The 144,179-nt window shown below is 38.5% G+C and overlaps 2 protein-coding genes and 1 pseudogene across 2 annotated transcripts; 1 reads left to right on the plus strand and 2 right to left on the minus strand.

Moving 5' to 3' along the window:
* The first annotated feature begins 6,799 nt into the window (after window positions 1-6,799).
* On the plus strand, window positions 6,800-54,071 carry FRRS1 (ferric chelate reductase 1). The gene is made up of 16 exons (XM_032155283.2): window positions 6,800-6,897; window positions 7,031-7,226; window positions 8,356-8,492; window positions 13,769-13,863; window positions 15,105-15,252; window positions 17,775-17,957; window positions 26,496-26,594; window positions 27,607-27,754; window positions 36,592-36,705; window positions 38,707-38,822; window positions 40,627-40,713; window positions 50,470-50,567; window positions 50,823-50,881; window positions 52,019-52,162; window positions 53,724-53,785; window positions 53,867-54,071. Exons 2-16 carry the CDS (start codon window positions 7,031-7,033, stop codon window positions 53,957-53,959), a joined length of 1,779 nt encoding a protein of 592 aa, XP_032011174.1. The 5' UTR covers window positions 6,800-6,897; the 3' UTR covers window positions 53,960-54,071.
* A 4,034-nt stretch (window positions 54,072-58,105) lies between these two features.
* LOC116467962 (high mobility group protein B3-like) lies at window positions 58,106-66,869 on the minus strand (annotated as a pseudogene).
* Window positions 66,870-68,414: 1,545 nt separating this feature from the next.
* PALMD (palmdelphin) lies at window positions 68,415-117,245 on the minus strand. The gene is made up of 8 exons (XM_032155284.2): window positions 116,845-117,245; window positions 100,501-100,581; window positions 95,244-95,368; window positions 76,226-76,340; window positions 76,054-76,087; window positions 75,828-75,941; window positions 73,138-74,235; window positions 68,415-68,931 (listed from the first exon to the last, which is right to left on the minus strand). The coding sequence occupies exons 1-8, from the start codon at window positions 116,887-116,889 to the stop codon at window positions 68,888-68,890; spliced, it is 1,656 nt and encodes a 551-aa protein (XP_032011175.1). The 5' UTR covers window positions 116,890-117,245; the 3' UTR covers window positions 68,415-68,887.
* Between the last annotated feature and the right edge of the window lie 26,934 nt (window positions 117,246-144,179).

Raw genomic sequence — 144,179 nt, forward strand, 5'->3', positions numbered from 1 at the left:
TTCTTGCTCAAATAATTCCCAATATGCTTTTCCAAAATCATAAAATTTTAGCATTGAAGGTGGCCTTGAATGTCTTCTGGTTCACTTGGTGTATTTTGCAACTGATGAAACAGATTTAGTGACTTGGTTGATGCTGTTCAGCTGTTTAGTGCACAGCAGAGACTGGATATCAAGTTTTATTTCCATTTTCACTGACAGAAAGTTAGTGCCAAATAAATATTTGTTAAACTGAAGTAACTATTTTCACTATACCATTCTTTAGGTAAGTGGCACATGACTACATTTAATCTTAATAATGGCGAAGTCGATTAAATAGTGATCTTCCTTCCCTTCCTTCCCTCTCTCCCTCTGTCCCTCCCTCCCTTTCTCTCTCTCTCCCTCTGACCCCAGGCTGAAGTGCAGTGTCACAATCATAGCTCACTGCAGCTTTGACCTCTTGGGTTCAAGGAGCCCACCTTCCACCTCGGCCTCTTGAGTAGCTGAGACTACAGGCATGCCACTGTGCCTGGCTAATTTTTTTTTTTTTTAATTTTTGGAGAGACGGGGGTCTCACTTGTTGCCCAGGCTGGTCTCGAACTCCTGGCTTCAAGCAATTCTCCTGCTTTAGTCTCCCAAAGTGTTGGGATTATAGGTGTGAACTACTGCACCTGGCTGCAGTTATTTCCTTAAATATTCTGTTTCCTATAATAATCAACCATTATTATTATTGTTATTTTTTTCTCCATGGAGAAATCTTAAGCTCCTTTTGTGTTGTAGATATTTTTCAGAAGCTCTTGGTTGGTTCATTTGTTTCTTTCACTCCTCCTTAAATGAAAAGAATTCTCCCCAGCTTTCATGTTTGATAAATAGTGGGGTATATGGTACTGTTGGACCCTATGCTGTTTACTTAGTAGCTCCTGGCATTAGGTGCAGGGCTGGTTAAAGTGTATATCTCCCAGCACAATATCTGGGGTTTAACAGGAATTCCTGTAGTTTAATTTAGTGAGGGATTTATTTACGTAACTATATATGTATTTAATGCTGTAAATTTCCCCTTAAGCACGCTTTTGCGGCATCCCACAAATTTATTCTCTTAAATTTATTAAGTTGTATCTTATGGCCCAGAATGTAGTCTATCTTGGTGAACATTCCGTGTGAGCTTGAGAAGAACGTGTATTCTTTTGTTGGATGAAATAGTCTGTGGATATCCATTATATCCAGTTGACTGATGTTGTTGAATTCACCCATGTCCTTAATGATTTTCTGCCTTCTGGATCTGTGCATTTCTCTCTCTGTCTCTCTTTCTCTCTCTCTCTTTGAGACAAGGTCTCACTCTCTGTTGCTCAGGCAGGAGTGCATAGGTGTGGTGTGACCATAGCTAACTGCAACCTTGAACTCCTGTGTTCAAGTCATCCTCCCCCCAAGCCTCTTGAGTAGCTGAGACTACTTGTGTAGTCCACTGCACCCAACTATTTATTTACTTACTTACTTGTTTGTTTGTTTTTACAGACAGTCTCATTATGTTGCCTAGGCTGGTCTCGAATTCCTGGCCTTATGTGATCTTCCCTCCTTGGCCTAACAAAGTGCTGGGATTATGGGCATGAGCCATGGTACCCAGCCTGGATCTGTCCATTTCTGTTAGTGGATTCATCTATTTCTCCATATAGTTCTATTAGTTTTTGCCTCACTTATTTTGATGCTCTATTGCATTGTTATGTCTTCTTGGAGAATTGACCCTTTTATTATTAGGTAAAGCTCTCTTTATCTCTGATAACTTTCCTTGGTTTGAAGTCTACTGTCTGAAATTAATGTAGCTACTCCTGCTTTCTTTAAATTAGTGTTAGCATAGTATATCTTTCTCTATCCATTTACTTTTAATCTATATGTGTTTTTATATTTAAAGTGGGTGTCCTGTAGAAAACATATAATAGGGTCTATTTCCTGATCCACTTTGACAATCTGTCTTTTAATCGCTACGTTTAGACAATTGACATTTAAAGTGATTAGTGATATACAGGGACAGCTTGTTTTTTTTTTTCAGAATCTTGCTGTGTTGCCCAGGCTGGAGTGTAGTGGCATGATCACGGCTCACTGCAAGCTCTGCCTCCTGGGTTCACGGCATTCTCTTGCCTCAGCCTCCTGAGTAGCTGGGACTACAGGTGCCCGCCCGCAATGCCCGGCTAACTTTTTTTTGTATTTTTTTAGTAGAGACGGGGTTTCACCATGTTAGCCAGGATGGTCTCGATCTCCTGACCTCGTGATCCACCCGCCTCGGCCTCCCAAAGTGTTGGGATTATAGGCGTGAGCCACCGCGCCCAGCCAGGGATAGCTTGTTTTATGGCACTTCACTTTATTGTGCTTTGCAGATACTGTGTTTTTTACTAATTGAAGGTTTGTCTTTTTTTAAAAAAATCAAATTATAAAAAAATTTATACAATTATTAAAAAATGAAAAAGGGTCTTGTTATGTTGCCCAGGCTGGTTTCAAACTCCTGGGCTCAAGCAATCTTCCTTCCCTTCCCTCCCAATGTGCTGGGATTACAGGCATGAGCCACCACACCCAGCCTTTTTTTTTTTTTTTTTTTTTTTTTTATTGAGACAGAGGTCTTGCTTTATTACCCAGGCTGGAGCGCAGTGGTGTAATCATAGCTCACTGCCACCTTGAATTCTTGGGCTCAATGGATCCTCCTGCCTCAGCCTCTTAAGTAGCTAGGGTCATAGGCGCGTGCCACCACAGCCAGCTAATTGTTTCATTTTTTTGTAGACATGAGGTCTCACCATGTTGCCCAGGCTGGTCTTGAACTCCTGAACTCCAGGGATCCTTCATCTCCAGCCTCTCAAAGTGTTGGGATAATAGCGTTGAGGTTCCCTTGAGCCCAGGGTTTGGAGACCAGCCCCCTTGTCCTGTACCTGGCTACAAATTGAAGGCTTGTGGCAACTTCTCATTGAGCAAGTCTGTCGGCACCATTTTTCCAACAGCATGTGCTCACTTTGTGTCTCTATGTCACATTTTAGTAAATTTCTATTTTATTATTTATTATTTATTTTTATTTTTAATTAAAAAATAGAGATGGGGGTCTCATTATATTGCCCAGGCTGGCCTTGAACTACTGGGTTCAAGCGATCCTCCCAACTCGGCCTCCCAAAATGCTGGGATTACAGGTGTGAGCCACCACACTTGGCCACGCTTTTGCAAGTTTCTAAACTTTTTCATTATATCTGTTATGGTGATCTGGGATCAGTGATCTTTGATGTTTCTATTGTTTTGGAGAGACACAAACTGCACCCGTATAAGATGGCAAACTTAATTGATAACTGTGTATATTCTGACTGCTCTACCAACTGGCTATTCTCCAATCTCTCTCCTTCTCCTCAGGCCTCCCTATTCCCTGAGGCAAAACAATATTGAAATTGGGCCAGTTAAGAACCCTATAGTGGCCTGTAAGTGTTCAAGTGAAAGGAAGAGTCATGTATCTTTCACTTTCAATCAAAAGCTAGAAATGATTAAGCTTAGTGAGGAAGGCAAGCCAAAAGCCAAGACTGGCTGAAAGTCAGGCCTCTTGTTCCAGTCAGCCAAGTTGTAAATGCAAAGAGAAAGTTGTTGAAGAAAATGATTACTCCAGTGAACATATGAATGATAAGAAGGCACCTTATTGTTGATATGGAGAAAGTTTTAGTGGTCTGGATAGAAGATCAAACCAGCCACAACATTTCCTTAAGCCAAAGTCTAATCCACAGCAAGGTCCTACCTTTCTTTAATTCTATGAAGGCTGAGAGAGGTAGGTCCCTAAGAGAGAGGTCCCTGCTCTATCTCACCATCCCTTATGTCTTGTCATTTATTTTGCTGATATAGAAGCATACGAAAGTAAGCATACATAAACATATACAAATAATTATATGTATTATTATTTTGAACAAACTTTCATGTTAGACTAAGTGGAAGAAAAACGTTTTTACTTTACCTTCACTTATTTCTTCTCTAATGCTCTCTTTTCTTTACGTAGATCTGAATTTCTGACCTTTATTGTTTTCCTTTTCTCTTAGGAATTTCTTTTCACTTTTCTTGCAAGATAGGTTTTACCAGCAACACATTCCCTCAATTTTTGTTTATCTGAGAAAGTCTTCATATTTCTTCTTCACTTTTGAGAGGTAATTTTTTGGGGTATAGAATTCTATGGTGCCACTTTTTTCTCTCAACACTTTAAATATTTCACCCTACTCTCTTCTTGCTTGTGTAGTTTCTGAGCAAAAGTCAGATATAGTTCTCATCTTTGTTCCTATCTTTTTCCTCTGGCTTCTTTCAGGATTTAAAAAAAAAATCTTAGATTTCTGTAGTTTGAAAATGATATGCCATATTAATCAGGGTTTTCCAAAGTTACAGATTAAAATAAGATTTTGTTTATATTTATTATAGATATTTATTATGGAAATTGACTTGTGATTCTGAAAGCCCACAAGTCTCAAAATCTGTTGTCTACAAGCTGGAGAACCAGGAAAGCTCTGGAGTAGTTCAGTGTAAGCCTAAAGGCCTAAGAACCAGGGGAACCCATAGCGCACCTCCTGGTCAGGTCTGAGGGCCTTGGGTTGGGGAAAGGATTGCTGGTGTAAGTCTTGTGGTTTTAAGGCCCCAGGACCAGGAACCTTGATGTCTGAGGGCAAGAGAAGAGGGATGTCTCAGATCAAGAAGAGAGAGTAATTCCACCTTCCTCTGCTTTTTTATTCTATTTAGGCCCTCAGAGGATTAGATGATACCTACCCACTTTGGTGAGGTGATCTTTGCTACTCAGTTTCCTGATTGAGATGCTAACCTCCTTCAGAAATACATTCATAGACACTTCCAGAAATAATATTTTATCAGCTACCAGAACATCCTTCAGCCCAGTCAAGTTGACATATAAATTAACCATCATATATACCTAGAGGTAGTTTTTTGTTTATTATTTATTTATTTATCCCACTTGGTATCGTGTGTCTGATAATAGTTTGGGGGAAATTCTCAGTCATTCTGTTTCAAATAATTCTTCTGTTTTCTTCCCTCTTCTCCTTCTGGAATTCCCATTCCATGTATGTTGTACCTTTTGTAGTTCCACAGTTTTTGGATCTGTTCTCTTTTTTTCAGTCTTTTTTTTTTTTCTTTTCAGTTTGATATTTTTCTATTGAGATATCTTCAAGCTGAGAGATTCTTTTCTCAGATATGTCCAGTCTACCCATAAGCCCATACTTCACTTCTTTTAAAGTGTTTTTGATCTCTAGCATTTCTTTTGGTTCTGAGAATTTCCATCTCTGTGCATTTGTTCCTGCATGCCATCTACTTTATCCATTGGAGCATTTAGCATCTTAATCATAATGTTGTAAATTCCTGGTCTAATGATTCCAACATCTCCATCATATCTACGTCTGGTTCTGAGGCTTGCTCTGTTTCTTCAAATTGTGTTCTCTGCCTTTCAGTATGCCTTGTAATTTGTTCTTAATAACTGGACATGATGCAGTGAGTAAAAGGAACTGCTGTAAATAGGCCTTTAATAATGTGGTGGTAAGGCGTGGGAGGAGGAGAACTGTTCTGTAGTCCTGTGAGTAGACCTCAGTCTTTTAGTGAGCTTATGCCCCTGGAGTGTGAACTTCACAACCGCTTCAAGGTTCTTCCCCCACTTAAGTGAAACAGGATGGCTAATGTGGGCAGGAGTTGGGTATTTCCCTTCCTCCAGGTCATGTAGGCTCTGATAAAACCCCAGCAGGTTAGGCTGCAGTTAAATAGTGCTCCTGATTGACGTAACTAAAAAACAATAATTTTTTCTAGTGATTCTAAGGCTGCTATTATTTTTGTCTATGACCAGATATATGATATAGAAAACTCCTTTTCTATAAATAATAAACTGCCTCTTAGGCGTTTCCCATCTGCAACCTGTCCATGGTGTTAACTTTATTTACTGCCATGTATCATGTCACTGCTCATCACCTCCAGCCTTGTTGAGTTCTGTGATTTGCAGGTTTTGAATATATGCATCAGGCAAAGCGGTTGATCTGGGCTACAAGAGGGTGGGACTGAGGTAAAGTAGCTGGTTTTCTATTATCCAGATGCTAAGAGGAAGTTTGGAGCCGTGGGAGGGAAGGAGATTGTGTGGGCTGACAATTGTGTTTCTTAATTCAGAAGTATCTGGGCTACAGGTAGTAGAATTATTGTCTCTACCAATTGGTTCTCTGTTGTCCTCAGTTTTCAGTATTGCAAATTAAATAATCCACCCAGTCATCATGATCAGTTTAATAGGAAGTTGGGAAAAGTCTTATCATAGATTTATTCAGGTGATGATATTTAAATCCAGAAGAAACATTTCTTCTTTGTTCTTAAAGCTTTCTAGGATGACGTGGAATAAAACCTTTTGCTTTTATTGACTAGTTTATTATTTCCAATTGATAATAAAGAAAGCTATTATTTATTATCTTCCTTGTCAGATTTTGAGCTATATTTTCATTTTTATTTAAACAACATTGGGCCAGGCACAGTGGCTCATGCCTGTAATCCTAGAACTTTGGGAGGCCAAGGTGGGTGGATCACCTAAGGTCAGGAGTTCAAGACCAGCCTGGTGTAACTCTGTCTCTACCAAAATACAAAAATTAGCCAGGTGTGGTGACGCATGCCTGTATTCCCAGCTACTGGGGAAGCTGAGGCAGGAGAATCACTTGAACCTGGGAGGCAGAGGTTGCAGTGAGCCGAGATCGTGCCATTGCACTCCAGCTTGGGCAACAGAGCGAGATCTCTGTCTCAAGAGAAAAAAAACAACATTGAAAAGAGGGTCTTTGTTTCCTTATTTTTCAGGTAAGGAAGTGGAGGATTAAATGATTTGCCCAAAGTCTCACAGTAATTTGTAGAGCTGAGATTGAAATTCAGGTGAAACTTCACATATCACATTCTTTTTATCAGGTATGTTGAGAATATGGTTTGCCGAACACAGAAAGCAAGTAGTTACCTAGAATTATAGTCCCGTTGTGTAAAAGCTTTTATATTTTACTTTAATTATATATGACAATAATGCGCTTTTACCCTTCTTTTTGAGATGGCAGTTTCTGGATTTACTCTTGGTACCTGCATACTTCTGTTGCACATTAGTTATGTGACTAATTATCCCAATGGAAAAGTAACACAGTCATGCCATGGAATGATTCCTGAACATGGTCATAGTCCACAGTCTGTTCCTGTTCATGACATTTATGTGAGTCAGATGACATTCAGACCAGGAGATCAGATTGAAGGTACCGTGCTGGGATTAACTGTTTACATTTTGGATTTCACTCTTTTACTGTTTATTGAATCTTTATTATTATTTGATTTAGACGATTTCATTTAAATCTGTTTTCTTTTGTAAGATACTATCATACTTCTTGTTTTTGGTTCCAGATGACTATATTACTTAAATAGTCTGTGTATTCCCCATCCAGAACAGGCTTTAAAATAAGTTTTTATCCTTATTTACTATTTTTATTAATTGTGCTATCACTTCAAGAGAAGAGAAAAATAAAGTTTATTTTATCTTGTTTAAAATATAATAAACCCTTGTCCTTCTTGACATCACATGATTTTAAGAATCATTCTCTAATTTCTCTGGTAAAATGTAGGCTGATTATTAAAGATAAATCTATCACAGCATTTTGCAAACTTTATTTTTTGCAACTCTAGAAATGCAAAATGTTAACAGGTACTCTGTTACTTAGAAAGTAAATAGAAAAATAAGTTTGGAATATTCTGTGTGGTACGTAATATAACCTTAGAGTTCACACTGTACAGTAGGATATTAAATACCCTAAGAAATTTGCAGTAAAGAAACAAGTATTTACTTTCATCTAGTGTTTTTCTTTTTTTTAAATTCAGTAAGAATTTATTGAGTGTCACTGTGAGCCAGACACTGTGTTAAATACTGGAATTCAAAAGAAAACACCTCATGTTTTTTCCTCTAATGAGGTCAAGTAAACTTTTTTTTTAAAAAACTTTTATTTTGGGTTCAGGGGTACATGTGCAGGTTTGTTTATAGGTAAATTCCATGTCACGAGGGTTTGGTGTACAGATTATTTCATCACTCAGGTGATAAACATAGTACCCAATTGGTATCATCTAGCATTTTCCAAACTAACTTAGCCTTATGGACTGCCCCTGGACCATCACCTATTTTTCTTTTCTCTTTGCGGAATGGCTATTAATATCTCACAGAGTGAATATCTTATGGAACACAGTTTAGAGCTTCTTTGCCTATAGGATGACTCTTTTCTCTCCAGGAGTACTTTTGCATATGTAGACCTCATTGTAATTGTAATGTACGACCTCTAAACTTTTTTTTTTTTTTGATATTACTAAACTTTTTAACCAACCCTTTTGTCTTTTTCTCAGTTACTTTGTCAGGGCATCCATTTAAAGGCTTTCTCCTAGAAGCGCGTAATGCTGAGGATCTGAATGGCCCTCCTATTGGCTCCTTCACATTGATTGACAGTGAAGTGTCACAACTTTTGACCTGTGAAGATATACAGGTTTGTGTTTAGAGTTGATCCTTGAACAATGTGGAGGTTACAGGTGCCGACCCCACCCCTGGGGAAATTGGAAATCTGTGTAGAACTTTTGACTCCCCCCACACTTAACTACAAATAGCCTATTGTTGACCAGAAGCCTTACTGATAACAAATAGTTGATTAACACATATTTTGTATTTATATGCGTTATACACTGTATTCTTACAATAAAGTAAGCTAGACAAGAGAAAAATCTTATTAAGAAAATAAGAGAAAATATATTTACTATTCATTAAATAGAAGTAGATTATCATAAAGGTCTTTATTCCCATTGCCTTCATGTTGAATGGGCTGGAGAGGAGAAGGAAGAGGAGTGGCTGGTCTTGCTGTCTTGGGGTGGGTGGAGGAGGTGGAAGGGGAGGCAGGAGAGGCACCACACTAGTGTAACTTTATAGAAATACATTGTAATTTCTGTCTGACTTTTTTGTTTTTTTGTTTGCTTAAAATGTTTCTATATGGTGCCAATTCTTCCCTGCTTTGCTTTAGTTTCAGTGCTATATCATTGGAGGGTCCATGTCGTAGAAGGCAAAAGCAGTGTTGAATAATTGGAACCCTTCTGCCAGGTTGTCTAATGTCAGTTTGTTTTCTGGGACTGCTTCTTCTCCATAGTCCTCATCGTCATCTGGCACTGGTTTGGAAACACTCACCATCAAGTTGTCTTCTGTTAATTCTTCTGTTGTGGTGTCTATTAGCTCTTGAATTTCTTGAAGATTCATATCTTGAAACCCTTCGTCGCCCACCTTTTTTTTTTTTTTTTTGCCATATCCACAGTCTCTTTTATGATTCCTTGATTGGCTCTGTAAATCTTTAAAAGTCATGCACAACATCTAGATGCAGTGTTTCTTCAGCAGGAATTTATTGTTTTGGGCTTGATGGCTGTCTTGGCTTTTTCCAAAACAACAATAGTATCTTCAATGGTAATCCTTCCAGACTTTCATGATGTTCTATCAGAGTTCTCTTCCACAGCGTTGACAATCCTTTCCATCGAGTATTGTGTGTAAAGAGCCTTACATGTCCTTAAGACTTCCTGAGCTAGAGACTGAGTTAGAGACATTGTATTTGGAGGCAAGGAGGCGACTTCAGTGGCTTTGGTGTTGAGCTCATGGGGTTCTGGGTAGCAGGGGCATTGTCTAATATTGTATTAGGCTGTTCCTGTGTTGCTAAAAGAAGTACCTAAGACCAGGTAATTTAATAAGGAAAGAGGCTTAATTGGCTCACTGTTCTGCAGGCTGTACAAGCATGGCACTGGCATCTGCTCAGCTTCTGGGTAGGGCTTAGGGAGGCCTCATGGCCTTTTACTCATGGCAGGAGCTGAAGCAGGAGCAGGCACTTCACATGGTGAAAGCAACAGCAAGAGAGAGAGTTGGTGGTGGGGGGAGGTGCCACATTTTACAACAACAAGATCTTGCTCACTATCTCGAGGAATAGCACCAAGCCATGAGGAATCTGCTCTCCTGACCCAAACACCTCCCACCAGTTCCCACCTCCAACATTGGGGATTGCAATTTAACTTGAGAGTTGGATGGGGACAAATATGCAAACTATATCAAATATCAATAGAACATTTATTTATGTATTTATTTAGAGACAGAGTCTCGCCCTGTCATCCAGGCTGGAGTGCAGTGGTGCGATCTCAGCTCACTGCAGCCTTTGCCTCCTGGGTTCAAGTGATTCTCCTGCCTCAGCCTCCTGAGTAGCTGGGATTATAGGCGCCCACCACCATGCATAGCTAATTTTTGTATTTTTAGTAGAAATGGGGTTTCATCATGTTGGCCAGGCTGGTCTCGAACTCCTGACCTCAAGTGATCTGCCCGCCTCGGCCTCCCAAAGCACCGGGATTACATGCATGACCCACCGTGCCTTTAAAAGAACCTTTAAAAGGCAGTCTTTTACTGGCAAGGTGCTTCTTGTCTTCAGAGGTAAAATGTCCATGGAGCCAATCCAGACAAAGGTTTCTTATTGTCCAGGACTTCTTGTAGTTACAACCCAAACACTGGCAGCTGATGTTTATCTTTTCCCTTCAAGGATCGGGGATTAGCAGCTAGCAGCTTTATAGGTAAGAGCAGTCCTGATCATTAACTGACTGCATTTGCACAAAACAGTAGAGATAGCCTGCTCTTGCTTGCCTTAAATCCTGGTGCTTGCTTCTCTTCTTTACTAATAAGTGCCTTTGTGGCATTTATTTCCAAAATTGGGCACTTTTGTCTGCATTAAAAACCTGTTCAGGCAGATACACTTTCTCCTCAATGATTTTCTTTTCTTTCTTTCTTTTTTTTTTTTGAGACGGAGTCTCCCTCTGTCGCCCAGGCTGCAGTGCAGTGGCGTGATCTCGGCTCACTGCAAGCTCCGCCTCCCGGGTTCACGCCATTCTCCTGCCTCAGCCTCCCGAGTTGCTGGGACTACAGGCGCCCACCACAACGCCCGGCTAATTTTTTGTATTATTATTATTATTATTTTTGGACGGAGTTTCACTCTTGTTGCCCAGGCTGTAGTGCAATGGCGGGATCTTGGCTCACTGCAACCTCCGCCTACTGGGTTCAAGCGATTATCCTGCCTCAGCCTCCTGAGTAGCTGGGATTACAGGCATGTGCCACCACGCCCGGCTAATTTTGTATTTTTAGTAGAGATGGAGTTTCTCCATGTTGGTCAGGCTGGTCTTGAACTCCCGACCTCAGGTGATCCGCCCGCCTCGGCCTCTCAAAAGTGCTGGGATTACAGGCATGAGCCACTGCGCCCAGCCTTTTTTTTGTATTTTTAGGAGAGATGGGGTTTCACCGTGTTAGCCGGGATGGTATCATCAATGATTTTCTTTCTTTATTTTTTTTTTTTGAGACGGAGTCTCGCTGTGTCCCCCAGGTTGGAGTGCAGTGGCCCGATCTCAGCTCACTGCAAGCTCCGCCTCCTGGGTTCACGCCATTCTCCTGCCTCAGCCTCCTGAGTAGCTGGGACTACAGGCGCCCGCCAACACGCCCGGCTAATTTTTTGTATTTTTAGTAGAAACGTGGTTTCACCGTGTTAGCCAAGATGGTCTCGATCTCCTGACCTCGTGATCCGATCAATGATTTTCTTAATGATGCCTGGGAACTTGCCTGCTGCCTCTTGGTCAATAGAAGCTGCTTCTCTTGTTATCTTGACATTTTAAAAGCCAAACTTTTTTTCTAAAATTGTCAAACTATCCTTGCTGGCATTAAATTCTCCAGCTTTAGACCCTTCACCTTCCATTTGCTTTAAGTTGTCATATAATGACTTTGCTTTTTCTTGAATAATATTATTCTACAAGTATCCCTTTCTTATAGCAATTCTTACACCTGCCTAAAAGCTGCATTTCCGATATGAGATGAAAAGGTCTTTCACAAAAAGTGTGAGGTTTTTGCATCTGTTGGCATAGCTGCAGTGACAGCTTCACGAATTTTCTTTTCTTTTTTCTTCTTTTTTTTTTTTAATTTTTTTTTTTTACAGTGGTTCTTATACCGGGGATTCATTTGTCTTGATATGGTGGGCAACTGCAGCAGCAGACCTTAATCTACAGTACATATCCAGCAATTCAACTTTTTCTTGTAATGTCATGAATTTTCTCTGCTTCTTAGGAACACTTACCGCATCACTAGTGGCACTTCGTATGGCCCCATGGTGTTATTCAGGGTTTACAGTAGGGCACAAAACACCATAAAAGCTGGGTGCAGTGGCTCATCCCTCTAATCCCAGTACTTTGGGAGGCAGAGGCTGGTGGATTGCTTGAGCTCAGGAGTTTGAGACCAGACTGGGAACATGGTGAAACCCCGTCTCTACAAAATAATACAAAAATTAGCTGGGTGTGGTGGCATGTGCTTGTAGTCCCAACTACAGTTAATTTTATGCAGTTATGATTTAATACTGCATTTTTACATTTGTTTATATGTCTCTGTGAATGGCACATGTGCGGTCTGTTTGTGTATGTATGTTTTGATAAATTTTAACTTTTTGTAATAGGTATGTGCATATTTTATGGTAGTAAATGATAAAATAGACTAATACCTACATATTTTGTGCATTTAAGACATACCTAACTTTTTAATTTTTTCAATATTTCTAGCCTATGCAGTTTGTCTGAGTTTTTTCAAATTGTTGAAAACCTCCAAATGCTTTTCTACTACATTTATGGAAAAAAATCTGCATATAAGTGGACCTATGCACTTCAAGCCTGTATTGTTCAAGGGTCAACTGTAGTTTGAAATAGCTCTCTGTCAGTTTTTTTGGGGGTCTTTTCACTATAAGGTGGTGGTTGCAAGGTAAATGATGACATTAACCATGTATTGTAAACATCTAAATGGATTCACAACAATCAGACTTTTTCCTTAATTTTACTTGCAATATATTTTTACACATCAGCACCCTATAAAAGATAGAATAGTTTGAAGAATTTATAGCTTGTGATGTTTTATATGAATATTGGCTCTTATTATATTAATTTTTGAAGAGTTTTAATATTGAAGACAGAGATCTAGAGTATGACACGAGTCTAATTTTTTTTTCATTTATTTATTCATTCATCCATTTATTTTTACACCAAAAATGGTCCTGAATGGGAGGGATAGGTGATGGGCAGGACTTACTCTTGCTCCTTGAAGAACTCCTTACTTTACATATAAGCACATCTATGAACACATAAGTAGAACAGTGTGATAACTTTGGTTAGAAGCATACACAGTGAGTGGGAAGCATAGCAGAGGGAGCCACACACAGCCTGGAAGGAATTGGGAAAGAGTTTCTTAGAGGAGGTGATCTTCAAGTAAGGCCTCAAAGAATGAGTAGGAGTTGGCCACGTGCATGAAAGTGGGAAACAAGATTGTTCTAGAGAAAGGAATTACTAAAATATCATGCTACATATTTGAAGGCAGGAAGTTTTTCAAAGAATCTTCTGCATTCTATTTGTATCTATTAATGGAAGAGATATAAATTTATAATGTACATGAAACAATGAGCAAGCTCTATCTAGTGTTAACATACCCAGTTTTCACAGCTCTCTTCAGTTCTTAGATTTCTGTGGACTCTCATTTATTCACAGAGCCAGCTGCTAATATGTTCTCAACCAATCAACATTTCATTTATGGAGTGCCTGAGTCCTTCTTCTAAATAAAATAGTCTTCACCAGAATGCTAACGTCATGCAATGATAAATTACTTTGCAAAATGATAGAAGTTCCAGCCATGCTGAGCTATTGAGTGACTGAATGGTAGCTCTTTTCCCTTTTATTTCAGGGATCAGCAGTGAGTCACAGAAGTGCATCTAAAAAAACAGAAATTAAAGTCTACTGGAATGCTCCAAGCAGTGCTCCAAATCATACACAGTTTCTGTGAGTATAAGAGTTTACAATTCTGGGCCAGGCATGGTGGCTCATGCCTGTAATCCCAGCACTTTGGGATGCCAAGGTGGTGGATCACTTGAGCCCAGGATTTTGAGACTGGCCTGGGCAACATGGTGAAACCCCATCTCTAAAAAAAGGAAAAAAAAGTTTACAACTCTGTAACTACTAGCATAATTGAAACCATAATTAGTCTGTATCATTTTCTGTACCTATTAGATGTTCACGCATGTAGGAGAGCTTTGGTATAGTAATAACACCACCTTCCTGATGCAGGAGTTTGTTTTGCTTCTTACCAGTGTATACTTATCACCTAGTGCAGGACCTATCGCCAAATAGGCACTTAATAGACATTTGTTGAGTGAATGAAGTCTTCTACTGCCTTAATCCTAATAAGAGCTATCAATTAATACTGGAGCCTTTATGTTATATAATACTAATTTTAGACTTGCTCCTGTATTAGCATGAGAATACAAATGAAAGTCTTGAAATTTGGATGACTCTTACTCTTTTGCAGTGTTACAACGTGCAGATTAGACTCTCAGAAAAGACTGCATGCCTCTCAAATTATGAAACTCAGTAGAATTAAAACAGAACTTCTTCCTTATCCTAATACAAGGGGAAATGGAACGTTATAATGCCATCTAATGATTCCTGAGGGGTGATGTGGACATATATTTTAAGGGGAGGATTGCTATCCTGACATGTCTGTTTTCTTCACTTTGTGCGTGGGTCCCCAACACACATTAACACAACTCTGCACTGGTATGTTAGATGGAATGTGAAAAAGGGGGTGTGACCCCAGTGAAAGCTGATGGTTACTGATGCAGCCTCTATTATAGCTTCTTGCTGTAGTTGCTTGCTACACACGCCCTTTGGAAGAATTGAATACTGCACTCTGAAATGACTAGTATGTTCTTCATATGCCAGGAAGTAGAAATCTGTGCAGTTTTGTCCCTGGGTCTGACATCATGGCTATTGTGAATATGCCCCCAAAACAGACAAATAAGAAAAGAGGGACAGAGGGAGAGAAAGCAATAAAAATTCATCAAGTGATGGGGTGGGAGAGAGTGGTTAGAGATTTGCCTCAGACAAAATTAATAGTCCTATTAGGTAGTAAGTCATGTTTTTCTAGTTAAGTGTCTCTCTCTCTTTTTTTTTTCCTTTAACGTTTTGATCTGATTGTGACAGGACACAATTAGGGTTCTAATCTCACTGGTATTGCATTTCAGAGTCACAGTTGTTGAGAAGTACAAAATCTACTGGGTGAAGATTCCTGGTCCTATAATTTCACAACCAAATGCATTTCCTTTTACAACACCTAAAGCTACAATAGTACCTTTGCCAACGTTGCCTCCAGTTTCCCACTTAACCAAACCAGTAAGTAACAATTTTATTTTCTCTGTAGAGATGGGATTTCACCATGTTGTGCAGGCCGGTCTCGAACTCCTGAGCTCAAGTGATCCTCCTGCCTTGGAGTCACAAAGTGCTTGGGATTACAGGTGTGAGCCACTGTGCCCAGCTTAAGTAACCTTTTTATAGCTTCATTAAATGTAATCTAAATAATATGTGGCCAAATATAATGTCCATATATTATAAAATGCAGAAGAGAAGGTAAACAAAATAAGACATTACAGACGAGTAAAGTGCTGTACTTAGTTTTCTGTATGTGAGCAAAGAGGTAAATCTGTGGTTGGAAATTGTGGTTCTGTGTACTTTGTGTGACAAAGTGCATAGAGAAGTAACTGTGCTGGGTAGTGGTAGCACGTTTTGGGGTCCTCTGTAGGAATCTGAAGGAAGCCTTCATTGCAACCTTATGACTTACAGGTTAGAATGAAGGGAATGCCAGACCCTACGTGTTCAAGGTGTGGTCATGACATTCACCTGTAGTCTCTACTGGTAGTGGATATGTTTTCATTTGAAAGTAAATCTGATGAATCAATAGTTTTTTTTTTCTTTCTTTTAAACACAGCCAGATATCAAACGAAGAGCTTAAGTTAAATTTAGACAAGATTTGGAGGAGATTCTTGAAGTGGTGATATAACTCTTAGATCTCATTTCATTAAGGTCAAAGAGTCCTAGGGAATTGTATATGCTGAACAATAGAAAATCTCCTGTAAATTCATCAGTTAGAATTTCATCTAGGCCCTCTGATTCAAAAGATTTATGATTGACAAGACATATCTTGGAAAGTGTTATGCATATTAGAAACATTAGGAAGAAGGGTTTTACTGCAGGAAATTCTGATAAGTTAGACTTCTTAATTCAGAAGTGGATAAAATAAAAAAAAACGTGTTGCAAAAGGTTGTTTCAGTTGAAAGAACAAACGTGGGCCTAAATACTGACTTGCCTAATTTTCATGTGTCTTTGGGCAAATTACTTAATTTTCAGTCTCAGTTTCCTCACCTATAGAAAGAGATGTAATAATATTTAGCTCTTAGTATCACTGTAAGAATTAAAATAATGAATGTAAGTTTTCTATAACTGTGTCTTGCATTTAATAGATATTCAGTAAACATTAGTTCCTCTTCTTTTTCTTTCTTTTTATTATCCTTTTGTACCTTTTTATTCACATAGAGAAGACAAAGTAATGCTCTTTGCTCCTTATTTTGTTTTTCTTCTCTTCAACATCTTATAGCATATGGGCACTATATTTGATTACATTATTATGATTGTTGCACTTTTGTGTGACCATACAATTAGATCTGTTATTTGTACTAGCTCTCAGTTTAGGCTTAATCCTTATTTAATTAAAAGCTGCTTTAGGGAAATACACAGTCAATTTGGACCTGAGCTTCCCAGTAGGAATCTGTTGACAATATTGTTGTGTTTCCGTATATTCAGTCAAAGGCTCTTGTTGGAACTTTTATTGTGTCTTTGTGCCATGTTTATAATCTCTAATTATAGGGAGGTTCATTCAGTCAAAGGTTTATAGCATTTTTAGAGCTCGAAGATACCTCAGGGTCTATGTCTTACAGTTTTCTTGTTGTGTAGTTGAAGGTTCAGGGACCCTGAGAGAACAAGTCCTTTGGCAAACATGATGTAGGGAAGGGATGAGCAGAGACCCAAGTCCAAGTTTCTTAGTTCCCCAGTGGCTTGTTCTCTTCACCCTAGTATGATCTGTCTTTACATTTCCATGAACTGTAGTTACATAATGTTTAGCTCTCTTCTGAAATTTACTGTCACAGCATTCGAACAAAGTCTGCTCATTTATCAGATTATACAGCTGATTTTTTTTTTCTAAGACTCTTCGTCTTATATTCCTTATCAAGAAGCTCTGGATTAAGTCATCCGATTGTTGCTTATTTCTCCTGCCAATAAATCACTACGGTTATTTGGAATGCTGGTAAATTGGGGCAACCATTTTTTTCTTATATCATTTTAGTATGAAATTTGAATCTGAATTCTAGAAGCAGAATCCACAACCTAAATTTAATAGCTTGCTAAGAATTTATTTGTTTGCTTTTTAAAACTTCATCTCTGAGAACTAGAGGATACCCTTTAGGCAGGAATGTTAGTGTCATTTAAGTCTTAGGGACTGAAATATTACCTCAAAAATTTCTCAAAACTTATCAGAAACTTTGCTTCAAAACATACTTAATGTGAAATGTTTTGTGTATTACAGGAGCTTTAATACTCTTGCACAATTACAGCCCAACAAGTGTATGTTTTCCAAATTTTAATTAAAATTAATTAAGTTTAAAAGTTCATAACCTAACTACTGCTCCGATCATTTTTAATTTGGGATGTGTCTTTTGTTTCCTTATTTGAATGCTTATTATGTAAAGGTATTCTCATTAATTTGGGAGCTACCCGTACTTGAAGGTAGTTATTCTTCTGTCATTGCCAATGAACTGCTTGTTTGATAATTAAGATTTTTTTTTCCTCTGTCATTTTTCTAGTTCAGTGCCTCAGACTGTGGGAACAAGAAGTTCTGTATTAGGAGTCCTTTGAACTGTGACCCAGAGAAGGAAGCTTCCTGTGTCTTCTTGTCCTTCACAAGAGATGACCAATCGGTGGTGGTTGAAATGAGTGGCCCCAGTAAAGGCTATTTATCCTTTGCATTATCTCATGACCAATGGATGGTTGGTACCTCTCACTTACATAAGTGGTAACAAAAGGAGAATCATGGCTGGGCATGGTGGCTCATGCCTGTAATCCCAGCACTTTGGGAGGCCAAGGCAGGTGGATCACGAGGTCGGGAGTTCAAGACCAGCCTGGCCGAGATGGTGAAACCCCACCTCTACTAAAAATACAAAAATTAGCCTAGCGTTGTGGCGGGCGCCTGTAATCCCAGCTGTACGGGAGGCTGAGGCAGGAGAATCACTTGAACCTGGGAGGCGGAGGTTGCAGTGAGCCAAGATTGTGCCACTGCACTCCAGCCTGGGCGACAGAGTGAGACTCCATCTAAAAAAACCCCCAAAAAACAAACAAACAAAAAACCCAAAGGAGAATCACTGAAACTGTTTGTTCCAGGGTCAAATGATCATACAGGAGAAACTAACTTAGAACAGATTCTAAGTTAAATGGCTTTGAGTTCTGTATGATTTTAACAGTTGGGCAATTACTTCCAAGAACAGGCTGTCCTAAGGAAAGTTAGGAAGATCATTTTATTTCCAGTGTATTTGCCATTTTATGTCTGTCTATCTCTTTGCGATAAAGCAGGAAATACGGTTAAGAAAAGTTGTTCTGCATAAAATGTCATGTTTTTTGTAATGCTTTTCAAACCAGAATTGTTTATTCAAGTGGCCAGAACTAAAGCATGTGTTCCTGCTCTTTTGTCCTATTTTAGTAGTCATCAGTGCATTTCCTAAACAGAGAATTAAACTTGTATATCCAGGCAGCATGTATCACAATAGGCTCCTTTGTCAAATCAGCAGAAGGCAGCATTTATTTTAAGCCGATTCTCACTCACCCTGGGTAGTGCTGAAATGGATTAAATGATTCTGTAGGTGGCAGCCTTGTGCTGTGGTGTGGAAGAGCAGAGGCCTGCATAAGCACCTCGCTTTCCTAGGGAGCAGGAAGAGTATTGTGGCCAGGACGTGTATAAGTCCTGTTCAAGCAGAGTGGGCCTTGGGGCATAGGGATGACCAGAAATGGAGAAAGGCCCTTATTAGCACAGGCAAGGGGTCTTGTCTTGAGAGTTTTCTTCTTACCAGGATTTAAACTTAACACCACTTCTTTAGGGAATCATATTTCAGAAAAAGAAAAGGAACTCTGACATGGCTGTAATAGAAAAACTAATGCTCGTCCTGAAAATGCACTTGATCACATTGGTCCTGGAGCAGTGTTTGCAAGTATTGTAAGACGCTGGATGTAACTAACTTTCTTTAGTAGGATACCATTTCAGTATGTATATATGACCTACATATTTCACTAGACACCTCTAGAATGCACTTCGATCTTCTTTCATTAAACAAAAGATATACCTTAAATTGATGAGATACAAAAGATACCATGTACTTAAAAAAATAATATATAAGAAATAATGAGTCCTTCCCCTTCCAAGTTGCTTGTATAGGAAATTTTATACTTGCTCGGCTGATGCGCTGATTGTTCAAAACATTTTCCCCACTTCCTTTTGTGATTGCCATCAGACCTGTAGCATATTCTTTTGGATATTCTTAGTGTTGGCAAAAATGAACTACATTTAGTGTATAAGGTGAATGAGGTCGAGTTGAAAATAAAATGTGACTATAAAGCAATAATGATAGGTGGTGGTAGTGCTGCTGTCATGTGAATGTGATTAAACTGGCTAGAAAGGAAATTCTGAAAATGAGTCCAAAAAGGATTAACCTGTTGAATGAATGTATAGTTTCATTAAGGTTCATCTCTGAGTTACAACACTTATTTAGACATATGCTCTAGTCACTTAAAAAAAAAAAAAAAAACACCCAACTTATTCCAGTCACTTTATAGCCAAGATTCATGCTATAGTATACGGATACATTTCCTTTTACTGGTTACATGAAACCTGTAAGCAAGAGGGAAAGACTATTACTGCATTCAGTATGGTAATGAGTAGCCCACAGGTAGGTCAGGTATTCTGTTCTAAATTGTAGGCATTGATGGCACAAAAGCATTTATCTCTAATTCAAGATATATTTATCTTACTTAGAAATCTTATCTGTTTCCAGTATAGTACTCATCAAAAATGTTTACAAAAAAGACTTAATTACGCAGGTGCAGTTGATTTACAGAGCAATCCTGTTTAATGATTAAAATAATCTGTACACCTGTTTGCCTAACTTGGGGGAAATGAATCATCCTCAAAATATATTTTTAAGTGGTTATTTCTATTTTTGGTTATTACTTTTAAAACTCTCGGGTATTTTTGTGACCTGCTATTTCTTTGGAGTGTATAGTGTAAATTTAAATACTGAAGGTATCTGATGTCACACTCATTCGATAACCTAAGTTATACCCCGTTTTCAATTTGGCTTGTAAATTAATGTTAGCAATTATTTTGGTACGTTAGACCTCATCACTAAAATCAAAATGTGTAATTTACCCTATTTCTGATAATAATGACTTGCTAATGTGTGAATTTTAACTGAATTTCCAAGTACGGTAAGTCCCCACTTCATGTCGTCAGTAGGTTCTTGGAGCCTCTGACTTTAAGGGAGGCTACATACAGCAGTCCTTGAATAATATCATTTCCTTCAATATCATTTTGTTATGACATTGATGAGGAAAAAATATTGGCCATGTTGTATGTTGTTTTGCTTAAAGTCACAATTTTCAAGAACTTACCTATGAGTTTAAGTGAAGATATACTGTACATACCTCTTTCCTATTTGAGATATTTTGTTCAATAATGTAAAGTCTATCAAGTATGTGCATTATTAGCTTCCTTCTTTCTCCTTCCACTGCGCTGTATCATCTTACTCCATACATGATCTCTCCATGCCCCAATTCCAGGATGTCCCCAATCCTGAACTCCCTTGGACTCCAGACTGTGATTTCCAGCTGCAGGCTGGTCTCGTCCAGATATGTGTTCCTGGACAGCACAAAGCAACATCTAAAAGACTGAACTTTTTATTATGCCTCCTGATGTCTCCTTGTCTTCCCCATTCTTGGTGATCAGCAATGTTAGGAAAGCAGCTACCATTGTTGATGGCTTGTTTCTTGTTGGGTATTGTCCTAGGCAATTTATAAACACATCATTTACTGCTGCCAGCATCTTTTTTGGTATTCAGAGAAATGTTGGTTTTGACTTGGATTCCTTCCTTTCATCCATCTTTCAGGTCCTTCCTTCTGCCATTTCCAATTTTTTGTTTTGAAAAGTTTTAAACCTCAGTAAAAGTTAAAAAGATAGTACAGTGAACACCCATAAACCCTTCACCTAGATTTGCCACTTTATCTATCTACCTCAGTTGATTTATGTGGTGTATATAAATACATATTTTTTTCTTGAATCATTTGAAAGAAAATTATAGATAATCATGACATTTCATCTCTAAGGTTTTCAAAATGTGTCTTCTAAGAACATGGACATTCTCATATAATTACCACAATATTTTTATCACATTAAGAAAATTTAACATTAATTTTATGTAACAGACAATCTGTATTCCAGTTTTCCCAGTTGTCCCAATAAAGTCTGTTGTTTTTAAAAAATATTTCTTATTCAGGATCCAATCAGTTATTACTCAGGGCATTTAGTTGTTATATCTCTTGGATCTCCTTTACTTTAGAACAGTTACTTAATCCTTTTTCTTTTTTATAAATTAAATTCAGGCCAGTTATTTGTAGAATATTCTACAATTTATATAATAGATTTATGTTAAGACTTTTTGGCACAAATGCTACATAAGGGATATTATTTCCACATCAGTGCATTATTTCAAAAGTTTCATAATGTCCAATTGTTCTATTATTGATGATACTATGTTTGATCACTGGTGTCTGTCGGATTTCTGCATCATGAAGTCTATTTTCTTTTTGTAATAAGAAATACATGGGATGATACTTTGAATCTGTATGAATAATCTGTTCCCCAATAGCCTGTAACTAGGTTTTTGCATTTATTGATGTTTCTCCTATGAATCAGTTGTTACATTTGTGGTTGCAAAATGGTGATCTTCTAACTTACTTATTAGCTGGCATTCTTATGAAAATACGAGTTTTCTTTTCTCTGCACTTGCCCTTGCCTTTTATAGTAACACTATGGACTAATGGGTTTCTTTTGTCCATTGTGTTGTAGTTTATTACCATCATTCATTCTTTTAGAGGGTCGTATTGACCCAAATGCGGCCAATGGGAGCCCTTTCAAGCAGGCTTCTGTGCCCTTTTGATGTGTCTCCACCACTTTTGAGCATGTCTTTGTTTCTGGTGTAACAAGATGTTCTCCATTCATACTTTCATGCATTCCATCATTTCTCAAAAGAGCTTTATTTCCTTTTAGTAGAAATAGATCTAGAAATCAAGATTTGGGTGCTAATATGTTCACTGCTACTGATCTCCAGGTACTTCTGATTCTATTCTTTGACATACCTCTTTCATTCTCTTTGTTGCATTGTCACTATCTCTGACTTGGCTTGTAGTTTTACTATCTGCTTCCTGGACTGCTGTAGTAACCCTTCATTAGTCCTCTTGCTTCCATGATTTCCTCTTCCATTTCATCCTTCACACAGCCATTGGAATTTTCTCCCCAAGCCACATTTAAGATCGTCTTGGCTGGGCGTGGTGGCTCATGCCTGTAATCCCAGCACTTTGGGAGTCTGTGGTGGGAGGATTGCTTGAGCCCAGGAATTCAAGATGAGCCTGGGCACACATGGTGAGACCCTCATCTCTACAAAAAATTCATAAAAAATTAGCTGGGCGTAGTGGCATGCAGCTGTGCTTCCAGATACTTGGGAGGCTGAGGTGGGAGGATCACTTAATCCCAGGAGGTCAAAGCTGCAGTGAGCTGTATTTGCACCACTGCATTCCAGCCTAGGTGACAGAACAAGATCCTGTCTCAAAAAAAAAAAAAAAAATTGTCTCAAAAATATCCCTCCAAACCTTTGGCAAAACTTTAGTAATTATTGTAATTATAGAATTATATAGTAATTATAGAAAAACTGTTCTTTTCTTAAAGCATGGTGCTCACTACTTTGGGAATACTTCTGGAATTTTCAGCCTTAGAGGTCTCTTTTTATCCTTTATATATTTTAGCTAGCAAAGCTACCTGTTTCTTAAAATTTTCATATTTCTATATCATTGGTCCTAGAAGTTCTTCAACTTGGAAAACGTTTCTTTTAATCTCATCTTTACCTTGTCCTCCTATAAATATGTTTTATCTTCTAAGATCTGCTTAATTACTGTCTTTTCTGATAAGCCATTTTCAATTCTCTGGCCATACATAATTTGTCTTTTCGTGTCACTTTACCTATCTGTCTGCCTCAAAACAATATAGCTTCAGGTTATAAGAGCCATATTCTTATAATAAAGTCATCTTTGTTTCTCCCACAATGTCCAGCTTAATTTTTTCTCATAGGATGCTCTCTAAATGCTTGACTTGAGAGGGGCAAACTGGGGAGAGAGCTTCAGTACAACCCAGGGATTTGGTGGAAGTTCTTATATGGTGTACTTTTATGCTTTCAAACTTGAGGTTTCTAGAACTGCCTGGAGCCTGAGGTTGGAGTAGCACCTTCACTTACTCTTCATTTGGAATAGTGAGAACTGAGAGTTACCTGCTGTCTATCCCCATCATCTTCTCTAATATTTGGGAGGTCTACTTATATTGATTTTATTTGACTTCTTATCCTCAGTTTGCCTCAAATCAACCATTATTTGTATTAAAATTTTTTATGTAACAAAAGAATTTCTATGATGACGATGGCGGTTTTGTCGAAAAGAAAAGGGGGAAATGTGGGGAAAAGAAAGAGATCAGATTGTTACTTTGTCTGTGTAGAAAGAAGTAGACATAGGAGACTCCATTTTGTTCTGTACTAAGAAAAATTCTTCTGCCTTGGGATGCTGTTAATCTAGAACCTTACCCCCAACCCCGTGCTCTCTGAAACATGTGCTGTGTCAACTCAGGGTTAAATGGATTAAGGGCTGTGTTAAACAGATGCTTGAAGGCAGCATGCTCATTAAGAGTCATCACTACTCCCTAATCTCAAGTACCCAGGGACACAAACACTGCGGAAGGCCGCAGGGACCTCTGCCTAGGAAAGCCAGAGACCTTTGTTCACGTGTTTATCTGCTGACCTTCTCTCCACTATTATCCTATGACCCTGCCACATCCCCCCCGCTCCGAGAAACACCCAAGAATGATCAATAAATACTAAGGGGAAAAAAAAAAAAGAAAGAATGAAATATTTGTCCTCTACTAAAAACAAAACAAAACAAAACAAACAAAAAAAAAGAATTTCTATGTCTCATTCATGATGGATATTCTAGAAAACATGCATTGTTTAAATCAGGGTTCAGGCCCAGCATAGTGGCTTACACCTGTAATCTCATCACTTTGGGAGGCTGAGGCAGGAGGATTGCTTAAGCCCAAGATTTCAAGACCAGCCTGGGCAACAGGGCGAGAATCCATCTCTACTTTTTTAAAAAATAAAAAATAAATCGGGGTTCAGAAAATGTTTTCTGTAAGGACCAGATAGTAACTATTTTAGATTTTGTGGGCAATATGGTCTCTGTTGTAGCTACTAAACTCTGTTGTAGTATAAAAGCAGCCATAGATGGTATGTACATGAATAAATGTGGCTGTGTTCCAATGAAACATGGACATTGAATTTCAGTTTGATTTATTTTCATTTGTCATGAAACATTCTTCTTTTCACCACTTAAGTATGTAGAAGTCATTCTTAAACTATGAGCTATATAGAAACAAACTTTAGGTTGAATTTGATTTGCCGGCCATAGTTTGTTGACTCCTGGTTTAAGTCATGATTGCTCCAAATTTCTTATCTTGAATTGGGCTAATTCTGATTTTACTGTAATATGTGTAACAGTACATAATTACTTTGCTAAGAGTACATCCTTGAGAGTTTTTGAAAGTGGAACATTTAAAAATAAAGTTGAATCTGAAACTATAGAAATATATTAGAATCTAATATTGGAATTTATAGCAAGATTTGTTATAACGGGGTAGTCTTGGATCTTGTTTAAGGAATTGGGTGACTAAAGCACATAAAGAACCTTGTTAGATAGTTTATGGAGAAACCAAGTGAAAGACCAAACCACGGATAATAACTTAAAATCAAGATTATTCCTTTGTGCCATTGTTTAAATGTACTTTGAAGTTACAGTCTGCTTCTTTTTTGGTATTCTTTTTCATTCTTTTTTCCCCTATTAATTGACAGTCTGCTTTTTGATTATCACTTTATTTTATTCTATTTTATTTCTATTTTTTGGAGGCAAGGTCTCCCTCAGTTGCCCAGGCTGGTGTGCAGTGGCATGATCATGCCACACTGCAGACTTGACCTCCTGGGCTCAAGTGATTCTCCTGCCTTAGCCTTCTGAGTAGGTGGGACCACAGGCATGCATCACCATGCTTGGCTGATTTTTTTTTTTCTTGAGACTGAGTCTCGCTCTGTGCCCCAGGCTAGAGTGCAGTGGCGCGATCTCGGCTCACTGCCAGCTCTGCCTCCCGGGTTCACGCCATTCTCCTGCCTCAGCCTCCCGAGTAGCTGGGACTACAGGCGCTCGCCACCATGCCCAGCTAATTTTTTGTATTTTTAGTAGAGACGGGGTTTCACCATGTTAGCCAGGATGGTCTCGATCTCCTGACCTCGTGATCTGCCCGCCTCGGCCTCCCAAAGTGCTGGTACTACAGGCGTGAGCCACTGCGCCCGGCCCGCTTGGCTGATTTTTAAAAATTTTTTTCTAGGATGAAGTCTCACCGTATTGCCCAGGCTGATCTCAAACTCCTGGCTTCAAGCAATCCTCCTGCCTTGGCCTCCCAAAGTGCTAGAATTATGGGTGTGAGTCACTGTGCCTGGCTTGATTATCACTTTAAAGAATAAGATCTAACTTTCAGAGTTAAGGATCCTTGGAGACTAAAGGATAGATAAGAGGTAGACTGACTAATTCCTCCTTGAGTGCAGGTATTTTTGCCTCAGTTATATAACATTAAATCTATTGAATATGTACACTATGTAGCAATATTTCTTTACAATGTCTTCCATCTTAGAAGTTACCAAAAAATATCCAGTACAATGCAGTGTATTTGGTCATTAAAATATGTAGGATATAGATATTTATTAGTAAATAAATGTCTGGAATATTGTTTATGGTAAGTTAATTGAAAAAAGGTAACAGAACTCTATTTTTTTCCATTTGGGAAGGAAAAATAGGTATAATACAAATAGATTTGGATGAATATACATGAAAATATTAAAGTGGTGTTCGATTAGTGATGGGTTTATGAACATATAAACATGTTATATGTCTATCTTAATCTATTATTTTACACTGAAATTCTAGTGCTTTTGTATTATAACAAAATTATTTGCAACTCGCAAATTAGATAGCCAGTTCTCTAGAATTCATAGCATCATTCATGATTCAGTAAATTATGTTTTCAATCACATAATATTTGGTTTCCTGAGGTACTTTTTTAAAAAGAGAAAATAAAATGCTGAAATTCCTTTGAGCTTTTTTTCTCATTTGCAATTGTTTTTCAGGGTGATGATGATGCTTATCTGTGTATTCATGAAGATCAGACTGTGTACATCCTGCCTTCCCATTTAACGGGGCGAAGTCACCCTGTAATGGACTCCAGGGTAGGTGTGAAAATTCTGGTAGCCTCCACCTGGAGACCCGCTTTCCAGCTGTGTGGCTATCACTGGCGTGGCTGTGAGGCTAGATTGCCTCCAACCCCCACAGTTACACCTAGCCTGAGCAGGGGTCTGCCAGCAGGGCTCCTCTCATAATGATTTCTGAGAAACTTTTCTACACTTCAGAAGTTTCTCTTGTAGGAAAAGATGAATTCTTGCTTGTGTCACTTACATCCTTTTGATTGTATCTTACAAAGAAGTACTTTATGGTTTATTAAGATGGTCAGGGCATCAGCTTCCTTTCAAAAGCTTACGGACAGGTTTCTAAGAAGAGGATGACGTTAGTGACAAAATTTCTTGACTAGTGAGAAAGAGGAGCACATTTGATGAAGGCCAGAGATGCCTTGGACAGTTGTCTTAAGTGCCAATTGTTGGCATGTGTGTCAAAGGTGGGCTATTTCTGGTAGAGAAGTGTCTTTTTTGCAGGGCAATTGACAAGCAAATGAGCTCTGAAAGAGCAGTAGCTATCACTTAATGACATAGCAAATAAGCTCTGACTGAGCAGTAGCTATCACTTAATGACATAAATGTGCACAGCTTTCCCATGGGGTTGACTCCCACGGCTGGCTTGGAACTTCTCCCCAGTTGTATGTTGCATTTTGGCCACTAGGGTAGTACTTGTTAACTGTTTTTTTCAATGTTTTTGATTGTATACTCATGGCCAGATGGAGTTAGTACATCTGCTAAAATTTCTAACCTAGGTAGAGGAATTGTGGTGTTCTGCCTCAAAGTAAAAATAATATTTTTTCTTTTTGCCAAATGGGATAAAGACAAATAAACTGGGAGAAAATGTTTCTTGTTCTCTTCAAAGAGGAAGTGGAAAAACAATGATACTGCAGACAAAGCATGCACATATGATCTCAGAGAACGGAAACTGAACAGGGAAGGATTTTGGTCATCTCTTATTTTTAGCAAATCTTTGGAAAGTGCTGAGAAGACCCATTGTGTGTGTTTGTAGGATACCCTTGAGGATATGGCTTGGAGGTTGGCGGATGGTGTTATGCAGTGTTCTTTCAGAAGAAACATTACCCTTCCTGGAGTTAAGAATAGATTTGATCTAAACACAAGCTATTACATATTTCTAGCAGATGGTGCAGCTAATGACGGTAAGTACATTGTTAAGCTGTCTTTTCAAGTATTGTCTTTTTCTCTCTTCTTCCCTCTCTTTCCCCCATTTTTGGAAGAACTACTCTAATTGCCCATTTTTAAGGCACACACTTTCCTATAAATGTCATATTTTGCCAGAAACTGGATAAAGGTAGAAAAATTTTGCTGGAAACTACATAGAGGTAGAGTATCCATTGTATTATAAGGCAACACTGCTCAAGATCAAAATGGCTTCTGATTAGTAAAATGCATGTGACCAGAAGAACTATAAACACCTAATAAGAAGCCATATATTTGGGCTTCCCTGAGTGTAGTGATAGTAGATTAACATTGCAGGGGACCTAGAAGCGGTGCCTTTGAGATTGTTGCAAGAGATATTGGCTCCTGTGGGGAAACTTGCCCAATATGAATCTCATCTCCTTAGACCTGAGCTTTCTCTAGGGAGGTGGGGAGGGGAAAAAGAGAATAGTTCCTGGACAGCTGAGTAAGCTGCTGTAAGACCTCCCATTGAGGGGAGAATGCCTCACAGTGCCCTGCTGGTGTGGTATGTTTCCTGTCTCACATCTTTCTACATGACTGATGCCAAGTACAGCCTAACATAGTTTTATGAGTCTGAATCTTTATTCTCAAGAAGACTACACCGGTGGATATTGCAACACATATTAATAGGAATAATTCGATTTTGTTTGAGGTCTTGGCTAATGGTTTTTGAGGATCTGCAGGAAACACCAATGTAGTATTTAATGACTCATCTCTTAGGAGATAACATTGCTCCAAAACTTTGAGAATATAGCCCCCTTTTAAAATGATGAGAAGGTAGATGTCTGGAGTGGAGAGACAGAGATGGGGTAAAGGAAAGGAAGAGCAGGAAATGTGATACGGGCAAATTGTGAAAAGCCTACAATTCTATCATGTGTTTTAGATTTTCTACTCTTGGTAAAGCAGACTCCCAAAAAGTTCTGAAGCAGAATAAAATACTGCTCAATGTTAAAATGTAGGAACATTTAAATTAATTAACTTGCTTATTTTTATTAATTTATTTTTTTAGCTGAAGGAAGAATGCTAAAGGAACATTTTTAGATTTAGATATAGGTGATACATATAGTTATCTTAGTCAAATCATTTACTCTTGTTTGCACCAGCAACAGCAAATATGGCTTGAAAATAGTTTCTTAATATGGCTTGATGAGTAAAAATTTCTTAATATGAGTAATGATTTCTTAATATGGCTTGATAATAATGAGTAAAAATTACTCAGTGCTTATCGAGTGCCAGTCAGTGGCTAAGCATTTTAGATAGATTCTTCATTTTTATCTTCATAAAATACAAGCTAGAGGTGTACTATTATTATCCCTTTTATCTAGGAGGAAATTCAGAATTAGAAAGGTGAAGTAATTTTCCCAGAAAAGTAAACGGTGCAGTTGGAATTTGGCCTTTAGAGCCTATGTATTCAGTACTTTAGAACATGGGAAGTGGACTGGGTGCAGTGGCTCACGCCTATTATCCCAGCACTTTGAAAGATCAAGACAGGTGGATTGCTTGAGACCAGGAGTTCCCTACCAGCCTTGGCAAAACCAAGTCTCTATTCGAAAAAAAAAAAAAAAAAAAAAAAAGAAAGAAATTAGCTGGGTGTGGTAGTGTGTGCCTGTGGTCCCAGCTACTCGGGAGGCTGAGGTGGAAGGATTGCCTGAGCCCAGGAGGTTGAGGCTGCAGTGACCTATGATTGTACCACTGCATTCCAGCCTAGGCAACTAAGGGAGACCCTGTCTCAAAAAGAAAAGGAACATGGGAAATGTAGGGAATTAATTTTTAATGAGGAAAAGGTCAAGTATTTGTGTTTTTAGACAGCTACTATAAAGTGCAGATCATTGTGTTGTTATGATTGCAGCTATCACTTGTTGCATATTACATGTATCTCATTTATTTCTCACAGAGGCTTTGCATGTAGGTATTTTGTTGCTTTTTTTAGAGATAAGGAAACTGGGACCTAGTAGGGTCAAGCAACTTGTTCAAAATCAAACAAGTAGCAGAGCCAGGAATTAAACCCAGGTTGCTTCCAATTACAAAAGTTGTATCCTTTCTATAATATCAGACTGCTTCTTTTGGTGTCTGTGTTAGTCTGTTCTCACACTGCTATAAAGAACTACCTGAGACTGGGTAATTTAGGAAGAAAATAGATTTAATTGATTCACAGTTCCACAGCCTATACAGGAAGCATGGCTCGGGAGGCCTCAGGAAACTTACAATCATGGCAGAAGGCAAAGGGGAAGTAGCCATGTCTTACATGGTGACAGGAGAGAGAGAGAGAGTGAAGGTGGAAGTGCCACACATTTTTAAACAACGAGATCTCCTGAGAATTCATTCACTATCACGAGAACAGCAAGGGGGAAGTGTTCCCCCATGATTCAATCACCTCCCACCAGGCCCATCCTCCAACACATGGAGATTACAATTCAAAGTGAGATTTGGGTGGGAGCGCAGACCCAAACCATATCAGTGCCCAACATGTTATAGATGCTTCATAAATGATTATTGATTCAAATGAATTTCTTAAATTGCTAGGGGATTTAATGGTTTATACTTTTTAAAGTTTTATACTTAAAATTATACTTTAGAGGAAAACTCATTTAAATGGAGGAATTCTGTTGTATAATAAATTTTATATGTGTGGGTATACAGCAGGTGAAATGTTTCTTCATAGGTTAGCAATGTAGAAATCAGAACATGTTTTCTTTTAAATGATAGTTCTAACACTCCCTCAGAAACACCTAGTTGATGGATGATCCATGTGAAAATAGAGAATTGTTTGCCCTCCCTTGCCGGCTGATGTTGCTGTGCTGATGGCATGGGAGGGAAAATCTCTCTGTCTTGGCTCCTCTGTGGTGTTTCTCCAAGTGTGGTGCTTAATGTGCTTCAGAACCACCTGGAGTGACTGCTAGCAATGCGGATTCCTGAACTCCATCTCAGACCCACTGAGTCTCTTCTGTTGGTGCATGGAATCTGCATTTGTAGGCATCTCAGGTGGTTTTATGTGTGCTGTAGTTTGATAACTTACTGCTCTAGGATGGGGTTTTCCCAAGTAAGCTATGCACATTGCAAGGCAGTACAGGGGATACAGGGAACAATACTAGAACTTTGTTTAGATTTACTTTTATGTTGTTAAAATTTTAAATATTTTAATATATTTTATAGTGTACATCAGGGATCTCCAACCGATGGGCCATGGACTGGTACTGGTCTGTGACCTGTTAGGAACTGGGCCGCACAGCAGGAGGTGAGCAGTGGGCGAGTGAGCATTACTGTCCTGTCAGATCAGCGGTGGCATTAGTTTCTCATAGGAGCACGAACCCCATTGTCAACTGTGCATGTGAGGGATCTAGGTTGTGTGCTCCTTATGAGAATCTAATGCATTTTGATCTAAGGTGGAACAGTTTCATCCCAAAACCATCCCTCCCCTTCTTCCATGGAAAAATTGTCTTCCATGGAACTGGTCCCTGGTGCCAAAAAGGTTGGGGACTGCTGGTGTACATAAGATATTAATACATATTAATATCTTAATATGTATTAGATATAATAGATATTAATACAATATGTATTAGGTGTAATAGATATTAATACAATATAATACAATAAACATGAATCTGTTTATTAACAAAAATATATGTATATTTGGAGCACAAGCTAATTTGTTTTTTTACTGGTAGAGTACAAAGCACGCAAAACAAAACACTCCAATAAAAAAACCTGGAGATTGCTATTCCTAGGAATGAATTTTCCAATCTTTTTGTACTGGGGAACAAAGGACAGTTATCACATAAATCATTGCCTCTTCTATTACTTAGCTTTTTGTATGTGGACCATTTATAAATTGAATTCTGCTTAAAAGCAGTAAGACTTTGTAAGGTTTAAGCCAATTTTCAAAGCAATCATATAATCTCTGTAACCCATATAAATGTAAAATGTATCCAATTTCAATAAAGTCTGCTAACAATCTATCCATTTAAAACCTTTTTCTAACTGCTATTTTCTTCATGTTGCTGACATTGCCCTGTCTTGCGATAAGCAGTCATGTGAAATACTGAGTGTTTAAACTGAAAGATAGAAATCACTTGGGTAATTAAGTAATTCACAATGAGGAAATCTACCAATTTTAATAATTAATGAAGTAGAGACACAGCTATCACATGACCTGTTATTTAAAGAATTTAGGAATACTGTAGGTAACCTATTACTGCCAGTTCTTGCACTAAGCATGAACTCCCTTTGAGCAAGACTGCAAAATTATAATGGAGCCACACAATGGAACTCTGAAATCATAATGGACTTCTGCTTTCATGAAGGTTAAGTTCATGCTTAGTTCATGGCTCTATAGTGATTGAGAGTTTAAACACATTTTCTTCCAACTTGTCTCTCAGGCTTGTTGGGCTTGGAGTCTCTTTTTCATCACTACCACTCAATGAATGCAGGATTTTTAGCTTCCCCAGTGCCTTTCTTGTCATGTTTGATAGTTTTCTTGATCATTTTCTTTTTGACACTTTTGTAGTTCCTGACAGTTATTGTCTTTTTTTTCTTGACATTCTCTTCTCTAGGCATTCATTACATAAAACTCTTCTTTCTCATTTTCTGCTTTACAACAAGCCATGGTAAAATAGTATTCACTGGATGAATAACCAGGTGTCCTAACACCATTTTTTGAATAGTCCATGTTTTCTCACTGCTTTAAAAGCCTCTTTATCATATACTAAAAATCTATCAATAAATTGAATTATTTCTAATGTATCTGTTCCTCTATTGATATATTTGTCTATTCCTGCATTAGTTAGAATTGCTATTGCTTTATAATAGGTTTGTGAGTTTTGATAGAACATGATTCCCCTTCTGGCCTTTTTCAAGAATTTTTGCTTCTTCATGTGTATCTGTTCTTCTAGATAAACTTTAGACATAATTTGTCGAATTCTTCTTTTTTTTGAGATAGAGCCTCACTCTGTTGCCCAGGCTGGAGTGCAGTGGTGCAATCACTGCTCACTGAAGCTGGACCTCCCAGGCTCAAGCCATCCTCCCACCTCTGCCTCCCTAGTAGCTGGGACTACAGCCATGTGCCACCATTTCTCAGCTAATTTTTTGTATTTTTTTTAGAGATGGGGTCTCGTCATGTTGCCCAGGCTGTTCTCCAACTCTCCAGCTCAAGCTGATTTGTCAAATTCTATTAAAAATCCTGTTGGGGTTGTGATTGAAACTGTAATGCAATTTTAGAGCAAGTTAGAGAATAATAACTCTGTGCAATAGTGAGTCTGTCTATGCAGGAACACATTGGGATATTCCATTTATTCCTATCCTGCATATGTGTCTTTCAATGAAATTTTATGGTTTTCTACATATCTTCACATAGAGCTTATATATTTGGTTACTTTGTTCCTATGTATTTTATAGTTCTCTAAAGCACATCATTGTGAATGGAATTGTTTTTAATATGTTTTCTAAATATATTGTCATATAGGAAAGTTATTCATTATTGAATATTTATCTAAATTTTAAGCCTCCTAATTTTCCAGTTGATTAGCTTGGATTTTTCTAGATAAATGTCATATCCTGTGCAAATAATGACAGGTTAATAGCCCTCATTTTCTTTCTTTTCTCATTGCATTTTTTAGTTCTTGCTGAATAATGTAGAATGATAAATGAGGTGGAAAGAATTTTTGTGGTTATTTTTTATTTTGATGAAAATGCATCTGATATTCAGTGTTAAATATTTTGTTTGTTGTATTTTTCTTGTGGATATCTTTTATGGTGTTGAGGAAATATTCTTTTGTTTCTAACTTTAATAAGAATTCATATGAATGTGTGCTGAATTTCATCAAATGTCTTTTGGGCAGTGATTGAGATGATATTTTATCATTAATAGATTTCTAGATGGTGAATGATCCTCACATTCCTGGAATAAACCTTACTTGGTCATGTTTTATTATTCTCTTAATGTATAACTGATTTGATTTAATAATATTTTCTTTAAGCTTTTTACATCTATATTCATAAGTGATTTTGGTTTATGTTGTGACTGTGTGTGAATGTGTGGGGCGCTTGTGTGGATGTACACATGCGTAGTTTTGATTTCAGGGTTATACTAAACTCATAAACTCTAGAAGAGTTTAAATAACAAAGAATTTTTAACAGGTGAGGCACAGTGGCTTATGCTGTAATCCAAGCACTTTGAGAGACTGAGGCGGGCAGATCACTTGAGCCCAGGAGTTTGAGACCAGCCTGGGCAACATGAAATCCCATCTCCACAAAAAATACAAAAATTAGCTGGGTGTGGTGGTGTGCGTCTGTGGTCCCAGCTACTTGGGAGGCTGAGGTGGGAGGATCTCTGGAGCCTGGGAGGTCAAGGCTGCAATGAGTTGTGATTACACCACTGCACTCCAGCCTGGACAACAGAGTGAGACCCTGTCTCAAAAATAATAATAATAATAATAAAATAAAATAAATAAATTAAGGAAAAATTTTACTGGTATGGTAGAACTCACCCATATAACGGTCTGGATGTTGGATGGAAATATTTGACTAATTAAAAAGAATTTTTCGGCTGGGCGTGTTGGCTCATGCCTGTTATCCCAGCACTTTGGGAGGCTGAGGCAGGTGGATCATGAGGTCAGGAGTTCAAGACCAGCCTGGCCAAGATGGCGAAACCCCATCTCTACTAAAAATACAAAAATTAGCTGGGTGCAGTGGCAGGCTCCTGTAATCCCAGCTACTGAGGAGTCTGAGGCAGAAGAATGGCTTGAACCTGGGCAGCAAAGGTTGCAGTGAGCCAAGATCATGCCACTGCACTCCAGCCTGGGCGACAGAGTGAGACTCCATCTCAAAAAAAAAAAAAAAAAGAATTTTTCTATAGTTATTACTCTCCATGGTTACTACTACTTTGGTCAATTTTTGTAATTCTATATTTCTCCCCCCAGATTCACCTATTTTGTTTAGATTTTGAGATTTTTGGGGGCTGATTTAAAGTTGTATACAGTGTTTTTATATAAAATTGTCTTCTATATTAGCAGCTATGTCACCCTTTAAATTTCCTTTTTTTTTTTTTTTAATTGAGACGGAGTCTTGCTCTGTCTCCCAGGCTAGAGTGCAGTGGTGGGATCTCCGCTCACTGCAACCTCTGCCCTCCTGGGTTCAAGCGATTCTCCTGCCTCAGCCTCCTGAGTAGCTGGGATTACAGGTGCCTGCCAGTGCACCCGGCTAATTTTTGTAGTTTTAGCAGAGACAGGGTTTCACCATCTTGGCCAGGGTGGTCTCGAACTCCTGACCTCGTGATCCACCCACCCCGCCCCGCCCAGCCTCCCAAAGTACTGGAATTACAGGCGTGAGCCACCACACCCAGCCATCCTTTAAATTTCTAACATTTTGATGTTTCCTTTCATTGTGTGATCAGAGTTGCCAAAAACTCAATGGATTTCAATTATCCTTTTAGAGGATTGACTTTTCTGATTTTTAGGGTTACTAGCTTAAGTTCTACCTTTATTTTTAATCGATCTTTTTTTTTTTCTGGTTTCCCAGATTATATTTTGTTACTTTAAATACACCTTGAATGAAATGATTTCTGTGTGTGTGTGTGTGTGTGTGTGTGTGTGTGTTAGGAAATGCTTTTAAGATGATAAAAACTTTTTTTGAATAGTACTTTGATTGCATCACATGTTTTGTTATGAAGTGTCTTTATTGTTATACATCTTGATGAAGACATGTGATTTTAGTTTTAATTTCTTATTTAATCCAAAGGTTATTAAAAAGAATAGTTTTGTAAATATCTAGGTGGACAATTTTCCCCCTAGCTTTTCAATGTTAATTTTTAGTTTTGTTGCATTTTGGGCAGATAATATAACCTGTATCCTTGTATTTCCTTTTGGAAATTATTGAGATATAGTTGTGGTCTAATATTTATCATTTGTTTTAGACAAAGGTTCATATATATATATATTTGTTATATTAAATGTCTTATTTTTGATGCAGCACAGTGTTCTAAAAAAATGTATGTTCCAGAATTTATTTACTCATTCCTCTAATGATGGATATTTAGTTTGTTTGCCTTTTTTTTTTTTTTTTGTCAGCATAGAAAACATTGCTATAAACATTCCTGTACATATATCTTTGGTAAGATAGATTCCTAGAAAGAACACACACAGATCCACACACATTTGGAATAATTCTATACATTCACTGATTTAATTTTGTACACAATAAATGGTAATAATAAAATAATGTATCCTCAATTTGCTTATGTCACTACTATTTGGAATTTTGGTTTGTTAGTCAGTTCGAATTGACCATGTGTGAAATAATATATCATAAAATGCATTTCTTTGTCTTCCAACCATCCTCTTTCCCCCAGCCCAATTTCAATTAGTTTATTCCAGGATTTTATATGCAGGTGGTGGTCAATGGCTTGTAGATTTTTAAAAAATATGTATTATCTTTCAATATTTTTTTAACATTTTCAATGATTTGTGACCATATTAACAGTATTTATTTTAATTTATTATTTAACTTGTCTCTTTACACCACCAGTTCTTTTACTATATGTTCTCCATTCCTAGTTCTCATTTTAATTCATCTCTTGGTTGGCTACATTCTCTAACTTTTTTCAGGAAGGCTGTGTGCCCTTGCATATATCTTTATGTTGCTTTTTCATATGAATGACATCTCTGTTGATATTTAATTATTTTTACCTTAAGAAAGAAATTACCTTAAGGAATTTTGTTGCCATGCCCTGCCCATATCTCAATTCCTTTTTTATTTGAGGAAGTAATTATTCTTTGTCATGTTTAATTTTGTTTTTAATTTGTAGGTCGAATTTACAAGCACTCTCAGCAACCTTTGATTACCTATGAAAAATATGATGTGACAGACTCTCCAAAGAACATAGGAGGATCCCATTCTGTACTCCTTCTGAAGGTTCATGGTAGGTTACATGTGTAACTACTTTGTGGAATCAACTTACCTGCTGACTCAGTGCTGGCTGGATTAGGAATGGCTGTGGTCATAATGTAGCTAATTTTTATAAAGCTTTTTTTTTTTTTGAGATGGAGTCTCGCTCTGTCACCAGGCTGGAGTGCAGTAGCATGATCTCGGCTCACTGCAAGCTCTGCTTCCGGGGTTCACACCATTCTCCTGCCTCAGCCTCCCGAGTAGCTGGGACTACAGGCGCCTGCCACCACGCCCAGCTAATTTGTGTACTTTTAGTAGAGACAGGGTTTCACCATGTTGGCCAGGATGGTCTCGATCTCCTGACCTTGTGATCTGCCCGCCTAGGCCTCCCAAAGTGCTGGGATTACAGGCGTGAGCCACCGCGCCTAGCCTGTAAAGCTTTTATGTTTAAACACTAACACTTGCTGGCAGCATCATCTATTATTTTTTTGACACAGCTGTTGGTAAGCATCATCTATCTTAATGTTTGCTAATTTTCATTAAAAGTGGAGACTAGGGCTAATTCAGTGGTTTTAATCTTGGTTACACACTAAAATCACCAGTGGAGCTTTTAAGACATCTATAATTTTGAAAAACTATCCCAGTTGTTTCTAACTGCAGCCAGGGTCAAGTGTTACTGGGTTAATTTAACTTTTATGAGACCTTAATTTTTACCATTTATTAAAATAAATGCTAATAAAAGAGTGGCCTGTGATTTTGCTTAATTATAACAGTAGTTTGGTTTCAAAGGTACAATTTTGTTGTTGCATTGATCAATGTACAAGTATTTGAGAGCATACAAAGTACGTAGTGCTGTACTTAGGCATCATATATAATACCTGAATGAGGAATAGAATGAAGTTGGAAGAAAAGTAGCCTAAAAACAAGGCTCTAGGCCGTGCAGTGGCTCATGCCTGTAATCCCAGCACTGTGGGAGTGTCTGGTGGGCGGATCACTTGAGGTCAGGAGTTCGAGACCAGCCTGGCCAACATGGCGAAACCGTGTCTCTACTAAAAATGCAAAAATTAGCCAGGCATGGCGGTGCACGCCTGTAGTCCCAGCTACTTGGGAGGCTGAGGCAGGAGAATTTCTTGAACCCAGAAGGTGGAGGTTGCAGAGAGCTGAGATCACACCACTGCACTCCAGCCTGGGCAACAGACTGAGACTCCATCCCCCAAAAAACAAAAAACAAAACACCCAAGACTCTTAATATACTCTGGTTCTACAGATGAAAGTTGATTTCTTTTGAAAACTAGCCTGGCTTATTGTTAAAAAGATGGGATTTAAAAGTATGGGAATAGTGTAGTGTATACTAAACTACTGTAAACTCTTAGTGTTTTGGGGGAAACTTTCCTTATTTGGGATATTCCCTTTATATTTTCCAGAGTTATCCATTATAGTAAAGTTTTCGATAAATGCCGTCACAGTTAAGCTTGAAAGTAACTTTATTGTTGTTGATTTGCTTCTACTCATGTTGTAGCTCCAGTTTGGTAGTAATTGGATTCAGAAATAATGTGCCTATTTGTTTTTCACTGCCTTGTGGAGTGAGATGTGAGAAGATTTTGAAATGACTACAGACAGGCAGTTATTAGTATAGTGGTTAAGAGCACAGTTGCTGAAACCAGATAGGGTTTGTATTCCAACTTTGTAACCTCGGAAGAGCTACTTTATTCTCTATGGCTTTGTTTCCCCATTCAGCAAAACTGGAATAATAGTTTTGCTATTCATACATCATAGGATTGTTGTAAAGATCAACTAAATTATTATATGTAAAGCATTTAGAATGCCTAGCACATAATAGGAGCTATAGAAGTGTTTGCTGTCCAAAAGAGTAATGGTAGTAAAACTATGATGTGTAGCATCTTTTTAGGTTGTACTTATGTCAGCTGAATGTATTTTGCTGGCTGTTTATATTTTCTGAGCATTTGGCTTAGTCATTTAAGCAATGGCTTGATTAGTTTGTGATTGTCTACTATTGCATTTATCTCACTTGTAGGTGCCTTAATGTTTGTGGCATGGATGACTACTGTTAGCATAGGTGTACTGGTTGCCCGGTTCTTCAAACCAGTTTGGTCAAAAGCCTTCTTCCTTGGTGAAGCAGCTTGGTTTCAGGTAGGTGAGGGAAAAAAGTTCAATGCAATTTTCATAGTATTTGAATATTGCCACATGAAAACATATGAAGTGTGTGTGTATGTGTATGCGTTTTGTGGTTGCAGTTGTAGATTTGGGATCCTCCTTTTTCCCTTTGATTTCCTGATCAATTGAGAGTGGACACAAGGTGCTTGATAGAGATAAGAATACAGACAGTTTTAGGAAGAGTCAGGCTGGACTGGAGAATGTGTCAGGGCCATGTGAGTCCCTTTGTAATATAGACTTTTGGACCCAAATGACCTTTACTTATATCTCTGTTTGTAGAGGGAGATGTTGGAAGAGCATTCACCCACTGCACTGCGCTGAGTAAAGTCAGGCCAAGGAATGCAGAGGAGCTGAAGAAAGAAATAGTGGGGGCTTACTGTATTTCAAAGCAGGGGTCACTCCTCTGGTTGTGGGCCACTGAATGTTAGATTAACTCATCAATTGGGATCATCTATCTCCTGTATGGGTGGGAAGAGAAACTCAATGTGTTCTTTTTCATGCTCTTCCTTCCCTTGAGATGGGGAGGCAGTCTACCAAAAGGAACATAGCAAGAGCCAATGAATATCCTTCAAAACAAAGCAAAACAAACCTTATCTTTCTTGGGTCATGGAGTATAGATATTTACATATATAGTGGAAAATCACTGAGTTCACGTTGACTTAGAATGTAAATGCCTGTAGAAAAAAATGCTGCTTGTTGGAACAGTTTTGACTTTGTAAGAGGGTATCCTTGACACTTAATATGCATATAAATTTGTAGATTGTAAGGTTTACCTTATCTAGCCTCATTTCTCGCTATTACCTGGGAGGGCCAGTCTGTTTGATTTGTTCTCGGTACTGCTACATGGCTCACCTTTCTCCTTTCTTTCTCTGCCTGTGGTTTGCTGCCAGGTGACTACTTTCTTGCTTGTACTTGCGTGCCTTTGCTCTTGTGCTCTGTCTGTCTCATCTGCTCATGTGGATATTCCCAGCTCGAAGACTCTGTGTATTCTCTTTATCAACTCAAATCCTCCACTGCCTTTTTATGATGCTGATGATGTGTGTATATACACATGTCATAGTTTTATCTCTACCTCTATCTCTATCTCCATCCATCCATCCGTCCGTCTGTCCGTCCGTCCATCCATCCATCCATCCATCCATCCATCCATCCATCCATCCATCTGTCCATCCATCCAGCCATCCATCCATACACACACACATACACAGGGTGCCTCCTACTTTCCCCAAGATAGTTTTGGTCTGCACCAGTTATCCTGGCATAATCAATAAACAGTGGCTATTTTCACACTTATTCTCCTAATTTGTATCATGAATTATATAGTTCACATATTTTTCTCGTATTGACTCAATTATATCTGAAGCTCCTCAGGAGACAGTATTTTTTGTTTGTTTGTGTTTCCTTACTATCTCATTGCACCTGTTATAGCACTGTGCTCGATGGTGGAGCTTAACAAATATCTTTGGAAGGAAATGAAGGACTTGGCAAGTAAATATGCTCTGTGTGTGAAATATCCATTCCTGCTGCTCTGTGCAGGTGAAGTCTTGGCAAACACTTTTGAACGATGAGAATGGCAGCTTAGGGTTTTCTTTAAAGTTTATTTGTATACTAAGTTTTTTTTTTTTTTTTTTAACCTGGCTGCAAACTGTGATTAGATGTCAGTTGATTAAATGCCTTCAGTGAATCTTACCCTATAGTATTTTCCCCATTTTCCTCATTGTAACACCACATTTCTTTTACATGGATAAGTGTCTTCTCAATTTGTCATTTTACCTTGCAGGTGCATCGGATGCTCATGTTCATCACAACTGTCCTCACCTGCATTGCTTTTGTTATGCCGTTTATATACAGGGGAGGCTGGAGTAGGGTAAGTATATCTTAAATAGGTTTTTTTTATAAATCCATTTTATGTCAAAACAGATTGCTGTTTTATTTTCAAATGATGGGTAAAAAGATATTTCAGCATCGATCCCTCTTTCTTTCCCTTTTGAATCATTGGATGGCTCTTTCACATGGTTGGAGGTTGGGGTAGAGTGAGGATGTCAGTACAGATTACTTAGTAATGAAATGTATTTTTAGGGTGCATCATGAGTTATATACATGCTATAGCCTTAGTGAATTTTTCTCACTATAGAGTGGTGACAATTCAATGTGTGATGTCTAAGGAACATGAACAATGTGAGTGGTTTTCTCTAACTAGTACTGTGATGACCACTAAGCTAACATAATTTGGATTTCTACTCTGTACCCAGCGGTGCTAAGTGCTTTATATGTGTTATCTAATTTAAATCTCAGGCTGGGTGTGGTGGTTCACACTTGTCATCCCAGCACTTTGGGAGGCTGAGGCGGGAGGATTGCTTGAGCTCAGGAGTTCGAGACCAGCCTAGGCAACATAGTGAGGCCTCATCTCTATGTATGTTTATTAAAAAAGCTTTTAAATCTCAGATATAGTAGGTATTAATAATAATCCCATGTCACAAATGAAGAAACTGATGCTTATTCCCAAATCTTTATCTCCAGTCCAGACTTCTCCCATGGCTTGAGACTCACACGTGTAGCTCACATTGCATGCAGGACCTTGACTTGCATGTCTAAGACATCAGACTTAACATGTCCAAAATGGGACTCCTGATCATCTTTTCTCCTAGGCCTGCTCCACCCACTGCCACCTCCATGGTAGCTACTGGAATTCCATTGTTAGATCAAAGCCTTGGAATTATCATTAACTGTGCTCTCTTGCACATCCCATGTCATATCCATTGGGAAGTTCCACTGGCTCTACATGTAAAGTATATCCACAGTCCAACACTTGTCACTGTCATCAGATACGCTGTAGGAGTGTGAGCCTCCATCATCTTTTGCTTGGCCGTTGCAATAGCCACTTAACTGGTCTCTCCACTTCAACCTTTGCCCATGCACAATCTATTTTCTACAAAGAAGACAGTTTTTAAAAATGTAAACCAGGCCGGGCATGGTGGCTCATGCCTGTAATCCCAGCACTTTGGGAGGCCAAGTCCAGGTGGATCACGACGTCAGGAGTTCGAGACCAGCATGACCAACATTGTGAAACCCCATCTCTACCAAAAATACAAAAATTAGCCAGGCGTGATGGCGCACGCCTGTCATCCCAGCTACTCAGGAGGCTGAGGAAGGAGAATCACTTGAACCCGGGAGGTGGAGGTTGCAGTGAGCTGAGATTGCACCACTGCACTCCAGCTTGGGCGACAGAATGAGACTATCTCAAAAAAAAAAAAAAAAAAAGTAAACCAGACCATATTCTTGTACCCCAAACTAGTTTCTCTAATGTCTCTCAATTTTATTAAAAGTAAAAGTCAAAGTTCTTCCAGGGACCTTCATGACTGGCTCCCAGTTATTCTCTGAACTGACCTCCTCGTCCTCTCCATCTAGTCCATCTCCTTCCATACCAGCCTCCTGGCTGGTATGCAGACATGCCAGGTATGCTCCTGCTTTATAGTCTTTGCCATGATTCTTGTTTCTGCCTGGCACATGCTTCTATGTTTTTGCTCAAATCGAAGCCTCTCAGAGAGCCCAGCCCTGCTCTATTTTTTCCCATAGCACTCTTTATGCCATTTCATATAATTTACTTACTTGTCATATTTTTTCTTGATCTCCCTTCCAACACTACTATGTCAGCTCTGTCAGAGCTGGGATATCCACTGGTGTGTTCAGAACAGATTTAAGTATATAGCAGGTACTCAGTAAACATTTAGTGAATGAATGAATAAGTCTTATTGAGAATAAGTGACATACGTTAAGCTCAGAGCCTGTGCTTTTATTATGCTTTTCCAGTTTTATAGCCAATGAGAATTTGATATCAAAATTTCATATTTCAGAGCTTGGGCTGGTGCCACAGGGATAAGATTGATGAATCCTGGGTCACAGATATTACTAGGAAATCTCCCTCCTGCTTTTTAGGTAGTTTATGGGTCAGTCAACCTATCTTTTTAAGGAAGTTATGAAGATTTTGTGATATGAATTGAGACATGAGAACTTTATTTTATTCAGACATTTGGGACAAGGGTAACACTTATTTTGTAATTGCCTAGTTTATAGCCTTTGCAATTTATGAATACAATAGAACAAAGGTTAAGAGCACCATTCTAAAGCTGGATTCCTCGGATTCAAATCCTGGCACCATGACTTATTATCTGGGGCACCTTGAGCAAGTTATTTAACTATGACCCTCAGTTTACTCACCTGTAAAATGGGGGTGGTATAGTATCTATCTTATAGGCTTTCTGTGAGGATTGGGGATAAAATAACTGATAGTACTTAGGATAGTTCCTAGCACATTCTAAACACATGCAAGAATCTTGTTGCTGCTGCTGTTTTATTTTTTATTAGATAGAGACCCTTTATATCTCTAAAGTCATGGTTATAATTTTATCCATGGATAACTGAGTCCACGGTTTGAGAATGTTTTCATATTGTTCTTTTGTTAGCCTTTAGTTCCTATTTACAAGAACTTCCTATCATGGCTTAGAAACCACTATGTCCCTGTTTCTAGGTCACAGATAGAAATCTGTGCTACCGAGCATGGGCATCACTGAAAACAGACAGTAGTATCCCTCCATCCAAGTGTGTCACAGGTTAGAGCATCTTCTTAGCCCTTCTCTTAAGTGTTTAAATGAAAAATCATTGTACAAAGTGGTCTAATCCAAATATCTGCTGTTCTGAGCAGGCACATGACACCACTAAGGGAGGAATGCAGCAGAAACTATTGTGATACTCTCAATCCTTTTTCTTGGGTTAGATCTTCATTCTGAACAGAGGTGATAGGCTTTTAATACAGTGGCTATATAGGTTATTCACTGAATCAACAAACATTTATTGAGTGACAAAGACTCTGTTAAGCTCCAGGATTACAGGGAGTCATATAGAACCTACAGTTCAGGGAAACATAAAGGGCTAAACCAATTATTACCATACGTTGGGGTGATTGCGCTTGACATGGGGACACTAGTTCCAGCTGGGCTGCAGATGGCTGTTCTGATGTTGGTGGCCATCTATTAGGTTGGTGCAAAAGTAATTGTGGATTAAAATACTTGAAGGGGTGGAGCCAAGATGGCTGAATAGGAACAGCTCCGGTCTACAGCTCCCAGCGTGAGCGATGCAGAAGATGGGTGATTTCTGCATTTCCATCTGAGGTACCGGGTTCATCTCACTAGGGAGTGCCAGACAGTGGGCGCAGGACAGTGGGTGCAGCGCACCGTGCGCAAGCCGAAGCAAGGCGAGGCATTGCCTCACTCAGGAAGCGCAAGGGGTCAGGGAGTTCCCTTTCCTAGTCAAAGAAAGGGGTGACAGAGGACACCTGGAAAATCGGGTCACTCCCACCCTAATAACTGCGCTTTTCCAATGGGCTTGGAAAACAGCACACCAGGAGATTGTGTCCCGCACCTGGCTTGGAGGGTCCTACGCCCACGGAGTCTCGCTGATTGCTAGCACAGCAGTCTGAGATCAAACTGCAAGGTGGCAGCGAGGCTGGGAGAGGGGCGCTTGCCATTGCCCAGGCTTGCTTAAGTAAACAAAGCAGCCAGGAAGCTCGAACTGGGTAGAGCCCACCACAGCCCAAGGAGGCCTGCCTGCCTCTGTAGGCTCCACCTCTGGGGGCAGGGCACAGACAAACAAAAAGTCAGCAGTAATGTCTGCAGACTTAAATGTCCCTGTCCGACAGCTTTGAAGAGAGTAGTGGTTCTCCCAGCACGCAGCTGGAGATCTGAGAACAGGCAGACTGCCTCCTAAAGTGGGACCCTCACCCCCGAGTAGCCTAACTGGGAGGCACCCCCCAGTAGAGACAGACTGACACCTCACTCGGCCGGGTACTCCTCTGAGACAAAACTTCCAGAGGAACGATCAGACAGCTGAATTTGCGGTTCATGAAAATCTGCTGTTTTGCAGCCACCGCTGCTGTCACCCAGCCAAACAGGGTCTGGAGTGGACCTCTAGCAGACTCCAACAGACCTGCTGCTGAGGGTCCTGTCTGTTAGAAGGAAAACTAACAAACCAAAAGGACATCCACACCAAAAGCCCATCTGTACATCACCATCATCAAAGACCAAAAGTAGAAAAAACTACAAAGATGGGGAGAAAACACAGCAGAAAAACTGGAAACTCTAAAAAGCAGAGCGCCTCTCCTCCTCCAGAGGAACGCAGTTCCTCACCAGCAACGGAAGAAAGCTGGACGGAGAATGACTTTGACGAGTTGGGAGAAGAAGGCTTCAGACGATCAAACTACTACAAGCTACAGGAAGAAATTCAAACCAATGGCAAAGAAGTTAAAAACTTTGAAAAAAATTAGATGAATGTTTAACTAAAATAACCAATGCAGAGAAGTGCTTAAAGGAGCTGATGGAGCTGAAAGCCAAGTTTCGAGAACTACGTGAAGACAGCAGAAGCCTCAGTAGCCGATGCGATCAACTGGAAGAAAGGGTATCAGTGATGGAAGATGAAATGAATGAAATGAAGTGAGAAGGGAAGTTTAGAGAAAAAAGAATAAAAAGAAACGAACAAAGCCTCCAAGAAATATGGGACTATGTGAAAAGACCAAACCTACATCTGATTGCTGTACCTGAAAGTGACGGGGAGAATGGAACCAAGTTGGAAAACACTCTGCAAGATATTATCCAGGAGAACTTCCCCAATCTAGCAAGGCAGGCCAACATTCAGATTCAGGAAATACAGAGAACGCCACAAAGATACTCCTCGAGAAGAGCAACTCCAAGACACATAATTGTCAGATTCACCAAAGTTGAAATGAAGGAAAAAATGTTAAGGGCAGCCAGAGAGAAAGGTCGGGTTATCCACAAAGGGAAGCCCATCAGACTAACAGCTGATCTCTCGGCAGAAACTCTACAAGCCAGAAGAGAGTGGGGGCCAATATTCAACATTCTTAAAGAAAAGAATTTTCAACCCAGAATTTCATATCCAGCCAAACTAAGCTTCATAAGTGAAGGAGAAATAAAATCCTTTACAGACAAGCAAATGCTGGGTGATTTTGTCACCAGCAGGCCTGCCCTAAAAGAGCTCCTGAAAGAAGCACTAAACATGGAAAGGAACAACCGGTACGAGCCACTGCAAAAACACACCAAATTGTAAAGACCATCGAGGGTAGGAAGAAACAGCATCAACTAACGAGCGAAATAACCAGCTAACGTCATAATGACAGGATCAAATTCACACATAACAATATTAACTTTAAATGTAAATGGGCTAAATGCTCCAATTAAAAGACACACACTGGCAAATTGGATAAGGAGTCAAGACCCATCAGTGTGCTGTATTCAGGAAACCCATCTCACGTGCAGAGACGCACATAGACTCAAAATAAAGGGATGGAGGAAGATCTACCAAGAAAATGGAAAACAAAAAAAGGCAGAGGTTGCAATCGTAGTCTCTGATAAAATAGACTTTAAACCAACAAAGATCAAAAGAGACAAAGAAGGCCATTAATAATGGTAAAGGGACCAATTCAACAAGAAGAGCTAACTGTCCTAAATATATATGCACCCAATACAGGAGCACCCAGATTCATAAAGCAAGTCCTGAGTGACCTACAAAGAGACTTAGACTCTCACACAATAATAATGGGAGATTTTAACACCCCACTGTCAACATTAGACAGATCAACGAGACAGAAAGTTAACAAGGATACCCAGGAATTGAACTCAGCTCTGCACCAAGCAGACCTAATAGACACCTACAGAACTCTCCACCCCAAATCAACAGAATATACATTCTTTTCAGCACCACACCACACCTATTCCAAAATTGACCACAGAGTTGGAAGTAAAGCTCTCCTCAGCAAATGTAAAAGAACAGAAATTATAACAAACTGTCTCTCAGACCACAGTGCAATCAAACTAGAACCCAGGATTAAGAAACTCACTCAAAACTGCTCAACTACATGGAAACTGAACAACCTGCTCCTGAATGACTACTGGGTACATAACAAAATGAAGGCAGAAATAAAGATGTTCTTTGAAACCAACGAGAACAAAGACACAACATACCAGAATCTCTGGGACACATTCAAAGCAGTGTATAGAGGGAAATTTATAGCACTAAATGCCCACAAGAGAAAGCAGGAAAGATCCAAAATTGACACCCTAACATCGCAATTGAAGGAACTAGAAAAGCAAGAGCAAACACATTCAAAAGCTAGCAGAAGGCAAGAAACAACTAAAATCAGAGCAGAACTGAAGGAAATAGAGACACAAAATACCCTTCAAAAAATCAATGAATCCAGGAGCTGGTTTTTTGAGAAGATCAACAAAATTGATAGACCGCTAGCAAGACTAATAAAGAAGAAAAGAGAGAAGAATCAAGTAGACACAATAAAAAATGATAAAGGGGATATCACCACTGATCCCACAGAAATACAGTCTACCATCAGAGAATACTACAAACACCTCTATGCAAATAAACTAGAAAATCTAGAAGAAATGGATAAATTCTTCGACAAATACACCCTCCCAAGACTAAACCAGGAAGAAGTTGAATCTCTGAATAGACCAATAACAGGTTCTGAAATTGTGGCAATAATCAATAGCTTACCAACCAAAAAGAGTCCAGGACCTGATGGATTCACAGCCGAATTCTACCAGAGGTACAAGGAGGAACTGGTACCATTCCTTCTGAAACTATTCCAATCAATAGAAAAAGAGGGAATCCTCCCTAACTCATTTTATGAGGCCAGCATCATCCTGATTCCAAAGCCTGGCAGAGACACAACCAAAAAAGAGAATTTCAGACCAATATCCTTGATGAACATTGATGCAAAAATCCTCAATAAAATACTGGCAAACCGAATCCAGCAGCACATCAAAAAGCTTATCCACCATGATCAAGTGGGCTTCATCCCTGGGATGCAAGGCTGGTTCAACATACGCAAATCAATAAATGTAATCCAGCATATAAACAGAACCAAAGACAAAAACCACATGATTATCTCAATAGATGCAGAAAAGGCCTTTGACAAAATTCAACAACTCTTCATGCTAAAAACTCTCAATAAATTAGGTATTGATGGGACGTATCTCAAAATAATAAGAGCTATCTATGACAGACCCACAGCCAATATCATACTGAATGGGCAAAAACAGGAAGCATTTCCTTTGAAAATGGGTACAAGACAGGGATGCCCTCTCTCACCCCTCCTATTCAACATAGTGTTGGAAGTTCTGGCCAGGGCAATCAGGCAGCAGAAGGAAATAAAGGGTATTCAATTAGGAAAAGAGGAAGTCAAACTGTCCCTGTTTGCAGATGACATGATTGTATATCTAGAAAAACCCCGTTGTCTCAGCCCAAAATCCCTCAAGCTGATAAGCAACTTCAGCAAAGTCTCAGGATACAAAATCAATGTACAAAAATCACAAGCATTCTTGTAAACCAATAACAGACAAACAGAGAGCCAAATCATGAGTGAACTCCCATTCACAATTGCTTCAAAGAGAATAAAATACCTAGGAATCCAACTTACAAGGGATGTGAAGGACCTCTTCAAGGAGAACTACAAACCACTGCTCAATGAAATAAAAGAGGATACAAACAAATGGAAGAACATTCCATGCTCATGGGTTGGAAGAATCAATATCATGAAAATGGCCATACTGCCCAAGATAATTTATAGATTCAGTGCCATCCCCATCAAGCTACCAATGACTTTCTTCACAGAATTGGAAAAAACTACTTTAAAGTTCATATGGAACCAAAAAAGAGCCCGCATTGCCAAGTCAATCCTAAGCCAAAAGAACAAAGCTGGAGGCATCACGCTACCTGACTTCAAACTATACTGCAAGGCTACAGTAACCAAAACAGCATGGTACTGGTACCAAAACAGAGACATAGATCAATGGAACAGAACAGAGCCCTCAGAAATAATGTCTCATATCTACAGCTATCTGATCTTTGACAAACCTGACAAAAACAAGCAACGGGAAAAGGATTCCCTATTTAATAAATGATGCTGGGAAAACTGGCTAGCCATATGTAGAAAGCTGAAACTGGATCCTTTCCTTACACCTTATACAAAAATTAATTCAAGATGGATTAAAGACTTACATGTTAGACCTAAAACCATAAAAACCCTAGAAGAAAACCTAAGCAATACCATTCAGGACATAGGCATGGGCAAGGACTTCATGTGTAAAACATCAAAAGCAATGGCAACAAAAGCCAAAATTGACAAATGGGATCTAATTAAACTAAAGAGCTTCTGCACAGCAAAAGAAACTACCATCAGAGTGAACAGGCAACCTACAAAATGGGAGAAAATTTTCACAACCTACTCATCTGACAAAGGGCTAATATCCAGAATCTACAATGAACTCAAACAAATTTACAAGAAAAAAACAACCCCATCAAAAAGTGGGCAAAGGACATGAACAGACACTTCTCAAAAGAAGACATTTATGCAGCCAAAAAACACATGAAAAAATGCTCATCATCACTGGCCATCAGAGAAATGCAAATCAAAACCACAATGAGATACCATCTCACACCAGTTAGAATGGCGATCATTAAAAAGTCAGACAGCAACAGGTGCTGGAGAGGATGTGGAGAAATAGGAACACTTTTACACTGTTGGTGGGACTGTAAACTAGTTCAACCATTGTGGAAGTCTGTGTGGTGATTCCTCAGGGATCTAGAACTAGAAATACCATTTGACCCAGCCATCCCATTATTGGGTATATACCCAAAAGACTATAAATCATGCTGCTATAAAGACACATGCACACGTATGTTTATTGCGGCACTATTCACAATAGCAAAGACTTGGAACCAACCCAAATGTCCAACAATGATAGACTGGATTAAGAAAATGTGGCACATATACACCATGGAATACTATGTAGCCATAAAAAATGATGAGTTCATGTCCTTTGTAGGGACATGGATGAAACTGGAAACGATCATTCTCAGTAAACTATCACAAGGACAAAAAACCAAACACCACATGTTCTCACTCATAGGTGGGAACTGAACAATGAGAACACATGGACACAGGAAGGGGAACATCACACTCTGGGGACTGTTGTGTGGTGGGGGGAGGGGGGAGGGACAGCATTAGGAGATATACCTAATGCTAAATGACGAGTTAATGGGTGCAGCACACCAACATGGCACATGGATACATATGTAACAAACCTGCACATTGTGCACATGTACCCTAAAACCTAAAGTATAATAAAATAAAAAAAAGTACTTGAAAAAAACTGCAAAAACTGCAACTACTTTTGTACTAACCTACAACATCCTGATGGGGAAAGGTAGCATTCTGTACATGGATTCCACCACAACCATGTACCTACTCTGTGACCTTGGACATAGTTCTTGATATCTCTGAGCCTCAGTTTCCCCATTTGTAAAATTGGGATATTGATAGCCAGTTGTCAAACATTGTAGTGAGAATTAGTGTGTGTAAAGTATATGCCTGGTACAACGTGTATACTCAGTGAGTGTTGCATATTATTATTATCATCATTACTGAATCTCTAAAGCCATGGAAAAATACTAAGAATACATCTGTATGTATTATTTTTAACTTGAGGATTTAAATTGATGAGAGAGATTGAGGCCATTAAAATGATGTAACTTTGCTTAGCATGCAGGTTACCACCCATACCTCGGCTGTATAGTGATGACTTTGGCAGTTCTTCAGCCTCTTCTGGCAGTCTTCAGGCCACCTTTACATGACCCAAGGTACTTAGAGCCTTTCTATATAAATGCTCTCTTAATGTAGATATCATTAGTTGGCAAACTAATCTCTTTTCAAATGGAAAAATTTTGCACTTTATAAAATTCAGTGATAAATTATAGTTACTTTGAAATACTTTAAAATGCATTTCAGATATCTAATTCCCAGACAATAAGGGAAATTACATGCTTTTTATTCTATTGAGAATTAATTATAGTTCCATTGTTTTTAAGAATACTGACTGGTTCTTATTTTGGTAGAAGGCAAATGTTTAACTGGACTCATTGGAGTATGGGAACAGCTGCTAGAATAATAGCAGGTAAGAGATTGTGATGCCACTTATTCATATATAATTGCTAGCTGTTTATACTGCAAGTTGTAATTTGGCTTAAATGATTTTTAGATGCATTAGTAATTGAAGTAATTGGTTGTTGAGGAGAAATCAGCCTTAAACGTTGAAATCCAGAAAGTAATTTCTAGAGGTAATGATTTAAGTCATTATTTCAGTTTGAAGTTTAAGGTCTTTAAAATAACTTTAAAACTCTCATTTAAAGACTTATTTTAGCATTTGCCTTTGCCAGCAGAATAAGCTATGCTGATGGCCAAACATTTGAGTAGCTCAAATTGAGGGTCATTTGTGAATTGGGTTGAGATGGGTTGCTGGGTTCAAGCTTTCCATCTCCAGGTCCTTCCATGGGGCTTGTATCTTCCAGGGTAGGGTGGTTTTCAAAAGTCAGGAATAATTATGCAGTATATTTTGATGCCTTGTATAATAAACACCTAAGTAGGCACCTTCTACCTTAACACTGCTATAGTCTATGGGATTCTTTGTCAGAGGGAGAGTCCAATCAACTGTGGTTTCTATACTTTTCTCCTTTCATATATTGCAGACTTAAAACAATCTGGAAAATGTGGGTGCATCTCTTTTAAGGATTGGTAGATTACGCAGCCATAAAACAGAATGAAGTCATGTCTTTTATAGCAACATGGATGCTGCTGGAAGTGATTATCCTACATGAATTAATGCAGAAACAGAAAATCACATACCACATTTCTCACTTATAAATGTGAGCTAAACAATGAGTACACACAGACATAAATATAGAAACAATAGACCCTGGGGACTCCAAAAGAGGAGAGGGAGGAATGGGGGAAAGAGTTGAAACATGACCCTTTGGGTACTGTGTTCACCACTTGGGTAATGGGTTTACTAGAAGGCCAAACTCCATGCCCTAAATCGCCCCCCAAAATTGGTAATTCATAATCAATTGCCCATCTTGCCCTATCTAGCCTTATAATTTTAAAAGTCTAAATTAACTATTTGGTCTTAGATATTAATCTTCTTTTATCTCAAACTCTTTTAGTATGTTTTACTTGATAATACACACACACAAACACACAGTTGTGTGTCTTGGTGGGACTACATTTGAATACAACTTTTTTCTTTTGTATGTAGTGGCAGCTATGTTCCTGGGAATGGATTTACCAGGACTGAATCTTCCTGATTCATGGAAAACCTATGCAATGACTGGATTTGTAGCCTGGCATGTTGGGACTGAGATTGTTCTGGAGGTACATGCTTATCGGCTCTCTCGCAAAGGTAACCTGCTAAAAAAGCCATGTAATGTAGAATCACTTCTATACAAACCATTGGAAAAGAATGAGTTTCCTGATAGTAATGGCTATTACATTGTTAGCTCACTAAAAATTTGTGATCACTCAGCCAGTGGTAGAAATTGTGGAGATTTCCTGCCTTTGTTTTTTTACATTTGTTACTATTAGAAGTTGTGAATAAGATATAAAGGAAAGGTTTTAGGTTTTAGGGAGGGAGTCTTCCTGTGAGTACTTTCACTTTGCTGGTCTGACTTCCAGCCAGTATGGACTGGGAACTCTGAATGCCTAGAGCTGAGGGAACCCTGAGATGGAGGAAGAAGAGACTCAAAGTCAACACTGGATGGAGCTGCAGACAACTTTGACCTATTTGACAAACTTACTGGGTGCTATCATTTAGGTTGTCATGTGCATAATTATGTAGCTAGGAGCAAGCCAGCTAGATAGGAAGGACTGATTTTGCTTTTGCTCTTTAGTGACAAGGTTTGTTTTGGTGCCAGGCAGGGTCAGGATACCTATAGCCACCATTAGGAGTGGAGAAATTAGTAGGGAATGGATATCATTTTAAACTACCCTGGATTCTAGGCTAAATGTCCTTTGTGTCCTGCCTGGTTTTCATCCACCAAAATAAGTGACGGTGGCCTTCTAAAAACAAAAATTCTTTGTTGTCTAGTGTATATGTTGTAAACTTAGGAGAGCCTGGGGTGGCTTTAGGGGCTGAGTAGTACGTATCTGTTCTACTACTTTTGATCCTTGATAGGCTTATATACGTGGGGCTTTTGATGACCACTGAATTATGGCTTACTGTTTTTGTTTGTTTGTTTGTTTGTTTTGAGACAGAGTCTCACTCTGTCATTCAGGCTGGAGTGCAGTGGTGTGATCATAGCTCACTGTAGCCTTGAACTCCAGAGCTTAAGCCATCCGCCTGATTCAGACTCCCATGTAGCTGGGATCACAGGGATGTGCTACCATACCCGGCTAAGTTTTTAAATTTTTTAGAGACAGGGTCTCACTTTGTTGCCCAGGCTGATCTCAAACTCCTGGGCTCAAGTGATCTACCCGCCTCTTACTTCCAAAGTGCTGGGATTGCAGGTGTGAGCCACCATGCTTGGCCAATGGCTTACTGTTTAAAATACATATATACTTAAAACCTGGATAGTTATCATATGTTAATTAGTTTGATTTAGCTATTTTATAATGTATGCATATATCAAAACATCATGTCATACACCATGAATATATACAATATTTTGTCAATCAAAAATAAAGAAAACTAAAGAGCTTAGATCGTTATGACTTTGAAGTGGTGTTTATTGACTAGAAGAAGGCATATTTTAAGTAAGTTATTTAACAAATGTGTACTCTTGCCAGATTGTCCGCATTTGTGAGAGGCTTAATTGTTCAGGAAGTTTGCAATAATTAGTAGCTTAGAATGGGAGAATTTCTACCCTGGAAGTTGGGGTGAACAGCACAAATCAGGTTTTTTTTTTTTTAATTTAATTTACCTGCATAACACTGCCCTTAAAAACTTATGTTACTATTCTTGACAGTTGAAATATTGGATGATGACAGAATTCAGATCCTTCAGTCATTTACTGCAGTGGAAACAGAGGTAAGTCCTTTTCTTGTTCATTGACACAAACCTTAATGGTAATAATACTTTTTTTTTTTCATATCTCAATTTTTCTTTCAGGGTCATGCTTTTAAAAAGGCAGTGTTGGCAGTTTATGTCTGTGGGAATGTTACTTTTCTCATCATATTTTTATCTGCAATCAACCATCTATGAGCAAGCAAAGACCTTGGCTTTTGCAGGCCAAGTGATAATTATCATCAAACCAAAGAAACTTGAAGCGTGTCCTGACTGCCTGGAGCATATTTGTGAATTCTCACTTGGAAGACTGGGGTCATGTCTGTAGAGGAATTCTGAAGTCCAGCCTTTAGAGACCAACATTCAAGAGGGTCATATAGACTATAAATTAATGTCATTCCCTATATGTAATTCTGGGTCTTAAAGGCAAGACTGTACTTCAGGAGAAGTGACTCTCAAATATTTCATGCCAAGATTTTAAGAATGTTGATATTTAAGAAAATAAATAATGATTTGGAAAAACACAACAGATGTCACTAGGATAAAAAAGAGATATATTATGGTATATATATATGTATATATATATATTTTTTTTGAGACAGAGTCTTGCTCTGTTGCCCAGGCTGGAGTGCAGTGGTGCGATCTCGGCTCACTGCAAGCTCTGCCTCCTGGGTTCACGGCATTCTCCTGCCTCAGCCTCCTGAGTAGCTGGGACTACAGGCGCCCGCCACCATGCCCGGCTAATTTTTTAAATATTTTTAGTAGAGACGGGGTTTCACCATTCACAGGATGGTCTCGATCTCCTGACCTTGTGATCCACCCGCCTCAGCCTCCAAAAGTGCTGGGATTACAGGCATGAGCCACCGCACCCAGCCTACGGTAAATATATTTTGAACTACAAAGGTGCTGTGGTACTTTAAAGAAAAACTATTTTTACTAGTTTATCTGAATGATCTGTGGACTTTATTTAGAAACTGTTTTTCAGTTTAGTTTTTTGGACATATCCTTTGCTCAGTGTATTTCGTTACTTCTCCTAGTAAAGGTAGAAGTGAGGCAGATGCCATTGTAGGTTTTACCAGCATTTAAATATATTATGAATTGCTTAGCAATGAAATGCAAGTATGCATCTTTTACTTAAAGATACTATTTATGTATTCAGCTACAGAGATGAAATAGCATTTTACGTGTTAATTGTTTTGGCTATAAAATTTAAGTCCTTATAGCATTTGGGGATTTTACACTTGGATTTCAAAATTGATAAAACTCACCCTTGTGAACATATCTAATAGATATTCTGTTTACTTGTAGAAATACTATAATGTGTCTGGTTCTGTTTTGTTAGACGTTTTTAATGCTGTATTGAATCACAATAGTGTTATCTTCCTTATTTCAAGAATTCATCTATTTTATGGCTGCATCTCATATGTGCTATGAGGACTTCTAGCCAGTGGGTGGCGCTGTAATACCGAAGTACTGTACTGCTTTGTTCCTGTTTCCTTGTGCTGATTGCTTTCTAGTATTTAGGTAACATTATGGGATGGCATTTCCCTTAAATTCCGCCAACTCTTAATCTTGATTTTAAAAATGTCTACTTTTTTTTTGGGTGGTTGGGGTAATGGGTTAAAACCTTAAATTAGTAACCACTGTTTATTTTCCAGTTTGTTTTCTGTGATTATTTATAATAATTGTTTGATATTTGTTTTTACAGTCTCCTGACCCTGTAATAATGAATGCAGCTATCTTAGGCAAAGCAAATAAATAAACTGGGCATTTTTAAAATAAAAAATGTAGGAAGTCATACTTTATTTCTTTAGGTTTTCTTTCTGATTATGTTATAGTTTGTGCTTGGCCCGAGAACCTAATTTCTATATGGTGTGAATAATAGCCTCAGCAATGCAGCCTACATCTTTATTTTATTAATACTTTTCAAAATTTTTTTCAATATTTCTTTTTTTATATTTTTATTTTTTGAATTTACTTAACCAACTTTCTACTAATAGCCTACATCTTTTACTGGGTAAAATAATGTGGAAGTTTAGTTTTTGTTCTTTTATAGGTGTTTATCATAAGTGGCTTGGGGCTTAGATATGAACTTTCTGTGTTCATATTCTATATGTGCCATGCTACTTATAATATAAATTTTCCTTTTGAATGTCTTTATTAAAAAAAATTTAGTATAGCAAATTAAATGTGTACTAAAGTTATTTTCTTCCAGTTTTCTATACTAAGGAGCTTAAATGTTAATCAATTTCTCTGAAGTTATATTCTACATCTGACAAAGAAAAATTCTCTTTTTTTTTGAGACAAAGTCTCACTCTGTTGCCCAGGCTGGAGTGCAGTGGTGCAATCTTGGCTCACTGCAGCCTCCACCTCCTGGGTTCAAGCGAGTCTTGTCTCAGTCTTCTGAGTAGCTGGGACTACAGGTGTGTGCCACCAGTCTCGGGTAATTTTTATATTTTTAGTAGAGATGGGGGTTTCACATGTTGGCCAGGCTGGTCCCAAACTCCTGGTCTAAAGTAATCCACCTGCCTCAGCCTCCCAAAGTGCTGGGATTACAGGCACGAGCCACTGTGCCCAGCTGAAAATTCTTTTAAGGGAAAGATGAGTCTTGATGTGTTTGGTCTTCAACTATGTGGGCTTGCTATATTTCCAGTGTTGAGGCTAAGATATTTTAACTTTTTCTTTTTCAGTGCTTCATATGTTGGCACTATTTTGGTCTTTGCCAGCTTACATACAGAGTTGCCCAAAGAAGCCTTTGCCATTTAATCTTTTTTTTTTTTTTTGAGACAGGGTCTTACTCTTGCCCAGGCTGGAGTGCAGTGGTGCGATCTTAGCCCCCTGCAGCCTTGACCTCTTGGGCTTTAGTGATCCTCCCACTGCAGCCTCCAGAATAGCTGGAACTACAGGCACCAACTCTGTGCACCACCACAGCCAGCTAATTAAAATTTTTTTTTTTTTTGTAGAGAAGGGATCTCTCTCTGTTGCCCAGGCTGATCTCGAACTCCTGGGTTCAAGCAATCCCCTTGCCTCAGACTCCCAAAGTGTTGGGATTATAGGCATGAGCCATTGCACCTGGCCCCAAATAGACCAAATCTTTTGATTAGGACCAAATTATTATTATTCTGCTTATGGTTGGTTGGTATCCACAAATTGCAAATGCCTAGTCTTCACTCCTCTCAGTTTTTCTTTTTGTTTCTGCAATAAACACTCTGGGCAGTTTTTCAAAAGTTACTTCTTTTGATAGTAATTATTGTTAAATTAAATGCTTTTATATCTTTAGCAGTGTTACCAAAAACAATGAGCAAAATCATGTTTTCTTCTAAAGAAGCGATGCAATATAAAATAAAGATGTGTATGCTTTTCAGAAAGAAATGAAAGAAATTCTAGAAATTTGTGGTTGGGCTGGCATTAATAGCTGAGGCAATAAAAAAATTCTGTCGTCTGCAGAAATCAATTTTAAGGGCAAAGGTAGTCTATAGTATGGGTTATCAAGTAAATGAAACAAATTCACTTTAGTACTTTATTTTTGTCAAGGATTTTGTCTCTAATGTGTGTTAAGCAATACCTCATCCCTTCCACATCCTGCCCCAGTCCAGGCTGCAGTGGGAAAAGACAAATGCAGCAGATGCCAACTAGGAAGCTCTCAGGGCACATGTAGTGTTTGGCTGAAATTCTATTTATCTGTATATTCTCATGAGGCAGGGAAAAAAAGAACAAAGGTCCTTGTTTAAGATAATCCATTATAGGTTGGAATGAAAGGAAAGGTCTTCTAAGAGCCCTTTTTAAATCGGATTAGGATATTCACAGTTCCTATCCACATCCTGCTTCTTTCTTCCTTGTGCAGCCCCTACCAAGCTCATCTCTGCACCCAGGTCACAGATGGTTACCAGCCTGGAATGCCCTTCTCAGTGAAACAGGAAATGTTCCCTTGTCCCCCTTGCAGGGTGTGGAATGGGGATGTGGCTGGCTTCTTCAGTGCCCCACTGCTCAAATCTAGGGGAGCATACAGATGGGCAGGCTGTGGGGCTCCGACCCCACAGCAATGTCTAGGGGTGAGTGTTTGCAGCTGAAGCCCCAGTGGGCATGTGTTACCATGTGCTCTTTTAGTTTAGCCATCCATAGTTAGCTTGTGTTAGCTCAGTTAGACCCCTGCCTTATTGCAAGGACAGAGGGCTTTCTGTATCCCTGGGTTCTTGCCTTGGTGTGCCAGGAGAATCGGATCGCACCTGGGCTTGGAGAATGAGTGCAAGGTGTGACCTACTCAGCAAAGTTTTACTGGGTAGACGTAGGTCTCGGCAGATGCGGGAGCCAGAAGGGAGATGGTTTTCCCCTGGAGTTGGGCCGCTAGACTGCCTGGGCTCTCCTCTGATTGCCCTGGCCAAACTCCGCCAACTGTTTCTCCTTCCGCCAGTCGTGGCCTGTCGGCATGCCGGCATCTGTCGTGTGCTCTTCCTCTGGCGTGCTCCCATCCACATCCTCTCGCTGTCCAGCTGCTTGTGTCTTCTGCGATGTGTTCCTCTCCACGTCCAGCTGCTTGTGTGTCTGCCTGCTAGAATCTTGGAGGTGTTTATAGGCACAGGATGGGGCCATGGTGAGCCAGGGTGGTCTTGGGAAATGCAACATTTGGGCGCTGAAGGCAGGGGTGCCTGTCCTCACTTAGGCCCATGGGCACGGTTTGGGGGTGGAGCCCTCGCCAGGGACCACGCCCTCCTCTGCCCAGCACTTCCCTTCCCTCCTTTCCTATTATTTAAAGGGACCACGCACTTCCCAGCACTTCCCTCCCGTATCAGTTACAAAAGCTAGTTTATCAAGTTCTAGCTCCTTCCCTGACTTGCTGTCCAACATTGGTATCTTTTTGTTTCGACCATCCTTATAAATGGGATGGGAGGCAGCTGATCCGTAAGTTAAAAAGGACTGGACATTAGAAGACCTGAATGTGCATGTTTGCTTGTTGGTTTACAAGCTGCATGTTCTCGGGTAAGTCACTTATCTTCTCTGGGCTCTATTCTTTCATCTGTAAAGCCCATCTCACAGAGCAGCTGTGAGGATCTAATGAAGTGATGCCAGCAAAAGATGCTTGCTTCGTACATGTTTTTGATGATGTCTTTGCCATTTGATTGCAGTGTTAAACTTAATAAATTTTGCAAGTAAAATGTGTACTTTTTATAAAAAATATTTGATGTTCATCTTGAAAACATGCTGAATAAAATAAACCAGACACAGGACGACTATTGTATTAATATGATTCCACTTATATGAGGTACCTAAAGTAGTCAGATTTACGGAGACAGAAAGTACAATGGCGGGTACCAGGAGCTGGTGGGAGAAAGGAAATGGGAGGTTAGCGTTTTTTTTGTTGTTGTTTTGTTTTTTTTTTCCTTTTTCGAGATGGAGTCTCGCTCTGTTGCCCAGGCTGGAGTGCAGTGGCATGACTGGATTCTAGGCTAAGTGGAGCTGCAGACAACTTTGACCTGTTTGACAAACTTACTGTGGGCTCAGCTCACTGCAACTTATGCCTCCCAGGTTCGAGTGATCCTCTTGCCTCTTCCTCCCGAGTAGCTGGGATTACAGGCATGTGCCACCACTCCTGGCTAAGTTTTGTATTTTTAGTAAAGACGGGGTTTCACCATGTTGGCCAGGCTGGCCTCGAACTCCTGACCTCAAGCGATCCACCCGCCTCAGCCTCCCAAAGTGCTGGATTACAGGCGTGAACCACCGTGCCTGGCCAAGATTAGGGTTTAATGGGCACAAAGTTTGTTAAGGAAGATAAAAAGTTTCAGAGATGGATAGTAGTGATGGTTGTACAACACTGTGAATATGCGTAATGTACTGAACTATAACAGAATTTATCACTATTATGTATTTTTTGCCACAATAAAAAAAAGTGGAAAAAAGCTAATGTTCATAGCAGTGCTTTTCACAGTAACCAAATGATGGAAACAGCCCACATGTCCATCAACTGATGAACAGGTAAATTGTGGTATATAAATACAATGGAGTTTTATTCAGCTATAAAAAGGAATAGAGTGCTGATACATGCTATAATGTGGATGAACCTCCAAAACATTATGTTAAGTAAAAGAAGTCAGACACAAAATTTACATTTTATGATTACATTTATATAAAATATCCAGAATAGGTAAGTCAATAGAGAGAAGAGAGATTAATGGCTATCAGGGGCTGGGTGTGGGGCAAAAAGAGAATAGAAAGTAATTGCTTAATGAGTATGAGGTTTTATTTTGGGGTGGTGAAATGTCTTGGGACTAAATAGAGGTGGTAGTCGACAACATTATGAATATAAGAAATGTCACTGAGCGTCCACTTTAAAATAGTTTCACGTTATGTGAATTTCATCTCAGTAAAAAGATTGTCTTGTTATTGCTCTTGGATTATCCCTTTGGGTAGAAAAAAACTGGGGGTTTTGCTGGCCGTAAATTTGGTATCTGTCTAATTTATTATTTTGTTGTCAAAGAAGTTAATGTAATTGTATATTATACCTGGTCATATACCTCTGTTTTAGGGGAGAGGAAGTTCCTAGAGCACGTGCTAAAGAGTATATCTTTTTCATGTGATATCTTATTCATATGTAAAAGAAATAGTACTGTGCTCTGGGTTTTCTATGAAGACCTAAACACACTTTTGGATTTTTCAATTAGACATTGATGTATGGTAGTCAAACTCTTGGGATAAGAATTTCCTGAAATCAAACATTCTAAATATCTGACTTGCACGGCATGTAATGTCTGAGTAAGAGCCTGCCAAATCAACCCTTCTCCAGAAAACCAGTGTAAACTTCAGAAAGCGGCTGCCTGAAGGCCTCAGAGAGTGAACACAGGACTAAATCTTTGTGACCTTGGGTTAAGCATTGATTTATTAGATATAATACAAAAAGTACAGGGATAAAAGAAAAAAATGGTTATATTGGACTATGCTATAAATAAATACTTATGTGCTTCAAATGACAGCGTCAAGAATATGAAGACAGCCCACAGACTGGGAGAATGTATTTGTATTTGCAAATCACATAAGAGACTAGTATTGAATATAGAAAGAATTTTATCAACTCTAGGAAGATTCCTGGAGAGGGGTCCACATGCAGAGGAGGAAAACTATTTGGAGTGAGCTCTGTTTCTACATTTTAGCTTCAGGGCAGTTGTAGTCAGTAGAGTGCTGGGTGGCAGAGGATCCAGTGGAAAAGCTGAAGTTTCTCTAGCATAGGAAATCAGAGGACTGATGGCCGGGGCAACTGAAGCTGCTGGAGTCAGTGGGTGATCCTGAAAAGGAAAATGCTAGAGAGGGGATCCCCAGTCCTGTTTGCCCACATCTCTTTCTGGTTGACCCTTGAACACGTGTGAAGCCTGATAAAAAGCATCTAAGGAAAACCTACACCTGATATCACTTAATGGTGAATGACTGAACACTTTGCCCCTATGAGCAGGAAAAGGACAAGTGTATGTCTGTTCTCGTCACTTTGCATAATGTTGTATTGGAATGGCTGTAATAAAAAAAGGTAATAAGTATTGAGAAGGATGCAGAGAATTTGCATAAATATACACCGCCTTTACCTCTAAGGTATGAATTATATAATAGTCATTTAAAGATTTATGGGCTGGAAGAATTAACACAGGAAGAGTATATATTTTTAGTGAGGAATATCTGCATTTTTATCAAAAAATACAATTTTCTATATCTATACCCTTTGTGATTTTTGAATTACATACATATTACAAAGCTACAATAATCAAAATAGTGTGGTACTGGCATAAAAACAGACATACAGATCAGCAAATGGAACAGACAGCCCTAAATAAGCCCTCTTGTCTATGGTCAAATGATCTTTGATGAGGGTGCCGGGATCACTCAGTGGGGAATGGGCAGTCTCTTCAACAAATGGTGTTGGGAAAACTGAATATCCATATACAAAAGAATGAAGTGAGCCCTTTACGTTACATTATATACAAAAATTAATTCAAAATTGATGAAAGGCCTAAGCTGAAGACCTAAAACTGTACTCCTAGAAGAAAACATGGGGAAAAAGCTCATGACATTGGATTTAGTCATACAATTTCTTGGATATGACAACAAAAGGCATAGGCAACAAAGCAAAAATAGACAAATGGGACTACGTCAAACCCCAAAACTCCTGTATATCAAAAGAAATAGAGTGAAAAGCAACCCACAGAATGGGAGAAAATAATTGCAAATCTTATATCTGATAAGGTGTTAACATGCAGAATATATAAGGAATTCCTGCAACTCCACAACAAAAAACCAAGTAACCAAATTTAAAAATGGGCCAAGGACTTGAATAGATATTTCTCCAAAGAAGATACACATATGGCTGACGAGTGTATGAAAAGATGTTTAAAACTGTTAATAATTGAGAAATGCAAATCAAAACCACAGTGAGATATCACCTCATATCCATGAAAATGGCTACTATAAAAAAACCCCAGAAAATAACAAGTGCTGGTGAGGATTTGTAGAAATTGCAACCCTTGTGCATTGTTGGTTGGAATGTATAATGGAACAATGGTTACAGAAAAGAGTATGGATGTTCCTCAAAAAAATTAAAAATAGAATTACCATATGATCCAGCAATTCCACTTCTGGATATATACCCAAAAGTATTGAAAGTGAGATCTCTATGAGATATTTGCACATCATGTTCATTGTAGCATTATTCACAATAGCCAAGAGGCAGAGGCAACTCAAATGCCCATGTATGGATGAAGAAAATGTGGTATAAACACATCGTAGAATATTATTCAGCCGTAAAAAGTAAGGAAATCCTGTCACATGCAACGACATGAGTGAACCTGGACAGTGTGATGCTAAGTGAAATAAGCCATCACAAAAATAAAAATACTGTATGGTTCCTCTTAGATGAGGTATTGAAAGTAGTCAAACTCATAGAAACAGAAAGTAGAATGGTGGTTGCCAGGGATGGGAAAGGAGAAATGGGGAGATGATGTTCAGTGGGTATAGAGTTTCAGTGTTGCAAGAGGAAAAAGTTCTAGGGCTCTGTTGCACAACGATGTTAATTTTCTTAATACTACTGAATTGTACACTTAAAAATGGTTAGGATGGTAAATTTTTATCTTAATGTATTTTTACCACAATTAAAAATGAAAATTAAAAAATTGTAGTTGTAACTAAAAAACCTTCCCAGAAAGAAAACTCCAGGGACAAATGTCTTCACTGATGGATTCCAGCAAACATTTGAGGAAGAACTAATATTGAGAGTACACAAACTTTTTCGGAAAATAGAGCAGTAGGGAACATTACCCAACTAATATTATAATGTTTGCATTACCCTGATACTAAAACCAGACAAAAGCATCACATGAAAAGGAAACTACAGACTATATTCCCCGTGACCATAAACTGAAAATCCATAATTATAAAAGTACTTAATGAAATATTAGCAAATTAAATTCTGCAACTTACACAAAGAGTAAATACATCAAGGCCAAATGAGGTTTATGCAAAGAATGCGCTGTTGGCATAACATCTGAAAAATTTGTTAATGAAATTCACCAGATTAGATAAAAAAGGAGAAAACCCATTTGATGATCTCAGTAAATGCAGAGAAAGCATTTGACAAAATTCAAGACACATTCATAGTAAAAACTTAGCAAACTAGGAGTGGAAACTTCCTCAATGTAATAAATAGTATCCAGGAAAAAGCTACAGCCAAAATTATATTCAGTGGTGAAAGATAATACTTCCCCTCTGAAAAATCAGAACAAGGCAAAGAATGCCTGCTCTCTGCATTTATATGTAACATTGTGCTGAAAGCCTTAGTGCAATAAAGCGGTGAAATAAAAGTCATAAGATTAGGGAAGAAGTAAAGTTATTTTTATTTGCAGACAAACTGATCATTAAGTAGAAAATCCTAAGGAATATATAAAAGAAAGCTAAAATTAATTGAACTTATCGGAGTTGTAGGAAACAAAGTCATTATAGAAAAGCATTTTTAAAACAGATGAATGGTTTTTTAATTCATCCTCCTCCTCTACTTCCTCATCTTTTTTTTTTTTTTTTTTTTCTTTTTTTGAGACAGAGTCTTGTGCGGTCATCTTCCTCTTCCACCTTTTTTCAGGCAACTTTAGCAGGATCCTTTGCACCATCAAACTTTCCAGGTTTATAGTCAGCAACATTCTTCTCATACTTCTCCTTCAGCTTTGCTGCCTTGGTGATCAAACCAATCTCACCTGGAATTGTAATCCCAATAATCCCCACCTGTCAAGGGTGGGAGCAGGTGGAGGCAATTGGATCATGGGGGCGGTTGCTGTTCTTGTGATAGTGAGTTCTCACGAGATCTGATGGTTTTACAGGTGTCTGGCATTTTCCCTTTTGGCACTCACTCCATCTTGCCACCCTGTGAAGAAGGTGCTTGTTTTTCCTTGCCTTCTGCCATGATTGTAAGTTTCCTGAGGCCTCCCCAGCAACGCGGAACCGTGAGTCAATTAAACCTCCTTCCTTTATAAATTACCCAGTCTCAGGTTTTTCTTCAATAATACAGTGAGGTAAGGCTCCTTTTCACTGTCATTTAAGTTATTCCACATCTCATCCAGCTTTTTTGCCACATCTCCAATAGAGATGTCAGGCTTTGTGAATTTGATCTTGGGCAGAATTCTGAACAGAACAGGAGGAATCCAGATGGTGGTCTTTTGTGGGCATTAGGATCCTTCTTCTTGCCTCCCTTAGCTGGTACGTAATCCTTCATTTCCCAATCATAGCATAATTTATCCGCCTTTGCCATTTCATCAAATTTAGACTTCTGTTTCCCAGACATTGTCTTCCACCTTTCAGAGCACTTCTTGGAAAATTCTGCAAAATTGACAGGGACCAGTGGGTTTTTCTTCTTAGGTTCTTCTCTGCACATCTGCACAAAGAAGGCATCTTGCCTTTTGTTTTCTTGCAATTTGGTTTCTTGGGGTCATGGATTAACAAACAATATTAGAATGAAAATTCTCTCCAAATTGATCTATAAATTTAATTCCAATCAAAAGCTTAGCAGCGTCATTTGAAGGGGTTTACAGACTGATTCTAAAATTCACATGGAAAGACAAAGAACTTTAAATGGTCAAGACAATATTTAAAAAGACAAAGTAGCAATGAGCCTGCCTAGTGCCCAGATTTTGTTTTCTATACCATTCTCCAATAAAAGCAACAGAAACTCTTGGATATATTGCTGATTCTAGAACTGGGGTAAGAAATACATAGGATGAGACTAGGTCATCTTGTAGTGCCAGAAAGTAAGGAAAAAACAAAGCAAAATCACAAGGATATGTCAAAGGGGCACAGGAGCCAACTGAATGAGCTTTCAACAGCCAAAGCTGGGCCAATTTGAGCAGCAAATTGTGTTGGATTATAACCCATGGTTTGTACCCTAGTACAAAATACCTAACTCAGTAATTTTCAGAACTGTCAAGGTCATCCAAATACAAGGAAAGTCTGAAAAAGAGTCACAGCCAAGCAGAGCGAAAGGAGACATGACAACTAAAAGTACCATAGTTTTCTCTTTGGGATTTTGGAATAGAAAAAGGACATTAGCTAGACTAAGGGAATCTGAATAAAGTTTGAGACTTTAGTTAATAATAGTGTATCACTACTGGTTTATTAATTGTAACAGATGTACAACGCTAATGTAAGAAGTTAAAATAGGAAAATCTGGGTACAGAGTATGTGGTAATTTTGTGCTGTCTTCTCAATTTTTCTGTTAATCTAAAACTGTTTTTAAAGTGTATTAAAAAAAACAAGATAAGATTGGAGGACCTAACCTGACTTGATTCCAATATTTATTATAAAACTACAATATTAACCACTATAAATAAAGCGTGCAGTATTCATGAGAGATATGCAGATGAATGGAATAGAACAGAGAATCCATATGTAAACTTTCACTTCTAAGACCAACTAATTAACAAAGGTGCCCAGGTAATTCAATGTGAAAAATAATAGTGTTTCAACAAATAGAGCTGGACCAACTGAATGTCTCTGGGAAAAAAATACCCTGAAGTTTTATTTCACTTACCCTTCCCCAAACTTTTCCTTTACTTACTTCTATTGCACTTAACTTGAAATGCCCCATTGACCTAAAATGAGCACTAAACATACAAAACATCAAGATATGAAACGATGAGGGTGTATGGTGTCTACCTTCATGTGTGACACCTCAGCCAGACTTGATGATGGGCAGGACAGCTGGCTCTTTTAATTCACTGACAAATTGAGTCCTCAAATGACTGTGTTAGACATATGACATGTACCTCATTTTACAGATAAGGATACAGGCTCAGGTAAGTCGTTTGTTGCCCAGGGTTATACAGCTAGCGTGGCAGACACTGTTGGTGCCTGTGTCATTTCCCCATGGTCCATTTTTGCAACACCGTAACTGCAGTGGACAGTTCCGAGTGAGCTCAGACTTACTATCCTTCTAGAGGCATGTTCTGTGCTTCTTTCTTCTTTTCACTCTGGGCACTAAGGGAACCTGTGTGACTCTCATGCAAGTGCAATCCAGAAGTGTGGGGGAATTTATGCTCCCTCATTCAATGAGGGACCTGAGCTGGTGGATAAATGCCCTAAAGTCCTTTCCTTCAGACAGACAATGTTAGCTGCTTTCTGTACACTCTTTTTGAGATTATAGTAAAATTCAGTCTCTGGTGCCTAAAGCATTGACTTCTATTACATACCGTTATATTTACCATTCTTTCCTGTGCTTTTCTTCCTGCTCATGGGATTGCTTCTCAAACTACTGTACCCAAGTCCTAATTTCAGGCTGTACTTCTTGTTGGAACCAAGAGTGGCTCTACACAGCAGATGCTCTGAATGGGACTCTGGAACTGGACTGTCCACTCACTGGTCAGAGGGCAATGAGGACTGTGTGATAAGTTAATGGTAACAACCTTTGGCTGTCTGTACTATTATAGTTACTAAGAAGCTGAGACTGGGGAATCTTGTAATGCCAGAAAGTAAGGAAAAAACAAAGCAAAATCACTTATATGGATAAGTCAAGGGGGCACAGGAGCCAACTGAATGAGCTTTCAATAGCCAAACCTGGACCAATATGAGCAGCAAATTGTGTTTGATTATAACTCATGGTTTGTACTCAGGTACAAAATACCTGCTAAGTAGGTCTCGATTGCTGGAAAGGCTGTAGTTACATAGCAGAAGGTGAACAGAAGGCAGTGTCTTGTCTCTGTACTATTATAGTTACTAAGACTCTTCCTTATACTGGATTGAGATGAGGTACAGGTGAAAAGGGAAGAGGTAGGTTATAAAGTAGCTCTGCACTTGACTAATATGGGGCAAAATATTGTCATGTACTGACATGTGCTGTGAAGTTGGCTGCTTTTTGATAACTGCCTTAGAAGCTTTGAAGAAAAAGAATTAGGCTCAGACCAGCCAACTATTTCGGGGCATTCCAGAAAGCCAGGCAGGCATCATGGCAATGTTTAAAGAGAATTATGTCTGCTGTAGACAGAAGGCAAACTGTGTGAAAATAAAACCCATGCTTCAATCCTAAGGGTGGCAGGGCAACAAAGGAATGTACAGGTTTGAGAGATCACTTATGCTAAACTTAGAGCCATGAAAGGGAAGGAATCCCTGGACCTGGAATAGGGGTATTTGTTGAAAGTAATTTACTTCAAAAATTTCAACCTCCAGGTTCCCCAGAACATTTCAGGCCACCAGAAGTAGTTCTCTCCCGCTAGAGAATAGCTGCCCCTGGCAAAACTACTCAGCCAGAATGCAGGCTTTGCAGGTTAATGCATGTCCTCCTCAGAATCATCTGCTTCTCTGACCTCTCATTACCTTCAGAGCAATAATTAAGATAAAGTCTGATCATACATAGTCCCAGCAGGGAAATTCAGTTTCTGTCCTGGGAGGAAACAGACTTTCATGGAAAGACTTGGATGAGCTGGATAATATATACTGGCATGATTTAGGGGAAGGTGTGTAGGAGTGGATCTCAAGGGCGTTGGAAGGAGGGACGTAAAATAAGGCAGGGTAGGAAAGAATTTATTGTCATGGGAGTACTCTGCTTCAAATTAGGATTGAATATCTTGGCAAGAATACTTAGAAGTAATATGCTGTAAACATTCTTATTAGTTTTAATATTAAGATTCTAACTCAAGCTTGCCCAACCTGCTGCCCGCGGGCCACATGTGGCCCAGGATGGCTTTGAATGCATCCCAACACGAATTCATAAACTTTATTAAAACAGTATGAGATTTATTTTGCATTTTTTTTTAGATCATCAGCTATTGTTAGTGTTAGTGTATTTTATGTGTGGCCCAGACAATTCTTCTTCCAATGTGGCTCAGGGAGGCCAAAAGATTGGCCACCCCTGTCTAACTTGTTCACAAGAATCAGTGAAATATTAGACCAGATCTGTGCTCTTTGAGGGTATGGGACATCCTCTATCCAACACCCTGAGGTCATAATCAGTCATTGCACCACAGGGTTCACATTGAACTGAGTGAAAGAAAGGATGATAATTTAAGAAGAATGAATGTGCCAGTTATCATCTGTGCACTGGCCGGACAATCCAAACTCAGTCCCCAAATCTCAGGATCATTACGGGATGCACCTTCTGAATATGTGCAAGGGTTTGAAGTCTCTACCAAACCAACTGAAGTGATACTTAGCAGGAGGATGTACTTTTATTAAGGCATTATTAATTCAGGATGACATATTTATTTGTCAGAGGTGAATATTTCTGTGATGAAGTGCAATGCTTTCCTATGATCTTTCAATCTTTGTATCATCAAAATTACAATGCCAGTTAATATACTATACTCAGAATATTTTAAATAAGTTTATTCTTAAATTTAACAAGCTCTTATTAGAAATGCTTTGGTATCCATAGAATAAAAAATGCTGGTTTTCCCCCACTGAATCATGTCAAGTAACTGGAAAAGTTACACATTTGTTTTCCCCAGCTTTTTGGGAATTTTTCACAAATAATAACTACTACTTATTCACATGGCTTAATATGGTACACTGTAATGATAATTTTTTGGACTTCAGAAAAAATAAACAAAATATCCAGAAGAGAAATTTGCAAATGCTTCTTCATTTCTTCTCCAAAGGATGTTTATGTAGGTGGTACAACTCTTAGATCACCTTTTTTCCCAGCTTTGCCATTCTCATCCTTAAAGCTGCAAATTAAAGAAAAAAAAAAGAGAGTTATAAAAAAAATCCTCAATTTTTACTCTAAATGGCCATTCATAGAATGCAGGAAAGTTTAGAACATACCTCAGATGGTTTTATCCAACAATGTGAGCATTGATTTAGTAGCACAAAAAGATAGTAGAAATAATAAGCTATGGTTAACTTAGGGCAGAAGCAGGTTCAGAACTAGAAGGAACCTATTTCTATAAAGATTAGAAAAATTAGTAAAGCAAACAGTACAAGTGGAACAAATACAGGATTAGTGCACAGTTTCCCTATTAGCCATACATACAGATTCCTATAGGTTGATGACTGTGTTTTACGTACATTTCTGAGCTATGTACTGCCAAAATAAAATGGTGTTTACACTTAAACTCTATTTCATGATCGTGTTTGCTTTCAGCTCATTCAACTTCCTTTCCCAAAGGAGCTCTGGCCTTTGGATATACAATAACAAAAACAAATTTCTTTATGAATGAAACGACAGGAACAAGTTATTAAAAGTTGCAGTGATTATAAAATGTCTTTGTCAAGATATAAGTATGTTTTAAAATGGCAAATATATCTTTTTGGATATATTCTTCTGCTAATAATATATTGAATATAGAAAGCATTTTTTAAAATGTAGATTTAGAATGTATAACACTTTTCTGGTATTCTGGATGAGTATTCTGGTATTCTATTCTTATTATTTAGGATTTCAGTGTAGAGCTGCCTTAGTGATGTTCCAAAAGTTGAGAGATGCTTTCAAGGCACTGATCTAAAGATTATGTTAATGATCTGATATTACATTCACATGTAATATGGCCCAAGAACAAGCTATGTAACTGATTGCACAATTTTGTCTAACGGAAAGTAAAATGGAAGACATGTTTTCTCATTTCTATGCCATATATTGGTTACCTTTTGACAATGGAAATGACCCCATACCTAAGAAACCTTTTTGCACAAATATGAGAAGGGATGGGATCTAATTCTGTAACAAGACCATGAATATTTTAATTGTCACTCCACTTATATGAAATATTTTAATTTCAATGAAGCTAAAGAGCATTGTTTCCCTTGAAACTTTAAGAGGGATGAACATTTCTAGTGGCAGGGCCAAGAGTATTCGCTAGAATTTAGGACGAGCTGAGAGAATGTGCTCTGTAGCAAGCAGGTCTCGATTGCTGGGAGAGGCTGTAGTTACATAGCAGAAGGTGAACAGAAGGCAGAAGGCAAGGCTTTATGAAGTTTATACTGTTGGATTTTATGGACCTCTATCTTGCCCCTACCAACAAAACAGTAGGAGTGAGGGGTTTTTTAAGAGTCTCTTTTAAGTCACGGGCAAATTGCTTTTTCTTACAGTCACTCCTCACCGTAAGATTCCATAAATCAGGCACATCCTGTGTGCTGTGGACATTCAGAGAAGTTTGCTAGAGTCTGCTTTCCTTTCCTTCCTTTTTTCAAGCCTATGGCAAGTAGATAGTGTGAGTTCCAGTAAATGCACGGGGCCAGAGCATGTTGGCAATAGAAGGCTTGGTTTAGCAGCTAAAAACCCTGGGCCATCAGCTCTCTTTTTTACTTCTATTTTCTGCTCCTCTGATCCCTGCCTCTTCTTCCCATAGCATTTTAGATGCATGGTTTCAGCTGGCTGAACCTGATAGAAGTCTCCTTACTCTCATTATCCCTTGGACTCTAATGGCTGTTGCAGATTGGCAATCAGCACCAGTAGCATGTGAACTCCCAGAGCTGAGGTCCCCACCACTTCATCCTGGAATGCCACTGACATCTCTAAGAGGACAGAATAGAGCTGGAAGTACAAGAATAGGTTGGTGAGGACTACCAAAGAAAGCCAACTACTACCCCCTGATTGGTAGGGGTAGCAGTGAGCTCCCACGCAAAGCTGCCTGGGGCCATGCAATGGTGGAAGTGTCTGGCATTGAGCTTTATCCTATGAACATGTTATATTTACATTAAGCAGATGGACATAATGTTGCCTGAATTTTTCTGTCATGTCTTACTCTGTTCAAAATTTTGACTAAAAAAATCTTGTCTTTTGAATCTCCAGGGTCCACCTTTTTCCATTTCTTTCTTCTTCATGCTGTTTTCCAAATTAAAATTGCTCTTAGATAAGCCACTGATAACCATATTTATACCAAGGGAAAAGAGACTAACAATTCTTAACTATTATGCCTACCAGGACTATTTATATTAAATAGGGGATTTATACCATAAATAAAGGAATTGACCTAAATGGTGAATTTTCAAGCATCATAAGCATTTTTTGGGGAGTTATGGGGAGAAGCTCAACCCACTTGGTGTTTGTGAAATGGAAGTACATAGGCGGTTATGTATTCTTTGTATATGGATGGCATGTGAGGGCATATGACACTGTAACTTACTTATTTTTAAAACCTACTTAAAAAATACACTCAGCTCTGTAGTCTGTACGCTGAACTAGAAAACAGCAATGTAAAACAATATCATGGTGGAAGGCAAGGAATTTGGAGCATTCTGTTTATAAGATACTTTGATTGATAATACAGAACTCTGTATTGTTACTTTGTCTGGAATAGGTTTTCCTGTTTTCATTATTTTAGTTCAGGGGCATGATTAGTGTTGTCTGGAAATGTTAGTCACTTCCTGTCATTTTCCATGGGGTAAATGTGTTGACAAGGTTAGAGGAGAAGAAATAAGGGTGTTCAGGGGGAGCTGGCTAATATCCAAGTTCAGAAAAGGGAGGTTTTATAGTGGATAATGTCACTGCTATTGACCATATCTAAGTCTTTTATGCTATTGACCAGATCTAAGTCTTTTATGCTATTGACCGTATGTAAGTCTTTTGTGCTATTGACCATATCTAAGACATTTCTAAGTCTTCTGTGTTTTTTTGTTTTTAAAATGAGTTTAAGATGGCAAAGTTTGATCAGTGAACAAAGCTCTTTCTTAAGATGGAAAGAAACTTAGTATCTGCAACTTTCTATTGTGGGACATATCACTCAACTCTGACTGAGGAAGTTATATACATGTATACTTTCCAAAAGCTTAGAAATTCTTCAGGTAATTAAATTTGTCATTGGGATACCTACTTTAACTACTTAAAATAATGGGAGAAGGTTCATTTTACTGTATTATTAGCTACCTAATATTGGGCTTATGGGTTGTAGAGGAAGAAACATTATTGAATTGTGTAGGTAATTGTGCAGGTACTACCACACTTCCATAGAATTATCAAGTTTGACTTGTGAAGTTAGCCAGTACTTAATATTTATTGCTTTTTAATGAGAATCCTTCCATTAGAGACATTTAAAATTACTATCAGCAAACATACAGAAATTGTATGTCAGGGTAATTTGATTTACAGCTTTAGCCAAGGTAAGTACAGCTATTATAACTGATTTTGTCAGGTTCTTATTTATTCTTTATAAATGATAACTAGAATATAATATTTAAGTGATAACAAGGAATCTAAATTGAGAAGCTATCACTTTTGTAGAAAAAAAGTGTTAGTTATTTTCCACTCAATGCTAAAATAGCTGGTTAGCTATGAAGCTATAAAAATTTTACAAAGAATGAGAAATGCAAATATGTAGAAAATAGAAAAGATAAATATGCTAAGTTGGGGAACACTATGCAAAGTTAAAGCTTATAGAAAACATAAAATAAACTAATATTCTATTTTAAAATGTAGAAAAATTAGGAAAATAAAATTAATGAAACTATAGACATATAGAGAAACAAGATACAGCAAGGTAATAAAATACTCTGAAAATAAAATTTGTTTCTTGTACTTTCTTGCAAAATTAAGGCAATTTGTTAACTTATATAAGAAGTTTAAATCACAGTGGGGCACAAATTAAGTAGTCATCAGATTCTAGTGGAAAAAGATATGTTATTGATGATCCAACATATTAGTGACCCAAATACACTCACAAGCAGCACCATACCATGATAGAAGATGAAATTCAAGTTATTAAAGTTCCTCAATACAATATCAAATAAGGCAATGATTTATTTTTACTTTCTTTATCTTTTGAAGTGACTTAATCACTTTCCTGTGGTGATAATAATCCCTATCAGCATTAATAAAAAAACTCAGTGCGTATTAGTTTATGAGGTGGTCAGAGAAGCCTGAAGGCAAGACTGCATTAGCACAAGAGAAGCTGGTCACATGACTGAACAGCAGTGGCATGCCTTGTCATTTTTATTACCTGTTAAGGATGGATCCTCAGTCCCATCTCCAGTTGTCTGAACATCAAATGGGGAATGGTGGACAGGCCTGCCTAAGCTTTCTTCTTGCTCTTTCAGAGATATGGAATTTTTGTGGGGAGATTTATGATTTGTGTTCTCATGAGGACTAGCTTCTGATCTTTTTCTAGGAAGTGGTGTTGGTTTGGCTGGCTGGTACACCTGACTATGGGGAGCTATGGGGTGGTAGGACGGTTTCTCCGCTTCTCCTTCATCCTCCTCCTCCTCATCATCAATCACAACCAGCTCAGCGTGGATGATCCCATCATATCCTGTCAGAAACTTCTTATCTTCTTCACTGTCTTCTGCATGCTGATACCCCATGAAAATCATCGTCACCGGTTCTGTATCATTTATGTCAGGAGGCAGGGAATGAACGATATTATATCTGACATCTTCCTCGTCCTCCTGACAAGTGGGTGAAGAATTCTGGTGTTCAGATTTCCCAAATACTGTCTCTCTGGGGCTCAGCCTTGGCTTTGGAGAGGGTGCATCTTTGTCCTGCATGACATTTGATTCTTCCCAAGGAGTCATTAGCCTCTTTTGCGGGGTGTGAAGCGTCTCTTCTGCTTGTTGAATCACTGATCGGGGATGAGGCACTGGACGAATGGGACTGATGTGATTGAAGTTGTTTCCCCTTTCCTCTGAAAGACCATTGTCCATATTGTGTATGGATTCGTTTACATCAATACCCAGTCCATTAGTTTTAATCTTTATCCTTTCTTGAAAGTTTGGTCCAGGGGTCACCGTTTCTCTCTGTGGGGTTGTAGGCCTGTAAAAGGGATTGGCATATACAGGCTCATGATACTCTGTTGGGGATTTAGAGTTTCTCTCTGAGGCTTGTCTTAGAAGTTCCTCTACTTCAACTGGTGCCAGGCCGTCGGTGCCATTGTATGCTGCACTGTGATTAGAACTTACTGCATATACTGACTTTTGCCCATCGTCATAAACTTTTATTCCTGTACCTTTAAAGTCATCTGATGGCAGAGGTATTGAAGACAGAACTGTACTTTCTCCGGTCTTCAAGTCTTTTTCAACTTTAATTTCCATGGCATATAAAGCTGTTAAGAAACAAATTTGATCTTTGATTTAGTTAACTTTTCTTTTGTAAACTAACCTGCTTTCACAGTGTTTATTTTTATATTAAGTATACCCTTCATGTTCTTTTATGTGAGATGTTGTCTATTTTTTAAATTTCTGATTTTACTCATTAATGATATAATGACCAACTGGAATAACATGGGTTTTTATGTAATGGTGTATGGAATTATTACTGAAAAATGGAAAGGGCTGAAGAAGAGAAGTTGATTAGAGAAGATAAGCTGATGGTTCCAAATGGGAAAGAATTTCAATGGGGAACCGAAAGATATCCTCTTTCCTATTAATAAATTCAGCAAGATGGTTATACTTTCTTTTGCATTTCTCAATGGGCAGAATCAATCTCTTCTTTAGTCAAGAAGAATATGTTGCCCTGTGCCTCACAGTGGGCAAAGTGCCTAGTACAGTATATTTTATGAAGTTACATCCTTGTTGTACAGGCCAGCAGCCTGGTGAAATTATAGAGGTGTGTTCTAAAGTTTTCACAATGGAGAGCCTGTTTAAATGTAGAATTGGGATGGAAACGGGAGGGAGAAGGCTACAATCACACACTTCTCTTTCTGCGTTATGTTTCTTTTCATTGTCACTCCCGTTTTCAAGTAGAGGAAGGGCTAAAAAATAGAGCAATATCAGCTGCACTGAGACAAATGGACTGGAGAGAACTGGGGAAGCTGAGATTTGCTTCATGACCCAGGTAAGATCCCTATGGCTGGAATTTCAATAGGAAAGGTAAAGCGAATAGAATTCTGTGCAAAATTACAGCTTGCTTTCGTTGTGTCCTCCCACCTTTCTTTCTGAACCCATTTTGTATTTCTTACCTCTTCTATAGCCTGGTGGTTCTTGGCCTTCCTTGATTACCCAAGAAAAACTGCAACACCCCTCATCTGCACTCTCCCTGTCCAGCTTCTCTGCTTTATTCTCTGTATTGCACTCCCTACCATGATATAGTTAGTGAATACCTACTATGTGCCTAACTGAACCTGGCACATAGTAGCTATTCTCTAAATATTTGTCGAATGAATAAATGACGGCCATCTGCAAATAAAGAGTAGCTTTTCCTTCCACTCTAAAATTCAAAGGTTCCCTCTCTGCTCTAATGCAAACCTTCATTTTTCTAGAAGCTTTGAAGCATCAGATTTATGTAACTCAATCTCCCATGGAAGTAAATAATGCCTAAACTTCCCAAAGGAATATTTTCATTTTCAAAAAAGATCTTTGTAACCCCCAAAGAGGGTCTATTGGATGAAATAGGAGAAACATTTTCTATAGGAGAAATATTTTTGACCAGGGAATCTGCTTTTAAGAGCTTGTCTCCTTCGGGTCCTTATCTTCCTTATCCCTGTCTGGTTTGTTAGGGAATAAAATGCATGGAATAAATGCTATTATTATACCCTCATTATCCTCACCTATGCAGTGACTCACATACCTCACAGAACTTTGTAAAATGAACCATTGCTTAACCTAGAAGAATAATATGTCATAGCAAGTTGTGAATATTTGACACTGTAAAATCTGAAATTAAGAACATGCCCTTCAACACAGATTTCTCATATACCTTTCCTATTTTGTTCATCATCTTCTTTTACTTCGTTTATTTCCTTCCTTAACCTAGAAGGTATGTAGGACTTTGGAAGGTCAGGGATATTAGCATAGATGTCCTCAATTGACTCTGTAAAATTAATATGAATTCAAAATACATTTAGAATATATTTACAACGAGAACAATTTCAAATTACCAAAAAAACTTAGTTTAACATAAAATAAGTTATTCAGAAACATACCTTCTGCTCTTTCTTCTCTTTCTACTTTCACAGACTGTAAGAAAAAAGAGTTCTCCATGATTAATACAGTTTAAAAAATAGAATCTAAATGTGGATATGCTTTGAAAAATTATATAGTATTTGTGGATTCATTTTGAGAGAGAATTACGGTTTTAAATTGGTTAATGCTCACTCTTATAATGTCTTCTGTTGTCCGCTCAATTGACTTTAGTTTCTTTAAAATGGCCTCTTCCTTCGTTGAGATTTGCAGTTCAGCTTTTTCAAGATCTTGGATCTCTTTCTCAAGCCTGACGACAAAAAGGTATACTTTTTATTGCTTAACACAGTACAAATGCAGAGTTCTCAAATATGTCTTCCCCATATATAAACTTTCCTTGGAATATGCATGTAAGTAGCCAGACACTTTCTAAGAACATAATGTCACACTTAGCATCACACCAAGCATGATACTTAATACATGGAAGGTACCTAATGCCCGACTTTGAACAATTTTCAAGTTTTCTTTTTTTGACAAAGGAATATATTAGGTAAAGCATTTGACCTTTGCTCCATTTTCTTCATTGCAATTACTAATGTTATTTCCAAATAAAAGAGATTTTTAAAATACAGAGACATAAGTTTAAAGTTGTACCGAAGGAATGGTACATTTGTAGTTATTATGTAGTTCATCAGTTTTTCATATCCAAGTCATCATATAAATTATTTGAAGAAAACATTATAATTATTAAACTGATTTAATAATCATAGTCATTTAATACTTAAAATTCTTGCATATTCTACCATTGAAAATGACACTTTGATTTAATTTCAGTTTCCTAAGAGTTGGGCCGTATTATAGTGAGTAGGGTGAAGAGATGCCGAAATGGACCAAATCTAGTACAGTAGCTTCAATTGCTGCTGTTTATAGAGGCTACATTTTCTGGGGGCGGGGGGAGGGCACACATGGCCTGACACAGCATAAGGAACTTACAGCAACAAAGAGACAGACATTTGAAACTAGACTGTTGCAAGCATTCTGAGCTGGTATCTTGGCCAGCATACAGCTGCGTGTCAGATTCAAATGAACTCCAAGGGGCAGCATCGTGACCTCTCCTCTATAAAAACATACAGACACTGGCAATCACGCAGAAGGCTGGCCCTTGGCAGCCACGTAACACACATGGTTTCTCAGCCAAATACACTAAAGCTCTAAAGTCAGCTGCCTCAGAGGATGGCTGATTAGATTCAGCAGCTGGTCCAGGAGGTGACAGCTGTGGATATTCGTGTCAGCTAAGAGAATTGTCAGTTTTCTTGGCTTCCTTCTTGAAGATGGTCATGGGCCTGGCAGCTCAAAAATGCTGCACTATTGTCACACCAATAAAAGCCCAAGATGTGGTCAGCTTGACAGCTCTCTTGCTCATTGCTTCAGTTTCAAAGTTCTTACTTTGCTGCTGCCTCTGGCCATTGGTAGATTGCTGTTTATAACTGAGGAGGTTTTCTTGCATGCCACAGACCTCTAAGTGAAATGGAGTAGCTGCTGGTTTCTTAGAAGTGACTGAACTGTGACTGCCATTGTATTAAAATCCCTCCACATCCATGGCAGCACTTTTACCCTTCAGCAGAGCTGTGTGGATATATGTTGGTCCAGTTTGGTAAAGGGGAAAGCTGCACTAAAAGTGATAAATCTGGATTCAATTCTGTCTCTGCTACTCACTTCTTGTGAAAGCCAGTTCCCTTAATCTCTCTGAAACTCTGTTTTGTGATGTGTGTAATGAGCATAATTACAGATTACGGTTATTACCGTATACAGATATGTGGTGACCCTAAGAGATGATGTATATGAAAGTACATTGAATATGGTCGATATCAGATGTAAATATGTTATGATATAATTTTTAAAAGTTTTCTGCAACATACTGTCTGTCTTTCTTTTTTCATCCCCTGTCCCACAGGGTGCTTACCTAATTTGCCTGTTAGAGACAGTCTACAAAGGAAGGCCTTTTGGTAGAAAACAAGAGGGTTCAAATCACTGCTGCAAGCAGCTCTTGGACATCAGGACCTAGCTGTGGAATCAGGTGGACCTGGGTTTGAAACCTGGTTCATCTGCCAGCTTCCTGTGTGACCTTAGACAAGTCACCTGACCTCACTAAGACTCAGTGTTGGGCTGAGAGAAGTGGCACATGCCTATAATCCAGCACTTTGGGAAGCTGAGGCAGGAAGATTGCTTGAGCCCAGGAGTTAGAGATGAGCCTGGACAACATAGTGAGACCTCAGTCTCTACAAATATTAAAAAAAAATAGCTGAGCATACACCTGTGGTCTCAGCTACATGGGAGGCTGAGGTGGGAGGATTGTTTGAGCCCGAGTGGTCGAGCTTGCGGTAAGCCACGGTCACACCATTGCACTCCAGCCTGGGCAACAGAGTGAGACCTGGTCTCAAAAACAAGCAAACAAACAAACTCATTGTCTTCATTCATTCCTTTAAAAATATTTACTTAGCATCTACTTTGAACCAGGCACTCTTCTATGTGCTGGGGATCTTACAATAACCAAAACAAAGTCCCTGAGCTCAAGGAGTTTATATTCTAGTGGGAGACAATACAGGGGTTGGCAACCTTTTTCTATAAGAGGCCAGAGGCTAAATATTTTAGGTTTTGCAGTCCACATATGCTTTCTGTTGCTTATTCATCTTTTTTCCCCTTTTTCTTTTACAGCCTTTTAATAATATAAAAACCATTTTTAGCTTGTATCTGTACAAAATCAGGCCAGGGCTAGATTTGGTCCTGGGCCATAGTTTGTCAATCCCTGCGTTAATAAATGTGTAATACAAATATGTATATATTGCAGATGTATATGCATACATATATATACACACAAACACATTTATTTATGAAGAAAAAATATTTTTGATGAGAAAAGCAGGACAGGGGCTGTAAACAGCAGGATAAAGAATATAGAGAAAGCCTGAGGAGGGGGCACTATTTCACATAGTGTGGTGAGGGAAGTTTCTCTGATAAAGTGTCATTTGAGCAGAGACATGAAGAAGTGAGAGCCAGAAACATCAGGGTTTCAAAGGGAGTGTGCTCCAGAGAGATGGAAGAGTAACTATAGAGCGCGAAGGAAGAGCCAAGAGAGTAGCAAGGTGAAATGAAGTCAGAGAGGAGGCAGATGGCCAGATAGGCAGGGCCTCGTGCATGGAGAAGCTTTGGGGAAGCCACTGGAATTTTGAACAGAGAGGAAACATGCTATGACTTGAAATGTAAACAGTTACACTGGCTGCTGTGTGGAAAATAGACTGGATGGGGCAAACATGGAGGTCAGTTGTGCTAAAAATCTAGATGAAGATGGTGTAATCCAGGTTGGTTGCCAGTAGAAGGGTGATAAGTGCTTGGATTCTAGAAATATTTGAGAGAAAGAGCTGCCAGAATTTGTTGATGATTACATGCAGGGGATAAGAGAAAGGGAGATGTCAAGGTGATTCCACTGTTCGTGACCTGAATAATTGGAAACATGCAAATGCAATTGGCTGAACAGAAATCTGGGAGACAGAAGAAAGGGGATTTGTGGGGGATGTGTTAAATTTGAGACAATCAAGTGTGATATGGAGAAGACAGTTGGATATACAAGACTGGAGCTCAGAGAAGTCTGGGTTTGAAGATATACATTTGGGAGTTGGTATTTATCACCACAGGAGTGGATAAGTTTTCCTAGAAAGTGAAGGAGATAAGAATTCCAAGGCCTGAATCTGGAGCAATTCAACACTTAGAGATCTGGTCAATGTTAACAACTTCATAGCGTTTTCGTTTCTTTCTTTCTTTCTTTTTGGAGACAGAGTCTTGCTCTGTCGGCCAGGCTGAAGTGTAGTGGTGCAATCTCGGCTCACTGCAACCTCTGCCTCCCAGGTTCAAGCGATTCTCCTGACTCAGCCTCCTGAGTAGCTGGGACTACATGAGTGCACCACAACGCCCGGCTAATTTTTGTATTTTTAGTAGAGATGGGCTTTCACCATGTTGGCCAGGCTGGTCTCAAACTCCTGACCTCAAGTGATCTGCTTGCCTCGGCCTCTCAAAGTGCTGGGATTACAGGCATGAGCCCGACGACTTCAGCTAGTTTCTTCCTGTCTCTGCCCCTTTCTTTTACTGGGGCATAGAGACAAAGCTCTTGGTCTGCTTGGCCAATGACATCTTAGGGAATTTTGAAATGCACTGGTGTTTGTTGTTGTTTCTCTCTGAAGATAAAGCCATGGGTAATGTAATGCCATATGATTCATCCCAAGAATCTCTTTAGACTAATATGGTAAGAATATGAGGTTGAAAGCCTGCAGACCTCATCAGCATATCTGTTAATGAATATTTTTGAAGGTTTTCAAGTCACTGGATGAAAGTTGCATTAATAAGTCGCTGTGGTCTCACAATACATCATGACATGTTTGTGAAAACTAAACATAAACAAACACCTGCCTCCCATTCTTTATCCCTTAGTCACAGCCAACTCTGAGTTGAAAGGGATAACTAGGAAACATCTTGGTACTAATTACTTAGAATCACAAACCTCTAACAGGAGATGCCTACTGACGTAGAACATTTCCTAAAATTTCCACTTCAATGCAGAACTTGACTTCTTATTTTTGTATGTTGATTTGATACTTCAAATATTTATGGACAATATAAATATCAGATGAATGTTAGAGATTTGTTGCTCTAGAAAAGCTTTCTAAAAGATCAGAATGCTAGTGGAAATGATGAGAGACTTAGAAAGCGTAACTGAGAGTAAGGAACCGGATGCTCCCAGAACCCCCCCAACCCCCTCCACTTGGTCAGAAGTCAGCAGTAGCCCAGCAGTGGAGAAGAGGAGGTTTGACAACCTCTACACCAGATAATGCACTGAGTTTTTGAGGACTGACTGTCCTTAAGCAGCATAAAACAAAAATTGCAACTAGTACGCAGGGCAATTGTTGTGTATCTAGTACAGTGGTTCGTAACCAGAGGCAATTTTGCCCCCTGGGGATATTTGGCAAAGTCTGGAGACATTTTTGCTTCTCATAACTTGGCAGGGGTGAGGGGTGCTGCTGACATCTAGTGGGTAGAGGCCAGGCATGGTGCTAAATGTCCTGTCATGCACAGAACAGTTTCCTCACAACAAAGAATGATTTAGCCCAAAGTGTCAATAGTGCTGGGGTTGAGGAATCCTGGATACCTAAAAGAATGCCTGGTATAGTGTAAGTTCTTGATACATACTTTATAAGGAATTTGTTTATATCCATTTCTTTTATATTTTTATATTTTCCTCATTATTCCTTCCCATTCCAAGATACATATACGTTTGTGTATCTGTTGTTTTTCCTTGTTCAATGACCATTCATAGTTAAGAGAATATTCAGCCCTGATTTAAAGCTTAAACAATGCAAGACTTAAATTAGGGACTCATTCCTAATCCCTTCCCAAAGGTAGTTTTGGGGAAGAGAAAAAATTTGGCAAGTATAAATGAAGTATTGGGGAAATGTATAGGATGGAATTTGAAATCAGATCTTTACTTACAAAGTCTGAACTCTTAACTCCTCTCCAATTAGTCACTATAGGAAAAATATATATATATCCCTTAGGGTTATTTTGCTATACTGGGGACTTTTCTGCTCGGTGGGTTAGTCCATCTAACAAGGATTAAAGTCCGGGCTTTATATATATATATATTTATAAATATTTTATATCTATAAATAAATATTTATAAATATTTTATATCTATAAATAAACATTTATAAATATTTATATAGATATTTATATATATAAAAATATATAAATATCTATATAAATATTTATATATACACACACATATATACTTATATATACATATATTTATATATACATATACACACATATATACACATATATATATACACACACACACATATATATATATATATATATAGTCTATTTGCTGGGGAAAAAGAGGGTTATTTTCAAGAGCTCCCTGGGTAAAAGCAGGTAGCTTTCATTTCATGAACTGTTGCAGTAATAACCTCCCTTAATCATCATGAGATAATGTCTCCAATACAATTCCAACATGCGATTTTTTGTCCTGGAAAAAAGGACAGCACATAAATGCTGGATGCATCAGGAAGAGGTTATTTCAGAAGGCTATATATATATATATATATGCATATATATATATGCATATATATATATATACACACACACATATACACATACACGTATGCATGTACATATATATGTATGTATGTGTGTTTATGTGTGGGTGTATATACATATATATGTAAAATTAAAATTTTTTCAAATGGAGAGCTTTTGGGGAGGTTACTGTGGGGTATCTCTCTAACCTTCACATGCCTATCTTTCAGCTGATGGGTTAGAATTTCCATAAGTGCTGCCATCCCCATCTTTAGAAGGTATTACCTTTCAGAATGGGAATTGAGCTCCTTGAAATGCTGATTCAGTTTGGTGAGGAACAGGCAGCAGAGAAAGAAATATCCTCCTTGGTGCCTCCCAGGCTGTTAGGTGGGGCTTGATGGATGAGTCAGTACCTCTCTCAATTTCTGAGAGATGGTGGGCAGGCATCATGTGCCAATTTAGATAAGCAGAGTACATGAAAAAGGATTTGTAATGCTATCCATTATTGGAATCTTTCTTTTCCTTGCCTATTTGCTGGGGAAAAGGAGGGTTATTTTCAAGAGCTCCCTAGGTAAAAGCAGGTAGCTTTCATTTCATGAACTGTTGTAGTAATAACCTCCCTTAATCATCACGAGATAATGTCTCCAATCCAATTCCAACATGCAATTTTTTGTCTTGGAAAAAAGGACAGCACATAAATGCTGGATGCATCAGGAAGAGGTTATTTCAGAAGGCAATTTTTCTGCTGCTACGGGTCCATTTATCTCTCTCAGCTTTTGGTGGAGTTAACAAGGACTCACAGCCTGATAGAGTTTGCCATTGGGAGCCAAACAGACTGGAACTCATGAGGGGAAAAACCACACAAACCAAAATTCAAAAGTCATCATCCTACCTTTCAGTACTTCATGTGTTAGCATTTATAACATTTAACACATATTGCATATTAACATTGCACCAGGCACGGGCCTATTTCGTCCTTACAGCAACCCCCATGAGCACTGCTGTTAGTTCCAATTGACAGATGAGCAAGCTGGGCACCTAGAAAGGCAACCGGCCCAGAGTCTCACAGGCAGCCTGAGGCAGGATGGAATTTGAAATCAGATCTTTACTTACAAAGTCCGAACCCTTAACTCCTCTCCAATTAGCCACTGTAGAAAGAAAACTTAAAAAAATTGATTCTTGGGAAATTAGACACAACGTTCATTTTGCTCAGCAGTATTAAGGGATTTTTTACTTTCTATGATAATGAAGGAAGTGAAGATTGAAATGATAGCTGGGGCCCACGAGTGTGTAAAAGTGTTGACCCATTATATATAAAGGTAATATTTCTGTCCTAATCTTCGTTAGGGTTATTTTGCTGTACTAGGGATTTTTCTGCTCAGTGGGTTAGTCCATCTAAACAAGGATTAAAGTCCGGGCTTTATTTTATTTTATTTTTTTGGCTGCTTGACTTTGGTTCTGGTAGGAGTTCTTAGAACAGTCTCCTTCAGAGAATCTGGGGTTTCCTAAGCTAAGGCCACTTTATAGCAAGACTTTCTTTGCTTCCACACAAGACTGTGTTGTTCAAAGTAATTGAAGCAGTAGGTCTTAAATATAAAGCTGGCTAATGCAATTTGATTATATTACTGCAGTTTCAATGTAACCACCAATGCTAGGTGTGAAATTAAGTTTATGACTGGCTCTTATCTATACTTTGAAGGGACTGATGAATTACTTGCATTTCAGTAGCCCAAACTCTCTTATTAAAAGCCAGGACTACACCTAAAGAGAGGGTCCAATGGCTATTTCTCTGGGATCGCCTGAGTCAGCAGGTGTTATGCCACTACTGATGTGCCTCTGAGGCCGGCTGATGGAAGTGCTAGGACCAAACCCCCACCCCCAACATTCCCCAAGCTAGATAAAGAAGGATTTTTTTTTTTTTAAGAGACAAAGTATCCATGTATTGCCCAGGCTTGTTGTCTTTAACTCCTGGGCTCAAGAGATCCTCCCACCTTGCCTTGGCCTCCCTAAAAGCTGGGATTACAGGTGTGAGCCACCATGTCCAGCTGGATCCAGTTTCTTTTGGGACTCACAGGCTCTAAGAATGTCTTTGCCTCTGATAAGTATTGAATTCTGCCTAGAGTGGTGAGCAATTCTAGCTTGATTCTCCCCTTAGACTAGAGATTCTCTTCCCTTTCTTCCCCACTAAATCATGGGAGAACAGGAAACAGCTGGTGGCTTACCTGTATTTTTGTGAGTTTTTGTGTGAAAGCCCACTTTCTCAGGGGAAGAAAAGACTTTTTACAGCTCTACTCATGGAAACAGAAAATAAACCCATCTCAAAGCTAATACACTTGGCTTAATCATTTAACCCCTCCAAGCTTTTTTTCTCATTTAGGCAATAATAGCAGTATTCACTAAAGGTTGTCTTAAGGAATTAATTGAGGTAATTGTTCATAAACCCCTACAACAGGGCTTGATGTAGAGGAGTTCCTTAGTAAAGATGAGTTACTGGGCCAGGCGTGGTGGCTCACGCCTGTAATCCCAGCACTTTTGGAGGCTGAGGCGAGTGGAAAACTTGAGATCAAGAGTTCGAGACCAGCCCGGCCAACATGGCGAAACCTTGTCTCTACTAAAAATACAAAAATTAGCTGGGCAGGGTGGCATGCACCTATAATCCCAGCTACTTGGGAGGCTGAGTCAGGAGAATCGCTTGAACCTGGGAGGCGGAGGTTGCAGTAAGTTCATGCCACGGCACTCCAGCCTGGGTGACAGAGTGAGACTGTCTCAAAAAAAAAAAAAAAAAAGACTTACCCTTTTCTCCTTCTTAGTTTGCTTGGGAGAGGAGGACCACCTGTGAAAACCCCATTGGAAGACAAAAATCTAGCAGGTCCATTTGGGTGTTTGATCTGCAACTTTAGCAAGCATGGTACTAATATAGCTTCAGGGACACACTTGTCCTTGCAAATACTGATCTAAACAGAAAATCTCAACAGTGATCCAGCATGATTGGAAGAGTTGTAATAATATGTATGAGGATGATGTCTATTTAGTAAATGTGAGCAGAAAGAACATTCTAGTCTTTTTTGACAACCTGTCGTTTTCTCTCTCCACACCCCATCCCCAATCCATTCTCCTTTTGTTCTTTTTAGTGATAGAATGCTCTGAGTTCTATATGACTTTCTGTCTACCTTGCTATGGACTACATTTCCCAGTGTCCTTGGCATTCACATGGTACCATGTGAGTAAATTCTGGCCAACAAGGTATTAGCAGAATTGACATCTGCAACTGTCAGGTCATGCTGTTAAAATAGAACTGCTTGTCCTCCATTTATCTTCCCTTCCTGAAGTGGAATGCAGATGAGGTAGTGAGCTGGCTTTGACCGTATAGCCAAGGGCATCCCTTAGGAGGTAGCAAAGCAACAAGACAGAAAGAAATAGGGCCTCTAGATAACCTCATGTAACATTGATGCTCTCCTCTGCTTGAATGTCTACCAGTTAGGATTTGATGTATGTGAGAGAAATGAACCTTTCTATCTCATTTAAGTAACTGCTCTTGAGGACCCTTTTAAAGTGACAAAACCCATATGCTGACTATTGTGTAACTTTATGGGGAATGAATTGTAGTGTGACACATTTTATGAGATTTTTCATAATTTTTTCATTGATTTGCAGAATTATTAGTATCTTGCATTTCAGGTAGTTAACTAGAAAAACAGAAAAATTAATCAGTCTTTGCTCCCAGTGGTTAAAGGATTTATGTGTTTCTAAAAAATGTATCAAATCTGGCATGATTTGTGTTGACAGCTGGCTAATACTGAATAGTTAAGGTTTGCAGTGAAAAATGAAAGGTCTTTTTATTTTTTTAAATCATAACTCATCTAAAATAATCTCTCTGGAAATTCAATGGCTATTAGTGAGTACATACAGTTGACTTTAGTCAAGTTATCTTGACTGCAGTGTGTTAGTCATATGTAATAGGCAGATAAATTACTACTAATGGGTCAGAGGTTAAAGATATTTCATCTTTATAGATAATTTGGCCAATGGTAGTGCCAAACTACCTTTTCTTAATAAAGTTGAGGATAATGTAATCTATTAGAAGGTGAGCTTTTTTTTTTTTTTTTTAAAGTTGGGGTCAACTTTAAAATATAACAAACCTTTATTAAGGACCTATTACATATCAGGCATATTTTCTTCACTAAGCTGAAATAAAATCATCATCTTAAGTGAAATAACTCAGAAACAGACAAATACCACGTGTTCTAACGTATAAGTGGGTGTGAAGTAATGTGTATATATGGACATATAGAGTGGAATAATAGCCACTGGAGACTCAGAAGGGTGAGAGGGTGGGAGGGGTATTAGGGTTGAGAAATTACCTAATGGATACAATGAACATATGGCTGATGATTGCACTAAAAGCCCAGACTTCACCACTATTCAGCGTATCCATGTAACAAAACTGCACTTGTACCCCCTACATTTACAAAAATTTTTAAAAAGTACGTATCAGAAAAGATGAAGAATAATTCAATGCATAGACAGTAGGCGAGAACACAAACTATCCAATATGGCTGGTGTCCTTAAAAAAGAAGAAGAAGAAGAAGAAGAAGAAGAAGAAGAAGAAGAAGAAGAACTGCCTTAGAACCAGCCATTGTCAAAGGGCATGTGTATAATAAGGAAGATCTAGCCTGCTAGTGCAAACTGTCACATGCTAGTGGTAAGCATGCCAGAGAATTAAACGGCATTTGGCATACAGCAAACACTAAGTTTGCCACAAGTCAGATCTATTGCCTCTAATCCTGAGCATTTAAGAATAGGACAAATAATACAATGCAGCAGTTTTAAGATAATGAGAAGCAGAGAGGCAAGGGAACAAGGACATTAAAACAAGCATTAGTTTGCTCTGATGGTTGGGAAGAGAGCAGATGTTTAGAAAGCTGAATAATTGATTATATGTGAATAGCTTTTGCATGGGTCAATCTCATCTCCTAATATAACTCTGCAAATATTAATAATTATCTTATGGGCAGATGAGAGTATCCTGATTTGAAACTGCCATGTAGGCATGCAACATTAGAAGAGAGTGATTTAGTAGAAAAGCAAACCCTCTTAATCAGAACAATATTTTGCAGACTGAGGGTTTCATTTGCCATGAAAAATAAGAAACCAAACTGGTTTTTAGAGAATCAGCCACTATCATGCACAAGTTATTAAACAAATGTCATTTTCAAATGAATGCAAATAAACATATAGTCTCAAGGTTGATGTGATATGAAGGATTGGTTTGTTATGGGCTTCTCAGCTGCTCTGGCGGGACAGAAACTAGGTGTGTGTGTTTTTTAATTAGGGCTTGTAGAGGACCTTGTAGTACATGCCAAACATTTAATAGGAGTGAAATAATTGTAATAATTTGACTTGTACCCAGCTGTCATGAGTTTCCCAAGTGACCATCAACTACTGTTGTGGCCGGGACATGGCAAGTTAACTGAAGATATACTTATCCATGATTCTGGTAAGCCTCTTTTCTTTTCCTAAAAAAAAAATTGTAGAGAAAAACATTTCTATGAATAAACTACTTGTAATTATATAATGAAATGGCAAAAAGTATTCAATGATGTAGACAGCTAGTGACTCTTTCCTTTCAGAAATAATTCCTGGCTTTGTGCCTTGGTAACCCTTAACATTTATCCCTGACTATATTATAGAGCAGCCACTATATTTTCTATTTTTTACCCACTTCATTTTTGCTTTGTTTCTTGATGTTAATTGTTCATATTTGATACCAAGGAACAGGACTCCATTGTTTGAAGATCAACAAATATAAATTCCAATCCTAATAAAACATAGAATAACCAACAAGAATCAGATAACCTTGGGTGGTCTAAATGGACGAAGTGACATTTGCCTTATGGCAGACAAAAGATGCATCGCAAGGGGGTGGGTGTGGAAGTTTTTTGAGATGGTAAAATTAGTCAAGGGAAACTCTCCTGCAGAATGGAGAAGTCTAGGCCTGGTGGCAGGCAGCACAGATCCTTTCTCTATTACGATGAGTCGCTGCTCTTGAACATTCTTCCTTTATGACCAAGGCTTGGAGAATGGGTCACTGAAACGAATTCACCTCCCACTTTCTGGATTGTTCAGTTGCTCCTTTGTTCTGTCTTTACTCAGGTCAGCACAGCCAAAGATCTATGACAACTCTGCTAATGGTGTCACATTTGTATTTCAAGGCACTGAATACCATTTGAAGTGAGATAATAAATGTAAATGCATTTTGAAAAGTTAAAGGATTTAAAGAGAGAAAAACACGATTTTTTTGCGGGGGGGGAGTTTATATGGAATCTTCTCTATAAGACTCAAAGTCTTACGTATGGCAAGTTCTCAATAATGTTCATGGAATGAATCAAGAATAAGCAGTGTGAGGTCTGGTGGGAAGGGTCTGGAGTCAGAAAGACCTACATGTGACTCCTGGCATGACTGTTGCCAGATTTATAGCTTTCTATGATTTAGTGTCCTTATGTACAAAATGAGGCTAATTAGACTTCCCTCAGAGAATTGTCATTCTCAGAATAGTGCTCCATAAAGGGTAGCTGTTGTTAAATAAATTGAAGTGGAGTGGAGGGAGGACCCTCAGAGGTTATTGTAATCTACTTTTCAGCTTATCATGTGGGGGCCAGTAACCGTTTAATCTTTATTTCTACTAACATATAGATGAGATTGGCAAGTATGAGCAAGAAAGAATGCTGAAGGGTCGGGATAAGGAAATAAAAGGGCATATGGAGGAAGGGAACATGGAGAGAAAGTAAACAAAGTGCTGGTGAGATGTTAAAACATGCCATTGAGAATTGTTTCAAAAACCAGGGCACTACTACCGTTTAACTTTGCCCTTAACTCAAAATAGCTGGATGTTTATTCTTTTTTTATTTTTAAAAGAATTTCAAGGCTTTCCTTTTCAGTTCATTAATGTTCAAGTCATTATCTAGGCTTCTTTAGCTGGTCCTCTTAGAAAGGTAGTATTTTTAAGTACTAACATTCATCTATACATCATCTATTTTACTCATTAATTCATTTATTAAGCTATGTATTCACAGGTATTCCTACTATGTGCTAGGCGTTGTACTAGGGGCTTGTATGTGTGTGTTTTGGTGGGTTGGAGTGGGTAGACTTCTTCCCTTTTTTGCTTTTAAGTTTAGTTTACTTGGCTTTTTTTTGTTAAATTAAAAGTGAAGCTCCTGAATTAAAAATAATCAGACTATCTGGGAAATTGAAAACAACAACAGATGAACTATTATAAATCTGGTAAACCAATTAGTCAAATATGCAGAGTGAAAAACATGCTTGGAATGATTTTGACTCATATAATTACCTTAGAATAATTTCTTGAGTGTCTCCAGGCAACAGCAAATTTAATAAGAAACAAATGGTAGAGTTTTTTTTTTCGCCTCTTTTTTTTTCTCATGTTGTCATAAAAGAGCAGCTTGTCTCTCTGCTATGTGGATTAGATACGGGTTAGGGTAGGAAGGCAGAAACATCTAGAATGTAGTATTTTTCACGTAGCATATCTCACCCGTGTTTGATGAAACATTAGTTTCATTAAGGTGCAATTGACCTGCACAGGTAGTTAAAAGCATTAAGTAGGGGTTAAACTTGGATGGAAATAATGATGAGCTAAACTTTGATAAATGATAATCAGTAACAGAAAAATTTAACTTTTATATTTCTACATCGTTTTGGGTTCCGTTTTGAATTGAATCTTGCTTGCTCTCTTTTCAGTTAATTGAGTAGATTATTACTTTACATGATATTGAGCAGAATGCGTTTTCTTGGGTTTCAGCTCTTTTTGTGGAGGAATTTTCCTTAAGTTATGTGGGATGTGGCTATAGCTGCTGTGCCAGCCCACTTGGCTTTTCTCATGACACATAGTCACACAGACATCCAAGGCTTCACATACACCCTTGCCCATTTGTATCATCTGTGGAAGGTGGTTTCTAACTATTTGGGCGACAAATGAAAGTTCATTAAAAGAAGGCAGAAGGTCAGAAGGGCACTTTGGAGTATTAAAAAAACCCGTACTAGAGAACATTTAATCATAAGTAGCTTATCCTTCCCAAAGGGAATGCAGTGTATTTGCATCATTCTCCTCGGCAGTTAACCTTTTACATTTCATGCTTATGACATTTCTGTCAGGCGCTCTGTGTGCTCCAATTAAAGTCAGAGGTCTTTGGACACAGTTCAAGAAGTAGAGTGTCTGGCTGGGAGCTTGGTGCAGGGCAGTTTGGCTAAGGGAGGTCATGGACAACTGCAGGGCAGCTGGATAGGAAAGAAGGACCCAGGATGTGAACAAGTTGCTGGGGGCATACCTCCTATGGAGACTTATTGGGGGTGTCATTTTGGGTGTGGGCTATTGGATACAGGAGAGCAACGAAAGTGTTAGGACAAGATTTCTAAACCAGGTATAAATTTGTGCACATGGATATTTGGACTGAAAAATCAGTGCACCTGTGCCTACAATCAGGCAGTAACTGGTTCAGTGGTCGCAGTAAGCGCAGGGCTCATTTGGGAGGCAAATTGAAAGTCTATTTAAGCAAAGCGGTTCAGAAGGAGATGGTCAATATAGCCTTCCCCTGGGATCATTTCCTCCTAAGGTATTAATCAGGGCACCAGGCAAAATACTCCACAATATTGTTCCAAAGCTAAGAATGTAACTCAGAGACAGAAACCATGGAAACCCACTTATTTTCTGAAATGTTGCCTCTCTTTGGAACAGAAAACGACAGGATGAATAAGCAGATATTCTTTACTTAAAGGTTATGTGTGAGTCAGGGTACCCTCTGAATGTCTTTAATATGTTAAATATTCAGGTAAATGTCTACATAAAGTGGTACACATAAAAGTGAAATTATAGCATAGATTGGAAACTTAAAAATGCTATGAAAGTATAGAGTTTACAGAATTCAACATTTAAAATTTCTGCAGGATCTGAGGCACAATTTTGTTTTTATGATTAGGACTTTTAATTAGGTTTTAAATCCTGGCTCTTTACGTTTCGCTGTATGACTTAGGGTGAGTTAGCCTCTGTTAGTGTCAATTTTTCTCATCCGTTAAATGTTACCTACCTAATAGGGTAGTTGTGAGAATTCAATGAAATACATGAAATGTTTAGCACGATGCCTGGTCCACAGCAAATGTTCCACAAAAATTAACCCCTATGGTAGCATTCTAGCCTTTAAGCCGTAAAAAAAATCATAGATTATTTCCAAATGGAAAGAATCCTCATCGGTTGGTATTCTCAGTTTACTCCAAGAAAAACACTCTTTGTACTAGCATAAAGAGAGGAAATAACTTGGCCAAAAAATAAAAATACCTGGATAAAGATCCGTGCAGTGTTGTTCTTCTAATTTCACCTTTTAGTAAGGACTAGTATTTAATATTTTTTGTACACCTACCATGTGTCAGGCACTCTGTATTCACAGCAGTCCTGTGAAGTGGCTATAACTGTCCCACATTGCAGGCAAGGAAACTGAGGCTCAAAGAAATGAAAGAACATGGCCAAGCCTGTGTACTATGTCAGCAGAACAGGGATTTGAATGCCAGAGGCAACGCTGTTTCAGTTCATCTTACAACGCCTTGGAAGTAGAAAGAAAGAAAGGTTCATGGGCAAAGTCTGGCCCTGCTATGGACTCCACGGATAGCAATATTTCTATTTTGATGTTCCCATTAAAATCTTATCTTCTAGCTGAGGGGCCTGGCAGAGTGGCAGACGTCACCCTCGAGCAGGCACGCAAGTCAAGGGATAAATCACATTCAGAGTTTGAGTTACTTTCCCTGCTTAGGGATTGTCAGTGGCTCTCCCTGGTTCAACTTCATCAGTTGGCTCCATTGCTACTCGGTGCTAACAGGAAATTGTACTGATTTAGCTGGTAATAAGAGCTTCTCAAGCACTGTGGGTACTTGTTTAGGAGAAAGATTGAATTTAAAAACATGCACCTGATTTGTTTTTTTTTTTTTTTTTTAGCAGCTTTACAAACATTTGAGAAGAAAATGTTCCATTATCAGGTAAAGCTGCTTTGGCAATGTGATTTTTATAATGGTGGGCAGTAGGGGAGGTTGCTTAATACAGACAAGGCATAGATATTTTTTCTCTTCGTGTGTTGCTTTGGAACATTCTGTTGTTTTTATATTTTTAACCAGATAAACATGCCTCTATAGGTCACAAGAAAACAAATTCTTTACTTTTTTTTTTTTTTTTTTGCAAATACATCTTTTTAGGATCATTCCTTAAGCAAAGCAGTTTGCTGATTATTAGAGATACTTGTCTGTGTTAGGTGTTTTACTATTTCTAGAGCATTTGCATTTACAGCTCTCTTTTCATTTTTCAGCTGGAGAGCACTGAACCTGGCTTGCTTTGAGATCTAAGTCTACCCTTTACTGACTCTGTGGCCTTAATTAAGTCACTTTCTCTCTCTGCGCCTATTTCCTCATCTGTGAAATGGAGGTGTTGGTGCTTTCTTTCTAGGATTGTTGTTTTCAATGACTTAATGTAAGTTCAAGTGCTTTGTAAATTATACAACTTCCTTTAAAAATGAACCATTACTGTTATGATTACTTATATTTAAGGACTAAACTCATTTGGTGTTCACAAAGGAGTATTGATGGATTCATAGCATCATGAAGATCTAAAAGTTGTAGTGAGATGCGAGAAATTGGATAATAAACAAACATGTAATCAGTAATTTACCAAAGAGAATAGGGGGACATAGAGGGAGACCCTAAGTGTGGTTGGAGATTTTGGAGAAAGGAGATCAAAGGGACAGAACACACATCAAAGATTTTCTATAAGAGAGAATACCTTTTCAGTCCACAGAGGTTGCTGTGTGCCATCACTTCACAGGCACTGTGGAGTAGTCAAATGGGTCAGTCCCTGACATCCCACTTCCTAGTTGTGTGAATTCCTTAACTCCTCTGAAAGAAGTGAAAGTAATAATACCTACCCTCACCGGGTTATGAAGATTAAATGGGACAATATATGTAAACTGTCTGGTGTATACTATGGCTTATTAAATATATCTCTCTTTTCCTCTCCCTCCTCCTTCTCCTTTTTAATTTTGGGTTAGGAAGGAGCTCTAACTAGACAAGCCACTGTCAATACTTCTGGGAGCTTATGTGCTTCTCAGAGCATTCAGGCAAGGCCTAAAAGCAATCAGTAGAGTCCTGGTTAATACTCGGATTACTCAGAATGCTGCCCAAGCCTGTTAATGGAGTTTGAGTATATGTAGCCACTTCAATTATCATCAGATGCAGAGAAAGTTGTAGGTGTTCAGTGTGTGGAAAGACTCTAAAAGGAGGTTTTGAGGGGAAGCAAGTAGGTGTCTGTGCAGTGGGAAAGGTTTACGGGGATTAAGTTCAGGACTCCTTCAGAGATAAGGGTTCTGTGTTGAGGAATAAAGAAAGTAATCACCCACTTATGCTGGGATCTTGGTGAGAAGGTGTTGCTAAGGGATGCCTTGATAAGAATTGAGTTTTCCAAACTGTAGAGTTGATTTATTGGGTTATTTTTAAAGTATTTATTATCCACTATTTAGAAGCACTTCAAATCTTTGAGTAAACAACTGAGGGGTTTATAAATGCAAACATTTCAATTATATAACCTTTTAAGAATTGTTAATTTCAAAAACATCTAGATAAGGATGAGCAGTCAGTGACTTTAGCTATTAAATATACAAGTGCATGCAATTAATCAAGTAAAATGGATGGAAATAATTTGAAGAGAGGAAGCCTTTTTTTCATGTTGTCAGTTTTAAGCCTAATGAGATCTGTTTGTATAGTGCAGTGAGTATGGACAAAATGTGGTCATAGCACAGATTCCAAATACTTTTGTGTTTCAGATCTTTTCTATAGTCCTCAGTAAAGGCAATACATTAAAGTGAATGAGGTTTTGAAAGTTGTCTATATTCAAAGATGGGTAGACTTTAATTTGTTGTCATGATTATAACACTAGAAATTCCGTCTTTTAAATGTTTTCCCTATATAGGTTAGAAAATGATTCTGACCTTTCCCGTATCTGTTTCTTTTGTGCTTTTTTGCGTGTGATAATACCAATAATCCCCTTACATTTGAGCTTTCCAGTTTTTTCATGTCCATCACCTTATTTCAAGCCAAGATAATTTTAGAACATTACTTCTTACACCAGCAGTTGCCTGACTGTACTGATCTCCCAAAATAAGCAGGAAAGGATGTTGAGAAATGAAGTGAACACCTGTGACCAAATTATCAAAGAACTAGAAGAGGGAAACTGTGAGTAGAGTATTCCTATAGAACCTTCTTCCCAATATCATGGTTGTGACTGGGGGGGGGGGGCCTGAGAGAAATATGATGGAAGGACAGGGTAAACATACCTGTAGACTTGTCACCTGTCCTAAGGTGAGAGTAGGGGCTGGGGCTCTAAAGAAGGACTGTTGTTTGTGTACCTACCATGTGCTAGGTAGGTGCTGGTAGTTTAGCACATACATTTTTTAAAAGGTAGGCATTGTTACTACCATTCTGCAGGAAATAGGCTCAGAGAGGTATGAGTAAGTCATCAATATGCATTTAGAAATAAATTTAGCGTTGCTATACTCAGGTGATATTTAAAGAAAAATTTCTGTTGGGGCCTTTTGGTGTGTTTCCCGAGTCTTTTTTAGAACTTTATATGGAAGGCTGACCGTGGTGGCTCACACCTGTAATCACAGTACATTGGGAGGCTGAGGCGGGTGCATCACTTTGAGCTCAGGAGTTCTAGACCAGCCTGGGCAACATGGTGAAATCCTGTCTTTACAAAAATACAAAAATTAGCCGAGCATTGGTGGTGGGTGCCTGTAGTCCTAGCTACTCAGGAGGCTGAGGCTGGAGAATTGCTTGAGCCCTGGGAGTGGAGGTTGCCGTGAGCCGAGATCATGCCACTGCACTCCAGCTTGGGGGACAGTGTGAAAGCATGCCTTAAAAAAAAAAAAGAAATTCAAATGGAAGATTTGATTATGCTTCTGAAAGTAAGAATGGCATGTCTATGCACAACATGGGACAAAGTCAAAATAAAGGTAGTTGTGGAGTATCTCAGTGAGGGCCATACCTGAGGATACTTTGTTCCAGAACCTGGATCTGGTGCTGGTCTTGTTGATTTTGCTTCTTCATCTCTTCCTGTTCTTTTCCGCTGCTGATTCCATCTAGAAGCCATTTCTCCCTCAAGGCCTTTTTCTGATGTCAGGAAACATAAAGATATGTTCTTATATCGGTCAGTGATTTCCAAAATCTCTTACTGCTTTCAAATCTTATGAATTTCAATAGGTGACACGTTAAAGAGGAATTATTTTCTCTCAGTGCCTTGCCTGAATAAATCTGGTATTTTCTTTCATTGTAACCTTCTTGACTCTATTCAAAGCCAGTTTTTATGCATCTAAATCCCATTTATACTTCAAGGTTTAGTTTGGGTCTCTCCTTCAGCATGAAGATCCCTGGCCCCCATACTCCTGGCAGCCCCATCCTGACCCTCACTTTCTGTCTTCAGAACCATGCCATACTGTATGTTTATCACAGTCACAATGGGACCTCATAATATGATGTCTTTAGTGTCATCTGTTAGTGATGGGTATATATCTTGTGTCCTTAACAAAGTCAAAAGCTTCTTGAAGCCATTTTGATAATCCCCCCCGCCCCGTGAGAGCATGCAATGACTGCTTTAAAAAAATCTTTTGTGGGATTAATTGGAATGGTGAGCAAAACAGAAGGTTGCTGTTGTGCCTTAAACACATTCTTAGGCTGTGTGGCAGCTGTTTATTGTTTTGCCTACTTAGCTCCCCTTCTTTCTTCTCAGAATCTCCCTGGTTATAGACATTCTTAAGTGCAAAATTTACTGATCTGTCTAAACGTTGGTGAGTTTTTGTCAACTTTAACAACACACAAAAAATTATGTTTCACCAGATGGAAAAACAAAAACTCCTCTTGAATTTGCATGAGGAAATTAAATGCCTGGTCTTGAGTTTAAAGACCTAAGAAGACTTAAAACAAATGAAAAAGACCTGTAAATGTTGGATAGGCTTTAATTAGCATGTAGTCTACATCTCAAGTAGGAAGCGTCAGATATATGGTCATGTTATTTTCAAGGAGCTCAAGTTTCTCTTTTTCTCCTGGAATAAAAGGGCTCTCATTATGTGTTCAATCTGCCCTATAAATTATTTGTTCAGTTATTCATTGCTAATTATTCATTGGGGATTCACTATATTTAAAATCCGTGAGGAGAGAATGGGAACTTTATTTTCTGGGACTTCTTCCTCTTATATTGAAATTTAAATGACAGTAAGTGAGAATAACTTTGTGTGTGTGTGTGTGTGTGTGTGTGTGTGTGTTTTTAAGGATGCTAGAATAAATACCACTGAGATACAAGTATCTCTGAATTAAAAAAAATTTAAAATTAAGTTTAGTTGTGATAGATAATTACCAAAGGATGATTTTTTTTTACTAAGGCAATGACTTTTAAATCTTTTTTTCTTAAAAAAAAAACCAATATAACATTATAACTTATAACATTATAAACAAATGTTATATGGAACTATAGTTTGGGAAACAGATGAATTCTGGACTGCTCTAATTGAAGCAGTGAGGGGGCCTGAAAGCTTATGGATACACAGAACATGTTTTGAAAACCACTAGATTTAGTAAATAACAGCTTCAACCCCGATCATCACATTTGTGTTGGCCTTTTCAGAATCTTAAGCAATTGAATGTGGACGATATACACCATAAGAGCAATTTGTATTACTCCACTCTGTGGCCAGAGATTCTTCACCCCAGTGTTATCTTAACCATTGATTATAGCTGTTTAGCTGTTTGCAAAAATGTTTTCCTGCAGACCCAGTAAATATGATTAACATTGGTCAAGATTCAGCTCCTGGGGTCAAAGATGCTAAGAAACTCTGAATATAGCAGCATTTTATTAATTTACCTTGATTCTAATTTATTTTTATCTAATGGAATTTTAGCTAATGCATAGGAAAGAAGACAGTAACACCTGTAGAAGTAAGTTTTACTCCCTACAAACCACCTATAAGGAAAGTTCCAGCCAATGGCATACATAGCTCTATGAGAAACACTCAGATGGGGTGGTCTTATGAGGCTGAATTATAGAGAGTAGCAAATCATTCTTGTGATATGATTAGGTTAACTTGGGGCTATATTCTTGGTTTTTAGTCTGGTTAGAAATAATTTTAATTTTAGTCTTGTAAAACTTTGTTCATACTTCATAAATTTTCATTTATGCCTGGTGGAGAACTCTTTGAACTTAAATATAAAATATTCAATTTGGACGTGCAATCAAAATGATATATGATGCAATCACATACATACTGTAGTAATCAAAAGAGTTATTTTGCTTTTATGTCACGGTTTAGACTTGCGCTTTAGTATATGAGGCTAATGAGTATAATAAAATCTACTTTACAATGAAATTCAGAATTGAAAGCCATATGAACTAAATGAAAATATGTGACATGCAGGTGATAGGTCTTTCTGCAGTTTTTTTAGGAAAAGGTTTTCCTGAAGCACTTCTATATCTACCCAGAAGTTACAGTAGAGTAGGAATAAATTGGTTTTTCATAGATTGAATTGAACGGACTCACGGAAATAAAAAATTTTTCAGATTGACTGTATTTTGTGTTTCCTGGTAACATGAGATTGTGATCATATTACTAGGCAAGAAGATCCATACAGAAAAAAAATCTCTGTATGAATAGTTTGAATATTAAGATATAAAAAATGTCCCAGAAATTCCCTTGCTAGCACATTATGAGAATGATCATCAGGTTCAGAAGCTAAAGAATATCAGAGTGAGTTACTACAACTATTTTGAAATGTGTGTATTCTGATATAGGAGGAACACTTTGTAAATGTTTATGCTTATGTTGTTTAATGTGTATCACTGAAGTATAATGAACTAGTTTGCAATCAGGAAAGTGGAGAGGATAGTCATGAAGACTAGGACAAATGGATGAAGAAAATAAGAGACAGACTATAGAGGCCAACAGAGCTTTTTAATTCGGTGAAGACATTGTAGAATTGTTTTTAAAAATACTTTTGCACATTTTGAACCCCATTTTGGAATTATGCCTTGTTGCTGTTTGGTATAGACAACTATTTTCTACAAAACTTGGAAGAATGTGCTCTACTGAAATAGCCACTCTTTCTTCTCTGTGCCCTGTGCAGTTTACGCCTCCCATACAGTGTTTATTACAGAATGACTGTTATTATGAGTTTATGTATCAGTTGCCATTTTAAGGACGCAGGCCAAATTTCACTTGTTTTATATTCTTAGTGTCTAGCTTCATACCTTGTACATAAAATGTACTTAATAAATATTTATTGACTGAAGGCCCTATATACATCCATATAAATTCTACTTATCAGTTAAGACTCAACTTGAATCCCATACCTTTAATAGTGCCTTCTTGACCACCCCAGATTAAAGAATACTTATACTGCAGTTTAAATTAAAACAACTATCATTTATCTTGTTTATTTAATCTTGAATTTCCCAAATTAGGACAATGTGTCATTTCCCCCAACTCCTAGCCCTGCTCCATGCCACACACACCCCTTTTGTCCAATGAACAGCTTGGGAAAGTGGATAGCACTTTTGTGCAGAGAAAATTGAAACCTGTCGCTCCAGCTATAAGCATCCCCGAACCAGAGTGCACGACTGGCAAAGGAATGTGGACAAGATTTTAGCACGATCATTTCAGGTACGTTTGTGCAGTACACAATTTGCACAACTGTATATGGCAGTCCAAAACGTGATAAATGTTTTGATTGGATTGGATCAGGAGAGGTCTCCTGTGTTCTGGAGAGGAACCAATAAGGAAGATCATGTACTACTTTCCAGACTGTTTTTGGCAAGTGCTGAAATGAGGTGCTACTTCAGAAATGGACCTTTCAGTGAGTCAGGCTTTTCATGTGAAACTTACTTCTAGAACGAACTAAGGGGATATTTAAATCTTCTCTTCTACTGTGAGCTCCACTGTTTTGTGGTTACCCATTCTGCGAGGATAGCAATTGCCCATTCTCAAGGATAGCTAGAGAGCTATCATTTTACTCAGAAGCAGGAAGTAGTTCATTGGGAGATCTGGATTGTGTGTATTGTGTGTGTGATTGTGTGTGTGTGTAAATTGTGCAAGTGTATGTGTGAGAGAGAGAGAGAGGAAAGGAGAGCAAATGACCTCTGGTTTTGGAGTTAGAAATGGCCTATCTAAAAAACTTTCTAGATTTGACTGTTGACTTCATTTAAATCGCACTGGAACAACTTGGCACTTTTAAAAAAAAATTTCATTGATTTTCTAGGAGTACACACTACATTTCTTAACTATGTATACTACTCATGTAAATTCAATGTGACATATTGGAAGGGGAGGAGACTAACTGTGCTTTGAAATTATCCATCAAACATCGGAAACGTCAACTTGTTTAGAAGCAAAGAAGGAAACAGAATCCAGAGAATGAGGCTAATTGGAATCTTAAATTATGTTTCTTTTCAGAGGCAGGTACTTGTTCCATTAGAAAAATGAAGTCAGTTGCATTTGGCAAGTTTAACTTAAGTTTGTAGACCCCGTGAGTGTGCAGCCTTGTATCATTAAGGGGATTCATTAAATCTGTTGATAGCAGCCCTGTCAGATAAGTAGTTTCCTGCTTGGGCCTTTTCACAAGGAGCTGCTGTTTGTCATTTGCTTGTATCCTGTCACTAAGCTAAGTAATAAAATGTTGAAACGCAATGTGCTGTAATTACGAAATGGCCACACCCAGTGAAAGATGTAAAATCTGATTTTAAACATGGAGAGTTATTTCTGGTTATGATCTCATGTTCTGTCAAAACCAAATAAAACAAAAACCCGAAGCATACTCAAACAACATTGGACTTATTGCACTGAGCTTTTAAATACAAGCATCCTTGACCAGGCCAGACACTGTTCTGCACCCCCGGGGGAATGACTGGCCTTTCATTGATTTCAAAAGGCACTTCCTAGCTGGATGCACTCCCTAGGGATGTTAAGCAAGACTGTGAGCAGGGCCAAGTTCTTAAGGCTGAATTCTCAAGGTTGAGAAACTCAGTTATAAAGGATAAAAGTAATAAAACCATGTGTTCAACTTTGCACATGTTTGCTAGAAGGTATTAATCTCATATGCAAATGTTACTGGTTTGTTGGCCTCCCCTATAGTTATTACAATGTTAGTCAAACTATCTTGAAATTTTTTTCTTTCCTAAAGCTTTTTTACTATTGAAATTTGAGTACCAATAGAATTTTTGAATACAAAATCACTGAAATGAAATTAAAGCCATAAATTACCTTCAAATGCTGGTGCTTTAGTTTGTCTTCCTCTATTTTCAGACGCTTCTGTGAGATTTCTTCCTGTATTTTTCTTTTATCCTGAAATAAAAAAGTCCCAGTATCTTTTATTTTTAAAATTTGCTTAATTATGTTTCCTTGGGGTTGTTGTCACTATCTGAATGGCCCGTTAGTGATATTTTTTTGGCATTGGTATGAAGCTGCTTTGGAAACTCCTATTTCAAAGCAAAGGAGAGCAAAGTGAGACATTTGAAGCATTTTCCTTATGGGAAAGAATATGAAAATGTACTTTTTCAAAGAGGGCTTAAACATCCTTCTTCACTCCCCTTTTCCTTCTTCTCCATTAATCTAGCAAGATTGACCTACTGAGTGATGTAATAGAAAAAATGAACTGTAAGGAGACGAGTTTTGAAATAGGTGTGAGGAAACATCGTGAGAACATCGTGAGAAGAGAGACTGATCCGGTCCAAGGTTGAAGAAGCTTCTGGGTGAAAGGACTCCTTATGTGGAAAAACAGGTCAACCTATGGATCAAGAGAAAACTAGGAAGTTGGAAATTGGGACTGTTTCCTCCTTGTATAGCTTGCTGTGGGAAGATAGAGGAAAATAGTTGAGATAGTGCTTCTTAACACTAAGAAGGCTTTTAGCTCAGGTAAAACAAAACTCATGAAGATATATTGTATCTTTCACCAAGTTTAAATTACATTACCTCAGACAACCCAGAAAGCATAACTACTGATACAAAAAGGTTGTACTTTTAAGAAAATATAGCAAATATACTAAGTAGACAGCCTGGGTTTGACTTTTGCCTCCTCCACTTACTAGCTCTGTGTCTTGGGACAAAATCCTTAACTTCTCTGTGTCTCAATGACCTCATCTGTAAAATGAGGATACTGAGAGTACCTACTTCATAAGATGTGAGCATTAAATGAACTGATATATGTAAAAGTTTCTAGAACAGTGCTCGTCACAGTGCTCTAGAGGTATTTAATAACATTAAATAAATATATAACTTGTTAATCACATAGAAAGCAACATGTTAAATCTGACAGTGCTTTCATTAGCTTGAAATGTTTTAGAGATTCTCTGGAATTGTTTGAGACATTTGACTAGTTATGCAAAAAGGTCTTTATTTCCTCATTTTTGATCAGAGGTGACATTCTTCTCCATCTTATTCATATGTGTTGGTTTTAAATCTGCTTTCAAAATTAAAAACTCCCAAAGGATAAAATTTTGTTGCCAATGAAGACATCCAAAAGAAGTAAGCCGTAAAGGTAACTTAGAAGAAGGAGATCCAAAAATGTTTGGCAGCATTATTTATATAAGTGCATTATTGATATATAAGTGCATGGGTTCCCTGATGTGACTATTTTGAAGATAAAAACTCTTTTTTTGATGTACAATTTCAGGTACATTTGTTCAAGAAAAGCAACATATTGCTCTCCAACTGTATGCTGTGTTTCTCTTTGCATGTAAGGAGAATATATGACTTCATCAGCTTGTTATTATTATTATTATTGTTGTGATAAGGTCTTATTCTGTTGCCCAGGCTGGAGTGCAGTGGCACAATCATGGCTCACTGTAGCCTTGAGGTCCTGGGCTCAAACAATCCTCCCACCTTAGCCTCCTGAGTAACTGGGACTACAGGTGCATACTACCATGCCTGGATAATTTTTTGATGTTTTGTTGAGACAGGGTCTCACTGTGTGACTCAGGCTATATCAGCTTACTTTTAAAATTTCTTAAGTATTTATTTTGAAAAAAAAATAGCTAGGCAACAGGCATGGATCTTGAGAATCACTTCTTTGGATGAAATCTGGCCATTAGTAACAAAAACTCTGAAAGCCTCTGTGAGTCAATTCTTCACTCTCTCTAGAGGTTGTTATTTGAGCAAATATTAATTGTATTTTAAATTCATTGTGCCAAACATTTTGGCAATTATTTTTCAGGCACCATTTTACTTAATACTCATCATAACAAAGAGATACTGTGGTAATTTCCATTTGCAAAGAGGAAATGGAAATTTAGGGGAAATTAACTCATCCAAGTTTCATCGGACAATTGTCAGAGCTAGGATTTGAACCCAGGAAGTCTGAAGTCAGCCTCCACACTCCTAGCCAATTCACTGTGCCATTTCCTGGAGTGGAAAGTTAATCAAGCTGGTCACAATTTCTGCCTTTTTCTTCTCCCTCATGAAGTACTGTGGCCAGGAGGCAGCACTAGGACAACAAGCACTGAGTGTGACCTCTCATTAGTAGGGAGCACATTTTTAGCTCCCTAGATGCTGGTGCTGCAACTAGCTCTCCGTGAAAAGCCCATAGAGAAGAGCATGTTTTGTGGGGTGGACAGGATTGCTGAACCCAGCAATGCCTCCCCACCCCTGCTCATTGCCCGTTTGGGCTAGTTTGCCATTTGGGCTAGTTTCGTCTTGGGGTTAGTAATCAGGTAATTGAATCTGTGGGTAGAGGCATGCCATCCGAAGTGTTTTGGCAACACCAGGCTTATACAAGAGTTGCTAAGGAATACTAATGTTTTGTCACTCAGAGGTAATATGATGCCTCTCATATCAGTCGAGGTAGGTAGGAAGGAAATTTCATAATGTTTATAGGCAAGATCCTATTTTAAGATAGGCGTACTTTTTCCTCATAAGATATTCATCAGCAGAGAGTTATTGTTCCTTTGCCAAATTTCATTGAACTCTGTTAGCATTAATGAAAAATAATATGACAATAACTTAGTTTCAGTATAGCAGACTAAACTATAAGTCAACCTTAAGATGTTTATCTAGCTCGATTGCTAGTGTACCAAAAGTTATCATAGTCAGCTAATTTCTTCCCAGTTTCTCATGGAGCAAATAAAAGTGAAATGCCATCTGCTTCCCCAAATTTCCCTAGAACCTGGAGCACTTCTATAGATAGCTGTTGCAACCTGGCACATCACACATTACTGGTTATTAATGTAACCATTATGAATAACATATTGTTGCTTATTTCTCAATGTCCAACTACCTTGACTTTTTGTTCAATGGACGTTTACCTAGATTTTTAGCCATCTGACAGCCTATTTTAGCAACTGACGCCCACAGATTTCAACCTGTTAAAGGTTATCTCTTAATTGTTTTGAAAATTAATTTATTTGCCTTGTACAACTATAGTTATTGTGACCATCTATTAATATGATCTAATGATATTAACACAATCACATATTTGATAAAAGTAAGCACAATGCTTGAGTATAAGTATTTTAGTTATATTATTGATTAACAGTGTGCTAAATTCTAATATGCCTAATCCTGTCAAGAAGGCAGAATTGATCCTGAGTTGTTTGATTATTGATTTATTCAATGCTTAGCTACTTATGTGCAAACGCTATATTCAAGATGATATTAGGAGTTGTGCAGTGTTTAAAAATTATTTGGTAGATGTGAGTTTACATTCTTTTTTTTTTTTTTTTTTTGAGACAGCATCTCGCTCTGTCACCGAGGCTGGAGTGCAGTGGCATAATTGTAGCTCAATGAAGTTTTAATTTCCCAGGCTCAAATCATCCTCCTGCCTCAGCCTCTCAAGTAGCTGGGACTACACGTCACCACACCTGGCTATATTTTTTATTTTTTTATTTTTTTTTGAGATGGAGTCTCGCTCTGTCACCCAGGCTGGAGTGCAATGGTGGGATTTCGGCTCACTGCAAGCTCCTTCTCCCAGATTCACGCCATTCTCCTGCCTCAGCCTCCTGAGTAGCTGGGACTACAGGCGCCCGCCACCACCTCTGGCTAATTTTTTGTATTTTTAGTAGAGACGGGGTTTCACTGTGTTAGTCAGGATGGTCTTGATCTCCTGACCTTGTGATCCGCCCGCCTCAGCCTCCCAAAGTGCTGGGATTATAGGCATGAGCCACCACGCCCGGCCTATATTTTTTATTTTTATTTTTAAGAGAGACAAGGTCTTTCTGTGTTGTCCAGGCTGGTCTCAAACTCCTGAGCTCAAGCAATCTTCCTACTTTGGCTAAAGAAAGTCGTTTGTGTAAGTAACTATAGTCTGAGAAATAAAGTTATTACATGTAATAGTTTTTCTTTTTTCTTTTTTTTTTTTTTTGAGACATAGTCTTGCACCATCATCTAGGCTGGAGTGTAGTGGCACAATCTTAATTCACTACAACTTCTGCTTTCTGGTCTCAAGTGATTCTCATGCCTAAGCCTCCCAAGTAGATGAGGTTACAGGCATGCCCCACCACGCCTGGGTAATTTTTGTATTTTTAGTAGAGATGATGGAGTTTTGCCATGTTGGCCAGGCTGGTCTTGAAATCCTGGCCTCAAGTGATCCACTCGCCTTGGCCTCCCAAAGTGTTGGGATTACAGGCGTGAGCCACTGTGCCAGCCAACATATAATAACAACTTTAGTAGTAATACATGTTATCGCTAAGGCATTAGTAATGTATGATGCAGGTTGAGGGGAGACAGGGAGAGGTTGTTCCTAGCTGATGTCATTAAGAGAAGCTTTGGAGTAGCATCTGAGTGGAATATTTTGGGTAGTTACAGTGAGGCTGGGGAGTATGGAGAAAGGGCATTCAAGTCAAGGGCTTGATGTGAGCAAATTCTAAAAAAAGGTGGGACATTATTTAGAACAGCAAGTCTGGAATCTAAGTTACCATATAGGGAGTGGCAGGAAATTAAGAACAACCAGATGAGGATAGATTTTCAGTAGCTAATACTGAATGGCATGACAAAGGGTTCAGAATTTATTTACATATTGAGATAAGGAGCAATAAAAAGTTTTCAGGGGAAGAAGAATGATAGAGTTAAAAGCATGTTTTAAGAAGCTGAATATGGCCTCATTGTGTAATAGCTATGGAAAGGAGAGAATATGAAGAGGAGAATCAGTTAGGCCACTGCACAACTCATACATAAGGCCATGAGAGCTTGAACAAGAAGGAGCAGAGGGCATGGATGTCAGAGTTAGCAAGGAGTTAGAATTGTCAGGACTTGGCAACTGATGACATATCGTTGAGGAAAAGGAAAGTGTCAAATGGAATGCAAGGCTCTTATGTTCAGGAAACTGACGAGAGAGCAGAACGACGCATAGACATAGGAGTATCGGGAGAAGGAAGAGTTTGGAAAAAAGATGATGGATTCGCCAAGTTTGAGGTGTCCTTGGGCCAAATAGGTAGAATTATCTGCTAGGCAGTTGGAATGTTGGATGGAGAGAGATGAAGTGTCAGAGCTAGAGATAAAGATGTGTGAGTTTTGAAAGGGATAGATGAGAGCACGATGAGAGACATTTTTTATGAAAAGAAAAGGAGGCTAAGGAGAGCCTCCATGAAGCACCTACATTTAATGGGTATAGGAGAAGGGGAACCCACATGGAAGTTTATTTTGGGTCAGTCTGATATTATTTGTAATAGGACTTGGTGAATTTGGCCACATAACTGAAAGGAGCAATGAACGAACCGTGTTATTTCAAATAAACAGATTGTGGGGAGCACAAAGGGCAACCACTGAGTCATGATATTGCAAGTGGTGAGAGATCTAGTGATCCTATGGTCCAAATGCTTCATTTTACATATTAGAGTTTGAAACCTTAAGAGGTTAAGTGGCTTGCTTAGAAAGGTATTTAGTGGCAGGACCAAGACTAGTAAGAAGATCTTAATTCTCAGTCCTGGGCTCTTTTTACTTCTCACTAACTCTACAAAAGAAAAGCATGGTTGTGGGCATTTAGGCAAGGATAAAAGTAAAGAAAAACAGAAGCCATCATGCTACTTGACTAGAAAGAGGGTATAGGTGGTTTTTCTAAACCAACTGAAACAATTGGAAGGGGCAAGTTAGTGCAATGATTGAAGAATTAAAATAGTTGAATGTTTTCATATTCATTTTGCTAGAAGCTGATAATCTTATAACTTCATGATTAGCTTTGCTGATATTTTCATTGCTTAGGGTCTGAAAAGAACACTAGTAGAAACTGCTTATTTGAATTTAGGTACTACCAACAATGCAGAGTTGGTGGTGTGCAAATAATGGTAACTTAGAAAAAAAGATATGCTTATAGTATTCTTAGGAAAGAAGCCAAGGCATAATTAGAAGTTTACCAGATTTCAGTAAAAGTATATTTTACGATTCTTGAGAAACATTCTTAAAAAAATTATTGAAAATGGAGCAAAAATTTCAAGAGGGAAGATAGATTATAAGGCATGGGCAATTTATGAATGGAAACATGGACACACAATTAAAAATGATGTCGGGTAAGAAGAAAAGAGAGCTACTATTTAAAAAAATAAAACCAAATCATTTACTATCACTGAGAGTTTCCAAATAAGCTCACACAACCAAGAATAAAGATAAGATGGTGACACCTATTTGTAATAGTATAAATAAGGTAAAAATCCAGGGTGATGTGAAGATGTGAAGCATGAAAACACTGAGGGCACAAAAAGTGCATGTGTGTGTGTGTGTGTGTGTGTTTGTGCATGTGTGTTATGCTGAGAACAAAAAGATAAAGGCAACAAGATAACTGCTGAGATACATAGTGTAATATTAAAATGACAGATAAAATATGATTCTGTTTCTACTTTAATTTCATATTTTTGATTAAGGAGAATAATATTGATCCTCAAAAGGGTAGAACAAAAATGTCTAAAGCGAAACCAAAGCTGAAGAGGAAATACAGCATTGAAGACAGAGCTGCTCTAGTCTTCAGTCTCTGATGGGTTTCATTTCAGGGGGTAGAAAAATTTATAGACATGACAGAAAAATATTGTTAAGTAACCTCTTTGGAATCTTGGATGAAGTGAAAACATACCAGAAGACTGAAAGTAGCAAATGACCCAATTTTTTTGAAGAGGCAAAGAGGTGAATGATGAATATTTAAAGACTGGTGAAATTATGGATTAATCCCTAGCAAAGTTGTAGAGTGAATTGCATCCAGACAAGGAATGTGGTATTTAGACAAGGAATAAGTCTAGGTGGTAGCAGTTGATGACTAAAAACAAAGCATTTAAAACTCACAATATTTTTTATTGCTTAATTATTTCAAGATCTGCAGATGATGAAAGTTTAAGATGGTTTTAATAATAACTAACTTTTTTAATATTTTTAATATTATTTATCATCTAAGACTCAGTAATTATTCATCCATATTTTCTTTTAAAGAACGACTAATTCAGCTGAATTTATTTTGATTCATCATAGATGCTGAGTAATTGTTTTTCTAAATTTTTAACTATGTATCTGAAGTTTTATCAAATAATTCTTTCCTATTGACTTAGGATGAAACTTTTATTACTTACCAATTTTTAAAAATGTACATTAGGGTCTGGTTGCAGGTTATCTGTATAGTTTCTCTAACTATTGATTCTGGTACCAATACTGCATAGTTTACATCATTTACCAATTAGATATATTCAAGTTTTCCTTTATTGCTGTTATAGAAAATATATTGATTAACGGCCATAGTTTGTTTTTCTAGTTGGACTTTGGAATCATTTTGTTAAATTCCAACAGAAACAAAATTGAAAACCCAACTAATTCCTTATTTATCCACATTCCCCACCAAATCAGAGAAATCAACCAAACAACCAACCAATCAAAAAAAATCTACAGACCTTGATGAAATTTAAAAAGTTACTCTTAATGGTCACTATCCAGAGATAATCAGAGATTGATAATGTTATATAAGATTTATATCTGCATAATTTATTATAGTTCATATAAAATTGGGATTATTTTTACATGTTTAGTAATATAAATTGACCACAATTTATACTGTGGATGAGAATACCTCCTTGGAGATATTGATTGAAACTGTATTAAACTTAAAATAAATTTGGAAGTGTATGATAGCTTTTCTGTTTTAAAACTGCACTTTCAGGAATAGTGTGTGTCTCTTGTCACATATAGTATGTCACTTGGTAAAGTTTTGTTGTATAAATACTGAACATTTCCTTAGTAGGTATAAAAATGCAAACATTTCTTCATCTAAATCTGGCATACTTCCTTACTAGTATTATTTTTAAATTTTAACATTGTAAAATATTATAGCTATTAAGGGTAGGATATTTTCACATTATATTTTCTGATTAATTTTTGTTTTTCAGAAAGCTACTGCTTTTTATATATTCATTGTATATCTGGCTTCTTTTTTTTAAATTTTTTTTTGCACACAAAACAATAAACATTTTCTAAAAGTACATACAAACAAAAAGATGCACATCAAACATATTAGGAAGGTTGCACATGGGAAGACGGGGAATAGAAATGAGGGGTGGGAATTAAAGAAAATAAATGAGAGAGGGACTTTGTGTGGATCAATGATAATAACTCAATCCTCTATTTGACAAAGAAGAAGGAGAAGGAAGAGGAAGAAAAAGAAAGTGGGATAAAGGATCAGAAAGGGAGGAAAATAGAAAAAATTAGAGTATGACTCCAGGGTAGACCTGTTTTGTTGTCGCTTGGTTGGTTGGTTGGTTTGTCAGTTGTATTTTTCATATGTTTCGCCATGTTGGCCAGGCTGGTCTCGAACTCCTAGCCTCAAGTGATCAACCCGCCTCAGCCTCCCAGAGTACTGGGACTACAGGCGTGAGCCACCATGTCCAGCCCCCACATTGCTTCTGGCCTCTGTGGTAAACCTCCCAGACGGGGCGGCTGGGCAGAGGCACTCCCCACATCCCAGACAGGGCGGGTATCTGGCTTCTTTACTGAACTTTCAAGTCAATTCTTAACTTTAGAGACACTGAAGATGAAAATTAGAGAGTTCATTAACTTTCTCAAGTCATGTGATTGATCAAGTGGTGGAACTTGTGTTGAACCTGATTTTCTACAATACCAGGGGTGATGCTTTTTTATCTTTTATTTTTATTATTTTCTTTCTTCCTTATTGCTTTCCAAATATATCAGTAGAAATACAATTCCCCAAATAAGAGACATTATAGCACCAAAGGTCTCTATACTCATCAGAGTTCTGATCAACTCTTAGCACCAACTTCTAACAGTTACACTGACATTTTGGAGATTGTCTGGAATGAGTCTGTGAAGAATGACTGAAATCCAGAAACAAAACTGTATAGCTTCAGTGGCAGGAGTCATGAAGATTGGGTGGAAGTTAAAGGCGACCAGATTCTGGTACATTATATCAGAACTCTTAACCCAGAGAGCTGTTCTCAAATGGAAAAGGGTGTTTTGAGGGGTGTTGATCCATGTGATACTGAAGTGCTCAAGGAGAAGCTGGGTGAACTTGAGCATGGTGTAAAGAGAGCGAGGACGTGGATAAAGAAGTTTCTACATTTTCTTCTGTTCCAATAATTAGGTCTGCATCTAGCTTTGAAATATCCTAATTCTTAAGTTAGCCATGGAAATTGGGCATGGTTATCACTACTATTTATGGGGTGAATTAAAAAGCACAAATTTTCTAAACCTCATTTATCAAGTAATTGTAGTCTTCTTTCCCAACCTTACAACACATTCTAACAGACCTCTAAACAGAATCCAGCGTGTGTTTCACTCTTTTATTCCTTTGTCTACCCTATCTTGTTTGTTCTAACAAATAGTGACAAAACAAAACAAAACCAGGATAAACAACAAACACAAAACAGACCCCTGAATAATCAAGGGGCGGTGGTAAATTTGGCCAGGTCTTCAGTGAAAAAAAATCTGTCAGCAGGCCAGACAATCATTAGCTTTCACCCTTTCTCAGCTTGATTGTATTTGTTCGTTCATTCGTTCACTCACTCAGGACGGTTTTTTTGTTTTGTTTTGTTTGGAACTGTGAAAGATGCAAGGATGTCTTTGTCTTGAGAATTCCTGGCTGCAGGGAAGAGGCTACGTAAAGGAAGTGGGATGGGGAGGAAGGCAGAGGCAAAAGGGGCCTGAACTATTAGGTGCTCTGAAAAATGACTTTGATTCTGTTCCAAACCTCTTAAAAACAATAACAAATACTTCTGAAATGACACCATAGTCTCTTCTTGCCCACTTCTATTCCTTGCAAACTGGGGAAGGTGGGAGGAGACTGCAGAGGTGGAGAACTGTTTCGGGTTAGAAAATGTGGTTAAGCAAAGCAGACCCTCCATAGTTTCTTCTCGGCTCCACGTCAAACTGTATTAATAAGAGTGAACAATAGAAATCTGAGGAAGTTCTTTTCTTTTCTCCTTTCCTTTCCTTTCTTTCTTTTTTCTTTTCTTTCCTTTCCTTTTCTCTTTTCTGTCTTTTCTTTTCTTTTCTGATGGAGTCTCACTCTGTTACCGAGGCTGGAGTGCAGTGACGTAATCACAGCTCACTGCAACCTCTGCCTCCCAGGTTCAAGCGATTCTCGTGCCTCAGCTTCCCAAGTAGCTGGGATTACAGGTGCAGACCATCATGCCCAGCTAGTTTTTGTATTTTTAGTAGAGACAGGGTTTCACCATGTTGGTCAGGCTGGTTTTGAACTCCTGGCCTTAAGTGATCCGCCCGCCTCAACCTCCCAAAGTGCTGGGATTATAGACATGAGCTACCATGTCCAGGCAGAAATCTGAGGAAGTCCTGAACGGGGGTCAGGGGTGTGATTTTGATGTTTATAAAAATTTATCATGATGCTGTGGTCAGAGAATCTGATGAGCAGAGGAATAGATTTAAGTTCCAACATTTGACTAATTCCTTAGCTTTTCTTGGCCTAGGCTTTCTGCTATAAAATGGGAATGATAACATATGCTTTTGAAAATACTCATAGGACTACTTGGACAAATGAGATAAAATGGATGTGAAAGTTTTATTTTTCATAGCCTAAATGCTATGTAAGAATAGGCAATGTTATTATTGTTAGAAATCTCACAATTCTTTTTCTTAGATGTCCATTTTATTCCAGAGTTGTTAGCATAATTGATTAGGAATAGCTGTTGTAGCCCACTTTGCTATGTTACATCATCCTGTGTCAATCACTGATGCATTTAATAGATTGAAAACTTGATGCTTAGAAAAAACTAGCTCTACGTCTTAAGTGGCTTGACTGAATCCTCTCAGTCCCTGGGATTTTATGTAAAAACTGTAAGTATAGATCTCATTCAAACTGCTTTGATGATGTTTTAGGAAAATGTGCATGCCACAGGGTTCTGGGTAAGGGAACTTCTTAAGGCGGTAAATTTTCATGGAGTCTCTTCCCAAAATGACATTACTATCATTTAAATAAATTAAAATATTCTTATTTCTTTTTAAGAGAGGGTAGGCAGTTTGAGACTATAGATTAAAAAGTGGAAGTCCTATTGCAGTTTTAGCATTGAACCATGTTGCATTTGTTTATACTCTGGTTAGTCTTAGATGCTTATTCTCTAATTTGTTTTAATCACAGTTTTCTAAAGAAGCAACTTTTCCTTTCAACCATCCAGTAATGTTCAGAAAGTTCATGGGGATCTTTGTCAGTAGAGGAGTTAGCAAAGTAGCATTATCATTTTGTTGCACAGTGGAAAAACCTTCCCCAGTTATCAAAAAGCAGTTTCCTTAATGAGCTATCAAAATTATTATACCTCATCACATGGTCTCCTTTATGGGTGGGCTATTATGTTTGGCAAAGAAGTGTGGCATACCACATTTGTTTGAAGAAACCTTTCCCTCTCTGGAAGAAACATGTAATCTTGGTACAGCACTGTGGAAAATTGTGCTGAGGTTTCATTGTTGAATATTCCGGCATGGGACTTTTTTATTTAGAAGATTGCTACATCTTCATGTACCATCTTCATGTGAATTTCTTTGGAAGCTCTTGACAAATTAGAAGTTGTTCCTCTAACTATGTCTTAATCATGAGGTATGTTGGTTAACAATTGGGCATTATGCATTCTTTGGCCACTAGTACTTTAAGAATTCCTTAGAACTCTAAATACAGTGATCCAAACACATGTTAAGGTATGCCTTTGTTAAAGACCCAGGCTAGTTTACACTTGTTTTTACTCTCTTATTCATTCAGATAGAGCGAATAAGGAAAAATATATATGGCCAGTCTGGAATACAGAAGCAGGGCTGACTTCTTGGGTTTGTGACCTGTGAAGTCACCCGGGTCATCATGCTCAGAAGGGCCTAGCACTTAGATCAAAGCTCTGTTGTCACCACCTTGAAATTTTGAATACCTTTTGAACAAGGGCCAACACATTACCTTGTGTTTTGGGCCCCACAAATCACACAGCAGGTCTTGCTTTTGGGTCACTAACTGTCTTACTGACTGTTAGAAGAGCCCAGATACTGACAAAAAGGCACCAAGATGAGGTAGAGTGCCCAGAGACACTTGTAACAGGGAACATGTGCTAAAGAAATAACTAGAACCCATCTGTGTTCATGTTCTCGTTTTAATATTGGTCCTTGTACTGTGGAGATTTCTGTTTTATGTAAAGAACTCCATGTCTCTTAAATTCCTATATTTACAAGTCAAGAAAAATTTATTTGGGTATTTGGGAGTGGAAAGCAGTAGGGAGTGGATTGGGGGAAATGTGAGAGCTTTTTTTTTTTTTTCATCATGAGCAGCTTTGGCCGGCAAAATCTGGCTCTGTTGCTCAAATTCCAGTGTCAGGACTTTGTATGGCTGCTTTCCAAATGGAAGCAGTCCTAAGCAGGTGCTTGTACTTGTGATTATTTTTATTGTCTAACTTTTGACAGAACTCACCTCCTTCACGTCTAGGCTCAGACGTCACCCTCTTTGTGAAGCCCACCCTGACCACTCTATTTTAACTTACAACGCACTCCCATTCCCACTCCTCACACTCCAGACTCCCCTTATTTCACTTCTTTTCATTTAAATGCACAAGGCTTGGTGCATAGTAGGTGCCTAATAACCATTAATTGAATAAAGGCATGAGAGACTGTGTTGATAACACACATTCCTTACAGTTAAAGGTAAGCCTGGAGGAGAATAAAAATGTCAGCTTGCTTCTTCCACTCTTTTCCTCAGTTGAGTCTGTTCTCTGAAATTGGATTCTAGTTCTTAAACTTCCTCTGAGTTCATCCTTCAAATAGAACTGAGTCTATGATAGGAAGACAGTTTAAGATCTAGTTTTCCAGTTTGAGCATATCCATATTTGTAATGGTATTTTCCAATGTCGCTGTAGGCATGGGGGTAAGAAAATGTATTAGCTGTGGAGGAGATGTTAAGAGTATACGGAATGTTACTCATCCTAAGGGAATCTTTGTGTTTCTGAGGAGAGACCCCTGGGCCTTTTCATTGTTCTTCAGTGTGGGCCACGTTCACTTTCAGACAGTGACTCTGTAGGGATGACTCTGTCAGTGGTACATTCAGTCCTTCATCTCACGCTTCTCGAGAATGCTGGAGTCATGGGTATCCTCAGTTCCAGTATTGTTAAAGGTGAATTTCAAATTACTAGTCTATTTCAAAATACTATTGAGTTTCAATTAGTTCACCTTTTGTAGAAAGATCAGCTATTTGTTCAAGTGTGTACTGACTTGAAAAGGGCCTCGAGACATTTTAAAGATCAAACATAATAGTTAATTAATTTTAAGCAGCCCTGTTTTTAAATTATAGTTGAAAACTGAACTTCTAGGCAAAGGGGTACTTTGACCATTAATTTGGTAAGGGAAGAGTTGGTGCATGGATAAAGTATTAAGGAAGAACATGAAAGTAATTGTGCAAAATAGAATCTATATGTGGTATACCCAAACTGAAGTACCTACCCTTGAACAATTGTCTCTGCATACTTTCATAATTTTGCTCTTATTCTCTTTAAATCTTTGAGAAGACATCTGACTAATCTAAAATTCAATTTACTGATCTGATATGAGAAATGAATGGCATCACGATAGTAATTTAGTTTTCAATTTGAGAGCCTAAGTGTCACATTTCAACTACTTAATGTGTTTAACCTTTTTTTTTTTGAGAAAAAGAAAAAGACTGACACTTGGATCTTTGTTCTGTCAAATTCTAGGTATATACATTTATTTTTTTCAATTCTTTGCAGTGAAAATAATGACTCTTTAGGCACTTGAAACCAGGTAGAATAAATACAACTGTGAGGATTATTTTATTTTATAGCCAGCAATTGGAGAAACAAATTTTAATGTAAAAATCAAATAAATCCTAGAGTGTAAAAGTTTTTTTTTTTCTTCCAAAGTGAGGTCTATGTGTTGCTACGTCTGGGTGCATTGGGGAATTGCCTTCTGATTTCATTCTTGAAGTATACAAAAAATTATTTCAGTGTAGGTAAGTAGGAGAAAAAAGCTAAAATGAGAAGATACTCTGAGTTTTAGTCTAGATTGGAGATTCTGAGGCTTAAGTACTTCCAAAAATGAAATAATTCTTGCAAACTCTCAGCATACTCTGTGATTTTATTTTCCTAGGGGGAAAGAGACTAGCTGAGGTGGCTTCCTGGGCAAGGCAAGGGCGAGGGCGAGGAAAGCTGGCATGTCCCAGGGCGTCCAAGAGGGAGGAGAGTGGATGTGTTGTTTCCATGGACACACCACTGCTCCACTTTTCCTCTAGGTGGTGACAAATGTGACTGGATTTAGCCTGGTGAGGTGTAGGCTGGTTTATGAGAAATTTGTTCCCATAAACTTTTTCCAGTTTTTTCCCTACAACCTTTATACAAGTGTATTACTTCCAAGCTAGAATTACTTTGTGATCTTACTTGGGAGATTTGTTTAATCCTTTCTAATGGGATATATTTAGGCTGATGGAATAATCCAAAAAATTTTTTTTAATCATCAAAAAAGCATACATCTGTATATTCAGGAACCTACTTACTCTCTTGATGGTTTTTAAGACATTATGAGGATTTTCTGTCTCTATTTGCATTTGGAACCTTCAGTGACTAAGATTCCTAGCCTTAGAAATAACTGTATACAGCCGTATCTTTGGAGCATGTGTGGCTTCGGTAAGAGTTATAAGGTGCACTGGAGGGCAAAAGGGCTTGATCAAGGGTGTGCCCCAACTGAAAGAGGAAAATTCAGAACAGGGGTCTACTTGTCTATTTCAATTAGCTAATTAGGAGATATAAGCATTAGAAATAGTGGAGCTTGTGACCACACAACTCACGCAGTCTAATAAAGTAACCTTTAGACAACAGCTGTAATGTAAAAGGCCCATGCCAAAAACAACAGAGCAGAGTCGAGTTCCTGTCCCTTAAAGCACGACAGCTGAGATGGTGGCTGAGTTTAATAACAAAAAAGAACAAAACAAAACAAACAATAATCCTGACCAAGGTTTTCTGAAGAGAGGAAAATGTAATAATTAGAAGCTAGACATTTAACAAAGCATTGTTTTATGGAAAAGTGCCAATCTTATCAATAGACTTCTGGTGTCTTACTATTGGCTAAGAAGACATCTCAATTTACTGAATGTTTTCTGGGTGAAACTAAGACATTGTATCAATTAGTAAAAAATTTAAATTAGGATTAGCATAATTAGTTATGCAATGAAAATTTTAAGAACAACAACAACAAAAAATCCCTGATCTAGCATCAGTTTTTAAAAAGTACTCATTTTTTTCCTATACCTAATGGTCAGTGGCAGAAAATGCTGAGAAATTGGGATATTGCTTTCCAAAGATCTTTTTCTTCCTAAAACAATTACATCAAAAATTATAGCTAGTGATAAATGATTGTGACACTGATTTCCAAGTTACTGCCAAATACAGGGTTTTATAAAATTAAAAAGAAAGCTGGATCATTTAAGAAAAGTAATTTATTTCTGGCTTTGACTTTTTCCCGGAACAGACATAAAAAATGTACCATTTTCCTTCTCGGTATTAACAAAATATTTTCCAAATCCACTGCATGCACTGCATTCCTTTATCAGGATCTTATTCAGTTTGTGACTCTGCTGGAAACTGATATCTTAGAATTAATCTGATATGTGCTTTTACCTACTTTTGTTTAATGCTTAAATTACATATATTAACATTCATTTTAATTATCTTAGGCTTTCTGGAACATGCTACCACACTACAAATACAAAGTTTCAGGTCATTTTTAAAATTTCTTTTTCTCTCTTTAAAAAATATTCTAACTTTTTGAGGCATTCATAGCTTAAAAAAGTTTCCAAGTTGGGGATCTGTTTTTTTATCTAATACCAGTCAAATGGACATTTAAGGAAAAACTGCATTTCTAAGGTACTCAGAGTGTGAAAGATAGTTAATCAGACTGCCTTAACAGCTTCTGATTGTTGTTTAAAATGCAGGCACAGCCTTTTTGAAAATCAAGAACATTTGACCTGCACTCAGGTTCTGAAGCCCCAGAGTTACAGAGGGTCATAAGGGTTAAGAGAGAAACAGGGACGCGTCCATGAAGCTGACAGTTCTGTTTTTCCACTTACGAGGGCTCAGCGACAGGGGCAGCCGGCCATGGTCTGCCTTCCTCTAAGCAACCACCTTAATGAGTTATAACTGTATGCAGACTTACTGTGATAGCCTGGAGTCTTCCCTTCACCAGCTCAGCTTCTTCCATTCTAGAAGTCAAGGACAGTCAGACGGGGAAGCCAGTCCAAAGCTACCATAAATCAAGGAGCCTCCTGGGGGAGAGGAGCGGGGGTGACAGTAGAGAAGCAGGGAGAAATCCGCTCTTTGCACCAGTGGAGAAATTCCCGACTTGTCAGGAGCGTCTCCAAGCAGATGCACAGATCAGGCCAGACAGACACATGTAATGAGGGTGTGCTGGGAAGGCAGACGCTGAGGCTGCTGGCATGAGTTGACTGACAAGTTTGAACGGCAGCGGCACAAGCCCTTTTCCTTCAGGAGCTGCCAGCTCTTTGTTGTAATGTGCACAGTTAGCAAGGCACATTTTCTTATTAACTGTTCCTTACCCAATTCAGTATTTTCCAGGAGTGACACAGGGAGCCAACACACTGTTTAATCAGCCTCTGCTCTGGCAACACACAGCCATCCCCGGATGTGTGGGTCTGTGTGTGTTTGTACAAAGCTGGTTTACCTGCTCGCTGTCTGTAGGGGAGAGAGCCTTACCTTGACTGAGGCAGAAGTGCCAAGTCACTTGTTTGCCTTTCTTCCACTGATTGCCTTTGATAATAATACGACAATCTATAGCTACTTTAAACTTCATGTAGTGGTAAATTTACACTGGTTTGTTCTCCCCCTTCTACACCCCACCCCTGACCCCCCTGCTCAGCAATTTGTTGCAAACTTTGGAATCTTTAGGTTTTGGAGAAATCAAAGGTGTTAATGTGACTATATTAAGAAGTTGGCCCACCAAGGTATTTAGTGTGGCTTAAACACCGAGTGCCACCTTTTGTTATTGCTTGACTTGGATTTCTGTGGAATGCAGTTCTTTCTTGGACGCTGTTCAGAAATGACACTCTTGGCTTTCAGGAAGGTGCCCATTTTGACCTCACCGGTTACGCAAGAGAGAGGAGTGAGCCTTTGAAAATGTGATGAGACATTCGGTAACTGCCTGGAGCCCGGCGCTGCGTGAATATTCCCCCACCCTTTAGAAAAAGGCAGGCAAGCCCAGTGAGACTCTTAGGTGAAAGCAGAGGCTGGGAAGCTATACAATTGGCTCTGTCTGTTTTCTTTTCCCTACAGGTTCTTTAATTAAATTTTGCTGAAGTGAATCCTAATTACCAACTACCTTATTATTATGTGTTTGAATGCTATTAAGCACTTTCATATCAACATTCAGCTGAAAAGGGTAAAAGGACAACCCAAACATTGAACATATGGTTTAATTTTCTTTGCAGTTTTGATATTAGTAATAATAATAGCTAATATTTGTTGCGTTCTTTCTATAGGCAAATGCATACTTGCAAACTGCTGAGAGATAAGTGCTATAATCCCTACTTTAAAAATGAGGGAACAGGCTCAGAGAGGTAATTTGCCATATAGCTAGTAAGTAGCAAGGCCAGGATTGGAACACCAGCTGCCTGACTTTATAAGTGGCATTCATCAAGGACTGCCCAAGGACACGGGGCAAGGAGAGGCACAGGCTGAAGGTTAAGTCAGTCTTTATGAGAAGGGGTTGGACCCCCAGCCTCCTCCTCTGTCTAGCTCCTAGAACACTACAGCTGGGTGTAACAGCCTAAGGCAGAATGGTGTGGGAAAGTCCTCTGGAGAAACTTATTGGACCTACTGAGGTTTCCCCACATTGTTGGCTGGAGTTCCCCAACCACAGAGCCCTCATCCCGTCAGTCACTATAAGGTGAAACCCATGTTTTAAGAGTCTGAAATTATACTTGAGAGTAGTTTGTCCTTCCTCATACATCCTCAGAAGGGATACTTAGGGAGACCAGAGAATGGGAGGATTGTTTGGGTGTGTGCCGAGTTTGATTACTGTTGGATGCATATTTAAGCGTAAAAAAAAATCAAACCTTCAAGACTTCTGATTATGTTTATTTGTAGATCCTGGCTGAAATTAAAGACAAGAAAGCAGTAATGATAAATATCTTAGTCAGAATCGCATATTTGGTGCCCAGAACAAATGGGCAGTCATCCAATTATTAGTCTGGATCTTTTCCTAAAAACAATTTACCTCTCAAATCTCATTTCTGCTAGAGGAAAACCCAAGATTTTGCTAGTGTAGGGAAGGACAAGATTAAAAAAAAGAGGATGTGGGAATTTAGGAGGCAGCAGAGTTGCAACAACTGATTGGCACCATCATGTGGGTGGTAGGCAGAAAAGGCTGGAGCTGGGAAAATCTGGGGGACCTGAGTGGAATCCTGGAGCCAGAGCTCTGATGGCCTTGACAATCTCCCTTGGACTGCAGTACAGATTAGGATGCTTCCACTCAACTTTCCCTCCCTCTCTCTTTCACCTGCCTCTTAGACATGTCCAGCTCCAGCCTTTTCTGCCTATCCTCCCATGTTCTTTCATACAGTCATTTCTCCTAATAAAATTCTGTACATTTAACCCATCTTGGCATTTGTTTCTCATAGGATCCAGAATAACATCATCATTTCCACATCTACTATATTTTGTTTACTTAATCTTTTATTGTCTACCAGAATGTAAGTTCCAGGAGAGGAGAAATTTTGTTCAAACACCTAACACAGTGCCTGACACATCAGAAGTTCTCAATAAATATGTGCAGAATGAATAATAAATGCTTAAAAAATTAACAATTATTAGTATTGTCAACTAAACGAATGAATAAACACATGATGAGACCCGTCAGTTGTCAGCAACCAAAGTAGTCCAGTGTCTCTCAGGAATTTCAGCATTCTTGCCATGCTCAATCACTGGCTGGGAGTAGCCTCTGGGAAGCATAGCCTTGAAGCAAACATAGAAATGGATTTCAGAGTGAAACAGCTGGGACTCTTGGGTCAATTATGCTCCTGGAGTTCAATGTCTGAGAGGCACTTTCTCATCAGCCACAGTGATAAACGCTATGGAAAGAAAGTAGAGCAGGGAGGAGAATAAAGATGGCTAAGGCAGGGAATGTTGCAATTTAGAATTGGGTCACTAAGGTAGCCTCAGTGAGAAGGCAACATTTGAGCAAGGTCTTGAAGAAGAGGTGGGAGTTAGTGATGAGGATATTTATGGGAAGAGCATATCAGGAAGGGCCTGTGCAAATGTCCTGTGGTGGGCCATACCTGCCATGTTTTATGAACAAGGCTAGTGTGCTTAGAGAGCTGGGACTAAGAGAGGGTTAACAGGAAATTTGGTTGGAAATGTAACGGGTCCCAATTCATGCAGGGTCCAGTAGGGCATTGTAAGGACTTTAGCTTTTACTCTGTGTGGGATGAGAAGACATTGAGGTGTTTTGAGCAGAGGAGTGTTTTGCAAGGGTGAAACAGGAAGACTAGATAGGATGTTATTATGGTAATCCAGATGAGAGATGATGGTGGCTTGTGTCAAAGTGGTAACAATGAGAGTGTTACCACCTTGGTTGTACCATGGTTGTACCATGGATAACTTTTGATTCTGTTGGTGGATTGGATATAGGGGTTTAAGAGAAAGAGAGGATTCATGATCACTCTTTGCCTGAGTGAATAGAAGTCGCCATCAATTGAGATAGTGAGGTTGATGAACTAGGTTTTTTTTCTTTTTTTCTTTTGAGGGAAAGGATGGATACCAAGTTTTGGAAAAGTCAATTGGTTCTCCACATGGAGATGTTGAGTAGGCAATTGGATATACGAATTTGGAGTTCAGGAAAGAAGTCTCAGGTGGATTTATAAAATTTATTGTAACTACAGAAGGATCACAAAACATCCAGAATTATAGTTCAAAAAGCAGCATATATTAGTGAACTAGCATCCATTAAATATTAACCTTATATTAATGACCAAATTCAGCCTTTGTAAAATAGATATATAATAGAGCACTATCTGCTGTCATTTATCTTATTGAACTACTTTTACTAAGTATTTTTGTTGTTTTCCAACCAGTGTAAACGAGGATGGCAAGAGTTAAAAGTTACAGTCAGTTAGTTGACATTATATTAGGAGGTAGGGATATAAGCGATTATGAGACAGTGCTCCTTCTTACAATGAATTTACTGTCTGGCTGGAGAGATAAGACACATGCTCAAAACAATTAGAAGACAAAAGAATAGTAAACCAACCGTTATTGTATTCTGATGAAACCAAGTGCTAACTATTGCACAATTTGAGCCCAGAAAAATATATCATAGTGATGATAGTAATGTGTGGGATTAGCAGTGAGTGCAACATGAATTGAAAATTGAGATTAATGTGAGTTGCAGGAAAGCTACTGCAGGGAGAAAGTAGACTTTAGAAGCAGAGAAGGCATTTCTAAGCATGAGAGGGGGTGAAACAATGTGTTAGAGGTCCATAAGGGAGATTGTCCTGTCTGGAGCAGAAAGGAGAAATTAGAGAGATTGATAGAGATACACATTTATACATAGAACTTGATGTTCAGGGAAAGTTGGAGAGAAAAGATCAGATTCATATTTTAGGGAAATGAAACTGCCAACTGTCTCAGAACATATAGAAAGAGGGAAAATTCAGGTAAAGAGATCCATCAGGAAGGGTGACTATGAAAGAGTCACCTGTAGAAGGAGACTAAAAAATGGCCGATGTTCCACAAAAGGAAAGGTCCCCAGGGTTCTTCCTCACCTTCAGAAGGTCTGAACTCAGAGACCACAAACAGGATGAACATGAAGGACAAAGTAAGTAGAGGAGGAGTATTTAAGGTGCTAATACAAATGTGTTAGAACCCAAGGGGGATGGCAATGGGAATGACCAATAAGGAAGAAATCTATAAGAAATTTCAGTAAGAGCGTTCAACTGGAGAGAAGGATGAGAATTTGAGAGGTTCCAAATGAAGTACAAAATAGGAGCTTGAATTAGAAATTTCAGATAGGAAATCGCAAAGAAATGACATCTAATTAAATAGTGGCAGGAGAAAATTGAAAGATGCCAAAGGCAGGAAGTCAATATTTTTAGAATGTGTATGTGAAAAACGTCTCTAGAGCCTTTTTGAAACCAGATCCCATGTTAAAAAACTGGATGCTCATTCTCCTTCTCACTCTTCTGTCTTTCTTTCTCTTTTTCTTCCCATCTTTCTCTGTTTATAACTTCTCAGACTTCTGGAGGCCAGAAGTAGTATCACGCTAAGAATATGGTGTTCACTTTTTATACTACATCTCTGAAGGAATCATTACAAAAATCTGCACTTTCTGATTTACCATGTGCTAATGAGTCTGTTTCTATTTTCTCTTTTTAATCCCTGACACTTATTCTCTCATATCACTGGACAAGGTGAATTTTTCATCGACCTTTTATTCTTTTTATTATTATTATTATACTTTAAGTTTTAGGGTACATGTGCACAATGTGCAGGTTTGTTACATATGTATCCATGTGCCATGTTGGTATGCTGCACCCATTAACTCGTCATTTAGCATTAGGTATATCTCCTAATGCTGTCCCTCCCCCCTCCCCCCACCCCACAACAGTCACCGGAGTGTGATGTTCCCCTTCCTGTGTCCATGTGTTCCCATTGTTCAATTCCCACCTATGAGTGAGAACATGCGGTGTTTGGTTTTTTGTCCTTGTGATAGTTTACTGAGAATGATGGTTTCCAGTTTCATCCATGTCCCTACAAAGGATGTGAACTCATCATTTTTTATGGCTGCATAGTATTCCATGGTGTATATGTGCCACATTTTCTTAATCCAGTCTATCGTTGTTGGACATTTGGGTTGGTTCCAAGTCTTTGCTATTGTGAATAGTGCCGCAATAAACATACGTGTGCATGTGTCTTTATAGCAGCATGATTTATAGTCCTTTGGGTATATACCCAGCAATGGGATGGCTGGGTCAAATGGTATTTCTAGTTCTAGATCCCTGAGGAATCGCCACACTGACTTCCACAATGGTTGAACTAGTTTACAGTCCCACCAACAGTGTAAAAGTGTTCCTATTTCTCCACATCCTCTCCAGCACCTGTTGTTTCCTGACTTTTTAATGATGGTCATTCTAACTGGTGTGAGATGGTATCTCATTGTGGTTTTGATTTGCATTTCTCTGATGGCCAGTGATGATGAACATTTTTTCATGTGTCTGTTGGCTGCATAAATGTCTTCTTTTGAGAAGTGTCTGTTCATGTCCTTCGCCCACTTTTTGATGGGGTTGTTTGTTTTTTTCTTGTAAATTTGTTTGAGTTCATTGTAGATTCTGGATATTAGCCCTTTGTCAGATGAGTAGGTTGCAAAAATTTTCTCCCATTGTGTAGGTTGCCTGTTCACTCTGATGGTAGTTTCTTTTGCTGTGCAGAAGCTCTTTAGTTTAATTAGATCCCATTTGTCAATTTTGGCTTTTGTTGCCATTGCTTTTGGTGTTTTAGACATGAAGTCCTTGCCCATGCCTATGTCCTGAATGGTATTGCCGAAACATAATGGTAAAGGGATCAATTCAACAAGAAGAGCTAACTATCCTAAATATATATGCACCCAATACAGGAGCACCCAGATTCATAAAGCAAGTCCTGAGTGACCTACAAAGAGACTTAGACTCCCACACAATAATAATGGGAGATTTTAACATCCCACTGTCAACATTAGACAGATCAACGAGACAGAAAGTTAACAAGGATACCCAGGAATTGAACTCAGCTCTGCACCAAGCGGACCTAATAGACACCTACAGAACTCTCCACCGCAAATCAACAGAATATACATTTTTTTCAGCACCACACCACACCTATTCCAAAATTGACCACATAGTTGGAAGTAAAGCTCTCCTCAGCAAATGTAAAAGAACAGAAATTATAACAAACTGTCTCTCAGACCACAGTGCAATCAAACTAGAACTCAGGATTAAGAAACTCACTCAAAACTGCTCAACTACATGGAAACTGAACAACCTGCTCCTGAATGACTACTGGGTACATAATGAAATGAAGGCAGAAATAAAGATGTTCTTTGAAACCAATGAGAACAAAAACACAACATATCAGAATCTCTGGGACACACTCAAAGCAGTGTGTAGAGGGAAATTTATAGCACTAAATGCCCACAAGAGAAAGCAGGAAAGACCCAAAGTTGACACCCTAACATCACAATTAAAAGAACTAGAAAAACAAGAGCAAACACATTCAAAAGCTAGCAGAAGGCAAGAAATAACTAAAATCAGAGCAGAACTGAAGGAAATAGAGACACAAAAAACCCTTCAAAAAATTAATGAATCCAGGAGCTGGTTTTTGGAAAAGATCAACAAAATTGATAGACCACTAGCAAGACTAATAAAGAAGAAAAGAGAGAAGAATCAAATAGATGCAATAAAAAATGATAAAGGAGATATCACCACTGATCCCACAGAAATACAATCTACCATCAGAGAATACTACAAACACCTCTACGCAAATAAACTAGAAAATCTAATAGAAATGGAAAAATTTTTCGACAAATACACCCTCCCAAGACTAAACCAGGAAGAAGTTGAATCTCTGAATAGACCAATAACAGGCTCTGAAATTGTGGCAATAATCAATAGCTTACCAACCAAAAAGAGTCCAGGACCTGATGGATTCACAGCCGAATTCTACCAGAGGTACAAGGAGGAAGTGGTACCATTCTTTCTGAAACTATTCCAATCGATAGAAAAAGAGAGAATCTTCCCTAACACATTTTATGAGGCCAGCATCATCCTGATACCAAAGCCTGGCAGAGACACAACCAAAAAAGAGAATTTCAGACCAATATCCTTGAGGAACATTGATGCAAAAATCCTCAATAAAATACTGGCAAACCGAATCCAGCAGCACATCAAAAAGCTTATCCACCATGATCAAGTGGGCTTCATCCCTGGGATGCAAGGCTGGTTCAATATATGCAAATCAATAAATGTAATCTAGCATATAAACAGAATCAAAGACGAAAATCACATGATTATCTCAATAGATGCAGAAAAGGCCTTTGACAGAATCCAACAACCTTCATGCTAAAAACTCTTAATAAATTAGGTATTGATGGGACGTATCTCAAAATAATAAGAGCTATCTATGACAAACCCACAGCCAATATCATACTGAATGGGCAAAAACTGGAAGCATTCCCTTTGAAAACTGGCACAAGACAGGGATGCCCTCTCTCACCACTCCTATTCAACATAGTGTTGGAAGTTCTGACCAGGGCAATCAGGCAGGAGAAGGAAATAAAGGGTATTCAATTAGGGAAAGAGGAAGCCAAACTGTCCCTGTTTGCAGATGACATGATTGTATATCTAGAAAACCCCATCGTCTCAGCCCAAAATCTCCTTAAGCTGATAAGCAACTTCAGCAAAGTCTCAGGATACAAAATCAATGTACAAAAATCACAAGCATTCTTGTACACCAATAACAGACAAACAGAGAGCCAAATCATGAGTGAACTCCCATTCACAATTGCTTCAAAGAGAATAAAATACCTAGGAATCCAACTTACAAGGGACGTGAAGGATCTCTTCAAGGAGAACTACAAACCACTGCTCAATGAAATAAAAGAGGATACAAACAAATAGAAGAACATTCCATGCTCATGGGTTGGAAGAATCAATACAGTGAAAATGGCCATAGTGCCCAAGGTAATTTATAGATTCAATGCCATCCCCATCAAGCTACCAATGACTTTCTTCACAGAATTGGAAAAAACTACTTTAAAGATCATATGGAACCAAAAAAGAGCCCGCATCGCCAAGTCAATCCTAAGCCAAAAGAACAAAGCTGGAGGCATCATGCTACCTGACTTCAAACTATACTACAAGGCTACAGTAACCAAAACAGCATGGTACTGGTACCACAACAGAGACATAGATCAATGGAACAGAACAGAGCCCTCAGAAATGATGCCACATATCTACAACTATCTGATCTTCGACAAACCTGACAAAAGCAATGGGATAAGGATTCCCTATTTAATAAATGGTGCTGGGAAAACTGGCTAGCCATATGTAGAAAGCTGAAACTGGATCCCTTCCTTAAACCTTATACAAAAATTAATTCAAGATGGATTAAAGACTTACATGTTAGACCTAAAACCATAAAAACCCTAGAAGAAAACCTAGACCTTTTATTCTTTAGTAGACCATTGGAAGGGATTTAATTGCCCTAGGCAAGTAACAAATAGTATGTGAGTAGGGTGACCACATAAATCAAATTTAAAAATTTGCCTACATATATGAAATAAAAATTATTTTGGTTTGTTGGTACTATAACATACCCATTTCATTGTGAGGTAATTTGAGCTTTATGGTTTAAAGAGTAAATGAGGAAAAAATAATAGGCTTCAAGACAATCTACAGTACAGATGCTTATCTTACTTAAACTCTCCATGACACTGGGCAGAGTTAATCTCTCCTCTCTTCACTTGGCTTCCAGGACACCTGTCTTGATTTTATTCCCATGTCATTGTTCTCTCCCTCTCAGCCTTCTTTGCTGGTTCTTTCTCCTTTTCACAATGTCTTAAAATTGCAGTGCACTAAAGCTGCAGTTGTTGGTGATCTTTTCTTTTCTATTCCTTTCCACTCACTCTCAAGACGTCATTTAGTCTCATTTTAATGCCATTTAGATGCTAAGATTCATGCATTTATTTATATCTCCAGCCTAGACTTCTCTTCTGTGCTGGAACTCCCTTACCTTAGAAATCTGCATGCCTCATTCTCTCACCTTCTTAGGGCTTTGCCGAGATGCTACCTTCTCAGTGAGGCTACCTTGACTACACTATACAAAACCACAAATCCCTCTTTCTGAAACTATGAATCCTCCTCATCTGGCTCTATTTTTATTTTTACCTTTATCATGTTCTGTAATACTATATGACACACTTTTTTGGGGGGTTTATTGCCTGTCTTCTTTCACTAGAATGCAACCTCCAGGCAGAGAAGGTCTATTTTTTATCTGTAGTCTAGTGCTTAGAGCAGACTGGTACATAGTGGACACAACAGATAATTGTTGAATGGTAATCATTGTGATCCATTTGATTGCACAATATGTGTCAAATGCCTTATAGGCCTACTTAATGGATTGGGGGAATTTGACATTCAAAAAGATTAACTAATCTACCAATGGATGATATATCTAATAAGCAGTAAAACCAGGATTTAAATCTAGAACTATCTGGACAAAAGGTTCCGTCTTTATTCACCATACTATCCTGCCTCTATTTTTTCCTCAGTTGCAATGAGACACCACAGCACAGGTTTAACCAGACATAGAATATGATATTATGCATGACCTGCAAATTCAATCATTTTGATGATTTGTGGAATTGATTTTTAAGACTGGAAACAGTTCACAACCATTTTTTTTGACATTTGCTTAAAGATTAGAATATAATATTTTGTAAGCAAACAGAGTCTACAATCACTTTTTCTTTGAAATTTGCTTGAAGCTTAGACTATAATTTTTTTTGTAAGCAAAGTATTCCAGAGATATACCACTACAAAAAAAATTCTACTTGCATGTAGTCAAATAGTGTGTGTGTGATTAAGCATGCTGCTGTCTCTTTAAACAGCTATGCAGTACTTTCCAGCGAAGTCTCCTAGAGGTCAAACAACTGCTCCATTTAGTGGAAAAGGATATTTAACTAAACCAATTGACTTTTTAGAGATAAAAGTTCAGCTGTTTTCTGAACACAGCCTAAGTTATCTAATATCCTATCAAAAATAACCACAGATAAAAAATAACCTATTACCAAACCAAGCACACAGCAAAGTCTCCTCAAATACCCATCAAACAAATTGAAAATGTTCCATAATTTATTTCCCTTCTCATGTCCATGTAACATGAGAAACCAATATTTAATGTATTTGAGATCTTATATCTTAGTTTCCTCTGCCTCAGTTTACAAATGGACATGAAAATAATCAGCATCATAGAAAGTATTAGCATAGCTTTAAACTGGAGAAAAAGCAGGAGGCTAAACAGTCTGTAATTATCATTCCACAAAGATCAAGTACTATAGGGTACCTCAGCACAGTGCATTTTTCTGTATCAATTTCCCATTTACACGTCCACACCTTGTGGTGCTTTTATACCCTTGTACAGTGTGTACCATACAGGAGGATGAAAGAGACCATCTAGGTTGAACTTTAGATGTATTTGTTATGAGTAAGAGCATTCAGTGTGGACCATTTGCCTTATTCACTTTCCTTCCTTTGTTAGTAGTGTAAGGAAGCCGCCCTTCCCTCAGCATTGTTTTCAGATTTGGGTGTATTTAAAAATGCTGTTCCACTGTGATACCTTTACTTGACACTTTCATTTTTAGCCAGTCAATTCAACATAATATTTAAAATATTTGGACCAAAAAATGTTCCTGAAATCAAAAGCATTTTGAATATGTTAATAATATGTGGTAGTGCATACTAAACTGGATGTTTAAATTATCCAGGTTGCTTCTGTGTGTGCTCAGTCTGTTTTATGAGCTTTAAAAATGTGGGCGTTTTTAAATTGTTGTTTTGAGGGTTATTTCTCCTTTTTCTCTCAAAGTTTGTGATTTTAGTTTAAAGAGTAACTTATTGTAGGTTTTAGCATTTGGGTAGTTTTTGCCCTAAATTTGCACAAAGAAATACTAAGTGGAGTTTCTTCCGTCAACTGAACTTGTTGCATTCCCTTTTTCTCCTTAAGTTTGAATCTCAGTTTTTGTTTGTATAGCAAAATAAATATCCTCAAATTTATATTGATCTCATAAATGCAAATAGAGAAATTAAAACTGATCGTTGAGAAGCTGCCTTGCCTATAAAGAAGTTATTGATTCTGTAGCTCTGCTAGACTCCCAAATGTAGATATGGACCTAATATGTATATCTAAAATACTTATATTCCCCCATAAAGTCTTGAAGAACAATTTGGCCATCATAGGAATACAATTTGGGAACTGAATATGGAATTGTAAAAAGATGTCACCGCTATGTGGAAGCCCAGTACTTTGAGTTCTGATGACGTAGTCATTTATCTATCCATATATCATGTAGTGATTAAACATCTATTGACTCTGTAACTGACATCATGCTATGTGCAGAGATAAAGATAAATAAGACAATGAGCTTTTTTAGTGAAGAACATAAGAGGTACACAGAAGACAAGTTAATACTGCATTAAAAGTGAAAAGGTCACCAAAGTCAGAATCAGGACAAGGAAGGCCAGAGTTCAGTGAAGTCATCCTAGCAGAGACAGCAGTTGAGCTGAGTGCTTGAGTCTTTCAGATTTGGACAAATAAGAGTTAATTAACCAAGAGAATGATTCCAGGATAGGAGGTATAGGGAAGTAAGGGGGACACGGCGCAGTCACAGCCCCTGAATTTCTAGATCATTATAGATAAACTGAATAATTTTTCTAGGTGCAGAATTTTTAGTAGGTAATGGAATGACTTCTTACCAAATTGTCCATGAACAGGCTTATACATCCCTAGGTTATTATGTAAGGTATGTGATATTCAAAGACTCTATGTGTATACATATATACACATAAATATTATAAATATGTTTGTCTCTATTAATGATCCTTAGCTAATTCATGTACATCAAAATCTTGTTTTCTTCCATTAGATAGTTAATGAATGTAGATGGTTTTGGAATCAGAGAAACTGGCTTATTTTCCAACCTTTCCATTTACTAGATGAGTGAACTCGGAAAATCACTTAACATCTGAGAGAGTGCATTTTTTCAGGTGTACAATGATGGGAATAAGAAATATGTCAAAAATATTTTTCATCGAGATTAAATTAGTATTTAGGTAAAGATGGTAATAGGCTACAATAGATGCTTAATAAATGGTAACTTTACTATTACTATTTATCTTATTGTACAAGTCCAGTTCTTAGAACAGTATATTAAATCTTGCAGGCATATTATTATTTCTTTCAGTGCTTTTACATTTGCCGAATGCCTCTTTTAACATATATAACCTAATACTGCAATTGGCTTGTTCAGGAGAAAGACCAGAGTCTCATTCTTCCCCATGAACCAAGAAGTTACCAGATATCTTTATTTCCAGTATGAGAAAACTGAGGCATAGATGGACTGACTGATTTGGGCAAGAAGCCAATTCATTAAATGATAACACTCCTTGTCTTCCCATTAGATTCCCCATGGAAATCTTGGAGGGCTTGGTCTGAGGTCTGATTCTTTGTCATTATGGAAATATCCTATAAGATTATCCAATTAGATTGGTTTCTAGGCAGAGCCATCACTCTGAAGGCTAGAGTCCAAGCCAGTTATGTTAAAGTGGATTTACATGGCAAAGCAAGAAATGAGCCAGCTGTCAGTGTGTCTGCCTTTCAGTCCATTTCACTATTAAGAGTGAAGGCTCTGAGGTTTCATTTACCAACAGTTTGGGTTCCAGACAATTGTAATTCTAGCCTGAAGATTTTTGGAAATAAGTATTTTGGAAGATGCCAACTGAAAGTTTACTTCCAAAATATTTAATGGCCTCTCTTTGGAGAGATGGATACTTTGTAGGGGCCAGTGTTTATTGCATGCCTTAGATAGGCTTTGAAAAAGAAAACTAAAAAATAAAACCACACATTTTCCATCTGGAAGTTTTACTCTTGCATAGTGTAAAATATAAAATATCTTTGTTATTTCATCATTAGATCTGTCATGCAAAGTGAAATTCTTTTGGGTTTATAGCCTTCCTTCCCCTCCTCTCCTCTTTCTTTTCTTCCCCTCTCCTTTCTTTCCTTCCTCTCCTCTTCCCTCCCCTCCCCTCTCTTCTCCCTCTTCTCCTCTTCCTTTTGGTGAGATTCTAACTGTAGGAGTTAGATTGCTTAATGGGTGCCCAGGGTAAAGACTGAAAGAATTACATTATGCAGTGAAGCAGTGGTGTGGGTGGGGTGCGATTTAAAAGAATATTAAGTTCCAAGAAATATAGTTGCCACAAACAGGTCTGTAGGAACTCCTTTAGAACTGGAGGTTAATTAGAGTCCTTACTTCCTGTGAAATTTGATGGCCTAGAGCATAGCCCAAATAGTGACATAGGGAGCTGCCACTTTGTACCCACATTGGTTGGCCATCAGCCACTTAAAAAAAAAACCCAAAACTCAGCAACAAAAATATTCCTGTGTATGTATTTAATTTCAACCTCGTAACATAAAAAATACTTCAGAGAAAACATTTAAAAGCAATTTAAGTGTAAATTTCTTTCTGAGTGAAATTCCAAAGAGCAGTCTACTCTTCCTCATAGGCCTTGGAATTCTTAAATATGAAATCCTAAGCTATTTTGGTATTGCAATAGTAACCAGCCTTCTAAAGGGAGTCCCTGAATAGAATAATAACAGCAATTCGGTTGAGAAACAAAGGTCAAACCAGATGAATATCTCGTGTTAATTTTGTCCAAGGCTTTATTAACATACTATGGTTTGCCCATTTGACATTTGATTTTTATCAAGCTATATTCTTATCCCCATCCTTTATTTATATATCTCTTTTGGAAATGAATATGAATGAAATAAAAATCACAACATTTTAGGGTGTGGGGCAGATCAATTTTCCTTTCTTTGAATTTACCAAATCTGTTTGTGTGAGGAAGCAACGAAATGCATTTTTTGTGCCTAATGGAGTAAGTACATTATTATGTTTCCCACAGCTATTGAAGGCAGTAAGCTCACTTCTAAGTGAGTAAGGTAAACACCCCTCAGTTTTGTGTTGAGCTTTGTATGACTACTGGGTCTTCTCCCCCATCCTAGGATCTACTAAGCACAAATGTACATGTGACAAATGGAATGTAAACAAATGATACCCCATGGGTACACAGCAGGGGAAATGTACAGAAAGGTTCTTACATGCCATTACAAATGGTAGCCTCTAAGTGCCAAGTTAATTATAAAAAGCGGAAGCAGTGACTCCCTAACACACGGCTCAAAATAAAGACGGGTTTGTCCACAAAAAAGAATGTAACAATTCAGTTCTGTGCATTTGTTTATTGATGATCTCTTTTTTCCCCTTACGTCTTGACATTCCACCAAAGCAGGCTGCATGATCTTCCCCTTAGGAAACAACTCAGAGCTTAGCTTTATTTACAAGCTTTATTCTACAAAGAGCAAAATGTTCCAGCTGATAGAATAGATGTTACATGGCAGCCTACTGACCTCTCTATTTGGGAGAAATATTCAACTCCTACAGAGAAGTCCTAAATGTTAGCTGATTCATGGTCAGTTTTTTTTCTTTTCTATTTACTGAAGACCAAACCACTGACTTTAGTTTATTTCTTTTTTTTTCACCAGTAGGATGTTTCTCTGCTTCATGTCAGATTCTGCAATAAACAAGTAGCTTTGGGCTGTGAATTTGAGCTTTATAATTTTTCACCTCCATTTGCTTCAAAGGCACCAAGTTCAGGCTACATTAGAGTTTCACCTTAATGAGAAAAGGATGGTAGGGTGTTGGGTAGGAGGAAGCCTAATCTTCACACTAATCTTCACACCTTTTGGGAATGCTGTGAGATCAGGGTATTTGCATGCGGGCTTCTAGGAGAAATGGGGAGACAACTATAGAACTGATCCTTTGATTCTGGGGCTCCAGGAACTTCTAGAAGCACCTGAGTAGTAAGAAAACTCACCTTGATATAGGAGACTATTGAAAAGACACGTTTTTCAGTTTAGGATACTGATTATTTTTGGGGGAGAGATACTTTGGTGTGTATGACATAAACGTCTCTGATTTCAATCTGAAGGAAGCTGACCTCAGGTCCCCTCAGTAGGAAGGGGTGTAAAAACTAATGGAGAATTTTGCCATTTGGGGCCTAATAAGATTAACTCTAAAGACTAGGGAGGAGAGGTCCTAGCTCCAAATTGGTGAGCTCTGAGCCTGAGTAAGTAGAGAGGAGAGAAGTCCAGAAAGAGAGGACCAGCATGATTGAAGTAGCAGTTGCTAGAGTACAGCTTATCAGAGGATGCGGCAGAAAATTCCAACAAAGAACTAGGAGAGTATGGGAGCCCCCTGGGATGAACGAAAAGGACTTGGACTTTTAGGAGTGGCACACACTCACAGGCTAGGAGCTCAAGAGTCAAAGATAATTGCAACTGTTACCGTGTCTTTCGTGATCTCCCTGGCTCTCTAGGACTGGTGTGGCCTGGGAAAGACCTTTCCGGGCACAACGGCCATTCCACTACCAAGATGCAAATTAAACACTCTACAGAAAAAGATTACAATTTGAAGACAAGCTGTATTTTTTCTAAAGTTGCATTGTTAAAGTATTAGAATAACAGTTGAGAACCCTTGCTTCATACAGCAATATTGCTGCGGCTTTTATTCCTATTACTGACAATAGCTTTTAGTTCTTTTCACCAAATCAAGGAGTTCTAACACATTTAGTACTTGTAGCTAACATTCTGACTCAAGTGGCATGCATAATTAATTCCATATCATGGCCAGTTTAATTTCTTCCCTTTCATCCAAAAGTGCACAGAGGTCTTGATTATATCCTGTATCCTCTCTACCTGAATGAAGCCCATCTTGCCCCTTCTCATATTCCCTGCCTCCCTTTAACCACAGAATTGTCATTCTAAGGGAAAACACAACTAACTGAGTCTGTTTGTTAATCTACCACCTCTCAAAGTGTCTAGGTCAAACTGAATAGTATATTTAGTGGAGAAAACACTTTCCATAGTCTAAATGGAATGTGAGCCTATGCATTCATGCTTTACTGAGTGGTCAACTCATATATGAAAAGAAGTGATCCCAGTAGGTTAGGCATTCTTAGTCACAGGATGAGATAGGAAGTCAGCACAAGATCCAGGTAGCAAAGACCTTGCTGATAAAACAGGTTGCAGTAAAGAGGCAGGCCAAAACCCTCCAAAACCAAGATGGCTGTGAAAGTGACCTTTGCTTGTCTTCACTGCTCATTATATGCTAATTATAATACATTAGAATGCTAAGAGACACTCTTACCAGCACCAGGACAGTTTACAAGTCACGGCAATGTAGGGAAGTTACACTATATGGTCTAAAAGAGGGAGGAACCCTCAGTTATGGGAATTGCCCACCCCTTTCCTAGAAAACTCATGAATAATCCACTTCTTGTTTAGCATATATTCAAGAAATAACTACAAGTGTAATTAGTTGAGTAGTCCACACTGCTGCTTTTGCCTATTCTTTTGTTTCTTTGCTTCTCTAATAAACTTGCTTTCACTTAAAAAAAATAAAAAAGAAAAGCAGTGATCCTTTCCTTAAGGAACTAGGTTGAAATAAGTAGGCCTACTGTGGGAATTACATTCTACATACCAGGTGCGTGTCCACTGGTCATGTGTTGGTGCCTATGTGGTTGGTTGGAAAGGATAAGTCGCTTGGAGTGACAAATATAATTTTGGGTTCAAACATGTTGCTGGGAATCAAATGATAATTGGAAGTCTCTTGAGATCTGAAACTCTGTTGGCAATGTGAAAGTTTTCAGTGATGCACACCTTGAAGTCATGATTGTTGTGGCATGGTTGATTTCACTCATTCAACAAATATTTACTGTGTATTTACCGTGAACCAGTTACTGTACAAGGAGTTGGTGATGGAATTGAGCAACATGGAAACTATCTCTGCCCTCTTGGGTTTTAGCGTTTAGTGGTGGAAGACACGAGAGAAGCAAACAGAGTCTTAGATCATGGTAAGTGCTATGAAGAAAACAAAGCAGGACTTTGAATAGAGTTACTGGTTAGGGGTGGTGGTGGTAGTGAGATGTGCAGTTAATTTAGACTGAGAAGTCAAAGAAGGCCTTTGAGGAGATAACATTTGAATTGTCTCAAGCTAAAAACTCAGGGTTCCTTCTGAATTAGATTCCCCTTTTCTTAGTTATGGACCTATGAAGTTCAGCTAAATATAGTACTTATTTGGTTTTTATTTGCTCCTTCTAAATTAGGCAAACCTTTTTTTCTCTTGCCATGTAAACATTTAATAAGCTTGCAAATGGGGCATAGGGAAGAGTTTCTTTCCTTTTAAGAATCACAGTAAATATCTCACAACTAGGGGAAGTTGCCTCCAGGAAATTGGTGGTACTTTACAAAAAAGAGACTCATGACTTTAATAGCCAGGCCTTAGTTGTGTACATAGCTATTTCAGAGATAATAGAATTTTCTTCCTAATGAAAAACTGTTTTGCTTTCAGTAATTCCATGTACTTAGACGTACTTATGTCTTATTGATGGCTTCCCACTCAAAGAAGTTACCAAAGAAATCATCTCAGCCCTTTGCAGAGGTTAGCTGTGAGAAAAGAGAATTAATTTAGGTAATTCCCACCTATGGAAGAGCCATCAGCCTCCTCAGAAAACATATCCTACCCCATGTCTTCACTGTTAAATCAATTTGCTGGACATTGCTTCTCTATTCATTTTAACCAGTTCCATGTGTAGTTAGATTCTGGAGTGAACCTTGCAAGAGTGCTAATTTTTTGTACCCTCGAATCCAATCCATTTCCGCTAGATGTTGAGATAGTAGTCAGTTGCTGTCCTCATGCCCCTCCTGTGACGCTTCAGGAGATATCCACTGGGGGTTTGTCCTGGAGGCCACCGTGTCCTTCTCCTCCATAGAATTAAATAGAAAATATAGCTCCACAACAGAAAAATTGTAAAAGCCCTTTTAAAAGTGATGCTGATTTATAGGAGTGTTTGAATGAGGAGCTTTTGTTCATTTTGGATTCGTTTATCCACCAATATTTATGGAGGCATTGCATGGATAGGTGGGGAGATGTTAGACTGTGATGCAGGTCTGCTACCTGTGAAAAGAGAAGGGGGAGAAAGGAAGGATTGTGTAGGAAGAGCTTCAGACCTCTTTTTGAGAAAGTTTTGGATAGGCTTATGGGGAGTTCCTGAACCAAGGTTGCCCATTGGAGAAGTCCCAGGATGAAACCACTCGGCTCTAGTTCTCCTACTGCTTTTAGTCATCCCAGGAGCAGCCAGGGCAAGCATTGCCTCCCCTAGCCTCATGAGTGAACACCTGGATGGATCTGAAGGTGGGTTCATGGAGGCTGTCAGTCAATCATACCTTCAAAGCAAGTTTTCTTGAAGGGAGGCTTAATATCTACAATTTTATCTTCAGTGAAGGAGAATGATAGATTGAAGGACAGGCGTGGTTTTGTTTTGTTTTGCTTATAAATTGAAGGTATAGTTTTGGATATGATAAGTTTGAAATACCTGAGACATTCACGTGGAGGTGGACACACTGGAGAGAAGCTCAGAGAAGGGAGTTGGGCTGGAGATTTCAGTCTTGGAGTTGCCATCATTTATGGAAGGTATTTAAAGCCAAGGAAGTAGTTGTGATCATTCTGGGGGAGACTATGTAGAGAAAGACGAAAAGTGTCCAGGACTCAGCTCTGAGGAACTCCAACACTAACAGGTCAGGCAAAGGAGAAGGAGACAGTAGGAGCAGCCAGAAAGGCAGGAGGAAAGCCAGAAAAGTGTGCCAAATGAGGAGGTGTGACAGCAGGGGTCAAGTGAGACAACTGCGTCCAATGAGAAGAGAGCAGAAACGCAGAAAAGCGTATTGGCGACATGGAAGTCTCTGGTGATTTCTTTCTTTCTTTAGTTTTAGTGACATATTGAGTTCAGAAGATAGTAATAGGCTAAAGGGAGAATGGAAAATGAGGTACTGGAGTAAACATGTATTTAAAACTCAAGAAATCTGGCTATTTTTGGGAGCAGGTATTGGGGCAGTGCTAGAAGTGGGTATGTAAACGTTCTCATTTTCAATGAGTACAGATATTGGAAGACGCTTGTAAATATATAGTAATGATCCCATGAAAGGCAAACAATTGATTTTGTAAGAGAAATAAGGGATAACTAAGAAGATGAGAGGAGTACATCTCCCAGTGGAGGTGGAGAGATTGGCCTTTGCTAGAAGGGAGATGGATAACCATGTGTTCTAGCATATGGAATGTCATCCTCCCCCAGGAGTCTGTACTGCCTCTGCTGTCAACTTTTCATTTGTCCAAGGGAGGCTGAAGTAGAGTCTTCATTCTGCCCAGTAATGTGCTTAGCTAGGGATTTTCTTACCAGGGAAGAAGAAAAAAAAATGATATTGGGGGGAGTATAAGCAGTCTTTGTCACAAGATTGTTGGCTTTGCCCTTTAATTACAAAATGAAGTGCAAACCTTTTTTTTTTTTTTGAGATAGTCTCGTTCTGTCACCCAGGCTGGAGTGCAATGGCACGATCTCGGCTCACTGCAATCTCTGCCTCTCGGGTTCAAGCAATTCTCCTGCCTTAGCTTCCCAAGTAGCTGGGATTACAGGTACCTGAGACTAAATTTTTTTTTTTGTTTCTAGTTTTAGTAGAGATGGGCCAGGCTAGTCTCGAACTTTTGGCCTGGCAGTCAAAGCCTTTTGTAGCCTGTGCTCACCTACCTGCGCCCCCATACTCTCCCCAGTTTACTAACCACTCCCTGATATGAAATACATCTGTGATGCTACTCAGGTTCTTTTTTTCTCCCTAGCTGTAGAACATCTTTTCATTCTTCCAAGGCCTGATGAAAGGACATCTGCTGTCTGAAGCCTCCCTTTACTAATAGAACAAATCATTCTCTCTTATGTCTCCACAGCACGTTGTATCTACTTTTATTATATCCCTTAATAAATTGAGGTTTCAAATGTATCTGGATATCTGTCTGCCTGCTAGTACACGAGGTCTGCAAGTTCAGAAAATGTTCTAGTCATCTGGAAGTAACTGCTTGTTTAACTGTTAATGCCAAACTCATAAGATACGTTTTTAGAGAATTTTTTCTATAGGGTTACAAAGGCCATTTGATGGCATTGGGTGGGATTTATTTCACGAAAGGGTAATGACACAGCAGTTCTGCATTGGGTCTGGTATCTGGGTGGAAATGCAGCTGCTCCTACAACATTATCATTTCTTCTTGATAGCAAGAACAGCTTTCACCCAAAGACAGGAATATTTGTCACAGGGTAAGTGCCGAATGGGGAGAGAGGAAAGTGGGGAAACATACTTCTCTTGAATGCACTCCCCTTCTTTCTTTCCAATTTGACTCCTCTGGAAGGGCATACATGGAGAGTGCTGGAGTATGTACCATAAAATATATTGGAATCTCTAGCCATCCCTCTTTATATTCCTAACATTTTATAATGATAAAAACTAAGCAGTCACTAACTGCCAGCTTCTACAATAAGGGCTTTGCCTTTTTTATATCATTTAATTCTTACAACGATACTGTAAGACAGGTACTTGTATTATTTCTATTGGATATTGAGACTAAGGGCCATAAGGTGACTTGCCTGAAGTCACACCGACACACAACCTGCAGAAGAGTGAGAATAGCAACCATTTCTACCTGGATCTAGAGACTGAACCCTAATCACTGTGCTCCGAAAACTCTAGGTTGGTTGGTCAGTGTGTGTTTCTGCTGGGGAGGCATTAGCAACCTTGGGCAGAAAGGCCCAAGATGATGTTGGAGTTGATTTAAGAGACACTTGGGTGTGTGACTTATCAGCAGGGCTCTAGGTCAAATTTCAAGAAAAGTAGAGTTTCTTTTAGTGTTTTCTGAGTTCTTCTTTCTTGTAGTCTATTGAATGATGCTTGCAGCTGTCCAAAGCTCACCTGAACTCATTCAGAGTTTCTTTTTTAAAAAAAAAAAAAAGCTTTATTGAGAAATAATTTAACATCATACAATTCACCCATTTAAAGGGTATAATTCAGTGGTTTGAAGTATCTTTACAGAGTTGTACATCCATTACAGCAATTTTAGAACATTTTTATTACCCCCCAAATAAACCCTGTGCCCCTTATCTGTCTCCCCCATCTCACTGTACCCATAACCCTAGGAAGCCATTATTCTACTTTCCATCTCTATGAATTTGCCTATTTTGGGCATTTCATATTAATAGAATTATACAATAAATGACCTTGTGTGTCTGACTTTTATTTAGAATAATGTTTTCAAAGTTCATCCATGTTCTAGCATATATCAGAACTTAATATATTTTTATTGCCAAATAATATTCCATTTGTGTGGATATACCACTTATTTATTCATCAGTTAAGGGACATTTGGGTCCTTTCCACTTTTTGGTTGTTATGAATAATGCTGCTATGGACATCACTCAAAGTTTCTTATGCCCTTTTTTCATATTTCTACTCAAAGCTCCCACGTTCTCATTGCACAGATCTTAGTTTGGGATCAGAGAACACTGGAATAGTCTAATTATTACAATTCATACTGCAGCATAGATGACTGATACACTATATGCATTTTAAAAGAGGAGTGTTATAAACCCAATACACCTCTAATTGTTGAAGTCATTGCAGGCAGTTCCTTCTGAGAAATGAGCTCTTCCTGGTTTCCTGTTCTTACACTATCCGCCACCTGTCATTGTTTTCTCCACACCCACAAAATGCCCAAAGAAGCTACTTAGCAGCCCACTCTTGAAAAGCTGCCAAGCCTGTCAGCAGTTCTGTGTCTAATCCATTTTCATTTTCTTCTGCTCACACTGTATTTTTCTTCTCTACAGCAACGTTCTCTGTGCAAACAAAAAGATTATTGCCCTGAGTTTTGTCATTACTCATAATTGAAACCTCTCCATAATCTCTTCTCACCCTGTCACCACCTTCCCTTTCTTCTAGCTCACTCCTTCCAGAACCATGATCCCAACAATTTGAACCTACCTAGATTGCCAGTTCATTGATCCTACTACCTGTAGGATCTGTCTGACATCTTTTTTTTTTAACTGTCCATCATCTTCTTGACATCCTCTCGTCCCTATTGACCAAACTTAAATTCAATTTTCAACCATTCTAATCACTCCCTTGTGGTCACCCTCAATTCCTTGCCTTTTTTGGCTTCAGTTTTCTTCCTCAACAAAGCCACAAGTTAAGTCTCCCTCTCTGTCTGCTATATACCTACACCAATGAATCTGAATAGGACTAAAGAAAACAGAACATCTTGCCCCTCTGTACAATTTGTATAGGTTTGTCCTACTGTAAATTAATCACTACCTACTTCACGTGGGCCTCTGATGCTTTATGCTTCATCCTTAATGCTGCCAGGAAATTATGTTTCTCTAGTCCATTGACTTTTCCACTTTTTTTTTTTTTTTTTTTTTTGTGACATGGTCTCTGTCTGTCACATAGGCTAAAGTGCATAGCTCACTGTGTCTTCCACCTCCTGGCTCAAGCCATCCTTTGGCCTTAGCCTCCCAAGTAGCTGGGACTACAGGTGTGTGCCACCATGTTTGGCTAATTCAATTTTTTTTTTTTTCGTAGAGACAGGGTCTTGCTATGTTGCCCAGGCTGGTCTCCAACTCCTGGGCTTAAGCAATCCTCCCATCTCAGCCTCCCAAAATACTGGGATTACAGGCATGAGTCACAATGCCCAGCCCCACTTTTCTAGTTAATTTTTTAATTTTCACAGCTCTCCCAAAACCTCAACACTTCCTCCATTATCTTCAATCACAACTGAAAGAGAATTCTCCAGACTCCAACCGCCATATTTACCATCTACTAGTGTCTGCATCCATAAAACCTAACATCTGTGCTTATTTCTGTTATTTCTTCTTAGAGAGAAAGGTTATCTTTTCACTTGTGTGCTAGACCCCATTCTTTCTTACCTGATCATTGCTCCAGCAGTTCTGCTGTCTCCTGTTTCATCATTTTTTCACTTTTCAGGAACATTTTCACCAATATGCAAATATATGATTAGATTTCCCATCTTAATGCAATGAAAACCAAAGCTTTCTGCTGACTCCATCATCCCTGCCAGTTACTACCCCATTCCTGGGCCTTCCCTTGCAGCAAAACTCTTTGAACCAGTTGTCTCTTATCACCAACTTCTTGAGATTTCCACTAGAAGAGCCAATCAGTATCTCGAACTTAATATATCAAAAATGGAACATCTGATCTCTAACTTCTTAATACTTCACCCCCAGCTGTCTCATCTCAGTTGATGGCAATATTACTTTTTTTTTTTTTGAGATGGAGTTTCACTCTTGTTGCCCAGGCTGGAGTGCAATGGCATGATCTTGGCTCACTGCAACCTCCACCTCCCAGGTTCAAGCGATTCTCCTGCCTCAGCCTCTTGAGTAGCCGGAATTACAGGCAGCCGCCACCACGCCTGGCTAATTTTTTGTATTTTTAGTAGAGACAGGGTTTCACTGTGTTGGCCAGGCTGATCGCAAATGCCTGACCTCGTGATCAGCCCACCTCAGCCTCCCAAAGTGCTGGGATTACAGGCGTGAGCCACGTGCCCAGCCGGCGATATTACTTTTTTAATTGCTGTGTGTCAAATTCTTAGAGTTACCCTTGAATCTTTTCTTTCTTTCATACTCCATATCCAATTAGTCAGAAAATCCCATTTGCTGTATCTTTAAGCTATATACTTCATCAGATCCATTCTCATGATCTCTACTATGAACACCCTGGTACAAGCCAATCATTGTCACTTACTCCCTAATTGATCCCCCGATTCCATTCTTGTTCATTACCTTTTATTTCAACAAAGCAAAAGCCAAAGTACTAACAATGGCCAACAAAATCCTGGATAAACTGAGCCCCCCATTAATCTCTGAATTTTTCTCTACTACCTTTCCCCTCCTATTCACACAAGCTGCCATATTTTACTTCAGGGCCTTTGCACAGGAACATAGCTTTTGCCTGGAGCACTCTCCCCCTTCACTTGCTCTAAGCCTTATCCAGTGTCCCTTCCTAATGAGGTACACCCAGGAAACACTATTTAAATTTGTGTAGCATCTCCGCCCTGATCTTCCTACCCTGTTCTGTTTTTGCATAATGCTTGTCACCACCTAATACACCATATAGTTTTGTTATTTTTAACATGTTTATTTTTATTTATTTATTTATTTTTTGAGTCCTGGGAGAACTGGGATGAATGAAAAACTTACATTTCATGAAAATGACCCTGAAGTTTCAATGACAAAAAATTACCCTTTGGTAATATTTAAAATGTTTAACTTGTATCTGTATTACCTTGACTAAAAAAAATTCTCAATTGAAAAAGAAAACAAATCCTAGGCCAGGCATGGTGGCTCACATGTATAAACTCAGTGTTTTGGGAGGCTGAGGCAAGAGGATCATTTGAGCTCAGGAGTTTAAGACCCACCTGGGCAACATAGTGAGACCCTGTCTCTGCAAAAAATAAAAAGAAAATTAGTTGGGCTTAGTGGTGCACACCTGTAGTCCCAGCTACTTGGGAGACTGAGGCCAGAGAACCACTTGAGCCTGGGAAATTGAGGGTGCAGTAAGCCATGATTGTGCCACTGTATTCCAGCCTGGGTGACTGAGCAAGATCCTGTATCAAACAATGACAACAACAACAACATCCCCCAAATCTTTATGCCTAGAATCACTTGACACCTCTGAAAATTTTTTTTTTTTTTTGGAGATGGAGTCTGGCTCTGTCGCCCAGGCTGGAGTGCAGTGGCTCGATGTCTGCTCACTGCAAGCTCCGCCTCCCGGGTTCACACCATTCTCCTGCCTCAGCCTCCCGAATAGCTGGGACTACAGGCGCCTGCCACCACGCCCGGCTAATTTTTTTGTATTTTTAGTAGAGACAGGGTTTCACTGTGTTAGCCAGGATGGTCTCGATCTCCTGACCTCGTGGTCCGCCCGCCTCGGCCTTCCAAAGTGCTGGGATTACAGGCGTGAGCCACCGCGCCCGGCCGAAAAATTTTAAATAAGAAATAGATGCAATCACATTTCAAAAAGATCACTGGGCAACAGTGAGGAAAAGGAGGTGGAAGAAGTGCCTAATGGAGCCAGGGAGAACAGATGGTTGTTGACTACTCCAAGAATCCCAGGGAAAAGTGCTGGAGGTGCAGCAGTGAGGATCAGGACCCAGTGGGGACAGAAAAGTGAACTGTGAGCATGTCAGCACTCTAGGACATGGATATGGGAAAGTGAGGAGTGTAGCCTGACTGCCAGATTTGTATTTTTGTAACAACTGGCTATCAGGTGTTGCTGTCACTAGAAAGGAAAAAATAGGGAGAAGAAAAAAGCAATGAATGCAGTTTTGGAATGTGTCATACTTTGAGGCTTTGCCACGTTTGAGGTGCTTTTGTTAAACAATTAGTATTCTTTGACTAAATGGACTGGTGATCCTTGTTGGTGTCTTCCAAGAATTCCCTTCTGGATTTCACACCCAATAACATGGGTTTTAACATCCAGCATTTCAGTGGGGTCCACAGTACCTAAGTCTTGCCTTTCAAATAAAAAATGTCCACCTTAGAAAATGTTTATTTTTTGCTGTCTGTCTCTCCCCACTAGAGTGTAAACTCCATAAAGTCTGGGGCTTTTGATTGTTTTGTTCACAAGCATTTAGTTCTGGGTCATAGTAGGTGCTCAGTAAATATTTGATCAATGAATTAATCTGAAATTGAGACACGCATTCAGGGTCGTCTATTAAATTTATTGACCAAATTGTTCTACTATGTGAAATATCAAACTTCTTTGAAATTTTGATACTGAAATCATTTATTAAATCTGATGCTTATTAAAAAAATAGATATACTACCATCCCCACTACCACCCACATTGTAAGCTTTCATTGACATGGTTGTTATTTGCAATAGAAAATCTTTTAGTCTACATTACATTTAAAAGTAGCATTCTTTTGATAACTAAAATCTTCTAAAATCATGCATTTATTTTAAAAAGAGAAGTTTGAAACAGTGGTATTAGCTTCATGTCCTGGAATTTGGCATCGAGGACTCCCCGGAATTCTCCAGCTGCCAGAGCTAAGAATAGTGCAGAATGTAAACTTCCATAGAGCCAACTGTGAAAGGAATTTTGAGAAGCAGAGTGAGACTATAGCATTCTCAGAAAGTTTAGAAAATGATACTCATTAATTGTCAAATAGCACATATCTTAATGATATATTTTACTGTTCTAAACTCAAATGGAATGGCTTGTAGGACCTCCTGCCTCCTCCCAAGAGAGGTTTCATTCATTCTCTATGCATTCATGTGTTATTTAACATTATTATGAGAGAACATGGCACAAGGACCTGCCTTTGACAAAGGGCAGTGCATATTGCTACCTTTTATAGGAGTACTTTCAAGGCTCCCCAGAAATGCATGTGGTAATTTTATTCAGAATCAGATTTTAATTTGTTGAATTCATTTTAGCCCTAGGATTCTCATTTTTGTTTGTGAGCTTCCAGGGCAGGTGGTGGAATTTAGGATTTTTTCTCCCTCCTTTCCTTCCTTCCTTCCTTCCTTCCTTCCTTCCTTCCTTCCTTCCTTCCTTCCTTCCTTCCTTTCCTTTCCTTTCCTTTCCTTTCCTTTCCTTTCTTTTTTTTTTTGCAAGAGAGTCTTGCTCTATTGCCCAGGCTGGAGTGCAGTGTTCCAATCTTAGCTCACTGCAACCTTCAATGTAAGCCTGCTTTTTTTTTTTTTTTTTTTTTGAGACAGAGTCTTG

The sequence above is a fragment of the Hylobates moloch genome, unplaced genomic scaffold, assembly GCF_009828535.3.
Source record: "Hylobates moloch isolate HMO894 unplaced genomic scaffold, HMol_V3 SCAFFOLD_5, whole genome shotgun sequence".
Lineage (NCBI taxonomy): Eukaryota > Metazoa > Chordata > Mammalia > Primates > Hylobatidae > Hylobates > Hylobates moloch.

Bases quoted from the DNA above. Each gene is read 5' to 3' on its own strand.
- FRRS1 (XM_032155283.2), top strand. From the start codon at position 7,031: ATGGCAGTTTCTGGATTTACTCTTGGTACCTGCATACTTCTGTTGCAC. The intron at 52,163-53,723 runs GTAACCTGCTAA...TATTCTTGACAG, and splicing joins TTATCGGCTCTCTCGCAAAG to TTGAAATATTGGATGATGAC. The intron at 53,786-53,866 runs GTAAGTCCTTTT...TTTTTCTTTCAG, and splicing joins TTACTGCAGTGGAAACAGAG to GGTCATGCTTTTAAAAAGGC.
- PALMD (XM_032155284.2), bottom strand. From the start codon at position 116,889: ATGGAAGAAGCTGAGCTGGTGAAGGGAAGACTCCAGGCTATCACA. The intron at 76,088-76,225 runs GTGAGCATTAAC...TTTTTCTTACAG, and splicing joins CAACAGAAGACATTATAAGA to TCTGTGAAAGTAGAAAGAGA. The intron at 75,942-76,053 runs GTATGTTTCTGA...TTAATTTTACAG, and splicing joins AAGAGAAGAAAGAGCAGAAG to AGTCAATTGAGGACATCTAT.